We start from the raw sequence: 144,179 nt of genomic DNA on the forward strand, positions 1-144,179 counted from the left end.
TATGCCACGAGTGTGGCCCAAAAAAAAAAGGAAAAAAAACAAAAAAAAAACAAAAACAAAAACAAAACCGAAAAAAGTCTAAGATTAACATTAAGGTGCTTGGACTGTAAATGAGGAATTACACTAATGTTCTTCAAGCCATAAAAGGAATGACATAGAGGGAGTTCCTGTCACAGCTCTGAGGTAATGAACACAACTTCTATCCATGAGGACATGGTACGATCCCTGGCCTTGCTCAGTGGGTTAAGGATCCAGTGTTGCCATGAGCTGTGGTGTAGGTGTCATGTAGGTTTGATCCTGCATTGCTGTAGCTGTGGCATGGGCCAGCAGATGGAGTTCCAATTCCACCCCTAGCCTGGGAACTTCCATATGTTGAGAGTACACCCCCCCACACACAAAAAAAAAAAAAGAAAAAGAAAAAGAATGAAAGAGAAATTAATAGAAATTTCATTCAATAGAATCAGCTGTAGCTCACATTTGACCCTTAGCCAGGGAATCTATGTGCTGTAGGTGGAGCCTAACTTGACAAAAAATAAATAAATAAAATCAATAGTGGTTTAATGGATGATACACTCACAGAATCAGAGAAATGACCACTGTCCACAGGGTGGGTAATGGAGGTTCCTAATTCCAGTGGCAGCATGACTGGAGCTTGTCTGAAATAGAGGCAGGTGCTGGGCAACCTTTGTATATGATATACACCAAGGGGAAGCCTGCCCATTGACAACAGGGAAAGGCTCAACCCCAAAACCCTCAACATGGAACCAGAGCATTGGCTGAAGGAGCACACTTGACAGAGGCTCTGGGCCGCCTAGTCTGGGTTCTTCTCCTTACCAAATCATGGTATGTTTCTCTAAGAACAAGGCAAGGAGTAACCCTTTTCTAAATCACAGACATCATATCTTAACGATACAGCTCTTACAATTGTGCAGCCAATGTGCTTTGTTTGAAGGGCATTTTTAAGTGGTGGGTATGGAGCAGTGTGTTCCAGAGAGGATTTGGGCCATCTGGCTCACAGGTGACCTCTTGCCAGACAGGCCAAGTGACACATCTGTAACCAGGGTGATTTCCAAGGCACTGCCTGCCTTCCTCAGATGGCAGGGATGCAAAGGGTTTGAAAGGGGGTACAGAGCACAGAGCCATCACCTACAGTCCCCTGACCACCTCTGCCTGGGGGGGAGCAGCTTCCTGCTGTCACAGAAGCTATTGCTAACACACCAGTCATTGGAGGAGTTCTGGATCCCCAACATTTTGCTACTCAGCAGCAGGCAGGAGATATCAAGAATGGTCCACGGATGTAGCTAAGGGTCCTTTTTTTAGGGGAACTTGCTCATTTTCAAGAGGTGCAGGTACAGCATATGGCAGTTCCAAGGCTCGGGGTCAAATCAGAGCTGCAGCTGCAGGCCTACACCACAGCCACAGCAATGACAGTTCTAAGTCTTGTCTGTGACCTACACCACAGCTCACAGCAACACTGGATCCTTAACTTAGTGAGCGAGGCCAGGGATCAATCATGAACGCTCATGGAAACTAGTCAGGTTCATTTCCGCTGCACTACAACGGGAACACCTAGAGGAGAGTTTTTAAAGAAACAGCTAAAATGAGGTCACTAAGGTGGCCCCTAATACAATATGACTGGTGCCCCTATAAAAAGGGGAAATTTAGACCCAGAAACACACAGAGGGATGCTGATGTGAGGGCACAGGCAGAAGATGGGCATCTAGAAGCCAAGGAGAGAGGCCTCAGGGCAAACCAACCATGCGCATATCTTGATCTCAACAGTTACTTGATACATTCTTGTTGTTTAAGCCCCATTGCCCATGGGATTTGTGATGGCAGCTGGAGCTGACTGATATACTCTCTCTGAAGGCCTGTACACTCCCACCACAGGATGGAGCCTGCAAGTGAAGACACCCTCTCTGTCCCCAGCTGGGCTCCACCAGCATCCTCACCCCTGCCTTCCTCCTGAGACAGCTTCTCTGCCAGGGCCTGTTTCTTTGTCCAGGGAGTCAGACAGTGGACCTCAATGGAAGAGGTATGGATGGAGGTCAGGAGGGACTGTAGGGCCCCAAGACAGGAGCAAGAGGAGTCTTTCATTTGTTTATTTGGGATTGCAGGCTTGGTTTGTGGGGTGGCCACTGTTGGATGGAAATGCCAAGATGGGGCCATGGAAAGCTGATGGAGCTGGTGGGGGAGGGGCCGCAGTTTCCAGAGAAGAGACTGGACTCTGAGGCAGAGACAGGAGCACAGGAGCTTGGCAGGTCAGCACCAGGCCTGCCACGGGACCCGGAGCACAAACAGCAGCAGGGTCCAGGTCTCTGAAGGCACAAAGGCTGTGCCAGGCCCAGGCGAGCCAACAGCCTGCAGAGACTGGGATGGAACCTGGGTGTGAGGAGGAGGGGCCATGGGCTCAGGGTGGGGTGTGCACTTCTGGATCTCGTCAATCCAATGGGAGAGGTAGCTGACATTGGTGAAGATGCTGGGGTAGGTGGGATGTCGGCAGTCCAAGCCCCAGCTGGCCAACCCCACCAGAACCCATGAACTGAGGAGGTCACAGACGAGGGGCCCCCCGGAATCGCCCTAGGAAAGAGAGGGGAGTTACTGTGAGCAACTGAGTTAGGTCAGAGGAGTCTCTGCCATCTACGGTCCCTCAGGTGGACTTCTGGGAAGGTCCAAACACCAGCATCCCACAGCAGACCAGCCTGTTTAAGTCATGCAGGGAGGCAATGGCATCATGTTTTAGGAAGCCTCTGATTGACCCTCAGGACAATCACAGGTTTCAATCTATGATCATATGGACCCCTGTGCCCAGAGACAGCCTGGATATCCCTGACAAGGCACTGTCCAAGGAAGAGAAGGGACAGCTACACCCACAGTGCCAAAGAGAGTTGGTCTGGGAGTGGAGCCTGGCCAGCTCAAGCCCCTGCAGACCTCAGCTCTGGCAAGACCCTGGGCTGCACCAGCACACCCCTTACCTGGACCCTCTTCATTTTTCATTCATTTAGTCATTTGGTTTACTTTCAACACCTTGGTTGAGCAATTTCAGAAGATGCCCATACCCTGGCCTGGAGGAGGCAACCTGTATTGCTCAGGGAGTCGGTGGGGGTTAGAAAGAAATCTGCTGGGACTTACTAGAGTTCATGCTCTCAGGGCAGGGCCATCTGGTTGGAAATCTCCTCATGTCATCAGCCAAAGGGAGGGTCTGGTCTTTGTGGCTGGGGGTAGAGGGGCAGGGGCCATAGTCACGCTTGCTGCTCCTCCACTTACCCATCCAACATGTGCAGCAAGCAGCCAGGAAGCCTCTGTCCTGGGCACAGGGTCTCCTCCTTTGTGGTGCTTTTGTAAATAAGCCAACCAGCCTGCCATTGGCAGATGTGACATGTGGAAACAAGCCATGGAAGGGTCAGGACAGGAAGGGAAGGGCACTTCATCAAGTGGAGGTGAAAGGCTACTCTTCTTGCACTAGGAAACACAAGGTAGTGTTTCCAAGCAGGAAACAACTGAACTTTCTGAATCAGGAGCACTGGGAGGAGTAAGTGCAGACCAGGGAAGGAGGGATATGCCAGGTGGGTGGGAGGAAGAGCAGTGACATGTGGGGAGTGAGGAAAGTATATGGGACGAGGCGTCTCAGAGCCTATGGCAGAGGGTAGGATTTGATCCCCATGGAGAACTGTCTAGGTCATGTCTAGTGCCTGGATCAGTCCAGTGCTGTGTGGAGAATGAACCAGCTGGGAGGCAGCTACAGGAGAGATTACTGATGGAGAGGGGCCAGGTGGTAAGAACAGTCAGATTTGGAACAATAGTTTGAAGCTGCCTATAGGACCTGTCAAATCTGAGCCTTTCTGTCATTAACCATGGGGGGAAGTGCAGAGGGATAGAAGCAGGCTGAGCATGGAGTCCTGGGGTCCCAGCATTTAGAGGTGGGAGGGGAGGGGACCAGGCATAGAGCAGAGCATCTGGTGAGTGCCTGGGCCCAGGAAACAGGAGGGAGACTTGCTTAAGTGCCAAGTGAGAGGAGGACTCAGATCCACAGGCGGTTCTGGTGAGACAAGCTATTGGGGATGGTGGCCTTGAGGTTTTGGATAGCAAGCTGGGGACACTCCTAGGTGGAGTGGGTTAGATTCAGGACTGCTGGGAGGAGTCTTTGGGGGAAGGGAGGTAAAGAAACTGAGCAGTAGATGGTGCACATTTACACAGGAGCCGTGGAAGGGGCATCAGAAGACATGGAGCAGGAGAGACTCTGGGCATGGCAGGGATGGAACTTGAGGCTGAGGAGAGAGGGAAGATGCTGGGATAGATAGTGTGTAGGGTTGTCAGGAAGAATGACTCTAGTCTGATTGGCTGCTGTGGGGTTCTCAGTGAAACAAGCAAGATCTCCAGCTGAGAGGGCGGGGTGGGGAAGTGGCAGGTTGAAGGAGAGTGAAGGGTACATGGTGTGGTGGCCAAAAACAACCCTCAGAGATGCCCATCCTCACCCTGGAACCTGTGGCTATTAGCTCATGTGGCAAAGGGGACTCTGCAGCAGTGATGGAGTTGAGGATCTTGAGCTAAGAAGGTTTTCCTGGATTCTCTGGGTGCTCCAATGTAATCAAGATCCTCATAAGGAAAGAGAGATGCAGGAGGTCAGAGTCAGAGCAGAAGATGTGACAGAAGCAGAGGCAGAGGTGTTGCACTTTGAGGACGGAAATGCTGTGAGCCAAGGAATGAGGGTGGCCTCTAAAAAGCTGGGAAAACCAAGAAAACATTCTCCCCTAGGAAAGCCTCCTGAAGGAACCCACCTGGCCAACACCTTGATGTTAGACTTTTGACCTCCAGAAATATAAGATAAATTTCCATGGGTTTAGCCATTCACTTGGAGGGGATTTGTAGCTCCATTAAGGCAGCTCCAAGTAAGGCAGCTCCAAGTAAGGCACCTTCTTGGGAACGTGCCATGATTACTTCAGCCCTTCCCCTCTGTGGTCCCCACCTGGGGTGGCCTCAGCCCTCTGCACGGTGGACCCCTCTCAGCTGTGTGAGGCCAGTGGAAGGCCTTTCCCTGTTCACTGCAGCCCTCAGGGATTCACACAGGGGACCCATGCAGTTGCAGAAATGATGATGGATTCTGAGTCAGGCTCCAATAGCCTCCTGACTCCTGGGGAGCTCTCAGAAGGCAGGAGAGAGCCTCCTCTGGGACCATCTGTTCTACTGCATCCACTTTTCTAGGGCAGATGTCGGTACAGCCCTCATAGCCTCAGGGGGCACCCCTTGAGAAGTGGTGATGCGACTACACCAATAAATTTCCTCCAAGGTTAACTGCGCTACCTGACTTTTCATTATTGTTTCTATATTCTTTAAGGTGGACTCTGGAGGTCTTTAAAAAATTAAGACATGTTCCCATTGTGGCTCAGCAGGTTAAGAGCCTGACTAGTACAAATGAGGATGCAGGTTCAATCCCTGGCCTTGCCTAGTGGGTTAAGGATCTGGCATTGCCACAAGCTGTGACATAGGTCCTAGAAGTGGTTCAGATCTGGCATTGCTGTGGCTGTGGCAAGGGCTGGAAACTGCAGCTTCCATTCAACCCCTAGCCTGGGAACTTCCATATGCTGCAGGTAGGGCAGGAATAAAAGAAAGGAAGGAAAAGGAAGGAAGGAAGAAAGGAAGGGAAGAAGGGAGAAACCCCAAATCTAAGGTATCACATGAAACGTGAGCTACAGTTTGCACTACTGTAGACACAAAGCAAACCTTGCGTGTGCACTCTTGCATGTGTATGCATGTGCATGCATGTATATGTGTGGGTGTGTGTGTGTGTGTGTGTGTGTGTGTCTGTGTGTGTCTGTGTTGGGCAGGGCCAGAGCAGTGAATTCCACCTTCAGCAAGAGGTTGGGTCTAAGCCAGGTACAATCCAGAGAGAGGGAGGCAAACCAGGCCAGGAGACTGGAAGCCAAAACTTGTTAAGTACCTACTGAATGCCAGGCACAGTGCTGCATTTCTATAGGAACCTTCTTCAGTGGAGGCCATGAGCAATTCCATTTCATGGGTGAGGAGACTTAGCTAAGGCCACAATCCCTGTCAATGGAACCAGGTCTGTCTTGCCCCACAGTATGAGCATTGAGTGCCTTGGCAGGCTCTCTCTCCTCAGACCTGTTTATGGACCCCCTGTGCAGAGGGAGGGGCCCTTGTGGGGAGAGGTGGGAGCCCCAGGTTGGAGGGTGGGGTCCAGAGCAGGTGACATGGCAGAAGATGAATCTAGGTGGAATCTCTCAGTCAGGCGGTAGTAGGTGAAAGGGGAGGCAGGAGGGGGGTCATTTGCTGGGACTCCTGAGTGTCCAGCTCAGGGGTATTCTCAGCCTGGAGAGAAACCAGCGGAAGAGTGGGGTCGAGGGGCACTACGAATATCCAGCAGGTGAGCAGACACAAGGCTCTGGCCTTGAGCTCCATTGGCATAATTCCTGCAAGAGACCTCACAAGGCTGTAAGTGAGGTCCATGGTGACAGCCGGATGTGGACTGGGAAGGGTGGGGGCTGAACACTTGTTCCACTTCTGGGTGGAGCTGGCTCTGTGAGGAGGCCAGACCAGGCCAGGCAGCTACAAATCTATACTACTGTTTAAGAACTGGGAACCAAGAAATATGGGTCTGCCTTCTACCAGCAGCTCACTGGCCTGCCATGAAGATAGCTATCCATGTGGCCTTCTCATGGGCCAGGCTAAAGTCACAATCCCAGTCATCTTGTCCCTCCTGTGTGCATCTCCTGGGGTGCCAAGGCATAGTGCCACAAACTGGGTAACTATAAAAACAATGCAAATGTATCCTCTCATGGTTCTGGAAGCTGGAAGTCTGAAAGCAAGTGTCTCTGTGTCTAGCCCTCTTCACATAAGTCATTGGTATAGGGCCCACTTGAAATTTACAATGGTCACATCTCAAGATTCTTAACTAATCACAGCTGCAAAGACTTATTTCCAAAGAAGGTCACATTCTGAGATTCCAAATGGATACAAATTTAGGGGACACTATCCAACCCCCTACACCACCCTTTCAACAATCCCATGAAGGAGGCCTCAGACTCCTACACCATGAATAGGACACAGCTCAGATGGTGAAAAGACCACCCAAGGGCAGAGCAGTGCCTCTAACTCCAGAACCCTCACCCTCTGCCCTCCACTCCACGATGCCATCTGTGTAAGAGCTTGGCACCCAATGCCAGCTCAGGGTGCTGGGCCCTGAGGGGATGTGGTGAAGGCCTGGAGGCCAGGTGAAGCTTGGAGTCAGAACACGCAGGCCCTCCTTATTTTACGGGAGTGCTTTCCTTCTTTGGGCCTGTTTGCCCACTTCTAAAATAGGACACTACAGAGAGTGGATAGACATCTTCACAATTCAACAGTACACTCATGTCTGGAATGTATATCATAGACACATGTACCAAGAGCCCCTAAAGAAAAAGACACAGGGGGAAAAAAATGGAAGGTAAATTAGGAAGAAGATATTCAACGGCAATAAACGTACGGAAGTATATTTCATCCGTCATCAGGAAAATGCAAACCACAATAAATCATCACCATTAGGAAGGATGGAAAGTGCCAAGTGTTGGTGAGCTTGTAAACTCTCAGCCACTGCTGGAATGTGTGGAACTGGTGCAACCCCTCCGGAGATGTTTGGTAACATCTGCCAAAGCTGAACATGCAGATAGCTTTTAATCTAACAATTCTCCTCAGGGGACTCTGTGAAATCAAATAGAAAACCTCTGGAAGTGAAATGAAATGAAAAACTTGGAAGCTACTAAAATATCCATCAAGAGCAGAACTGCCCATCGAATTCAATTCACACGATAGTGTCTTGCAGGGCAATGAGGCTGAACAAACTATACCTACGTGTGACAGTGTGGATGGACCTCACAAACATAATGTTAAGACGTGAAAATCTGACAACTGGAAATAAGTTCTACTTATGGAAAATTCAGAATCTAATATAAAGTGTTAAGGTGAAGATGAGAGTTTCCATTGAGTGTTGGTGACAAGAAGGGGAGAGGAGTGTTGGCCACCTGGGGTGTAGCACTGTGAAAGTTCATCCAACTACACACATAGGGAAAGAGTATGAATGTCTTCTTCTGTATGTATATTTCAATAAGGGTTTTAAAATATGCCTCGAAAATAGATGCTGCTGGAGTGTCCTGCCAGTAGTAGATGTCCTCCTGTGCAATGGGCTGAGGAAGGGGCTAGCCTGGGGGACACTACCAAGAGATAGAGCCTGGGAACATAGGTAGAGGGACGAAACAGAAGGTACCAGGGGTCTCCACAAAGAGAGTGGAGGCAACACAGCCTCCCACCATGGAAACTGAGGCCCTGAGAACAGGCCAGGGAAGAAGGGAAATGACCTCACTTACATGGCAGATGGCCTTTCCTGTAGAGAAGTCCCCAACACACAGCATCTCCTCGTACACGGAGAAGTTCTTGCTGAGCCTGTGTCCATATACCAGATTACAGAACTGGTTCTCAATGAGGCCCACCTTAGCCTCCTGGAGATGGAAGGGTGTGGGCAGAGGTGCTGTGAGGATAAGAAGGAAGTCAGTGAAGTTTGCTAGAGCTTAGCTACAGGCTCTTCTGCCTTACTGCTCACCACCACCCCTGCATCATAGGGTTTTCTCAGCAAGGCTGAGCTTTCACCTATCAGTCTTCTACCTATGCCTAATAAGGCCTCCCCTGTTTCTCAAACTTTTCCAAACTCATCCTATTCCCACCACCTCTCTCATAGCAATAGACCACACCACTCGTAGTCCATAAAGAAAAAGGCAAATCCTACCAATGCATGCCAATCACTGATGCTTAGGAACCATTCACCAACCCACCTACCCTTTCACAAACCATCCTTTCCACTTCCATTTGTCAATCATTACCTTTCCTTCCCTCCACTAATTCCTCCGTCCATCATCTACCCATCTTGTCTCATGCCCCATTCATCCACTCACCCTTCCATCTATCTGCTGGCCTATCCATCTTTGGATCTATCTCCCCATTCTCCCTCCATCAATCAATATATCCACTCTCTCCATCCCTCTTCCCACCCACTCAACCATCTTCCCCTCCATGCACTCATCTTCCCTCCTATCCATCCCCCATCCATCCTCTCATTCAATCACTCATTTATTCATCTGTCTTCAGGTTAGCTATTGTTTAGACACTAGTGATAGAGGGGAACATTTTTAGTTGGGGAAACAGGGTAAGTGAAGTAAATAAGTAGGATTATTTAGCTCTGAGAAGTGTGGTAAGGAAATACAACAGGGAAATGTGACATTATGCATTGCCTGTTTTAGGTTTCACATCAAGGAAAACTCTTCAGAGGAGGAGCTGAGTTGTATATCAAAGAAATGAGTCACCCAGATTAGCAGGGAGAGCCTGTGAGGCTGGGGAAACAGCCAAGGTAAAGGTCCTGAGGTGGGGACAGCCTCAGGATATTCAAGGCAGGAAGGGGCCTGGTGGCTGGAATGACCTGGGTGAGGGTGCAGTGGGAGCTGAGCAGAGAGGAATGGGGGCCAACATTGCACAGGGCCTGAGAGCCAAGGTAGGGCATTTGGACAGTTTTCTAAGCATAAATGAGAAGGCACTGAGGATAAAGCCCAGGGAACTGGCACAACACCTGCTTCAAAGCAAACACTCAGGCAGTTGTGTGGAGACTAAAGTAGGGCACACAGGGTGGGAGCTAGCAGACCAGTCTGGAGGTCCATGCAAGAACGGGTGGTCTACAGGACCAGGGTGGCAGCATTGCCACCTACTCCGCTGCCAGGCCCAGGGGCATAGGCTGGGATATTAAAACAAGAAAGACAGAGTCCCTGTCCTCAAGGAAGAACCAGACTCTGTGTGTGTGTGTGTGTGTGTGTGTGTGTGTGTGTGTGTGTGTGTGTGTGTGTGTGTATGTGACAATGCTGGGGACCTGGTTGTCTGTCCTGTGGTTGGGGATTGTTACTGATACACTATTGAGAAGGGCCAGCAATGCCGGCACATCCCACCCAGTGAAGACAAGTTCTGATCAAAATGCCTCTCCTGATCTCCTATCCTGAGAAACACCTACCAAATTGCAACCTTACAAATAATTGCAAATACACATTCTTTCCCCCCTAATTCTGCCACATAAGCTTGTGCCAAACCATAAACACTCTTTTCTTTAATAAAGACTCTTACTCATGAGTTTTTGCCTGCATTTCTTCCCTTTCAATCTCAGAAAAACACAACCTTTTTCTGTGTTACTCAGTTCACCTAATAAACCCACAAAGTAGACAGCTGACCTGGTTTGGGAGAAGAGCAAAGTGAGGTTCAAAGAGTGAAACACTCAAGTTGTAGTCATTCTAACTTGACCTTGGAGGCTCACAGGTCAGAAGTCATAAATATGTTTTCTATCCATTTTTCCTAAGTGCCTCCAATGGGAAATATTGGTTCCTCAGTGGCCTAGAAGGGGCCAGGCCCCAAGTATGACCTCTGAGTTGAATCAAGTCATTTTAGATCTATAGTTGATTAAAGCCTTGAAATCAAGAAGCTGACAGGTTCCAAGAACCTGAGTTCTTAACATCCAACAGTCAAAGATTCCCAGATTTTCAGAGCTTTGCACTTAGGGAACACTGAATTTTAGAATCACACACTTTCAGAACTAGAGCCAGAATGGTCCAGTCCTCTGGAAATGAGGCACAGTGGACCAAGGTCCAGCCGTTGTTTTGCCTGGGGACCCCTACTTCCCTCCTCCCCTCCTCTGTCCTCCTTCCCTTCTTCCTCCTCCTTGCTTCCCCCTTATCTGCCCTCCCATCCCAGACTCTCCCCTACCCCCTCACTTTCCTCGTTGAGCATCCCCCAGCCAGTTATCCAGCAGGATGCATTATTAAGCAGCTGCAAGCCAGGGACTGGGAGGCAGGCAGGGATGATGTAGGAAGTGAAGTTCACAGGAAAGAGCAGCTGCAACATGGCTATGTCACTTCCGAAGGGATGAAGCTTCTCAAAGTCTGGGTGCATGACAATCTGGCTCACGGGCATCTCCAGGGTGTGCTGAGTGTGTTCAAACAGCTGCGTGCTTCCTAACAGGACCCGGTAGTTCTCTGGAGCATGGGATTTTCTGGAGGAGGAAGAGCATGCTGTCACCATCATCCCTGAGTGTGGGCTAGGTCTCTTCCCCTGCATATTCATCTAACTGCTGACATCCACCTGGACCCATGCACCCCCCCATGGTGCCAGCCTTGGTCTCTGCATTCCTAAAGTTCAGGAGCACTTCTTTCTTGAGACTGATATTCTACTTACAACCTTAGACATATGGTTTCTCCACCTATGCAAGAATCAGAGGAGCATTGAATCCTTGTGCTGGAAAGGTCTTTGGTGGGCTCATCAAATGAAGGCCCTTGGATTGTTTACAGGAGATGTTCTGGATTGATCCCAGCTCTACTTTTACCTTCCCAAGGCTCCTACAACCCACCTTATGGCCCCACAATTTTCCTGACCCCTCCCTTCTTTAACCACCCTCCTGCCCAATAGCTGTTTCTCTGCTCAGTTAGAAGCACTTGCCAAAGATCTGTAAGGTAAAGGAGCAACTGAGTGTAGGAAACAGAAACTTGCATTTGCCCTGAACACAGCTGCTCCCATAGAGTAGGTGCTGATCAGATTCTGAGCTCCCAAAGCTCCAGCTCCCAGACCTGGGCTGTGATGTTCCAACTCCCTGGGGATGCCTCCTCATCTGTTCACAAGCTGGGCACTGAGCAGACCCAGGAGGGCCAGGTGTGTCAGACTCCTGAGCAGCCACATCACTCTCCCAGGGTGCCCCATCTCCCACCCGCACAGCCTGGCACCACATCTCCCACATGCACACTAGTGACCATATTTCCTCCTGGGCACACAGTTTTGCAAGAGTAAAAAGTAGAGCCATTCAGCTGCTTGCCAGACATGAGGTCCCATGTCCCTGCCTAGACTCAGAAACCTGGAAATGTGGGGACCTTGAGAAACTGTGATCTGAGATTGGTCCACACTGCATGGCAGCCAGAATGGACACTGCTACTCTTCTGGGGCACATCTGTGTTGGGAGACAGGCCCAGGGGCTGAGGGCAGAGTCTGGGGAGGGTCTGGGAAAGGGAGCCAGGAGGACAGTCCAGGTAGAAGGTACACAGGTCAAAGGCAGGAATGACATGGACCTCTGGGCCACAGACAGCCCCAGAGGAAAGCCCAGAGGAGCTGGGGTGGGACACCCTCACTCCTCCCCTGCCAGTGCCTCTGCTGGCACCCTAGGAAAGAGGACTCACTTGAGAAAGCAGTGGGCAGCAGAAACCAGCCAGCGGGAGTTGATGAGGACAGCTCCACAGACATGCAAGCCCTGGTACATCAGGCTGGCCTGCCATGGCCACTGGCCAGCCACCACATCCTGACCACCAGAGATCCGCCACATCACCTTGGGTTTCCCGCATGCTGTGGAGACTCCCCTGCCACCTACAATAGAGACATTGGTGAGACCCCAAATGCCACTACCAGGGAGGCCCCCTCCACTTCACAGATGGGAAAACCAAGGGCAAGTGTCCAGTGGCCTGGCCAAAAGGACACGGCTGCCTGGACTCTGCCTTTACCAGCTACCACTGAGAATTTGACAGCAGAGCACAATGGAGCAGGCTTTCTGAGCATGAAGGCCCAGGGCTGTGGTGAGATGCCAAGGTGACCAAAGGTGGCAACAGCTCATGGCAGCATATCCGCTGAGCTGGACATCACTGAGGGAGTCTGCCAAAGGGTGGCCATGTGCCAGGCCTTATTTCCCTGAACTAACACACCTCAACAACTCAAGGTCTCCGAAGTTGCCAACATTATGCACTCAAATCATAGCTTCTAAGGGCCGGTGCCCCTCCACTTTGCCCCAGTATCTTAGAGAAGCAGATCTGCAGGCAGGAGTCTGGGGTGATGTGTGACCATGGAACTTAGCAGGACCCCATGAGGCCCTCCCCTAATAGACCCCCACCCATGTCCTCTGCCTGCCTTTTGTCTGTAGAAAACTTTAGTCACAGAGTACATTTACCTGGAGAAATGGAAAAGTGCAGGAAGAAAGGGAAATAGTCAAGCAAAGCAAAATAATATTTTAACGATTAAACAGAGTAAGAATATTTAGCTCCTCCTCAAGGACTATAGATAATATTCTGAGCCATGTCCTTGGAAATGTTTTGCAGATACTGAAACCCCACCAGGTGGAAGAAGTTACCTATATGCTGCACACAAGCACATAGACCCAAACAAGGTGGAACCAGAAGGTGGATGAGGTTGACTCCCAAGTACCTCACCACTCACCAATCAGAAGAAAGTCTACAAGCTGATCAAGCCCTGCTCTTTGAACCTCACTCACCCCTCGAGGTGGGGGCACACAGCCTTGAGGCTCTTACCCCACTGTGGCCCCCTCTGCCTGGCAAAGCAATTAAGCTGTTCTTTTCTACTTCACCCACAACTCTGTCTCTGAGATTCAATTCAGAGCATGTCCACAGAGACTGAGTTTCAGCATCAACCTGGGGAAAGTCACTCCCTGCCTCTGACTCAGGATTCTCCATTTATAAATAAGAGGGGTGGGCTTTCCCTGGTGGTCTAGTGGTTAGGACTTGGTGCTTTCACCACTACGGCCAGGGTTCAATGCCTGGTCCAGGAACTGGGAATCCCACATTAAGCCGCGGCCAGCAGCGGAAAAAATAAATTAATTGATTAAAAAACACTCTATGCAGTGGCCAAAAAATTAAATAAATAAGAGGGAGTGAGCTAATGAAGACAGCCATGGTTCTAGGACCCACACCTGAGGGCAGGGGTGAGGCCAGGGCCCCTAGAGCAGGCATCCTGCTCTAGGGCCTGGGCCCCAGGGACTCAGGGCTCCTCACTCAGCAGTCCTGGGCTTTCCTCCACCCAGCCTCAGGCCGGACCCTGCCAGTGCCCACTTGCACAGCCCCACAAGGGTCCTGGGGCAGTTTCCATCCCAGAGGCCCCTCAGTAGGGGTCCTGTGACCCACCTGTGTTAAGATGGTCTCTGGGCTGCCTGATTAGATGGACCTGACCGCAAACAAAAGAAGAGGTTCAGTGACCCTGGGCACCAAGCCCTGGTCACAGTCAAGCCCCCTCAGGCCCTGCAGGCCCACCTTCTCAGCCCCACACAGAGGCCCCCACGCACCTGTGGCTGCCCAGGCCAATGGCTGTGCTTCCGGAGTCAGAGGCCCACCCTCCACCGCTCGCACGGCTGCAGGAGCTGGGCCGGGGTCGGCCCAGGACCCTCGCAGGTTTAGGGTGGTGGTGGGCGACCATGGCGGCAGCAGCACCAGCTGCAGCCAGAGGAGGGCCCCAGGCTGGCCTCCTACTTGTCGAAGCCTCGCCTCTGAGACCATTGTCAGTGTTGTGGACCTGGGCCTGAACCTGGCCTGACTCAGCCCTGGGCCTAGACCCTGCCCCCGCCCTGGCCAAGGCTTTGACCCCGCCCCCACCACGCCTTGACCCCGCCCCAACCCAGCCTTGATCCCACGTGACCTTCCTATTAACTTTTTTTTTGTCTTTTTGCCATTTCTAGGGCCGCTCCCATGGCATATGGAGGTTCCCAGGCTAGGGGTCCAATTGGAGCTGTAGCCGCTGGCCTACACCAGAGCCACAGCAACGCGGGATCCGAGCCGCGTCTGCGACCTACACCACAGCTCACACGACACCGGGTCCTTAACCCACTGAGCAAGGCCAAGGATGGAACCCGCAACCTCATGATTCCCAGTCGGATTCATTAACCACTGAGCCACAACGGGAACTCCCCGATTAACTTTTAAAATAACTCCATTGAAAAATTATTTCTATACCATGAAGTTCACGTATCACAAGCGACATTTCAATGATTTCCAGTACATTTTTCTTCATTCATTTTTTTATGTTTGTATTTAAATCAAACTTCTATTTTGGGAGAGTTTTAGATGTATGAATAAGTTGCAAAATAATACAAAGACTTTGTGTATCCCCCTACCCAATTTCCCCTCTTGTTAAGATCTTATATTGCTATGGCACATTTGTCACAACTAGTGAGCCAATATTGATACATTAATATTAACTCAATCCATTAGCTCTCTTTTTTCAGTTTTTTTAAACTTTAAGGCATAGAGCTTAATGATTTCACTTACATACAATCATAAAATGATCATCACAGTAAGTTTAGTGAACATCTATCACTCATATAGATACAAAATTAAAGAAATAGAAAAAACAATCACTCATAAATTGTTGAGTGCCTCTTCAGGCAATCTATGAATTGGTTTTCAGAGTCAGAGCACCAAGGTTTGACTTGATGTTTCCTTTCACTTCTTTATCCATCAACCCAATTTTTTGTCCCTCAACCCACTCTGCTTCCTATCTGGCTCTTAACTTACTTCAACAGAGGCTAGACTTTCTGAACAAAATTCACAATTTATCATCTGATAAACACTTCTGTAGTAATGGTGCCATGGAACAAAGTATTTGAAATTAGGATCGTCTCAGCATATCCAATATGTTCATAGCTGTAGGTATATAATTCCTAATGAAGAAGTCCTTGTGCTCCAACCAATATCCAGCAGGACCAGCTTAATATTCCTTTGTTCTGGAGAGCCCCAGTGTATCAGAAACGTGGTTGTGCAGCCCACAAGTCCAAGACCAGAAATTATTATTGTTAAATATTTAACTTTTTCCCTGTAAATAATTTAATATTTTAAACTAATAATACCTCCTCATGGATCACAATCCAATTGTGCAAAATGGAATATGCAGTGTTGAGTCATGCGTCCTCCCACCTTTTTCCCCTGTCCACCTAGTCCTCTTTCCCATAGGGAACTAGTGTTTATTTAAATCCTTCCATAGATGTGTTATGTAAAGAATTTAGAATGCAATATATTTGCATTTTTTAAAATGCAGGGTTTTCTCTGATTAAAACTTAATATATTTTCAATACATTTGCGGATGTTTACAATGACTCTCTTCTTACATTAACGAGATTCCTTTCTAGACGGGAGTAGAATTCCAGAACAAGAATTTCTACACCCCTTAAAATCAAAAGTTTTGGAAAGAATAAGATGGTCAGGTGTATTTAATTAAAATAGTAAGTACCCAAATGAATTAGAACTTCAGGTAAACAATATGTTGTGTTTTAGTATAATCATTTCCCATTCAATATTTTGGACATAGTTTTACTGAACATTTTTTCATTTTTATCTGAAATTTATTATTAAACTTAGATCTCGTATTTTATCTGGCAACTCTTTGAAAAAAAGTATAGCACAGTAAACTAAATTGTTAATTACTCATTGTAAGAATCCTTAACTGGATTAAAGATTCTTGAATGTGCCACTTGGCTCCAATAGAAGACACCCTAGTTGCCTACACACACACACACACACACACACACACACACACACACACCCCTTCAGCCTCTTTTGATGATATGGGATTTGGAAGAGCTATCATTCAGCACTGGGTTTATGTGTCAAAATGAAAGAGTATTTGTGTTTCATAGAAGAAGATTGCTAGGAAATTGGTCAAGGGAGATGAGAGGTGAAGACTTCAGAGGATTGCAAGCAAATCTCTTGAATTTCAAGCTTTACTGTCTGCTAAATGCTTCTTGCTCCCTGCAAAAAAAAAAAAAAAGTTGCATGAAAAATGGTGGCTATTGAAGAAGAAAGGCATTGAATTTTGAAGCCAGGCCCAGGTTCTTTCCTCTTCTTTCTAACAGTTGTGTAGGAAAGGCATTTCTAAACTCCTGACCAATTTACTTGTGATTTCTAAGGGTTTTTTTTTTCTAAATTTGAAAATGGTATATATTTGGTACTTTCAGAGAGTGTTTTCTTGGCCACTTGAAGGGAGTGACTTACACAGTGTTTATCCATTTTAATATTTCCAAGGCATTTAGTGGTCTGCAGTATGGAACTGTCTTCTTACAGGTACTTCCTCTCTCTCTCTCTCTCTCTCTCTCTCTCTCTCTCTCTCTCTCTCTCTCTTCTTTTAGGGCTGCAACCTAAGCATATGGAAGTTCCCAGGCTAAGGGTTGAATCATTGGAGCTGCAGATGCTGGCCCATGCCACAGGCACAGCAAAGCAATGCTGGATCTAAGCCACATCTGTGATCTACACCATAGCTTGGGGCAACACTGGATCCTTAACCCACTGAGAGAGGCCAGGGATTGAACCCAAGTCTTCGTGGATACTAGTCAGGTTCGTAACTTCTGAGCCACAATGAGAACTGCAACACTTCTCTCTTTCATTCTCTTTGGTAACTATTCTGTGTACTCTACCTTGACCTTAGCTGAGAAGATGAGGTAAGAGCAATTCAAGGCAAATCATGGTGAACTTTAAAAAAAAACAAACTAAGTGTTGAGAAAATACACAGTTTGGAGACATTTCTCATGGCTTGAGCATTTATCATGGAAAACTTTAAATTATTAACCAATAGCTTCATATTAGGGGAATAGTGTGGCAAAATAATGTACCCTGGCACTCCAGAAAGGCAGGTTTCCTTGTTGCTTCCTCCTCTTGTCTAGTCAGTCAGTAGTTAATAAAAGATTCTCACTCATGGCTATGACACAGAATTTCAATGAGTCTTCTCTGGACTACTGACATAAAAACCTGCAAAAACTTGTGAAAAATTATCCAGTTCCAATTCTATAATCACTTTTGTACTATATCAAAATCCTAGACCACAGATATAATCAAATTAGTCCAAATGTAACTTGGGGAGACAGACAACAGAAGGGCATAGATAAAACTCCTTTGGATAATGATCTCTGACTATTCCTGCAAGAATCTGGGGGTGTGGTATTGACTGCTGAGAAAAAAAAAATCTCTGTATATGGATCACAGACCTCCGAAAACACATGATATCCTACACAAGCATGGAATATTAGCGGTATGGTGAGATACCATGTTTGTGTCTTGTAGAATGTTCAGTCTCTGAGCTTAGAGGCTTTGGTAGTGTTAGATGTGAGGGATCTTCAGAGGTATTCTGTGGAGTAGAAACGGTACTAATCTTGCACTGACCAGTAAAAGAATCTGATGATTGAAATTTCTTTGGAAAGTATAACAAACTCAAGTCAGTAAATTGATTCCACTACTATTTTTTCTCCAACTGAAATTGTGTAATATATTGCTGAAAAGTAGGAGGAGAGAATAAAATTTGGGAACGCTATGTCAACTGGAATTGACCCAAACTGTCAAAACTTGCTCAAAGTTACAACAAAAACCCTGCAGAGGCAACATATATGAATCCACATCTATTGAAGAACCCCCACGTATTAAAAAAAAATTCACTAAGTAAAAACATTATAGCAGAATCAATTCATTTGGAAAAACTCTAGGAATGGAGGAGCCAAGAGACAGTAGCTCTTAGAGTGTTTCTCAGGTCTAAAATTCTTCACTAGAATTGTTCTTTAATGGAACTATCAGGCTTGCTAGGAAAAAGCATCTACTATTTCTGGGGAGAAAAAAACTAAGGAAACCCAAGAAACTGCAGCCCAAAAGGGCGTGAAAGCACTTGCCCCAGTTTGAAGATACTGTGCTTAGGCTGGTGCTCTCCAAAACTCTTTCACAAGGGTCATATCTAAATGAATGGATTTCACGTTTGCAATTTTAAAATCCCAGGGGCTCATCTCACAACCCCTAGTTTTAAGAAGAGAGGACCACAAAAGTGCTGAGAAGACCTTGCCATAAAATCTTCCCAGGGGATCCCAATCCTCCGTTGCTTTCCTCTTTCATAGCAACCTCCAAGGACAGCTCCGCAAGGCCCCACCCCTGCATGCATGTGCACACCCACTAGGGGCGGGGATCCCCGGCATGCGCTCCACTGTCCTCCAGCTGCTCAGAGCATCTGTTGAGGCCTGACCGCTTGGGAAGCCAGTAACACACGTGCCAGCGTGGAGGGTGGGGTTCCAAAGGTCATCCCGGCTGGGGGCGGGGCCAATCATGGCAGCTTTTAGAATCAATTATTTGAAAGCAGGAGTAAGGAAAACGGACTTTTCACCTCTTGGGTGTCCTGCTGTGCACTCTTAGTCACTCTGTGGGTTATTTGTGGCCTTGTCCCAGTGAGTTCACCACCGCCCTGTGCCCCTCCCCCACCGCCACCAACTGGAGCTCGGTGTCCTTGCAGTGTTTACACCAGGGTTTTTGGCACCACTGTGGAGCAGGTTGCATGAAGGCTTCAGTGATTTCCGGCCCTACCATGAGGCAGGTGAATAAAATGTGTGAACAATTAAACGGGTGCCAGTCTAGTGTTTGCATTCTAAAGCGTATGAAAGCTAGAAGGAAGGTTTTCCAGTTTGAGAATGCTCATCCAGTTCACAAGAAATAGCTCAGGACACTGGAAATTGAGTGGAAAATGAATAAAGATCTATTGTACATCCTCATAGTTTCACCAGTGTCTTCCATTTTAACATAAAAATGTCAATCAACACATGTTCAAACTGCATATTATTGTCAGTGATGGGGGCAACTTTGCTGAATCTAACAATAAGCATTGATTTGTAGTCTAATACTCTCAGGAAATGACAGAATTGGAGTTTCCTTCTGGCTCAGCTTGTTAAGGGTCCATGATTGTCACTACTGTAGCTTTGGTTACAATTGTGACAGGCTGTTCATTCTCTGGCCATAGACATACTTTGGACTGGCCATGCCACCAAAAAACAAAAACAAAAACAGATATCCTAGCATAGATTGGCAAGTGATGCAAGAGTTCAATAACAATCAAGAAATGCATTAGGTAAGAATCAACTGGGTAGGAGACAGAAATAAGATGGCTGAATAGAAGGACTGGAGATCAATTTCTCTCCTAAAAACAACAAAATTTACAACCAAATGCTGAGCAATTTTCAACCAAATGGACCAGAAACTTTCAAAAAGATATCCTATTCCAGAAGACAAAGAGGAGGACACATCAAGAGGTGGTGGGTTGATTACAGGATATATGCAACCCCATACCTCCCGGTGGGAAGATCCACAGACAGGAAAGTAACTGGTTCACAGAGACTCACCTACAAGAGTAAGAGTTCTGAGCCCCACATCAAACTCCCATGCCTTGGGATCTGGCACTGGGAGAAAGAGCCCCTGGCGCATCTGGCAATGAAGGCCAGGGGGCTTGTGCACGGGAGCTCCATGGGACTGGGGGAAATGGAGACCCCATTCTTAAAAGGCACACCCAGACTTTCTCATGCACTGGGTCCCAGGGCAAAGCAAAGTCTCTATAGTAATGTGGGTCAAACATGACTGCAGTTCTTGGAGGACCTCCTGGGAAAACAGGGTTGAATGTGGCTCATTGTAGGGGAAGGACATTGGAAGCAAAGCTCTCAGGAATGTTCATCAGCAGCTGCCTTTCTCTGCAAGTGGCCATTTTGAGAAAATCTTGCCTCACACATCAGTGCTGAGAATCCCCAGGCCAAACAACATAGTTTTGGAAGTCCTAGCCACAGCAATCAGTGAAAAAAATAAAAATAAAAGGAATCCAAATTGGAAAGGAAGAAGTAAAACTATCGCTATTTTGCAGATGACATGATACTATACCTAGAGAATCCTAAAGACTCTACCAGAAAACTGTTGGAGCTCATCCATGAATTTGGCAAAGTCGCAGCATACAAAATTAATACACAGAAATCAACGGCATTGCTATACACTAACAATGAAAGAGCAGAAAGAGAAATTAGGGAAACAATCCCATTTACCATCACAGCCAAAAGAATAAAATACCTAGGCGTAAACCTACCTAAAGAGACAAAAGACCTGTCCTCTGAAAACTATAAGACACTGATGAAAGAAATCAAAGATGACACAAATAGATGGAAAGACGTACCATGTTCTTGGATTGGAAGAGTCAATATTATCAAAATGAGGGCATTCCCGACATAGCTCAGTGGTTAATGAATCCAACTAGGAACCATGAGGTTGCAGGTTTGCTCCCTGGCCTTGCTCAGTGGGTTAAAGATCCGGCATTGCTGTAAGCTGTGGCATAGGTCCCAGATGCTTGGATTCCATGTTGCTGTGGCTCTAGCATAGGCCAGCAGCTGTAGCTCTGATTAGACCCCTAGTGCGGAAACCTCCATATGCTGTGGGTGCAGTCCTAGAAAATATTTTTTAAAAATTATCAAAATGACTATACTACCCAAAGCAATCTACAGATTCAATGCAATCCCTATCAAATTACCAAGGACATTTTTCACAGAACTCAAACAAAATATTTTAAAGTTTGTTTGGAAGCACGAAAGACCCAGAATAGCCAAAGATATCCTGAAAAAGAAAAATGGAGCTGGAGGAATCAGGCTCCCGGACCTCAGACTCTACTACAAAGCAACAATCATCAAAACCATATGGTACTGGCACAATGACAGAAATAGATCAGTGGAACAAGGATACAAAGCCCAGAATTCAACCCATGCACCTACAGCCAACTAATCAATGACAAAGGAGGCAAGAATACCCAATGGAGAAAAGACAGCCTGTTCCATAAGTGGTGCTGGGAAAACTGGACAGCCACATGGAAAAGAATGAAATTAGAACACTCCCTAACACCGTACACAAAAATAAACTCCCAATGGATTCAAGACCTAGAGGGAAGACCAGACACCATAAAACTAGGCCAAAGACTCTCTGACATAAACAAGAGCAACATCTTCTCAGATCCACCTCTTAGAGCAATGACAGTAAAAACAAAAGGAAACAAATGGGACTAAATGAAATTTAGAATTTTCTGCACAGCGAAGGAAACCCTAAACAAAACTTAAAGACAACACACACAATGGGAGAAAATCTTGGGAAGTGACTCGACTGACAAGGGATTAATCTCCAAAATGTATAAACACCTTCTTCAGCTCCATACCAAAACAAACAAACAAACAAACAAACAACCCCATCAAAAAATGGGCAGAAGATCTAAACAGACAGTTCTCCAAAGAAGACATACAGATGGCCATGGTATTTTGTTCCTTTTAATGGCTGAGTAATATTCCATTGTGTATATGTAGCACATCTTTCTTGATCCACTCCTCTATCGATGGATATTTAGGTTTTTTCCATGTCTTGGCTATCGAAAAGAGTGCTGCGATGAACATTGGCGTACATGTGTCTTTGCGAGTCATGGTTTTCTCTGGATAGATGCCCAGGAGTGGGATTGCCAGACCAAATGGTAGTTCTATTTTTAATTTTCTGAGGAATCTCCAACCTGTTTTCCACAGTGGTTGCACCAATTTACAATCCCACCAACAGTGTACTAGGGTTCCTTTTTCTCCACACCCTCTCCAGCACTTATTGTTTGTAGACTTTTTGATGATGGCCATTCTGGCTGGTGTAAGGTGATACCTCATAGAGGTTTTGACTTGCATTTCTCTAATGATGAGTGATGTTGAACATCTTTTCATCACTGTGCCACAATGGGATCTCTGGGAATTGTGTATTATTGCATGTGTTTCTTATGGTGGTTTTTCAGGAATTTTGTGGTTTGGGGTGTGTGAGGGTAGGTCTATGACTATTTTATGGGACTGGTGATATGCTGTATATGTGCAGATGAATGGATTGTGTGGGTTGTGTGGTGTGAGGTTATTATGAATTTGTATTTTGGAAGATGACTGGAGTTATTTCATTGTAATTATTTAGGAATGTGGGATTATGTATATATAGGCAACGTGAAGCTTTATGTGCATTTGAGGGTACACGGTGGTATGTTTCCATATACGTAGTGTGCTGGGTAATTGTGGGTATATTTGGGGCTTGTGGTGAGAAACATGTTTGTTGAGTTTCTGTGTGTATTCAAGGAGCATAGCAGATTGGATGAATATTTTCTATGGTATCTATTTGCATTTTTCATTAGGAGGTTATTTTTGTACCTGTAAATTTTTTTTTGCATTAATGTAGTAATGGAGTTATGTGTACGCAGAAGAGTGGCAGAATTGTAGTTGTACTGGAGGTATGTGGTATGGTTCTATGTGAATATTTAGGGGTGTGGAGGTTTGAGATGTGTACTTTGGGACTTTCAAGGGGTTTTATGTGTATTCATAATGATATGTTGGAGAAATGTCCTTGTGTCCAGGTGTATGTACTGGTTTATGTGTATATCTGTCAGTGCATGTATGAACTCATGGGGTTTGGGGTTGTTGGAAATGTTCACAGTGGTTTCCCAGGATGCTGGGATTTTCATGTTTGGAAATATTTGGGGATTGTAGTGGTAATGTTTTATTCTGGAAATGCAAGGATGATGAATAGTGTTTGGGGGTCTGTATATATTTAAAGATTAGGAATATTCATGTGTGTGTGTGTATGGCCATGAGAGAGTAGTGGTCATGAAAGTATAGTAGCTACAGTTAAAGGATGTTGCTTTTTCCCCACTTAGTGCAATGATTATTGGACTTTTAGCTTTCATTCTATTAGTGTGGTGTATTGTATCTATTTATTTTCATATATTGAACCACCTTGCATCCCAGGGGTAAATCCCGTGTGATCATGGTGTATGATCCTTTTTTTTTTTAGGCTTTTTTGGCCACACCCATGATATATGGAGATTCCCAGGCTAATTAGAGCTAGAGCTAACAGCCACAGCCACAGCAATGCCAGATCCAAGCCATGTCTGTGACCTACACCACAGCTCATGACAATGCTGGATCCTTAACCCACTAAGCGAGGCCAGGGATCAAACTTGCAACCTCATGGCTCCCAGTCGGATTTGTTTACACTGAGCCATGATGGGAACTCCCGGTGTATGTTCCTTTTAATATGCTGTTGAATTTTTTTTCTATTGTTGTTCTGGTCTCTACTTTACCTAATTCTGCTCTGATTTTTGTTAGTACCTTCCCTCTGCTAACTTTGGATGTAGTTTGATCTTTTTTTAAAAAAATATTTTTCAGAGTTCCTATTGTGGCTCAGCAGTAATGAACCTGAGTAGTATCCATAAGGACGCCAGTTCAATCCCTGGCCTTGCTCAGTGGGTTAAGTATCTGGTGTTGCCATGATCTGAGGTGTAGGTCACAGATGCAGCTCAGATCCTGCATTGCTGTGGCTGTGCTGTAAATTGCCGGCCTACACCACAGCCACAGCTACGCCAGATCTGAGCCTCCTCTGTGACCTACACCACAGGTCATGGCAATGCCAGATCCTTAACCCACTGATCCAGGCCAGGGATTGAACCCACATCCTCATGGGTACTAGTCAGGTTCTTTAACCACTGAGCACAATGGGAACGCCTAGTTTTTTTTTTTTTTTCTTGTTTCACATTACTTCCTAATGTTGCATGAATTCTTTATGTATTTGGAATATTAATCCCTTTTCTGATGTGGTTTGCAAATATTCTCCCATTCATTAGATTGCCTTTTCATTTTGTTGATGGTTTCCTCTGCTGTGCAAAAGCTTATAAGTTTGTTTTGGTGTGTTTTAACTAGCACCAGCCCCATCCTCCACTCTCCAGATCCATGGTAGCTTTGAAAACTAACAGCTCCCAATCACAGTGAAAACTAGCAGGCTGCCAGCTCCAGGAGGGGGCAGAACGAGGGTTAGAGTTTTTCCTAAGCTCCATTGCCAGAGAATTACCATTACTTGATCTGACTGATGATTCCTTGGAACCCCTACTTTAAGGGGTATATGACCTTAGCGAGAGTTCAACCACTGTCAAAAGGCTTCTTTGAGAGCACTTGTCTCAAAAATTACAGGCAATTGTTTAAATTTACAGCTGCCTGAGGCAGGGAATACTAGTGGGAACAGACAATAGACCAGCCAAATAATATAAAAGAAAAAACTGGGGAATAAAATATTCACAGGGGCTTTGAAAAGTTCTTAGGAAGCTAAAAGTCCACCAATGCCTAAAAATGAAAAAAGGAAAATCAAAATCTCTCGCAGTTTTCTCACATTGATTCTGTGTTTGGGCACTCCTTTATTGCCTAGCCAGGCAAGTTACAACTCTGCCTTCACCTTCACTACCTGTTTGTGCTGACCTTAGAGATCAGCCAGAAAGGAAGGCTCAGACTCTTCTCAGGTCTTTTCTGAGCATGTGTCATGCCTAGGTTATATGCATGTCTATACACATAAATATACCACCATACACAAGTACATTTGAATGCCCTAATTTTTCAGAGAAACACTTTCCCTAAGCTTTTGGCAGGTTTATTATTATCTCTCAACCATATCTTTTGCCCTAAGCTACAGTAGTTTGTTCATTTGTTGTACAATTTTTTGAGGAATGCTACCTGTGTAGGCAATTTTCTGGCCTGAGCAAATTCCAAATTATGTTAAACAGACAAGCACCTTCTATCAATCTTCCAGGTAATACCTAAGATGGATCAAAGCAGACAAATATGAGTCACTGTAAATTAGGTCTTCTCTACTCCCTTTAGCCAGGGACAAGGGTTGAAGGCTACTTTCTTCAAGACTGTTACCAAGGCTAAGGAATGGTGCAGGTCATTGGTACACGTCAGTACAAGTAAAAACGTTGCAATGCTTTCCTACCAATTTAAAGTTGGCTTTTTTTGATTCATTGTTCTCTTTGTTGCTGTAAACCTCCGTTTTCAACAATTCTGACTAAGGTGATTCTTATTTTTTTTGCTTGATTTTTTTCAGTGTTTCTATGGAGGGATAGGCCCCTGGAACTATCTAATCTGACATTTTTTATGGATGTCACCCCTTTAGTAAGGCAGGTCTATAACGAATGAATTATTTGTTTTTGTTTAGCTCAAAATAAGTTCATTTCCCCTTTGTCTTTGAAGGATAGTTTTATTGGATATAGAATACTTCATTTGACTTTTATTTTTCTCTCAGAACTTTGAATATATCCTCCTACCGAAACAGGAGGGGAGGGGAAGGCATGACCATTAAAAGAATGACAGCCATTGAGAAGAACAGTGGTTAGAACATTGACAAAAAGTGGTTAGAGCCTATTAGGCCTAAGATGGTAGAAGATTCAACTTCCAGTAGATCTTGAAACTCATTACATGCTCATTGTAACACATTAGCATGCTGAATGACATACTTACAGGTGCCATGGCAGTTCCAAGGCTGACCATAAGAGGCCAAAAAACTGGGCAGTGGCCCAATTCCTGGAAATGCCTACCCCTTCCCCAAAATATTTGGAATAATCCTCCCACTTGTTAGCCCATAAAATTATCCAGACCATAAAAACTAACAACCCCACATGTCAAGCCAGCTCTCCCTTTCTGAGAAAGTCCTCATTCTGTCTATGGAATATGTATCTTTCTAAATAAGTTCACTTTCTCTTTACTATGGCTTGCTCTTTTCTCTCCTGCACAAAGCCACGAGCCCTCACTTGGAAGCCTCTCCCAGAAATTTACCCAAGACCCAAGACATGACCATCCATTAACATGCCATTTTCTTGCAACACTACTGCCTCCATGGTTTCTGATGAGAAATCAGCTCAATATTATTTAGACAAAAAGACTGATCTTCATCAAAATTAAAAACATTTGTGCAGCAAATGGCATAACCAAGAAAGTAAAAAGATAACCTACAGAATAGAAGAAAATATTTGCAAACAACATCCCTGAGAAGTGTTTGATATAGAGAATGTAGAAATAACTTGTATAATTCAACAACAAAAAGCAACTCTTATTTAAAAAATTGGCAAAAGACTTGAATAGACATTTCCTTAACATGATTACTGTTCAACACCTGTAGTCATGAGGAAGATGAAATGTGGTGAGTTTTTCTATTGCAGGAGAATGCAAACTGGTGATCTGTATCAGAGTCCTATGAACTGTTAACATTACATCACTTGCAATTTTCTGAAACCTTATCTTTTCTGCTGAGTTCCTTAAATTAATGTCAGGGTTTCAGAAATGTAGCATCTACCAATCCTCGTGATTATTACAAGTATGAAAGTAGAATTAAATAAATTATATTATATACTAGAATGTCAAAGCTCTGTGTTTATGGGGAAATCTGATTTCTTAAAGATTGACTTGAAGAAATATATCTATGAGCATTCTTTTAAGCTGTTAATGTGCAAAGATCATTTGGTAGCACATCATCATCCCTAAAACAACCTGACGCCTCATAACACACCATCACTTTATTTTTATTTTTTAATTTATTTATTATTACTTTTTTTTCTTTTTAGGACCCAACCTGTGGCATATGGAATTTTCCAGGCTAGGGGTCGAATCAGAGCTGCAGCAGCCAGCCTACACCACAGCTACAGCAATGCCACATCAGAGCCACACCTGTAACCTATGCCACAGCTTGAGGTAATGCTGGATCCTTAACCCACTGAGTGAGGCCAGGGACTCATGGACACTATGTTGGGTTCTTAACACACGGAGGCACAAGAGGAGCTCCCACTTTTACTTTAAAATGAAGTAAAATACTAATAATGGCTTGGAGTTCTTTGATATAAAACAAGAGAATCAACACAAACTTAGGTCACTGCTGAAAGTTGAAACCCATGGGTGCACACACTTGTATATCAATATAAAATATTTTTCATAATAGAAGAAATTTTTTCAGAATAGAAGGTAAGTTGGTGAAAATACATCTGCTGGAGAAACATCGATATTGACTATTTCCACAGAAATGTTATCAAAGCAAGGCTTCTTTGACACAGAGTTAACTTTTTGTTCCGGGAAGAAAGAATATCACAAAGATTACAAACCTATATGATACTCTATGAATTATTAATAGTTCATGACTAAATAAATATTCATGATAAATTTCAGGAAGATAGCATTAATAATAACAGACAATCAGCATCTAGTATGGTGTTCATCATAAGATACAGTTCCTTGCAAAAACTCTGTTGAAGTTTATTAGCCATTATTGTCAATCAGCCACAATGTGTGAACTTTGGCATTTATGAAAATATCCACAGGGTACCTATGTCTTCAGTCATTAAAATTCAGGTTATGTCCTAAGTGGGGGTGGCTGCCAGCATGTCCTGAGAGCAGAACTTCATTCCATGGAGCTAATGTGAGGCTTATCAAATTGGCTTCCATAAACCCAGTGCACCTGCATCAGCCCTGAAATGCTGCCACCTTCCCTGGCACTCTCAGGTCAAGAAGAATAAAATCCTTGAGCTCAAATGGACTTCAGAGCTTATCTGACTCACCACCTCATTCAGGACACTAAATTGAAGGAGGCCAATATATTTTAGCAAGTAGAAATTCATCTCTTCCAATTTCCCCATGAGGCTAGCCATTGTAATTTTAAAAGTTGAAAAATGTACTAATTTATTTATGGTATCATGTTACGTCAAAAGGAACCTGTCCTGGAGTTCCTGTCATGGCTCAGTAGTTAGTGAACCCGACTAGCATCCATGAGGATGTGGGTTCGATCCCTCGCCTCACTCAGTGGGCTAAAGGATCCAGCATTGCCATGAGAGTGGTGTAGGTTGCAGACACATCTCAGATCCTGCATTGCTGTGGCTCTGTCATAGGCCAGTGTCTACAGTTCCAGTTGGACCCCTAGCCTGGGAACCTCCATATGCCATGGGTGAGACAACAACAAAAAAAAAGACCTTTGTGTTCTTTTCTCCATAAGGTTTGTTAAAGAGTACTCTTGAATATTAATTTTTGCTGTTACTGTTAATGGGATACTTTTCCTATATTTTCTAATTGTTAGCACATCTAAAACATGTAGATACCTACTCACCAATCATTGAGAACTTTAATAATTCTATGGATTTTATAGGTTTCTAAAGAAGATACTACTATTTAGAAATTATGAGAGACGAGAAAAGATGGTGGAAGAGTAGGGGGACATGCTCACCCTCTCCCTCAAACACAACCACAACAAAAAAACACATCTACAGGATAAACTACTCATACAGAACAGTAACCAATCACTGGCAGATGAACCTAAACTCCAATAATGGCAAGAATTTTGTGACATTACTAGGTAAAACAAGAGAAAAGAGGAGAGTGAGAGAAGGTGAATCCGAGCTGGACGGGCACTTCCGAAAGGGAACTGCAGAGGAGCAAGGGATCCTGCACCCTGGAAAGTCACCTTCTCGACGGAAAGATCTGGTTTGGTTAAACCAGAGGAATCTCCAGATGCAGAGAAGAGTGTAGCAGTAAGTTGGAGTTCTGAAAAGCAGACCGAGAACTGAACAGATCATCTGAACTATGGACACAGTCACCAAAAATTGAGACACCTGAGTGGGGGCTGGGCACTTAGACCTCAGTTCTGGAGGTTAGTCCCCGGGAAAGGGCTGGGGGGGGCAGGGTGGAGTGGAGACTGCTTGGGAGGTCTAGAAACTGGTCTGTCAAGTTTGACGGGGCAGAGACTGCCTGGGAGACTAGAAAGCAGAGCATTGCAGGGGGAGGGAGCAATACTCTAAGGGTGGGGAAGTGGAAAGCCACATCAGAGGGAACCTGGAAGAAGAGCCAGGTCTGCGCCCGTGTTGGAGAGGGGAGAGAAGAAGAGGTGGGTCCCCACAGAATACTCCCCACACCACAGCAAGCTTACTGGCCGCTAGCTATCAGAAAGCTGTGCTTCCCAGTGTATCCCCTCCCCCCGCCCCTGCCACCCCCTATGCACATGTGGGACCTGGGGCTGCCTGCCATCTGGGAGGGCTGGCCTCAACAATTGCCAGAAGCCTACCACCTCAGGGGCTGTCCCTGCCCTGGCCTGCTTGCCCTCTGGAGGGGCTACACCCCCGTGGAGCAGCACCAAACACCACCAGCCCCTGAGAAAAGGCCTTCAGCCCAGAAAAGCTAGAACAAGCTTGGTCAGGCTGTGAAAAGATCTGCCTAATTCTTGGACAGTCCTTCCAAGTCGGGCTGCCCTGGGGAAGAGACTCTTGGGTTCGCAGCAGCCCAGCTAGCTGCTCCAGGTCTCGGGGGTGCCGGACTCTCACGGAACAGCTGCACAGAACGGCCAGCTCTCTGCAGGACTTCCTGCAGCCCAGAAAAATTACAACAAGCCTGGCTGGGCCGTGAAAAGATCTGCCTAATTCTCTGACAGTCCTTCCAAGTTGGGCTGCCCTGGGGAAGAGCCTCTTGGGTTCGCAGTGGCCCAACTAGCCGCTCCAGCTCTTGGGGGTGCCGGACTCTCACAGAACAGCTGCACAGGATGGCCAGCTCTCTGCAGGACCTTCTGAAGCCCAGAAAACTTGCAAAAAATGTGGCTGAGCTGTAAAAAACCTGGCTGAGCTGTAATTCTTGGACAGTGCTTCTGAATCTGGCTGCCTTGGGGAAGAGCCTCTTGGATTCGCAGCAGCCCAGCTAGCTTCTCCAGCTCTTGGGGGGAGCCGCACTCCTGCGGAAAAACTACACAGGACTGCCAGCTCCCTGCAGGAATCCCCGCAGCCCAGAAAAGCTACAACAAGCTTGGTCAGGCTGTGAAAAGATCTGCCTTCATTCTCAGACAGTCCTTCCAAGTCAGGCTGCCCTGGGCAAGAGCCTCTTGGGTTTGCAGCAGCCCAGCTAGCTGCTCCAGTGCTCAGGGGGTGCTGCACTCCTGCAGAACAGCTGCACAGGACTGACAGCTCTATGCAGGACCCCCTGCAGCCCAGAAAAGCTAGAACAAGACTGGCAGGGCAGTGAAAAGATCTGCCTAATTCTCCGACAGTCCTTCCAAGTCGGGCTGCCCTGGGGAAGAGCCTCTTGGGTTTTCAGCGGCCCAACTAGCCGCTCCAGCCCTCAGCAGGTGCCACACCCTCATGGAACAGCTGCACAGGACTGCCAGCTCCCTGCAGGACCCCCTGCAGCCCAGAAAAGCTAGAACAAGCCTGGCTGGGCCATGAAAAGATCTGCCTACATTCTCAGACAGTCTTTCTGAGTCGGGCTGCCCTGGGGAAGAGCCTCTTGGGTTCTCAGTGACCCAGATAGCTGCTCCAGCCCCAGGGGGTGTTGCACTCCTGAGGAACAGCTGCCCAACACCACCAACACCCTGCAAGAACCCCACAGCCTAAAAACACCAGAGCAAGCTCTGCCCGGCCGAGTGAAATCTGCTATCATCGTGGTGTGGACCTCCCAGTCCTGTCTGCCCTCAGGAAGTCCTCCTTTGCTTCAAAGAGACCCTGTTAGCCCCACCAACACTCCAGAAAAGCCACACTGCCTCAAAAAAGACTGACCAACAATGCCATCCCTCAGGAAACATTCCATGGCAGTGACAAGGCAAACGCTGCCAGCCACGGAGAGTACAGCTCCCCCAGGAAAAAGAAAACAACAAGCAAGATGAAGAAGCTGAGAAACCACCCCCAGTTAAACCAACAGGAGAACTCACCTAAAACAGTCAACAATGAAACATATCTCTGCAGCCTGACAGACCTGGAGTTCAAAAGAGAAATAGTGAAAGTACTGAAGGAATTAAGAGAAGATATGAACAGCAATGCAGATACCCTCAGAAAGGACCTAGAAAATATAAGAAGGAGCCAAGAAAAACTAGAACATTCATTTGCAGAGATGCAAACAGAACTAAGGGCAGTGAAAACCAGAATGAACAATGCAGAAGAATGAATCAGTGATATGGAAGATAGAATAATGGAAATCACCCAATGAGGTCAGCAGACAGAAAACCAAATCAAAAAACAGGAAAGCAATGTAAGAGACCTATGGCATAATATAAAGTGGGCCAATCTACGCATAATGGGAATTCCAGAAGGAGTAGAAAAAGATAAGGGGATGGAAAATATATTTGAAGAAATTATCGCTGGAAACTTCCCAAATCTAAAGGATACTGAGTGCAAGATACAGGAAGCACAGAGGGCCCCAAACAAACTGAACCCAAATAGACCCACACCAAGACACATCATAATAAAAAAGGCAAAAGTTAGTGATAAAGAGAGGATCCTAAAGGCAGCAAGAGAAAAGCAGAATGTTACCTACAAGGGAACCTCCATAAGATTATCAGCTGATTTCTCAACAGAAACTCTACAGGCCAGGAGGGAATGGCAACAGATATTTAAAGTGCTAAAAGGAAAAAATATGCAACCTAGAATACTCTATCCAACAAGAATATCACTTAAAATAGAAGGAGAAATAAAAATTTTTTCCAACAAAAAAAACTAAAAGAATGCAGCAATCAAAACCCAGGCTAAAAGAAATACTGAAACGGCTTCTCTAAGCCAAAAAGAAAGGAAGGAAAGAAAGGGAAGAAAAAAAAAAAAAGAAGAGGAAGAACTAGGACTGAGGAAACCACAATCAGAGAGCAGTCACTCAAATAAGCCAGCATACAGATTTAATCACGAACATGTTTCAAACAAAATAAAATTAGAAAAAATAAGAGTCCCCAAAATCATAAAATGTGGGCAAGGGATGTTAGGAAATAAATAGACCCTTTTTGTTTGTTTGTTTGTTTTTCTTAATTTTATTATAGTAATGAAGTGTTTGAACCTACAGGACCCTCAGGCTAAAACACACAATTATAGGAAGGGGTTAGTATACTTAAAAAACAGGGCAACCACAAGCCAAAAACAAATAATGCATTCGCAAAAAAATGAAAAAAAAAAAAAAAAAAAAAAAAAACTCAAGCAGACAATAACCGGAGACCACCCAACAAAAAAAAAAAAAAAAAAAAAAAAAAAAAGAATGGAGAACCATAAAATCAACTGGAACATGAAGTTCAAAATGGCAATAAACAATCATCTATCAATTGTCACCTTAAATGTCAATGGACTGAATGCCCCAATTAAAAGACACAGAGTGGCTGAGTGGATAAAAAGGCAAAAACCTTCAATATGGTGCCTATAAGAAACTCACCTTAGGACAAAGAATACATATAGATTGAAAGTGAAAGGGTGGGGAAAAAAATTTCACGCCAATAGACATGACAGAAAAGCAGGAGTTGCAACACTCATGTCAGACAAAATAGACTCTAAAACAAAAGACATAAAGAAAGACAAAGAAGGACACTATTCAATGATTAAGGGATCGATCCAAGGAGAGGATGTTACTATCGTCAACATATATGCCCCAAATACAGTAGCACCCAGATACATAAAACAAATACTAACAGACATAAAGGGAGAAATTGATGGGAATACAATCATAGTAGGAGACTTTAATACCCCCTCACATCAATGGACAGATCCTCCAGACAGAAAACCAATAAAGCAACAGAGATCCTAAAGGAAACAATAGAAAAGTTAGACTTCACTGATATCTTCAGGACACTACATCCAAAAAAATCAGAATACATATTCTTCTCAAGTGCACATGGAACATTCTCAAGAATCAACCACATATTGGGACACAAAGCTAACCTCAATAAATTTAGCAGCATAGAAATTATCTCAAGTATCTTCTCTGACCACAATGCCATGAAATTAGAAATCAACCATGGGAAAAGAAATGAGAAAAAAACCTACTACATGGAGACTAAACAACATGCTACTAAAAGACCAATGGGTCAATGAGGAAATCAAGAAGGAAAGTAAAAAATACCTTGAAACAAATGATAATAAACACACAACCTCTCAAAATCTATGGGATGCTGCGAAAGCAGTGCTCAGAGGGAAATGTATAGCAATACAGGCCTTTCTCAAAAAAGAAGATCCCAATTGACAACTTAACCCTCCACCTAAGTGAATTAGAAAAAGAAGAACAAAAAAGACCTAAAGCCAGCAGAAGGAAGGAAATTATAAAGATCAAAGAAGAAATCAATAAAATAGAGGTTCAAAAAACAATAGAGAAAATTAATAAAACCAAGAGCTGGTTCCTTGAAAAGGTAAACAAAATTGACAACCCCCTGGCCAGACTCATTTAAAAGAAGAGAGAAAGAACCCAAATAACCAAAATTATAAATGAATAAGGAGAAATCACAACAGATACTGCAGAAATACAAAAAACCATAAGAGAACACTATGAACAAGTATATGGCAACAAGTTTGACAATCTGGAAGAAATGGACAATTTTCTAGAATCTTACAGCCTGCCAAAACGGAATCAAGTAGAAACAGACCAACTGAACAGACCGATCACTAAAATTGAAATTGAAGAGGTCATAAAAACACTCCCTACAAATAAAAGTCCAGGGCCAGATGGCTTCACAGGCAAATTCTATCAAACATATAAAGAGGAACTGGTGCCCATCCTCCTTAAACTCTTTCAAAAGATTGAAGAAGAAGGAATACTCCCAAAGGCATTCGATGATGCCACCATCACCCTCATGCCAAAACCAGACAGAGATACCACCAAAAGAGTAAACTACCGCCCAATATCATTTATGAATATAGATGCAAAAATTCTCAACAAAATCTTAGCCAACCGAATCCAACAACATATCAAAAAAATTATACACCATGACCAGGTAGGGTTCATCCCAGGTTCACAAGGATGGTTCAACATACACAAATCAATCAACGTCATACACCACATTAATAAAAGAAAAGTCAAAAATCTTATGATGATCTCAATAGACGCAGAAAAAGCATTTGAAAAAGTCCAACATCCGTTCATGATCAAGACCCTCGCCAAAGTGGGTATAGAGGGAACATTCCTGAATATAATCAAAGCCATTTATGATAAACTCACAGCAAATATAATACTCAATGGGGAAAAACTGAAAGCCTTCTCACTCAAATCTGGAACAACACACACATGCCCACTCTCACCACTGCTCGCTCTTCAACATAGTTTTGGAAGTCCTGGACACAGCAACTAGACAAACAAAAGAAATAAAAGGCATCCAAATAGGAAGAGAAGAGGTAAAACTGTCACTGTATGCAGATGACATGATACTATCAATAGAAAACCCTAAGGACTCAACCCCAAAACTACTTGAACTGATTAATAAACTCAGCAAAGTAGCAGGATATAAGATTAACATTCAGAAGTCAGTTGCATTTCTGTATACCAGCAATGAAACATTAGAAAAGGAATCCAAAAATACGATACCTTTTAAAATTGCACCTCACAAAATCAAATACCTCGGAATACACCTAACCAAGGAGGTAAAGGACCTATATGCTGAGAGCTATAAGACTCTAATCAAAGAAATCAAAGAAGATGGAAAGAAATTCAATATTCAAGGATTGGAAAAATCAATATTGTAAAAATGGCTATACTACCCAAAGCAATCTACAGATTCAATGCAATCCCTATCAAATGACCCAAGACATTTTTCACAGAACTAGAACAAACAATCCAAAAATTTATATCGAACCACAAAAGACCCAGAATCGCCAAAGCAATCCTGAGAAACAAAAACCGAGCAGGAGGCATAACTCTCCCAGACCTCAAGAAATATTACAACACTGCAGTCACCAAAACAGTGTGGTACTGGTATCAAAACAGACAGACAGACCAATGCAACAGAAGAGAGAACCTGGAAATTAACCCTGACACCTATGGTCAATTCATCTTTGACAAGGGAGGCAAGAACATAAAATGGGAAAAGGAAAGTCTATTCAGCAAGCATTGCTGGGAAACCTGGACAGCTGCATGCAAAGCCATGAAACTAGAACACACCCTCACACCATGCACAAAAATAAACTCAAAGTGGCTGAAAGACTTAAATATAAGACAGGCCACCATCAAACTCCTAGAAGAAAACATAGGCAAAACACTCTCTGACATCAACATTATGAATATTTTCTCAGGTCAGTCTCCCAAAGCAATAGAAATTAGAGCAAAAAATAAACCCATGCGACCTCATCAAACTGAAAAGCTTTTGCACAGCAAAGGAAACCCAAAAGAAAACAGAAAGACAACTTTCAGAATAGGAGAAAATAGTTTCCAATGATGCAACCGAAAAGGGCTTAATCTCTAGAATATATAAACAACTTATACAACCCAACAGCAAAAAAGCCATTTCAGTCAATGCAAAAATAGGCAAAAGGCCTCCAAGGAAGGCTTCCTTCTCCAAGGAAGATGGCCAGCAAACACATGAAGAAATGCTCAACATCTCTGATTATAAGAGAAATGCAAATCAAAACTACCATGAGATACCACCTCACACCAGTCAGAATGGCCATCATTAATAAATCCACAAATAGCAAGTGCTGGAGGGGGTGTGGAGAAAGGGGAACCCTGCTGCACTGTTGGTGGGAATGTAAACTGGTATAGCCACTATGGAGAACAGTTTGGAGATACCTTAGAAATCTATACATAGAACTTCCATAAGACCCCGCAATCCCACTCTTGGGCATCTATCCGGACAAAACTCTACTTAAAAGAGACACATGCACCCGCATGTTCATTGCAGCACTATTCACAATAGCCAGGACATGGAAACAACCCAAATGTCCATCGACAGATGATTGGATTCGGAAGAGGTGGTATATATACACAATGGAATACTACTCAGCCATAAAAAAGAATGACATAATGCCATTTGCAGCAACATGGATGGAACTAGAGAATCTCATACTGAGTGAAATGAGCCAGAAAGACAAAGACAAATACCATATGGTATCACTTATCACTGGAATCTAATATCCATCACAAACAAACATCACAGAAAAAATCATGGACCTGGAAAACAGACTTGAGGCTGCCTGATGGGAGAGGGAACGAGTGGGAGGGATCGAGAGCTTGGGCTTATCAGACACAACTTAGAATAGATTTACAAGGAGATACTGCTGAGTAGCATTGAGAACTATGTCTAGATACTCATGCTGCAACAAAACAAAGGGTGGGGGAGAAAATGTAATGTATACATGTAAGGATAACTTGATCCCCTTTCTGTACAGTGGGAAAATTAAAAAAAAATGAATCTATCTCCAGTGGGTCAGGTCACTGCAGAGGTTGAATGTTTGCCTGGTGTGGTGGGTTAAGTTTCCAACATTGCTGTGGGGTGTGGTGTAGGTAGGAAATAAGGCTCGGATACCAAGTTGCTAAAGGCATGTGGCTAAAGCTCAAATTCAACACCTAGAGTGGAAACTTCCATATGTCATGTGTTCAGCCCTTAAAAAGGAAAAACAAAAAAAGTAAAAGAAAAGTGTTGATCCCTGGGCTAGGAACTTCAGTATGCCACAGGTGCAGCCCTAAAATTATAAAAGTAATTAAAGATAAAGAGAAGTTGACCCCCAAAATGAAGTGATATCCCTTGTTTCTGGATAGGGAGAATATATTGTTTTAATACTCGCACTACCCAAAACCATGTATAGATTCAATTCAATCCCTATGAAATTTACAATGGAATTTTATAAAGATATGGACAAAACAATGCAAATATTCATATGGAACCACAAAACACCCCAAATAGCCAAAGAAACACTTGGAAAGAAAATCAAAGTTGGAAGCATCACACTTCCTGATTGTGTGGGTCCATTTCTCTGTGGATTCGTCTTCTTCTTCTCCTTCTTCTTTCTTCTTCTTCTTCTCGTTCTTCTCCACCTCCTCCTCTTCCTTGTCCTCCTCCTCCTTCTTCCAGGCATGCCAAAGTTCCCAAGCCAGGGATCCCACCTGCACCACAGCCGTAACCATAGCTACTGCAGCAACACCACAGGATCCTTAGTCCACGGAACCACAAGAGAATTCCTATGTGGATTTTTTCAATAGTAGATACTGCAATATTACAGTATCCACAGCTGGTTGAATTTGTAGATGCAGAACCAAGGATATTGAGGGTATGTGGATATGGAGGAATCACATACATGGATGATTTTTGATTATGTGGAGTTGCACTGCCCCAACCCCTGCATTATTCAAGAGTCAATTATATGTACAAAGCTATAGTAAATAAAACATTACATTACTAGTATAAAAATAGATGCATATACTAATGAAACAGAATTAAGAACTTGGAAATAAACAGTTGCATGTGTGTTCAACTAATATTTGACAAAGGAGCCAAGAATAATCCATGAGGAATGCTCAGTCTCTTCAAAAAATTGGTGTTGAGGAGTTCCCATTGTGGCTCAGTGGCAACGAATCTGACTAGTATCCTTGAGGATGCTGGTTCAAACCCTGGCCTTGCTCAGTGGGTCAGGGATCCAGCATTGCCATGAGCTGTGGTGTAGGTCACAGACTCAGCTTGTATCCTGCATTGCTGTGGCTGTGGTGTAGTCTGGCAGCCACAGCTCCGATTCAACCTCTAGTCTAGGTTATGGCCCTAGAAAGCAAAAAAAAAAAAAAAAAAAGTGTTGAGAAAACTACATAATCATAAGCAGAAGAATGAACTTGGACCCTTGTGTTACAGTAAACACAAAAATTAACTCAAAATGGGTTAAAAACTTAAACATAAGATTTAAATCTGTAAAAGCTCTTTTACACTGGTATCATCCATGATTTTTTAGATATGACACCAAAAACAGAAGTAATAAAGGCAAAATTATAAGTGGGACTACATCAAACTAAAGGAATTCTGCACAGCAAAAGCTATCATAAAAAATGAAAAGGCAATCTACAGAATGGGAGAAAATATTTGCAAGCCATCTACTGGGTAATGGGTTAGTATCAAAATATATTAGGAACTCATATAATTCAAGAGCAAAATTAAAAAAACATGATTTTTAAAATGGGCAGAATATCTCAGTCAGCATGTTTTCCAGGAAGACATACAAATGACTAATAGGTACATGTAAGGTAATTGACATCACTAATCATAAGGAAAATGCAAATTGAATCCACAATGACATATCACCTCCCACCTGATAGACTGGATATTATCAAAAAGACAGGAAATGAAGTTTCCACTGTGGCACAGTGGGTTAAAAATCTGACTGCAGTGTCTCAGTCTCAGGACACTGCAGACATGTGGATTTGATCTCCAGCCCAGCACAGTGGGTTAAGGGATCTGGTGTTGCCACAGCTGCAGCTTGGATTCAATCCTTGGCCCAGGAACTTCTGTGTGCTGCAGGTGCAGCCATTGAAAAAGAAACAACAACTTTTTTTCAGAGTTCCTGTTGTGGTTCAATGGGATTGGCAGTATCTCTGTAGCACCAGGATGCTGGCTCAATAAAATCCATATCTGGCACAGTAAGTTAAAGGATCTGGCAAAACTGGCATTGCTGCAGCAAAAAAAAAAAAAAAAAATTACAAGTGTTCGTGAGAATATGGAAAAAAGGGAACACTTGTCATTGTCAGTGGGAATATAAGTTTGTGCAGTCACTATGGAAAACAGTGTGGAGCTTTGGCAAAAAAAAATACAACTACCATATGATATAGCAATCCCACTTGTGGGATCTTGAAGAATCATCCACACTCCCATGTTCACTGCAGTATTATTTACAGTAGCCTACATATGGAAACAGCCTAAGTGTCCATCTATGGGTGAATGGAGTACATGTTATATATACACAATAGAATATTATGCTACCATGAGGAAGAATGAAATCTTTCATTTTGCAACAACATGGATCGACCACGAAGGAGTGAGGCTAAGTGTAATAAGTTAGGCAGAGAAAGACAAATGCTATATGTCATCATTTATATGTGTAATTAAACACACCAAACTAATAGAAACAGAGAGTAGCATAGTGGATGCAAGCAGCTAGGGGTGGGGTGGGATGGAGGAAATGGGAAGATACTGGTCAATGGGTACAAACCCAGTTATAAGATGAGTAAATTCTGGGGCATCTAACATACACCATAGTGATTATAATTAATAATACTATATAATATACTTTTTTAATTTTTTTTTGTCTTTTTCCCTTTTCTAGGGCTGCTCCTTCAGCATATGGAGGTTCCCAGGCTAGGGGTCTAATCGGAGCTGTAGCTGCTGGCCTACACCACAGCCACAGCAACACAGGATCTGAGCCACATCTGCAACCTATACCACAGCTTATGGCAACGCAGGATACTTAACCCACTGAGTGAGGCTAGGGATCGAACCCACAACCTCATGGTTCCTAGTCAGATTCGTTAACCACTGATCCAAGATGGCAACTCCCTATAATATATTTTAAAGTTGCTAAGAGAATAGTGAAGGTAAAAGAATAGAGAACCGACAATGAACTCGACTAGCATCCATGAGGATGTGGGTTTGATCCCTGGCTTTGCTCAGTGGATTAATGATCCAGTGTTGCCATGAGCTGTGGTGTATGTCACAGATGTGGTTCAGATCCTGCGTTGCTGTGGGCCTGGTGTAGGCCAGTGGCAACAGCTCTGATTGGACCCCTAGCCTGGAAACCTCCATATGCTGGGGGTGCAGCCCTCGAAAAACAAACAAAAAAACCCCAAACAAAAACAGAATAGAGAACCTGGAAATAGACCCATGAATATACTGTCATGATATAAGAAGAAAGTGGCACTAAAAACAATGGAGGAGAAGGAAATTTTAAAAATAAGTAGTGCTAGAATAATTGTGTAACCTTATAGCAGAAAAACTATTCCTTCCTCAAACCATATGTAAGTATCAATTTGATGATACAAACAAAGTAAACTAAAACATTTAGAAGAGTGACTATATAGAGTAATAGAGTTGTACTTATTTTTACTTTGTGATATAAGATTTCTTAAATCAGTCCTAAAAGAACAATTCTTTAAAGAACAGGTTTATAATTTAACTGCATTAAAATGTTAAAGTTCTGTACATTAAAACACCATGCAAAAATTGAAAAGATAAAGTAAGGCGTGTCAGCAAATATTTGCTGCAAATATAATCACAAAATATTAAAACATAGTATATATATATATGTTTTCTAAATTTAAACATATACATTTTTTTAGGGCCACACCCAAAGCATATGGAAGTTCCCAGGCTAGGGGTCGAATTGGAGCTACAGAGGCTGAGCTATGCCACAGCCACAGCAATGCCAGAACCAGGCTGCATCTGCAACCTACACCACAGCTCATGGCAATGCCGGATCCTTAACCCACTGAGTGAGGCCAGGGATAGAACCTATATCCTCATGGATCCTAGTTGGGCTTGTTAACGCTGAGCCATGAAGGGAACTCCTAAACATAAAATTTTATTTTTTAATTTTTATTTATTTATTAATTTTTGTCTTTTTAGGGCCACACCCACAGCATATAGAGGTTCCCAGGCTAGGGGTCTAATTGGAGCCACAGCTGCTGGCCTATGCCAGAGCCATAACAATGCCAGATCTGAGCCACATCTGCGACCTACACCACAGCTCACAGGAATGCGGGATCCTGAACCCACTGAGAGAGGCCAGGGATCGAACCTGCAACCTCATGGTTCCTAGTCAGATTCATTTCTGTTGCACCAGAATGGGAAATCCCTAAACATATCATTTTAAATCTCTTTAATTCAATAAGAAAAAGTCATACAAAGAATACAAAATAGGTGGTGCTTCATAATAGCAGAAATAAAAATGGCCAAAATGAAAATTTATTTAAAATCATTAATATTCAAGAAATTATATTTTACCTCTCTATACACTCAGTTTGGTGAACATTGAAAACCTTTAGATTTATGAGTGTTGGTGAGGCATATTGCAACAAGAACTCATTCAGCACTGGAGGTAATGCATATTAATCTGGCATTTGGAAAACAATTAGTTATAAAATGGTAATATTGGATATATTTGTATCACCACTCCTAGGAATCTTTGAGAAGCTCTTGTACGTGAGAATCATGACAATATGAACAAGATTATTCATAGAAGCATGCATAGTAGTCCCGAATTGGAAACAACTCAAGTATTCTTAAGTAGTAAAATGGATAAATTTACTGCTGCAGTGGAGTTAAGCAGTAGTGTGTATATACACCTACATATATAGAGTGGAAAATTACTCAGCCATAAAGAAAGAATGCAATCTCTTGTGATTTGCATGTGACATCATGGATGGACTTAGAGGATATTATGATAAATGAAATAAGTCAGAGAAAGAAAATGATGTATGATTTTGCTTATATGTGGAATCTAAGAAACAAAGCAAATGAAAATATGAACAACATAAAACACTCCTAAATAAGGTGGTGGATTGAGTGAAACAGGTTAGGAGGATTAAGAGGTTTAACTTCTAGTTACAATATAAATGAGTGATGAGGATGAAATGTACAGCATGTGCAATATAGTCAGTAATATTGTAATTTGTATGGTGTCATATTGTAACTAGACTTATCATAGTAATCATCTTGTAATGTATAGAAATATTGAATCACTATGTTGTGTACCTGGAACTAAAATAATATTGTAGGAGTTCCCGTCGTGGCGCAGTGGTTAACAAATCCGACTAGGAACCATGAGGTTGCGGTTCGGTCCCTGCCCTTGCTCAGTGGGTTAACGATCCAGCATTGCCGTGAGCTGTGGTGTAGGTTGCAGACGCGGCACGGATCCCACGTTGCTGTGGCTCTGGCATAGGCCGGTGGCTACAGCTCCGATTAGACCCCTAGCCTGGGAACCTCCATATGCCGTGGGAGCAGCCCAAGAAATAGCAACAACAACAACAACAACAACAAAAAGACAAAAGACAAAAAAAATAAAAAATAAATAAAATAAAATAATATTGTAGGTTGATTATGCTTCAGTTTAAAAAAAAAAACAAATTCTTTGAAATGATCAATAGCATTGATAAGCCTCTAGCCAGGCTGACTAAGAAAAAAAGAGAAAATACAAATTACTCAGATCCAAAATGAAAGAGGGACATTAATATAGATCCCATGGATTTTAAAAGGATAATTAAAGAATGCTATGAACAAACCTATGTCCACACATCTATTAACCTGGATTAAATGGAGTAATTCCTTGAAAGATACATCTGCCAAAACTCTTCCAAGAAGAAAAAGACTGAATAGGCCTTTATCTATTAAAGAAATTGAATCAATAATTAATAACCTTTCAAAACAGAAAACAGCAAGCCCACATAGGTTCACTGGTAAATTCAAACATTTATGGAAGAATTTATGCCAATTCTATACAATCTCTTCAAGAAGACAGAAGCAGAGGGGACATCTCCTAACTCATTATACAAGGCCAACTTTACCTTAAAACCAAAACCAGATAGTCTTAAAGGAAAACTACGGACCAATATCTCTCATGAACACAAATGCAGAAATCTTCAACAAAATATTAGCAAATCGAAACTGAAAATGTATGAAGAGAATTATCCATGATAACCATGTGTGATCTATGCCAAGTCTGCAAGGTCAGTTTAACATTTGGAAATTCATTTAATGTAACCCATCACATTAACATGCTAAAGAAGAAAATTTAGGAGTTCCCATTTGGCTTGGGTTAAGAATGCAACATAGTGTCTGTGAGAATGTGAGTTCAACCCCTGGTTTTGCTCAATAGGTTAAGGATCTAGCATTGCTGTGGCTGTAGCTGTGGCATAGGCCCTCAGCTGCAGCTTAATTCAACCCCTAGCCTGGGAACTTCCATATGCCACAGGTGTGGCCTTAAAAGAAAAAAAAAAAGAAGAAAAATCTCATGATCATATCAACGGATACAGAAAAGTATCTGATAAAATCCAACACTTTTTTAAAGTTGATAAACATAATAAAATTAGTTTAATATTGTATATGCAGGTCATATTCTACTATTTGCCACCTAATATTATGAAGCAGGGTTTTGTGCCACATCATACAGTAATGTTTGGAAACATAATGTTTAAAAACTGGGCAATTTCCTGCTTAATGTATCAACTATATTTTTGAACATTTGTTTCTTTTTTTTTCTATGATAAATAACTCTGCATGGAAATTCTCATACATCCTTATATCTTTGATTAACTCTCAAAATACCTCTTAGCAAAATAGAAATAGAGGGAATTTCACAACTTGATAAAGAACATCTACACAAAATCAACAGCTAACTCATACTTAATGGTCAGTTGCTAAAAGCTTTTCTACTCAGAGCAGGAATAAGGCAGATGTCCTCTCTCTCCACTCCTTTTCAAAATTATACCAGAAGTTCTAGATAATTCAGTAATATCAAAAAGGAAATAAAAGCTATATAGGGTGGATGAGAAGAAGTAAAACTGTCTGTTCATTTATGACATGATTGTCTATATAGAAAATACACAAGAATTAACAAAAAAGTTCTGGGACTAATAAGTTCTTATAGCAAGATCACAGGATACAAGTTTAATGTGCTAAAACTAACACTTTCTTTGTAGTAGCAATAAACAAGTAGAATTTGAAATTTAAAACACATTGCCGTTTACATTAGCCTCAAGAAATCAAATACTTAGGTATAAATCTAACAAAATTCATTCAAGATCTATACAAGAAAAACTATAAAACTCTGATGAAAAAAATAAAGAACTAGATAAATGTAGAGATATTTCATGTCCATGCATGGGAAACTCAATATTGGAAGATGTTGGCCCTTTGAAACTTGATTTATAGATTCAGTGCAGTCTCTTCGAAAATGCTGGCCTTATTTTGTGGATATTAACTAAGTGATTCTAAAAGTTTATCCAGAATGGCAAAAGACCCAGAATAGCCAGTATTGAAGGAGGAGAGTAAAGTTGGAGGACTGACACTGCCTGACTTCAAGACTTATGATAAAGCTATAGTAATCAAGACCATGTGGTACTGGTGAAAGAACGGTCAAACAGATCATTGAAACAGAATAAAGAACCCAGAGAGAGACTCACGTAAGTATAGTGAACTGATCTTGAGGAAATACAAAGGCAACACAATGGAGAAAAGATGGTCTCTTCAACAAATAGTGCTAGAACAACTAGATAGCCATATATATCCTTGTATTTAAAAACATAAGAATCTGGAGATAGAACTTATACCTTTTTAAAAAAAAATGGTTGATTTACAATGTTCTGTCAATTTCTGCTGTACAGCAAAGTAACCCAGTCACACACACACACACACACACACACACATATATATATACACCTTTATTTCTCACATTATCCTCCATCATGTTCCATCACAAGTGATTAGATATATAGTTTTCTGTGCTATACAGCAGGACCTCCTTGCTTATCCATTCCAAATGCAAGAGTTTTCATCTACTAACCTGAGATTCCCAATTCATCCCAGTCCCTCCCCAGCCCCACTACATACACTCTTCTGTCCTACATGTCCATGATCTTTTCTGTTTTGTAGATAGATAATTGGTGCCATATTTTAGACTCCACATGTAAGTTATATCATATGGGGTCTGTCTATCTCTTTATGACTTACTTCACTCAGTAGAAGAGTCTCTAGGTACATACATGTTGTTGCAAATGGCATTATTTGGTCCTTTTTATGGCTGAGTAGTATTCCATTGTATATATGCACCGCATCTTCCTAAACACCCATTCAAATGGGCAATTAGATTGTTTCCATGTCTTGGCTATTGTGAATTGTGCTACCATGAGCATACAGGTGCATGTATTTTTTTCATTGAATATTTTTTGGTCTGGATATATGCTCAGGAGTAGGTCATATGGTAGTTCCATATTTAGTTTTCTGAGATATTACCTTATTGTTTTTTATACTGGTTTTACCAATTTACATTCTCATCAACAGTGTAGGAGGGTTCCCTTTTCTCCACATCCTCTCCAGCAGTTGTTATTTGTTGACTTGTTAATGATGGCCACTCTAACTGGCGGGAGGTGGTATCTCATTGTAGTTTTGATTTGCATTTCTCTAATAATTAGTGATGCTGAGCATTTTTTCTTGTGCCTGCTGGCCATCTATATGCCTTCTTTGGAGAAATGTCTTTTTAGGCCTTCTGCCCATTTTTCAATTGGGTTGTTTGTTTTTTTGCTAGTGAATTGTATGAGTTGTTTGTATATTTTAGAGATTAAACCTTTGTCAGTTGAGTCCTTTGCAAAAATTTTCTCCCATTCTGTAGGTTGTCTTTTTTTGAAAATGATTTCCTTTGCTGTGCAGAAGCTTTTGAGTTTAATTAGGGCCCACTGGGTGTCATACAGTTTTTGTAGTATATTATATTCTTCTTCTTTTTACAATCCTTTAAAAATTTGTAAAAACTTTTTTTTAATTTTTTTTAGCTTATGGCCTCTACATAAATGGTTGATGAGCAGGATTTGGCCTGTGAGTTATAGTATCCTGATCCCTGGACAAAAAAATTCAAAATTAATTGATATAAAAAAGAAAATTGAAATCAATCAAAAAACTCCAAATCCATTCATCATAAAAACTCTAGTAGGAGTTCCCTCTGGCACAATGGGATTGGCAGCATCTCTGCAGTGCCAGGATGCAGGTTTGATCCTTGTCTGGCACAGTGGGTTAAAGAATCTGACATTGCCACAGCTCTGGTGTAGGTCACAACTTTGGCTCATATCTGATCCCTGGCCTGGGAATTCCATAAGCTGCAGGGTGCTACTCCCCCAAAAAACCCCTCTAGTATATTAGGAATAGAAAGGAACTTCCTTAATAAATGGTACCTACAAAAAAATCTATAATTAACATCAGGATTAGTATGAAAGGTTTCATATTTTACCCCAGGATCAAGAACAAAGCAAAGATATACATTTTTTTTTTTAACATCATAGGCTGACTAGCCAGTATGATAAAGCAAGGGGAGAAAAAACCATATAGACTGGAACAGATGACATGATCATTAAAGTAGAAATCTCTAGAGTCTATTTTTAAAGGCTACTAGAGTTAACAAGTGAATTTAGCATAGTTGCCTAATAAAAGGTCAACATATGGAATTCCTGGTGCGGCACAACAGGGATCAGCAGCATCTTGGGAGAACTGGGTTGAGGTTCCATCTCCCATTTGGCACAGTGGGTGAAGGATCTGGAATTGCTGCTGCTGTGACTTAGGTCACGACTCTGGTTTGGATCTGATCACTGGCCCAGGAACTTCATATGCTGCAGGGTGGCCAGAAATGAAAAAGAAAAAGAAAAGGTCAACATACAAAAATTAAAATGCAATTTATACAATATGAATGTATAAATCTATTTTTAAAATACCTTTTATTTAAAAAAAGAAAATACTTTGATATAAACCTGAAAATGTGTGCAGGAGCTATATGCTTAAAAATTTTAAAAAAGCTAATGAAGAAGATCAAAAGACATCTAAAAATCTAAATAAATGGAGAGATATATTATGATCATGGATTGAAAAATTAAATATGGTTAAGATGCTAATTTTAAAAAAAGTGATCTATAGATTTAACACAACTCCAGTCAAAACCCCAGGATCACTCATTGTATATATTGACAACTTAATTTTAAATTCTATATAGAAAGTGAGAGGAACTTGAACAGCCAAAATAATTTTGAAAAGGAGAAAATCTGATTTTAAGACTTACTATAAAATCACAGTTATCAAGACAGTATGGTAATAGTAAGAGGTTAACCACACACAAACACATAGTTCAAGGGAACAGGACAGATTATAGGTGTGAATCCACACAAATGTAAGCTTTTTCATTGAGGTACATTTACATAACATGAAATTCATCATTTTAACTCTTTTTTCTTTTTTAAGTCATTTTAGGGCCTCACCTGTGGAATATGGAAGTTCCCAAGTTAGGGGTGAAATTATAGCTATGGCTGCCAGCCTGCACCACAGCCATAGCAATTCAGGATTTGAGCCATGTCTACAACACCACAGCTCATGGCAATGCTGGATCATTAACCCACTCAGTGAGGCCAGGGATCAAACCTGTGTCCTCATGGATTCTAGTCAGATTCGTTTCTGCTGCGTCATGATGGGAATTCCTCATTATTTTAACCATTTTGAAGAGTCTAGTTGAATGCTATCTTTGGTATTAAGGTCTGTAATAATTTCCTCACTTTTGTTTCTTATTTTAATCAGAGTCTTTTCTCAAAGATTTGTCAATTTTGTTGCTCTTTGAAAATATCTTTGGTTCATTTATTTTCCCTCTTGTTTCTCTGTTCTTTATCTCCATTTTAATCTTCATTATTACCTTCCTTCTGCTAGTTTTGAGTTTTTCCAAGTGCTTTAATTAAGGTGCCAATTTAAGTGGCTAATTTGAGACATGTTTTTAATGTAGGAACATAGGTATTTAAAACTACAATGCATACATGTAAGGATAACCTGACCCCCTTGCTGTACAGTGGGAAAATTAAAAAAAAAAATGTTTCTCAGGTCCGTCTCCCAAAGCAACAGAAATCAAAGCAAAAATAAACCAATGGGACCTAATCAACAAGCTTCTGCACAGCAAAGGAAACAAAAAGGCAACTTACAGAATGGGCGAAAATAGTTTCAAAGGATGCAACTGACAAGGGCCTCATCTCTAAAATAGACAAACAACTTATGCAACTCAACAGCAAAAAAAACCAACAACCCAATCGGAAAAATGAACAAAAGACCTGAAGAGACATTTCTCCAAGGAAGATATACAGACGGCCAAGAAGCACATGAAACAATGATCAACATCGTTGATTATAAGAGAAATGCAAATCAAAACTACCATGTGATACCACCTCGCACCAGTCAGAGTGGCCATCATTCATAAGTCCACAAGTAACAAGTGCTGGAGGGGGTGTGGAGAAAAGAGAACCCTCCTGACCTGTTGGTGGGAATGAATGTAAGCTGGTACAGCCACTATGGAGAACAGTTTGGAGATACCTTAGAAATCTATACCTACAACTACCCTATGACCTGGCAATCCCACTCTCAGGCATATATCCAGACAAAACTTTCCTTGAAAAAGACACATGAACCCACATGTTCATTACAGCACTACTCACAATAGCCAAGACATGGAAACAGCCCAATTGTCCATCAACAGGTGACTGGAGTAGGAAGATGTGGTATATCTACACAATGGAATCCTACTCAGCCATAAAAGAGAACAAAATAATGCCTTTTGCAGCAACATGGCTGGAACTAGAGGCTCTCATCCTGAGTGAAGTAAGTCAGAAAGAGAAAGGAAAATACCATATGATATCACTTATAGCTTGAATCTAATATATGGCACAAAGGAATCTTTCCATGGAAAAGAAAATCATGGACTTGGAGAATAGAATTGTGGTTGCCAAGGGGGAGGGGCAGGGAGTGGGATGGATGGCGTGCTTGGGTTAACAGATGCAGACAACTGCCTTTTTTTTTTTTTGTCTTTTTGCTATTTCTTTGGGCCGCTCCCGCAGCATATGGAGGTTCTCAGGTTAGGGGTCGAATTGGAGCTGTAGCCACTGGCCTATGCCAGAGCCACAGCAACACAGGATCCGAGCCATATCTACAACCTACAGCACAGCTCACGGCAATGCCAGATCGTTAACCTGCTGAGCAAGGGCAGGGACTGAACCCGCAACCTCATGGTTCCTAGTTGGAGTAATTAACCACTGCGCCATGAAGGGAACTCTGACTATTGCCTTTGGAATGGATTAGCAGTGACATCCTGCTGTGTTGCACTGCGAACTATGTCTGGTGACTTATGACAGAGGATGATAATGTGAGAAAAAAATGTATACATGTATGAGTAACTGGGTCGCCATGCAGTATAGTATAAAATTGACAGAACACTGTAAACCAGCTATACTGCTAAAATACAAAAATCATTATACAAACAAATATTTAAAAAGTAAAGTAAGATAAAATACAATAAAAATTTCTCTGAGGAAAAAGAAAAGAAAAGAATATCTCTTGGTTACCAAAGGAGACAGGTTGGGAGGAGACAGCATGGGGCTTAGGGATAGAAATGTTGTAAAATTAGGTTGTGATGATGGTTGTACAACTATAAATATAATAAAACTCAATGAATTAAAATATAAAATAATTAAAAACATGTTTTAAAAAATATGAGAAGTCAGAATTTCATTACGCCCGTAATCACAATTCATTGTACTGACATTTTAGTGGGGATGGATAATGAATGGGGCAATCTGAGCCACTAGGCATCCACTTGTACTAGGAGAAGCAGTAACTGGGACGTCCAAGTAAGTGATATTGGCACTCCAAAAAAAAAAAAAAAAAGTAACTGAGTAAATCTGAAGATCTAATTGGGTTCATTAAAAGACTCATGAATCAGGGAGCATCCCACCTGGCAAACAGAGAGCTCCTCCAAGGGGTTACACACTATGAAAGGCTTTTATAGTAAGAAGGGTAGGACAAGGGGAAAATGACATCAATAGGAAAAAAAGACAAAGAAAGAAAAGTTGACTGGAGAAAAGTAAAAGTTCAGGTGATGTTGGCTTCTTATTGGCTACACTGTAGCATTTTTTTTTAATTGGGAGGGTTTGCTTTTGCATAAGAAGGCAGTCTTCCCTCCTCCTGCTGGGGTAGAAACCAAGTGAACTTCCTATTTGGGAATGCAAGGTTCCTAGCTTCCTGCTGGGGTCAATAATTGACATTCTCCTTTTAGGGTAATTACCACGAAGGGTAAGGTGTGAGAGCTCCCTCTACAGGCCTTCTCAACTCCAAGTTGAGTTAAGGTACCCTAAATTCATGTTCACAGCTCTCCTTGATCTTCAAAGATCAAGATCTTTCTCTGAAAGGGTCACTGATCAAAAGTCAGGTTTTCCAAATTCAGTAGTCGTCACCTCTCAGCGGCAGGAAGCCTCCGTCCTGGGTAATGTGTCCCACATAGATGGGAAAGTGTACAGACCAGAAACCACTTAAGGCCACATTTGAGGAACAAGTAAGGACAGGAGGGAGAACTGTCAGGCATTTTGTAAGCATCACGGATCATCTCAAAGTGCTGTCACCTTTACACCCTTTCCAGGCCTCTGTCAGAACTGGATCCAACGTCTTGGTCAAAAGCATCCTGGCTATCATTTTAAACACTGACAGATCCTCCCTCTGACAACTGGCATGCTCTGGAAAGGGCACAGAGCTCTGCCTGAGGACATCTCCAACACTGACTAGGTCATCATGGGTAGAAACAGCATAACTAGCTTGAAAATCCCTTCTCAATTGTAAGCATAACTCATCAACACACAAGATTCGATTGGGATTGGTTTAGAGATATCATTAATCAGGACAGTGTCACAAAATGGGACATTATTACCTCATTGTCATGGTGCTTTCCTTGTTGAGATAAAAGTAGTAGTGTAGCAGGCCTGAGAGCATTGCAATGTTTAAGATATAGATGAGGTGGTGAGAGCACAAGGATCTCATAGGAAGTTAATCTACCTGCAGGAAAACACTGAGTCATTTCACAGTTAAGAAGACTGGAGAGTGTGTGGAATTTGCCAAGGCTTTCGCTAACTTTGCAGGTCTGGCTGTCACTTCAAGACAACGGAGACAGGCATGAGCAACAGAATCAAGTTGCATGCTACAACAGGCAGTAGGGCTATGTTTACTACATGCTTCCATAACTCCCAGGGCCTAGTTATCCCTTTCCTGCACAAATAAAGTAAAATGCTTGAATAGTTGTGTAACCCTAAGTCAGGTGGCTCTTGTAGCAGTAGCTTTCACTTTAGAAAAGCCTGCTCATGTTTATCTTCCCAAGGATGGGGTTAAGGAACTAAAACTTCAGTAAGTTCATAAAATTTGGAACCCAGAGTTTGCAATAACCAGCTAAATCTAGAAATCCACAATGCTGTCCCTTAGTTGTGAGCCTGGGAATGTCCTGTGTGAGCTTAATTCTTGTGGAAGACAGCTGGATTCCTTTAGTGTTTAGATTATGCCCTATATAATGTCCAGTGTTGAGATAACTGAAATTTTCTCTATGTGCTCGTTTTCAGATACCTATTGCAGCAAATAAAGGGAAGCTTTTATGCATGCCTCATAGAATTGTATAGTAGCAGAGTACACCATGAGATCATCTGCATCTTGTAAAATGGGTGATTTCTCAGGGAACTAGAAAACACTTAAAACGTTAGCTTTTTTCTTTTCCTTTTTAGGGCTGCACGTGCCACACATGGAGATTCCCAGGCTAAGGATCTAATTGGAGCTACAGCTGCCAGCTTACACCACAGCAATGTCAGATCCAAGCTGCATCTGTGACCTATGCCAGAACTCACAGCAATGCCAGATCCTTAACCTACTGAGTGAAGCCAGAAATTGAACCCACAACATCATGTTCCCTAGTCGGGTTTGTTTCTGCTGTGCCACAATGGGAACTCTACAGAAGGTACTTAAATCTTGGTGAATTACTTGGGGGAAGAAAGAAGGGGCCTCAGGAAACACTTGAGGCAAAACCATCCAGGTCTACTGCTGATGGTTCCAAGGAAAGGCACATAGACATAGATATTGGCTGTTGGGTCTACAGGGATGCTGAAGTCATTTGAACAAAAGTCTACAACAGTAAACCATTTAAAGTCAGTTAAAACTTGTGGCAGAAGGGTGTCCAGTTTTGGAACAACTGGTAAATGGAGGATAACTACTTTATTAATAGCCCCCAGCTCCTGGGCAAACACCTATCCCATTAGGTTTCCAAATAGGCAAGACTGGCATGTGGCAGGAACACACACAGGACATGAGAAACCCCTGAGCAAATAAGCCTCCTACAATGAGTGTGAGGCCTTGTATTGCCTCAGGCTTTAGTGGTTATGGAGGAAACTTAGGGAGAGGTTTGGCCACATCTATCTGAATTGTTATAGGTTCTGCATTTTTTATTCTTCCAATGTCAGGGTCAGAAGTAGCCCACGCATTTTCAGACATCTCAATTCAATTAGAGAACTTTTGTTGAGCTTCTTCCTCTTTTATGTTCAGGACAGAGTATAAGGGATATAAATGATCAGGGTTGGGGATGATCAAGAAATTTTAAGGTGAGATCTCCATCACAGGGAAAACATAGTAGCCCTTTTACATTAGAAAGGAGATCTCTGTCACATAGATTAACTGGGCTATAGTGCATAGCAAAACAGAATAGTGGCTGAGATAAAAGTTCTCTCTGAACTTATTAGATACCCGCACTCTGGAAACATCCTTCTTACTCTGAGGGGTGTACTGTTTTATGAGGATGGGATTTAAAGTAGAAGGCACAGCTATGGTCGGGGTAGCATGTTAAGAGTTGGCTATGTTTACAGTTAGGCTTAGGGTTTCACGTAGATTTCAAATGAAAGAATGAGTGGGGTTTCAAGTACTGAGTATAGCTCTTGTATCAACTAAAATTGAGCCAGGTTTTCTATTAATTTTCATTTTCCTTTCTTCTAGGTTGTTTCAGGTAATTGCTGGTAATAGAACCTCTGGTGTTCTGTCAACTATGGTAAGGGTTGATGGGGGAGCCCTCACTTTGAGGTAGGTATGAGAGTAGCTCCTGTGAAGAGTCTGCACAAGACCTTTGAGGACAGCTTTTTTTTCCCAGTGGCTAGCTGATTACAAATGAAACACCAACGCTGGGTCACTGAAATGATCATGGACCCCTAGGAGGGGGTCATGGGCAAGGTGCAAGTATTCTTTTGTGTCTCTTCCCTTGGATCTGTTGGAGATATAAAGCTCATAGCTTGGTGGTTTTTTGTTTGTGATCTTGCTGCCAGGTCCTTTACAAAATGCTCAACTAGCGTCAGGAGTTCAGGTAGGCCTATAGCCTCCCATCTTCTTTTCTGTCTTTTCTGTATCAATCTGCTAATCTCAGAAGTTAATCGATTCATGAATAGGGAAGCTGAAGCAGGCCGAGTGGCCTTTTAACTGTATGGAACCCCAAATGCTATAAAATGAGATTCCACAAGGCTCCAAAGGCTGCCACAGATTCACCCTTCTTTGTGGCTATGATTGAATAGTTGACCCATGGGTGTGAACTGGGAAGATTTTAGGAATGGCTCATAAAAAGTTAGTTGTTGGAGTTCCTGTCATGGCTCAGTGGTTAATGAATCCGACTAGGAGCCATGAGGTTGCAGGTTTGATCCCTGGCCTTGCTCAGTGGGTTAGGGATCCGGCATTGCCATGAGCTGTGGTGTAGGTTCCAGATGTGGGTCGGATCCCTGTGTTGCTGTGGCTGTGGCCAGTGCCTACAGCTCCAATTTGACCACTAGCCTGGGAGCCTCCATAGGCCATGGGAGCGGCCCCAGAAATGGCAAAAAGCAAAAAAAAAAAAGTTATTTGTTATTTATTTTTCAAGCCTGTTCAGGTTGAGGCTCTTGAATATCATCCTAGAGGTCACTAACAGTTCACTGTATGGAATCCAGGGGCTGAGTCAAAATAGAGGGGTCTATTTTGGGAAGGGAAGCAGGAGGCTGTAGGGTCAGCTGGTGGACACAGTGACCATATGGCTCCCTGTTGGGTTCCTGGCTGGATGTGGAATAAGGAAAAATAGGGTCAGGTCATCTGATCTGAGAACCAAGATCTTGGGATGAACTTCCCATAGATAGAAGTACCCTGAACCTTCAGAAAAGAACAGGGACCATGTCTAAAGGTTTCAGAATATCAGAGCCATATCTTCTCAGAGAAGGACTCCCCAGGCTCTCCAGGCCTCACTCCCCAAGCCTCCCTTAGAGACAAGGCCTCCCCACCTTTGTCCTTGTCAGCTCACTGACCCTAGATGTCCTGCCTATCCCTGAGGACTTAGGTTTCCATAGAGATACAGTAGTGGAGAATTGTTCATACAGCTTACCCGCCTGACCTACAATACTTTCCAACACCCTTGGGCAGCTCTAGAGACTTGCACCATCTGGACCCCATGTGCACAGTGTCCTTGCTTACCAGCTGTGCCACAGAAGAGCCAGAAATACCTGTGCTTGCTGATCTGAATCTCACAGGGTTTTCCTGGGAGAGCACTTGCCTACCTTATCTTTTATCCATGAATCCCCACAACTTGCTGACTGCTGCTTCTCATGCCAACCACACTCCTGTGAAGGTTCTGCTGTACAGGGTTATCTGCCATCAGCCTCACCCTTCGAGGGCCCCAGATTCTAGGACCATACAATGCTGAAGGTGTGTCCACCTGCCTAAGGTACAGACACCCCTAAATCCATTTGCATGATTTCTACTGGAATTCACCAGCATTTGGAGGAAGGAATTCTTTGACCTGAAAGAATGACTCTACCTGACAGGAGCAATGCAGTGATTCAGAAAGAAGGGCCAATGCACACATCAAAGGGCCCAACACCCTGGATGCCCCACTCACAATTCACATAAAATGTCGTATATGACAGGAGAACTCACCTAAAACAGTCAACAATGAAACAGATCCTTTCAGTCAGACAGAGCTGGAGTTCAAAAGAGAAATCGTGAAAATATTGAAGGAATTAAGAGAAGATATGAACAGCAATGCAGATACCCTCAGAAAGGAACTAGAAAATATAAGGAGGAGCCAAGAAAAACTAGAACATCCATTTGCAGAGATGCAAACAGAACTAAGGGCAGTGAAAACCAGAATGAATAATGCAGAAGAACGAATCAGTGATATGGAAGATAGAATAATGGAAATCACTCAATCCGGTCAACAGACAGAAAACCGAATCAAAAAACTCAAAAGCAATATAAGAGACCTATGGGATAATATAAAGTGGGCCAATCTACGCATAATGGGAATTCCAGAAGGAGTAGAAAAAGATAAGGGGATGGAAAATATATTTGAAGAAATTATTGCTGGAAACTTCCCAAATCTAAAGGATACTGGGTTCAAGATACAAGAAGCACAGAGGGCCCCAAACAAACTGAACCCAAATAAACCCACACCAAGACACATCATAATAAAAATGGCAAAAGTTAGTGATAAAGAGAGGATCCTAAAGGCAGCAAGGGAAAAACAGAATGTTACCTACAAGGGAACCCCCATAAGAATATCAGCTGACTTCTCTACAGAAACACTACAGGCCAGGAAGGAATGGCAAGAGATATTTAAAGTGCTAAAGGGAAGAAAATATGCAACCTAGAATACTCTATCCAGCAAGAATATCATTTAAAATAGAAGGGGAAATAAAAATTTTTCCCAACAAACAAAAACTTAAAGAATACAGCAACACAAAACCCAAGTTAAAGGAAATATTGAAAGGGCTTCTCTAAACCAAAGAGAAAGGAAGGAAAGGGAAGAAAAAAGAAAAGAAAAAAAAAGAAGAAGAAGTGGACGGACTAGGACTGAGGAAACTGCAATCAGAGAGCAGTCACTCAAATAAGCCAGCATACAGATTTAATCATGAACATGCTTCAAACATAATAAAATTAAAAAGAAAAAAATAAAAAAGAGTCATCAAAACCATAAAATGTGGGCAAGGGATGTTAGGAAGTAAATAACACTTTTTGTTTGTTTGTATGTTTCTCTTCTTAATTTTAATATAGTAATGAAGAGTTTGAACTTACAGAACCTTCAGGCTAAAACACACAATTATGGGAAGGGGTTAGCATATTTAAAAACAGGGCAATCACAAGCCAAAACCAAATATTGCATTTGCAAAAAAAAAAAAAAATGCACTCAAGCAGATAATAACAGGAGACCATCCAACCAAAAAAAAAAAAAAAAAAAAAGAAAGGAAGAATGGAGAACCATACAATCAACTGGAACACGAGGTTCAAATGGCAATAAATAATCATCTATCAATTATCACCTTAAATGTCAATGGACTGAATGCCCCAATCAAAAGACACAGAGTGGCTGAGTGGATAAAAAGGCAAAAACCTTCAATATGCTGCTTACAAAAACTCACCTTAGGACAAAGGATACATAGAGATTGAAAGTGAAAGGGTGGGGAAAAATATTTCACACCAATAGACATGACAGAAAAGCAGGAGTCGCAACGCTCATATCAGACAAAATAGACTCTAAAACAAAAGACATAAAGAAAGACAAAGAAGGACACTATTTAATGATTAAGGGATCCATCCAAGGAGAGGATGTTACTATCATCAACATATATGCCCCAAGTATAGGAGCACCCAGATACATAACAACAAATATTCACAGACATAAAGGGAGATATTGATGAGAATACAATCATAGTAGGAGACCTTAATACCTCCCTCACATCAATGGACAGATCTTCACAGAAAACCAATAAAGCAACAGAGATCCTAAAGGAAACAATAGAAAAGTTAGACTTAATTGATATCTTCAGGACACTACATCCAAAAAAAGCAGAATACACATTCTTCTCAAGTGCACATGGAACATTCTCAAGAATCGACCACATATTGGGACACAAAGCGAATCTCAACAAATTTAGGAGCATAGAAATTATCTCAAGTGCTTTCTCTGACCACAATGCCATGAAATTAGAAATCAACCATGGGAAAAGCAAAGAGAAAAAACCTACTACATGGAGACTAAACAACATGCTACTGAAAAACCAATGGGTCAATGAGGAAATCAAAAAGGAAATTAAAAACTACCTTGAAACAAATGATAATGAAGACACAACCTCGCAAAATCTATGGGATGCTGCGGAAGCAGTGCTCAGAGGGAAATTTATAGCAATACAGGCCTTTCTCAAAAAAAGAAGAAAGATCCCAAATTGACAACTTAACCCTCCACCTAAGTGAATTAGAAGAAGAAGAACAAAAAAGACCTAAAGTCAGCAGAAGGGAGGAAATTATAAAGATCAAAGAAGAAATCAATAAAATAGAGACTCAAAAAACAATAGAAACAATTAATAAAACCAAGAGCTGGTTCTTTGAAAAGGTGAACAAAATTGACAAACCCCTGGCCAGACTCACTAAAAAGAGGAGAGAAAGAACCCAAATCACCAAAATTATAAATGAATAAGGAGAAATCACAACGGATACAGCAGAAATACAAAAAACCATAAGAGAATACTATGAGCAAGTATACGGCAACAAGTTTGACAATCTGGAAGAAACGGACAATTTTCTAGGATCTTACAGCCTGCCAAAACGGAATCAAGTAGAAACAGACCAAATGAACAGACCAATCACTAGAAATGAAATTGAAGAGGTCATAAAATCACTCCCTACAAATAAAAGTCCAGGACCAGATGGCTTCACAGGTGAATTCTATCAAACATATAAAGAGGAATTGGTGCCCATCCTCCTTAAACTCTTTCAAAAGGTTGAAGAAGAAGGAATACTCCCAAAGACATTCAATGATGCCACCATCACCCTCATGCCAAAACCAGACAGAGATACCACCAAAAGAGTAAACTATCGCCCAATATCATTGATGAATATAGATGCAAAAATTCTCAACAAAATCTTAGCCAACCGAATCCAACAACATACCAAAAAAATTATACACCATGACCAGGTAGGGTTCATCCCAGGTTCACAAGGATGGTTCAACATACGCAAATCAATCAGCATCATACACCACATTAACAAAAAAAAGGTCAAAAATCATATGATCATCTCAATAGACGCAGAAAAAGCATTTGACAAAGTTCAACATCCATTCATGATCAAGACCCTCGCCAAAGTGGGTATAGAGGGAACATTCCTGAATATAATCAAAGCCATTAATGATAAACCCACAGCAAATATAATCCTCAATGGGGAAAAACTGAAAGCCTTCTCACTCAAATCTGGAACAAGACAGGCCCACTCTCACCACTGCCCTTCAACATAGTTTTGGAAGTCCTAGCCATAGCAATTAGACAAACAAAAGAAATAAAAGGCATCCATATAGGAAGAGAAGAGATCAAACTGTCACTGTATGCAGATGACATGATACTATCCATAGAAAACCCTAAGGACTCAACCCCAAAACTACTTGAACTGAATAATAAATTCAGCAAAGGAGCAGGATATAAGATTAACATTCAGAAGTCAGTCGCATTTCCGTATACCAGCAAGGAAACATTAGAAAAGGAATCCAAAAATACCATACCTTATAAATTGCACCTCACAAAATCAAATACCTCGGAATACACCTGACCAAGGAGGTAAAGGACCCATATGCTGAGAACTATAAAATCTTAATCAAAGAAATCAAAGAAGATGTAAAGAAATGGAAAGATATTCCATGTTCCTGGATTGGGAAAATCAATACTGTAAAAATTGCCATACTACCCAAAGCAATCTACGGATTCAATGCAATCCCTATCAAATGACCCATGACATTTTTCACAGAACTAGAACAAACAATCCAAACATTTATATCGAACCACAAAAGACCCAGAATCGCCAAAGCAATCCTGAGAAACAAAAACCGAGCAGGAGGCATAACTCTCCCAGACTTCAAGAAATACTACAAAGCCAAAGTCATCAAAACAGTGTGGTACTGGTACCAAAACAGACAGACAGACCAATGCAACAGAAGAGAGAACCCGGAAATTAACCCTGACACCTATGGTCAATTCATCTTTGACAAGGGAGGCAAGAACATAAAATGGGAAAAGGAAAGTCTATTCAGCAAGCATTGCTGGGAAACCCGGACAGCTGCATGCAAAGCAATGACACTAGAACACACCCTCACACCATGCACAAAAATAAACTCAAAGTGGCTGAAAGACTTAAATATAAGACAGGCCACCATCAAACTCCTAGAAGAAAACATAGGCAAAACACTCTCTGACATCAACATTATGAATATTTTCTCAGGTCAGTCTCCCAAAGCAATAGAAATTAGAGCAAAAATAAACCCATGCGACCTCATCAAACTGAAAAGCTTTTGCACAGCAAAGGAAACCCACAAGAAAACAGAAAGACAACTTACAGAATGGGAGAAAATAGTTTCCAACCGACAAGGGCTTACAGAATGGGAGAAAATAGTTTCCAACCGACAAGGGCTTAATCTCTAGAATATATAAACAACTTATACAACCCAACAGCAAAAAAACCAATCAATCAATGGAAAAATGGGCAAAAGACCTGAATAGACTCTTCTCCAAGGAAGATATACAGATGGCCAGCAAACACATGAAAAAATGCTCAACATCTCTGATTATAAGAGAAATGCAAATCAAAACTACCATGAGATACCACCTCACACCAGTCAGAATGGCCATCATTAATAAATCCACAAATAGCAAGTGCTGGAGGGGGTGTGGAGAAAGGGGAACCCTGCTGCACTGTTGGTGGGAATGTAAACTGGTATAGCCACTATGGAGAACAGTTTGGAGATACCTTAGAAATCTATACATAGAACTTCCATATGACCCCGCAATCCCACTCTTGGGCATCTATCCGGACAAAACTCTACTTAAAAGAGACACATGCACCCGCATGTTCATTGCAGCACTATTCACAATAGCCAGGACATGGAAACAACCCAAATGTCCATCGACAGATGATTGGATTCGGAAGAGGTGGTATATATACACAATGGAATACTACTCAGCCATAAAAAAGAATGACATAATGCCATTTGTAGCAACATGGATGGAACTAGAGAATCTCATACTGAGTGAAATGAGCCAGAAAGACAAAGACAAATACCATATGGTATCACTTATCACTGGAATCTAATATCCAGCACAAATGAACATCTCCTCCGAAGAGAAAATCATGGACTTAGAGAAGAGACTTGTGGTTGCCTGATGGGAGGGGCGGGAGAGGGAGGGATCGAGAGCTTGGGCTTATCAGACACAACTTGTAACAGATTTACAAGGAGATCCTGCTGAATAGCATTGAGAACTATGTCTAGATACTCATGTTGCAACAGAAGAAGTGGTGGGGGAAAAACTGTAATTGCAATGTATACATGTAAGGATAACTTGACCCCCTTGCTGTACAGTGGGAAAATAAAAAGAAATTATAAAAAAACATAAGAAACAAAAATGTACACAATAAGAAAGTTTTAAAAAAATAAAATAATATTGAAAATCTATGTCCAAAAAAAAAAAAATGTCCTATATGTACATACCAAGTGATGCCTGAATAGTCTGGCTTGACACATACTTCCAACCAAACACACAGATGAGTGGTATGCTGTAAATGCTTATATAAAGCTGTTTAAAAAGTCAGGTAAGGCTTCATTTATGATATCTACATGGTATAAGAATTCCAAGCATGTGCATATTCAAACTACCAACTTGATGTAACTGAACACAGAGATGACTATCCCAAGCTATTATGAACTAGTTCTGCAGCTACTAACAAATAACCACAGCCCATGTTTCTCATACCTATAAATGCAAGTCTCCAACTCCTCCGAATAAACACAGAAACTCATCTCTCCTTTAGAAACACACATACTCAATTCCCCAAATATTTAATCCTAAAATGTCCCTACTGAAAAATCCAAGTGCATAGCCCCAGCAAATATTCCTCCAAATGACCATGCCCCTTGAATACACACTCAAACTCATACACACAACTATTCTGCATGAGCCCCAAATGTACCCACAATTACCCAGGACCCCACAAATATGGCAGTGTATCACCCTATGCCTTTTGTTCCAAATACATATATAATACACTCTCTGCATCTACAGAAAATCACACTCCCCCTTCCATCATGCAGAATATAGAAGTACAGAAACACAGCACACCTACCTATATAATATTCACCAGTCCCATAAAATAGTCAGACTTGCCCTGTACACATCAAAATACACATACGCAGCTCCTGAAAAATTACTACACAAAAAAGCAAATAACCACACAACATGCTGCAAATATGCAAATAACCATCCTAACGAGAAGGATAGATTCAGATACTTAAAATAGATGAAAAGTCCCACTGGAGACTAAAGACAAGGTTTAAGTTTAGGAAACTGTTGTAAGCTAATGAGCACTCAAGAAAAGTAACCCAGCTGTGATTACAACGGCCTTCACAGAATTAATTCTAACCACAGACATGACTGGCCCTGCCCCCAGGCAGGCCACCCCTTGGGAAACTGCCCTCTGCCCTCGTGCATGTGCTACTGGCTTCTCAAGCAGACCAGCCTCAACAGACCCTAGGAGCAGTTGGAGGATGGTAGTCACTGCGCCAGACAGCACCGCCACTGGTGGGCATGTGCATGCTTGCTGGCATGGGATGTGTGAATAGCTAGCCCAAGACGTCGTGCAAGAGAGGAATATTATGGAGGATTGGCATCCCCTGGGGAGATTTCTTGCAATGTGTTCTCATTGGGATCATTTGTGGCCATCTCTGTTTAAAACTGTCTCTTGGGGATGGGATTAAGATGGCAGAATAGAAGGACTGGAGCTCAACTTCTCTCCGAAAAACAACAAAATCCACAACTAAAGACTGAGCACTCTTCACCAAAATGGATCAGAAACCTTAAAAAAGATACCCTACTCCAAAAGAAAAAGAGAAGGCCATATCAAGAGGTAGGAGGGGCAATTTCACGATATAAACAACCCCATACCTCCTGGGGGGGAACATCCACAGACTGGAAATTAACTGGTTCACAGAGACTCACCTACAGGAGTGAGAGTTCTGAGCCACACATCAAACCCTCACATGTGGGGGATCCAGCACAGGGAGAAAGAGCCCCAGAGCATCTGGCATTGAAGACCAGTGGGGCTTGTGTGCAAGAGCTCTATGGGACTGGGGGAAACGGAGACCCCATTCTTAAAAGGCACACACAGACTTTCACATGCACTGAGTCCCAGGGCAAAGCAAAGTCTCCAAGGGAATCTGGGTCAAACCTGACTGCAGTTCTTGGAGGACATCCTGGGAAAACAGGGGTGAACGTGGCTTATTGTGAGGGAAGGACATTGAAAGCTAAGGCTCTTAGGAATATTCAGCAGCAGTGCCTTTCTCTGGAGGTGTCCATTTTGGGAAAATCTGGCCACACCCATCAGCCAGCTGTTGAGAAGCCCCAGGGTGAACAACAACCCAGGTGGGATCACAGCCCCACCCCTCAGTAAACAGGCTACCTAAAGATCCCTCAGGCACAAAGCTGCCTCTAATCTAATCAGTAAGCTAAGCCACACCCACCAGAGGGAGTAGAATCAGCTCCTCCTACTGGGGGCAGGCATCAGCCCCTCCCATCAGGAAGCCTACAGCAAGCCCCCATGCTGACTTCAGCCACAGGGGGGAAGACATCAGAAGTAAGAGAGGCTACAACTCTATTATCCATAAGAAGTTCACCACACCAAAAACATATAAAAATGAAAAGACAGAGAACTATAACTCGGATGAGGGATTAAGGAAAAACCCCAGAAAGTCAGCTAAGTGAGGAGGAGATTCTTAGCCTCCAGGAAAAAAGAGTTTAGAATGTTGTTGCTGAAGATAATGCAAGACATTGGGAATAAACTGGAGGCAAAGATGGATAACTTACAGGAAACACTGACCAAAGAGATACAAGATATAGAGCTTAATCAAGAAGAGATGCAAAATACAATCACTGAAATAAAAAATTCACTAGAATCAGCTAACAGCAGAATACAGGAGGCAGAAGAAGGAATAAACAAGGTGGAGGACAGATTAGTGGAAATGATGGATGCAGAACAGAAAAAAGAAAAAAAGATTGAAATGAAATGAAGAGAGTCTCAGAGAACTCTGGGACAACGTGAAATGCACCAACATCCGTATTATAGGGATACCAGAAGGAGAAAGAGAGCAGGGGACAGAAAAAATATTTCGAGAGATAATAGCCAAAAACTTCCCTAACAGGGGGAAGGAATCACTCATTCACATCCAGGAAGCGCAATGAGTACTATATAAAATATACCCAAGGAGGAATACACCAAGACACATACTAATCAAACTGACCAAAATTAAAGTCAAACAGAAAATCTTGAAAGCAGCTAGGGAAAAGAAGCAAATAACATACAAGGGAACCCCAATAAGGCTATCATCACATTTTTCAGCAGAAACTCTTGCAGACCAGAAGGGAGTGGCATGATATACTCAATGTGATGAAAGGAAAAAACCTCTAACCAAGAATACTCCACCCAGCAAGGCTCGCATTCAGATTTGAAGGAGAAATCAAAACCTTCACAGATAAGCAAAAGTTGAGAGAATTCAGCAACACTAAAGCAGCCTTACAACAAATACTAAAGGAACTTCTTTAGGCAGAAAAGAACAAGAGAAGAAGGAAAGGAAAAAGAGCAGCAAAAACAAATCCAAAGTAATTAATAAAATGGCAATAAGAACATACATATCAATAATTACCTTAAATGTGAATGGACTAAAAGCCCCAACCAAAAGACATAGACTGGCTGAATAGATACAACAACAAGACCCATATATATGCTGTCCTCAAGAGACCCACTTCACTTCTAGGGACACATACAAATTGAAAGTGAGAGGATGGAAGAAAATATTCCATGCAAACGGGGATCAAAAGAAAGCTGGAGTAGCAATACTCATATCAGACAAAATAGGCTTTAAAATAAAAAATATTTTAAGGGAAAAAGAAGGACATTACTTAATGATCAAAGGATCAATCCAAGAAGATGATATAACAATTTTAAATATCTATGCACCCAACAGCTTCACCACAATATATAAAGCAACCACTAACCACCTTAAAAGGAGAAATCGACAATAACACAATCATAGTGGGGGACTTTAACACCCCACTTACAGCAATGGACAGAAAACCAGACAGAAAATCAATAAGGAAACACAGGCCCTGAATGAAGCATTAAACCAGATGGACTTAATAGATATTTATAGGACATTCCATCCAAAAGCAACAGATACACATTCTTCTCAAGTGCACATGGAACATTCTCTAAGATTGAGCACATCCTGGGCTACAAATCCAACCTCGGTAACTTTAAGAAAATTGAAATCATATCAAGCATCTTTTCCAACCACAATGCTATACGCCTGGAAATCAACAACAAGAAAAAAACTGCAAAAAAACACAAACACGTGGAGACTCAACAACATGCTACTAAACAACCAATGGATTGCTGAAGAAATCAAAGAGGCAATTAAAAATTACCTAGCGAAGATATGACATTCCAAAACCTATGGGATGGAGCAAAAGCTGTTCTAAGAGGAAAGTTTATAGCAATACAAGCCCACCTCAGGAAACAAGAAAAAGCCCAAATAAACAAGCTAACTTTACATCTAAAGCAGCTCGAGAGAGAAGAACAGACAAGACCTAAAGATAGTAGAAGGAAAGAAATCATAAAGATCAGAGCAGAAATCAATGAAAGAGAAACAAAACCATTGAAAAGATCAATGAAACGGAAAGCTGGTTCTTTGAAAAGGCCAACAAAATTGATAAACCCTTAGCCAGACTTATCAAGGCACAAAGAGAGAGGACTCAAATCAATAAAATTAGAAATGAAAAAGGAGAAGTAACAATGGACATCACAGAAATACAAAGGAGCATAAGAGACTACTATATGCAACTATATGCCAATAAAACGGAAAACCTAGAAGAAATGGACAAATTCTTAGAAAAGTACAATCTTCCAAGACTAAACCAAGATAAAATAGAAAAGATGAATGGACGAATCACAAGAACTGAAATTGAAACTGTGATTAATAAACTTCCAACAAACAAAAGTCCAGGACCAGATGGCTTCATAGGCAAATTCTATCAAACATTGAGAAGAGCTAACACCGATCCTTCTGAAACTATTTCAAAAAATTGCAGAAGAAGGGATACTCCCAAACTCATTCTATGAGGCCACCATCACCCTGGTACCAAAACCAGACAAAGACTCCACAAAAAAAGAAAACTATATGCCAATTTCACTGATGAACGTCAATGCAAAAATCCTCAATAAAATCCTAGCAAACCACATCCAACAATACATTAAAAGGATTGTACATCATGATTAAGTGGGATTTATCGCAGGGATGCAAGGGTTCTTCAATATCTGCAAATCCACCCGTGTGATACACCACATGAACAAACTGAAGAATAAAAATCATATGATCCTCTCAATAGACGCAGAAAATGCCTTTGACAAAATCCAACTCCCATTTCCGATAAAATCCCTTCAGAAAGTGGGCATAACATGATAAAGGCCATATACGACAAACCCACAGCGAACATCATTCTCAATGGTGAAAAGCTGAAAGAATTCCCGCTGAGATCAGGAGCAAGACAAGGATGTCCGCTCTCACCACTATCCTTCAACATAGTTCTAGAAATCCTAGCCACAGCAATCAGAGAAGTAAAAGAAATAAAAGGGATACAAATTGGAAAGGAAGAAGTAAAACTATCACTGTTTGCAGATGACATGATACTATACCTAGAGAATCCTGAAGACTCTACCAGAAAACTGTTAGAGCTCATCCATGAATTTGGCAAAGTCGCAGGATACAATATCAATACACAGAAATTGATGGCATTTCTATACACAAACAATGAAAGAGCAGAAAGAAAAACTAGGCAAGCAATCCCGTCTACCATTGAATCCAAAAGAATAAAATACTTAGGAGTAAACCTACCTAAAGAGACAAAAGACCTGTACTCTGAAAATTATAAGACACTGATGAAAGAATTCAAAAATGACACAAATAAATGGAAAGATATACCATGCTTGTGGATTGGAAGAGTTAATATTATCCAAATGACTATACTACCCAAGGCAATCTACAGATTCAATGCAACCCCTTTCAAATTACCAAGGACATTCTTCAGAGAACTCAAACAAAATATTTTAAAGTTTGTTTGGAAGCACAAAAGACCCAGAATAGCCAACGACATCCTGCAAAAGAAAAATGGAGCTGGAAGAATCAGGCTCCTGGACTTCAGACTATACTACAAGGCAAAAGTCGTCAAAACTGCATGGTACTGGTACAAGGACAGAAATATAGATCAGTGGAACAGGATAGAAAGCCCAGAATTCAACCCAAGCACCTACAGACAACTCATCTATGACAAAGGAGGCAACAATAGACAAAGGAGAAAGGACAGCTTGTTCAATAAGTGGTGCTGGGAAAACTGGACAGCCACATGGAAAAGAATGAGATTAGAACACTCCCTAACACCATACACAAAAATAAACTCCCAATGGATTCAAGACCTAGATAGAAGACCAGACACTATCAAACTCCTAGAGGAAAACATAGGCCAAACACTCTCTGACATAAACGACAGCAACATCTTCTCAGATCCACCTATCGGAGTATTGACAATAAAAAGAAAAATAAACAAATGGGATCTAATAAAACTGAAAAGTTTCTGCACAGCAAAGGAAACCCTAAACAACACAAAAAGACAACCCACAGAATGGGAGAAAATCTTTGTGAATCAACTGACAAGGGATTAATCTCCAACATTTATAAACAACGTCTGCAGATCCATACCAAAGAAACAAACAAGCTTATCAAAAAATGGGCCGAAGATCTAAACAGACAGTTCTCCAAAGAAGACATACATATGGCCAAGAAACACATGAGAAGATGTTCAATGTCACTCATTATTAGAGCGATGCAAATCAAAACCACTCTGAGGTACCACCTTACACCAGCCAGAATGGCCATCATCCAAAAGTCTACAAACAATAAGTGCTCGAGAGGGTATGGAGAAAAAGGAATACTAGTACACTGTTGGTGGGATTGTCAATTGGTGCAACCACTGTGGAAAGCAGTGCGGAGATTCCTCAGAAAATGAAAAATACAACTCCCATTTGATCCAGCAATCCCACTCCAGGGCATCTATCCAGAGAAAACCACAAAGACACATGTACTCCAATGTTCATTGCAGCACTATTTACAATAGCCAAGACATGGAAACAACCTAAATGTCCATCAACAGAGGAGTGGATCAAGAAGAAGTGGTACATATACACAATGGAATATTACTCAGCCATTAAAAGGAATGAAATACCAGCATTTTTAGCAACATGGATGGACCTAGAAACTATCATGCGAAGTGAAGTCAGCCATACAATGAGACACCAACATCCAATGCTTTCACTGACATGCGGAATCTGAAAAAAGGACAGACTGAACTTCTTTGCAGAACAGATGCTGACTCACAGACATTGAAAAACTTACAGTCTCCAGAGGAGACAGTTTGGGGGGTGGGGGGATGTGCCTGGGCTGTGGGATGGAAATCCTGTGAAATCAGTGTTATGATCATTATACAACTACAGATGTGATAAATTCATTTGAGTAATAAAAAAATGGAAAAAAAAGATTGCAACACAGAAAAAAAAAAAGAAAACAGATTCTTTTCCATCATAAGATGTTGAGTATATAGCTCCCTGTGCTACACAATAGGTCTTTGTTGTTTACCTATTTTATACGTGTGTGTATATGTTATTCCCAAACTCCAGATTTATCTCTCCCCCACTATCCCCTTTGGTTTCCATAAGTTTGTTTTCTATACCAGTGAGTCTTTATCTGGTTTGTAAATCAATTCATTTGTATCATTAAAACAAAAAACAAAAACAAACAAAAAATAAAATAAAATTGTCTCTTGAGAGATGAGCCCCCATGTTAAAATTGCAAACATGAAACTCATGCATTTAGATATGATCCCCATGGAAGAGTTTGGAGAGCTCCAGCCTAAGCACGGTATCCTCAAATTGGGCCAAGTACATTCAAGCCCTTTGGGCTGCAGTTCCTTAGGTTTCCTTACTGTTGTTGTTGTTGTTGTTGTTGTTGTTGTTGTTTTCCCTAGAAATAGAAGGTTCTTTTCCCTATCAAGCCTGAGGGGTCAATTAAAAAGAATGTCTAGCAAGGAATTTTAGACCCGGAAAACACTCTGAACGAAATTTCTCCTGTTTCCATGCCTAGAGTTTTTCCAAATGTATTTGTTCTCCTTGAATGTTTTTTTTTTCTCAGGGTAGTTAGTTAATGCCTGGAGGTTTTTTAATAAAGGTGGATTCACAGGTGTTTCTTTTGTAAGGTTTTGGTTATTCTGGCTATGCTGGTGAACTAAACTTGACCCTCTTGGCCAATGACAAAACAGCAGGTACTTTGGGAACAATTTTACTCTCCCTCCTTACTTTTTGACTACATCACAGAATTTCAGCTGGCAATCAACATACAAATAAGTAGGAGCAGATTCACTGTACTGACCTGACATTGTAATGTGTGCTAAAGAAACCTGAACCCTCAGATCCCTTTTATGGTCAGTTGCAACATCAGAGCATTTCTTACTCCACAGGATACCTCTGAAGACACTTACATCTAACAACATGAAAAGCCCCCAAGGGCACAGACTTGAAACGTCCACAAGACACAAACCTGGTATTTCTCTGTGTCCTTAATGTCCACGCAGAAGTGGAAGATTCACTGTCTCCTGATGCTAGTGATCCATTTCCAGAGATGTTTCTCCTCAGTTGCCACTGCCTGACCTGAAGCTCCCGGCAGGAATAATCAGAGATCAGGGTCCAAAGGACATTGAAATACTTACTTCCATGACTGGTTTTCCCTAATTATATGTCAGCTAATTTGATTATCTCTGCCTCTAGGATGTAGAATTTTGATGTAGTGAAAAAATTGATTGTAGAATTGGGGATGTCACTTTTCCACCATGCATTTTATGCTATCATTGTCCCTGGGAAGACTCATCAAATACTATATCAGAGCTATGAGTGAGGATCTTGTAAGTGATTGATTGAATGGCTGAACAAGGGGAGGAAACAACAAGGAGCCTGCCCTTCTTGAGAGCCTGTGTAGAATGCTTGCCTCACCAATCCTCTCATATGAAGGTATTGGTTGAAAAACATCTAAATTTCTCATTATAAAAGCTCAAATACAGAGAAGTAGTTCCAGGTTATTTTTTTAACCCCCCATCAAGAGTTTCTTGATACAAGGCTCACCATTATATTGCTTGAAATCCTCTCACCTCAGCTTTTCACCCTCTTCTGAGTCCATCTTCCTTTGCAAGGGGCAAGAAGCTTCTGAAGCATCCACACAAGTCTTTTTCTCATTGTGGAACAGTCCTTTAAACCTCTCTCTTTCCTTCCCCAACGCCCTAACATTAGTAGGAGTTGTAGTGGGGTTACAGCAGAGAATGAATTTGGCCTCCCAAGAGATTTGGTTGCAGTCCTATTAGATTTCACCCCTCATCTCCCTTGATGAGTTTCCTAAGAGTCCTCTCTTCTCACCACACAAAACATGAATACTCATTCATATCATTTGGATAGTGATAAGCTGACATTAATTCCCGACACGATAATAAGGCTCAGAGAACTTTTTCTTATTTGTGTCTCTGTTTTGTTTTCTAAGGGATGCTACCATGATTCCCATGCAGTCAGGACCATAGGTAATGATGAGCTTAGATTCTAAAGTGGAAGGTTATGGGATGCAGACAGGAAATTCACCAGCTTATAAGCAGGGCTTGCAGGCCAGGACTTAGATGGGATTGGCTTTGTCCAAAAGGAGAGTGGACATTTGTGGGTAAAATACTGGCACTGTGCCAAGGGAGTTGATTTTTTTTAATCCTAGAAATACGAGGAGTTCCATTGTGGCTCTGCAGAAATGAACTTGACAAGTATCCACGAGGATGTGGGTAGGATCCCTTGCCTCCCTCAGTAGAATAAGGATCTGGTGTTGCCTTGAGCTATGCAGTAGGTCACAGACACAGCTTACATCCCACATTGCTGTGGCTGTGTGTAGGCCTGCAGCTGCAGGTTTGATTTGTCTCCTATTCTGGAACTTCCATATGCTGAAGGTCTGGCCCTAAAAAGAAAAATAAATAAAAAGAAGGGACTCCCCCCCACCACAGATCTCTAGGATATTTACTTCTTTAACATATGGAAAGAGAAGATTTTGTCTCCTTGCCCCTTACTTCTGTCCTTAACCCCACTAAGCACAAACACTCAGTAGTATAACCTGGCTCTTCCATTTCCATTTCATCCAAAGAGCCTGCAGATTTTGGATCCCTTTGTCAATTTATTTAGTGTTGGACCAAAAGGTACATGTCAGTCTCTACTCCAAGTTCTCATCCTCTCAAGAATTGCCCACAACTAATAGTCTAATGTGTTACCCTTTATGGCTAGTGTTCCAGATAAATGCCCATTCTGAGGGAAAGGTAAATTTCAGATAAATACGGAAAGTACTTGCAGTAAAGGTATGTCTGAAATGTTGCACAGGGTATAGTTAAGGCTAAATTAATGCACTATATGTGAAATGAAAAATTCAAATTTAGCTGGACATGTACTATTATTATTGCTTGCCTATGACCAACCTGATCTTTCAGTACATTGAATTTCAATAACTGTAGAATTTCTGGTTATAAAAATTAGGCCAGAAATAAAGGAGCCAGGATATAAGGATGAAGACAACTTTAAATATACTCAAATACATCAGATTATATTTTAATTTGCTTTTTAATTTTAAAAGATAAACTATGCTGTTATTTACAGAATGACTTTTATTTTTTCCCACTACATGTGGTTTACAGTGCTCATTCAAATTTCAATTGTTAACACTTAATTGTTTCCATCATAGTTGATTTAAAATGCTTTGCTGTATTCTGGTGTAAAGTAACCCACTAAAAAGGATATATATTCGGTCTCTTACATTACCACCATCATTATCCATCACAATGGAAAATCCAGGGATGCATATTTGGGATAGAGGATCTGTATGATAAAAGGAAACAAGGCCTACAACAATGCGGACATGTATTATACCCATGGATGGGAAGACACAACAGAGAAAATGGTCAAAATCCAACAGAAGTTTTTTTTTGTCAACATGGACAAACCTATTCTAAAATGTACAAAGAGAGATAAAGGAGCCAGAACATCAAACATAATTTCGAGAAAGCACATTAAAGTGCGAGGTGATTCGGCATATGAGAACGCTCTATGGAGGGCAGCTTGGCATTGTTGGAGGGATAGAAGCAGACAGAGTTCAGTGTAAAGAGAGAGAATGCAGAAATAGATCCATAGCAATACACCAGCCTGGGATGTTCTAATACGGAAGCTCAAGGGCAGTAGAATGGAATAGGGATAGGGTTTTTATCCGATACGAAAGTGAACTCATCATGGAACATTCAGTGCAAATGTAAAATGTGTATAAATACAAACGATGCAACGTTTACCACACCTAAGAAAAAACAATTGGAGCAAACCTCTGGGTCCTCAGGCTTGGCAAAGGGGTCTTCCACATGACAAGAAAAACATTATCCCAAAAGGGAAGGAAAGAACAGAAAGTTGGACTTCATCAAAAGGAAAGAAAGGCCCTTCAAAACATACATGCACCCCAATGTCCACTGAAGCACCATTTCCAATAGCCAAGACAAGGGAGCAAGCTAAATGTCCATCGGCCGAGGCATGGATAAAGAGGATGAGGTTCATATGTACGGGGGGACATCACACAATCATACAAGAGAATGGAATCATGAACGCTGCAGCTGCAAGGATGGACCTGGAAATTATCATCCTAAGTGAAGGTGGACAGGGAAAGACAAACATCGTATGATACCACTTCTAAGTGGAACCGAAAGAGAGGACACAAATGAACGTGTGCACAGAACAGAAACAGACTCCCAGCCTTGGAAAACCCGATGGGTACCAAAGGAGCCAAGTCCGGGGCAGGAGGGACTGGGGGTTTGGGACTGGCTTCTGCACACGGAGTACATGGAATGACCGGCCAACAGGAACCTGTGGTAGAGCCCAGGGAACTCTAGCCCACAGTTAGTGATAGTCGATATGGGCATAGAATCTGAGGGAGAAGGGGTGTGTGTGTATGTATGACCGAATCACTTTGTGACACAGCAGGAAATAGCACAACATGGTACCTCACTGTCCTTTCAATCAAACTGAAGATAAGTACATCAATACCGCTGGAATAGGCAACAACAACATCAGCAACAATGAAAAGATAAGCGTTCTTCCCCATGACAGCCAAAACCCTACCCCAGACAGAAAACGGACCTCATCACATGGAAACATTTTCCTAGGTGAAAAGAAGCTACAGGTTTGGAGAATCTACCTGCCAACCACACATCTGACCCAAGTCTGGTGTCTCGAGGGAATAAGGCACTGCCAAGACACGACCATAAAAGCGGGACCTATTCCACCAGAAAATGGGCAAAGGTTAGGAAGAGATGGGTCACCCACCACAGCACTGTGAGTCCTGAAGGCTGGGTCCACTGTGAGGCTTCCCGGGATCCTGCTGGCTACATGAGAACACTGGGTCAGGCAGAGGGCAGGAAGGATTGTAACAACACTGCTTCCAGGAACTCCCTCGGGTTGGCCTGAGCCAGCTAAGCCGAAAAGGAGACATCAGGCTCCAAGTGCTGGAGGTGTGGACCCCTTGGGCCAGGCTGGCTGGGGCCCTTGGACTGAAGGCAGGTGTTCATGTGGGGGTGGGGGCCAGAAAGGTGGGCAGTGAGTTGTTCCCCATCAGGCTATGGAGAGCGGGGCCATGGGCATGCTGAAAGAGGGTGCTGGGAATCCAATGTAGGAGCAGAGTGCTGTGAGGCCTGGACCTCATCTCACAGCCTGGCGCTGGAGCTCCCCTCTCAGCTTCCCTCTCAGTCACCTAGACTCCGTTCCTTCAAGAGCCTTATATGCCATGTGCTGGAACCCCCTGCCTCATGGCCTTGGGTCATGGGCTCTGATCCGGCTCGAGTGCCCTGCACTCTGGAAACGTCCCTCCCTCATTTTGAGGAGTCGATCCTCTTTCATCCCAACCCCAGGACTGATGTTCCTTTACTTTCAAAAGACCCTTCATCCCTGGCACTGGAGACACCTGCCAAAAGGGGCTACAGCTCTATTACCCGAAGTTCATATGTGGAAGGCTTCTCCCCCAGGACCTCAGAACATGACCTTAGGTGGAGCAGTCTTTTCTTTGTCTTTCCATTGCCTACGTTTGTTTGTTTGGATGGGACTGCTGGAACGGCATATGGAAGTTCCCAGGCTTGGCATCGGAACAATCCATCGATCGATCACAGCTTTGGCAGCCGGCCTAAACCACAGCGACCGCAATGACACAACCAAGCCGGGTCTGAGACCTACACCACAGCTCCTGGCCACATTGGATCCTTCCCTTCCTGAGCGAGGCCAGGGATCGAACCTGAACACTCATGGTTTCTTCTCGGGTTCAGTTCCAGGGCACCTCCACAGCAAGCCCTGCAGCAGAGTTTGTACAGAACGAGCTGAAATCAGGTCACTAAGGTGGCCCCGAATACAATCTGAAGGGTGCCCCTATAGAAAGGGCAAATATAGACCCTGAGTCCAACAGAGGGAGCTGATGTGAGGGCGCAGGCTGGAGAGCGGCATCTGGAATCCAAGGAGAGAAGCCTCAGGGCCAACCGAGATTGTTTATACCGGGATCTCAGAAGGCTGGACTCCGAAAAGGTGAGTTGATACATTCTTGTTATTTAAGCCCCATTGCCCATGGGATTGGTGAGGGCAGCTGGAGCTGACTGATTCCCTCTGAAGGCCTGGGCACTCCCAGGGCAGGAAGGAGTCTCAAGGGAAGACACCCTCTCTGTCCCCAGCTGGGCTCCACCAGCATCCCCACTCCTACCTTCCTCCTGGGACACTCTCCCTCTCATGTCCTCTCCTTTTGTCCAGGGAGTCAGATGGAGGACCCCAACAGAAGGAAGGACGGACGACAGGAGGGACCGTAGGGCCTCAAGGCAGCAGCAGGAGGAGACTTTCCTTTGGTTATTGGAGATTGCAAGCTTGGTTTGTGGGGTGGCCACTGTTGCACAGGAAGGCCAAAATGGAGCATGATAATGTGAGAACATAGAATGCCTACATGTATGTGTAACTGGGTCACCACGTTGTACAGTAGAAAACTAGATTGTATCGGGGAAATAACAATTAAGAGCCAAAGAGGACGCGGTATATACACACAATGCAATACTCCTGCACCATAAAACAGAGCACCCTAATGCCATCTGCAGCAACATGGATGGAACGAGACCCTCTCATCCTGAGGGAAGGAAGTCCGAAAGAGAAGGACGACTACCATACGACATCACTCATATGAGGAGTCTCATATACAGCCCAAAGGAACCTTTCCACCTAATGGAACTCATGCACTTGGAGAATAGACTTGTGGTTGCCTAGAGCGAGGGGAGGGAGTGGGATGGATGGGGAGCTTGGGGTTATTGGATGCAAACGACTGCTTTTGGAAGGGATTAGCAAGGAGATCCTGCTGTGTAGCACTGAAGACGAGGTCGAATCACTTATGATGGAGCATGATAATGGCACAAAGACGAATTATACATGTATGGGGAACTGGGTCACAATGCTGGACAGTGGAAAAAATTGTCTCGGGGAAAGAACAATCAAAAAACACCCAACAAACACCCCACTAGAGGCAGTCATCAAACCACAAGAGCAGAGAACAAGGGAGGACGGGAAAAGACCAACAAAACCCAATCCGACACAGCTAATAACATGGCCATAAGAACATACAGATCAAGAAGCACCTTCAATGCAAATGCACAAAATGCCCCAACCGAAAGACATCGACTGGCTGCATGCATACAAAAAGAAGACGCATCTCCTTCTCTCTGGGTCTAGATCAAGATCTCCATCTCATTCTCCACCTCGATCTCCATCTCGATCTCGATCCAGATAGGTAGAGGGATAGACAGATAGATAGACCTGCTGTCTTCAAGAGACCCCCGTCAGTTTTAGGGACATATTCAAATTGAAAGTGAGAGGATGCAAGAAAATATTCCTCGTGCGTGGGAATTAAAAGAGAGATGGAGTAGAAATACCGCCATCAGAAAAAAGAGACCTTCAAATAAAGCATATTAATAAGACACAAAGAAGGTCATTACGTAACGGTCAAGGATCAATCCAAGGAGAGGAGATGGGAATTGGAAACCTATATGCACCCAATACAGGATCCTCGCAATGTAGAAGGCAACTGCTACAACCGTAAAAGGAGAAATGGACACTAACACAGTCAGAGCAGGGGGCCTTCACACCTGACTCCCATCAATGCACGGGTCCTCCAGACATAAAATCAACAAGGGAACCCAGGCCTTCAATAATGCATTGGACCACGGGGCACTTCCTCCATATGTAGAGCGCTTTCCATCCCAATGAAGCAGGATACACACTCCTCTCAAGGGCACACCCGACATTCCCTAGGACAGATCACATGCTGCATCACCAAGCAAGCCACTGTACATGGAAGGAAATTGAAATCCTATCCCACAGCTTCTATGAACCCAACGCTATGAGGCTCAAAATCAACCACCAAGAAAACAATGGCAGCAAACACCAACGCACGGAAACTCGACAACATGCTACTCAACAACCAAGGGAGTGCTGGAGAAACCAAAGAGGAAATTTGAAGATCCCAAGAAGCAAGTGACACCAAAGATATGACAATCCAAAGCCTATGGGACGCAGCAAAGGCAGGTCGAAGAGGGACCTTTCCAGCAATACAAGCCTACCTCAGCCAACAAGGAAAATCACCAACAAACAACCTGGCCTTATGCCCAAAGCAACCAGAGAAAGACAAACACAAGGAAAGACATCCTAATGATCAGAGCAGAAAGGAAAGAGCAACGAAGAAAACCATCAGAAAGATCAATGCAGCTACAACGGCTTCTTTGAATACATCCACCATATGGATAAACCCTTAGCCAGACTCATCAGGGAAAAAAGAGTGGACTCAAATCAATAACCATCAAAATGCACGCCAGCTTCCAATGGACATCCCAGAATACAGAGGATCAGAAGAGACTACTAAAAGCAACTCTATGCCAAGAAAACAGACTTCCTAGACGAAATGGACACCTTCCTAGCAAAGTACAATCTGCCAAGACTAAACTCCGATGACCTAGAAAAGATGACTGGGCTGATGCCAAGAACTGAAAATGACGTTGTGAGGAAAAAACTTCCAGCAGGCATTCCCGTCGTTGCTACATTGGAATGAACCTGACCCGTATAGGAGAGAATGCAGGTGCAATCCCTGGATCCAGGATTGCCTTCAGATATGGAGCAGGTCCCAGATGCAGCTCGGATCTGGCCTTGCTGTGGCCGTGGCTGGCAGCTGCAGCTGCAGCGCCAATTCTGCCATAGCCAGGGCATTTCCCAATGCCATGGGTCTGCCCTGAAAAGACAAGAAAAGGCCAACCCCCCACTCCACCCACTTCCCCACAAACAAAACTATACCACCTGAGCTCTTCACATGCACATACCCAACAGGGGCCTGAACACAATCATCGACCAGTGGTACACATTGACTACTACGAATAGGCTCACTACAATCAGCTCCTACACAGTCGTCTCATGCAAAGCCCATAGGCAAGGCCACAGCCCTGCAGTACTTCTAGGCCAGGATTCCAGAACACACACACATCGCCTATGAGATTTCTGTGTTTCCAAACACACAGACCTACCTCTGGCATCCCTCCAAATACATACTACAGAAGCCCCAGGACCTCAAATACACACACAGCCACAATCCGCCTACACGTACTAATACACATGTACACGTCTCAAACACCTATGGACACACACAGACAAATATTCCCAACCCTTGAACATACAGATGCCCCAAACTCTAGACATGGGGCCACCTCTCCAGAAGACAACCGCCCTGCCCCTCCCCCAACAGAGACACAAAAGGACACTGCACATGAGTGGGTGTAAACAGCATATGCATTTCAGCCCTCACCCTCAATGAGGACACACCATCTCTTCGTATCTAGGACCTGTAGAAACACCTTGGCATTCTGCCAAGAAGCGACGTGGCACACTCCCAACACCTCCATACCATAGGAACACAACCTGGTCATTCATGCACCTGGTGATACACACACAAACGAGTAGACACACGTAGGACACATGGACCTATCGCCAGCAAACCACATAGGAAATGACTTCCACATATCCAATGATCCTAGGACCCAGCTCATCCATCTGCAAACTCGTAACACATAACCACAGCACATATTTCTCACACCAAGAAATGCACGTCTCCCACGCCCCTGTGGAAACACAGAAACTCATCTCTCCAGCAGACGCACACTTCTCCACGACCCCACATATATAAACCTAACATATCCCTCCTGAAAACTACAAGTGCATAGCCCCAGCGAATATGCCTCCAAATGCCCATGCCCCTGGAATACACACTCAAACGCATTATACACACAACTCTCCAAAACACCCAAGCAGACCCGCAATTACTCAGTACACGACACAAGTGCAAACCTAGCACCCTACGTCCTTTCCTCCAAATACACATATAACACACTCTTGGCATATCCATAAACCCACACTCCCCAAGGGTCCATCCAAGCGCATGCACTCTTCCAGCGTGCAGAATCCAGAAGCATGCCAATAAGGCACCCCGACCTATGTAGCATTCACCAGTCCTAGAAGATAGGCTGACTCGCCCTCTACACATCAAAAGACACATGTACAGCTCCGGAACATGTGCTACACACAAAAAAGCAAAGAGCCATGTGACAGGCCGTGAACACACAAATAATCATCCTAAAGGGAAGAACAGAGGAGGATCCTAAAAGAGCAGAAACCGCCCACTGGGGATGGGTTAAATACAAGCTTTAAAGGGGTCTTCGAAATGGTCTAAAGCTGATGATCACTCAAGAAAAGGAACCCAGCCATGACTTACCCGACTTGAAGGAAGACCAGATGAATCAAAGTGCCAGACATGATCAAGACACAACCCCAAAGACTTCAAGCACAAGGCAACAGATATGGAGGTCAAGTCCTGCTGCATGAAGTCAAGGAGAGAAGAGTCCTGGACAAGGAGCATTTCTGCACCTCACCCAGACAGAAACACAGGGGAGAGGGGACACGCCTAGGTAACAGAGGACAGTAGATTGAAACCTGAGATGAATTACCCCAGTTGATATATGACCAAACTCCTGGGAATACACACCGATTTGAACAAGCACTGTGACAGCCCAGGGCACACCATCCATATAGGGCACAATGAGGAGCTGGAGATGGAAGCCTTGATATCCACCCTCCAATGAGGAAGAAGGCAGTCTTCTCCCCTCCCCACTGGGCCTTGCATTCTAGAAATGTAGCTCTCTAGGTTCTTGGGGCTGCTCTTCCCCCTGGCCAGCTTACGTGTATCTCCCCCCAGGGTCTTATGCTCCTAAACTCACTCTTTACCTGGGGCTTCGTTTCATGCCAAATGCTTCCTGCCACGAAGCAGAAGAACCAGAGCTTCATCAAATCCTGACACCTGGTGAGGGGTCTGACAGTGCAAAGACAGTGGGTTTGATCAGGTCGAGGCGTTCCTTTGTGGCATGGAAGGCTAAGGATTCTGAGTGTTCACTGCAGTGGTCCAGATTGCTGCTGTGGCACTCCATCCTAGGAAAGGGAAACTCCACATGGAGCAGATGCCATCAAAAGAAGTCTGTGTGCTCAAATCCTCTCTGAACCTGGGATCCTGGCTTGAGGTGCCAAGCTGAGGGCAAGGTAGATTCCAGTCCCACTCTCAATTTTGGCTGGGGTCAAGTCCCAACCACGAAGTTTCACTACAGGCCCCAAAGGTACACACACACAGATCGGCCCCTGGACTTCCCTAACATTGCCCTGAGGCCTAGGCAGATAATCCTACCAAGTCCAACAGGAGACACACAATCCCCAACTTCACGGCGGAAAACATCCATGAAAAATAGGCCCCTGAACACCAACTTACAAACACCTAAACGCCAGCTCCTGGACTATGCCTCTGTTACATCTCAGCACCCTCCAAAGACAAACGCTCACCCAAACACAGGCATGATCTCCCCTTACACACATATCCATAGACAAAACCCAACCAACCCTCACATTTGACGGATTACCAGATTCCCGACAACCAGGTGGCCTTGTACCAATCCCCCCTAGGCTTGCAAATCCATCACGATTTACATCCGACTCCAACTAGGTGGTCAGAACTACATTCAGCAAGGCTGCCCCCAACAGAGACCCAAGCATGCCCTTTGAACAGACGTGCTAACCGACATTGGTATGTGAAATAGGAAGACACCAGTGAAACCAGGAGCCTGGATGGTACATCTTCACTCCTTTTCCCGTGCCCTGAGCTACTTCTTGTGAACCCCATGAGGGTTTTCAAATTGGAAATTCTTCTTTCTAGCTTTCCTGTGCTTTGGAACAGTGGGCACACTGGAATGCCACCCTTTTTAATCACTCACACACTTTAGTCCCCTGCCTCCATAGAGCCCACAGTTCCTCAAGTCTCCCAGCAGCCTGATCCACAGTGCTGCTAAAAGCTGTGGTGGAAACACTGCTCCGGACCTGAGCTCCATGCGGGCATGAACCCACATGGAGGAGGGCACAAGGAGTCTGCAGCGTGCACAAGAGCACAGAGCGGTCACACCCAATGGCTGAAGAGTCCCCATATTCCTTAGCAGGGCTGTCACGGAATGAACGCTAAAGGCCACCAGGATGGGCCCCACCCTCAGGCAGGCCACCCCTTGGGAAACCACCCTCTTTGCTCCCACGTGCAGTAGTGACTACCCAAGCGGACCCTCCTCAACAGACACTAGGAGCGGTTGGAGGATGGTAGTCTCTGTGCACAACAGCTCAGGCAGCAGTGGACAGGTGGGAAGAGGAGGGAGGGAAGGAAGCATCAGAAGAGCTGGCCCAGGAGCTTCCTCCAAGACAGGAATGTCATGGAGGATTTGCATTAGCTGGAAAGCTCTCTGATGTTGTCTTCCTGTCTTCTCCCTGTGGCCATCGAGGAGAAGACAGGAAGACAACACCATCTCTTCTTAAACCCCATGGTTTAAGAAGTGGCCATCTCTTCTTAAACCCTATCTCTTGGGAAATGAGCCCCCATGGTCACACTGCATCGGTGAAACCCATGCATTTAGATAGGATTCCCATACAAGTGTTTGCAGAGATCCAGCCTAAGCACAGAATCCTCAAAGTGGGCCAAGGACATTCATGCCCTTTGGGCCACAGTACCTTAGGCTGTGTGGACTCTTTGGGTTGGGATTTGCTTGTCTAGAAAGAGAAGGGTCTTTCCCCTAGCAAATTGGATGGATCCATTAAAGAACCATTCTAGCACGCAATTGGAGATCTGGGAACCTCTCTTCAGAGATGGTGCTCCTGTCGCCATGCCTAGAGAATTTCCAAGTGCCTCGATTCTCCACGCATGTTTGTTCTTCATGTCTTTCTTTAATACATGGAGCTTGTTCAATAAAGGTTGGTGCACAGGTGTGTCTCCTTTGTACGGTTCTGGTTGTCCTGGTTATGCTGGTGAGCTAAACGTGACCCTCTTGTCCAGTCACAAGACAGCAGGTTCTTTGGGGACACTACTCCTCTCCCTCCCTACGTTTTGCACGACATAGTGGAAGTTCAGGTGGCCATCTACCCACAAAGAAGTAGGAGCAGATTCAACATACTGACCTGACTTGGTAATGCTCGCCAAAGAAACTTGAACCCTCAGATCCCTTTTCTGGTCCGTGGCAACATCAGAGCATTTCTTCCTCCACAGGACACCTCTCAAGACCCTTACATTTATCTGATGACACTCAGAGCTCCCAAGGGCACAGACTTGAAACGTCCACAAGACACAAACCTGGGATCTCTCGGTGCCTTTCAATTTCCATGTGGGAGTGGAAGGTTCACTGTCTCCTGATGCTAGTGATCCATCTCCAGAGATGTTTCTCCTCAGCCGCCAGTTCCTGCCCCGAAGCTCTCTGCAGGAACAATCAGAGCTCATGGTCCAAAGGACGTTGAGACACCCACTTCCATGACTGGTTTCCCTAATTACAGTGCCGCTGATTTGACAACCTCTGCCTCTCCGATGTCGGCATGTAGGGTTCTGAGGTAGCATAAAATAATGAACAACAGAAGGAGTTTGTGCCATGGTGCATCAGAACCGAATCTGACTAGGAACCATGAATTTGCTGGTTCCACCCCTGGCCTCGCCTGGTGAGTTAAGGATCGGGTGTTGATGTGAGCTGCGGTGTAGGTTGCCATCACGGCTGGGATCTGGCATTGCTGTGGCACTGGCATTGCCCAGGGGCCACAGCTCTGATTGGACCCCTAGCCTGGCAATCTCCCAATGCCATGGATGTGGCCCTAATAAATCAAAAGACAGTAAAAAAAATAATGGAAGAATTGGAGCACCTCGTTTCCACAATGCAATTTTTGTATCAGTGTCCCTGAGAAGACTCATGCCAATACGACATCTGGGGAGGGAGTGGGGTGGATTGGGAGCTTGGGGTTAAGGGATGCAAAGGATTGGCTTTATCAATGAGATTCTGCTGTGTAGCACTGAGAACTCTGTCTAGTCACTTGTGATGTAGCATGCTCATGGGAGACTAGAAAGTGTACATGTGTGTGTACCTGGGTCACCGTGCTGTACAGTAGCAAAACCATTGTCTTGGGGAGAAACACCCACAAATACTATGTCTGAGCTATGTGTGAGAATCTTGTAACAAATTGCAGGAGTGGCTGAAGAAGGGGAGGAAGCAACAAGCAAGCCTGGCCTTCCTGAATGCCTGGGTACAATGGGTGTCTCAGCAATCTTCTCATATGAAGGTCTTGTTTGAAAACCCTTGAAATGTTTCTTCAGTATAAACGCTCCAATAGAGAGCCCTATTCCCATGGTGCTCAGTTGTGCAGTGCCCCATCCAGAGTTTCTTCCTACAAAGCTCACCATGGCATTGCAGGAGATACTCTCGCCTCAGCTTCTCACCCTCTTTGGAGTCCATGTTCCTTTGCAAGGGGCAAGAAGCTTCGGAAGCACCCACACAAGGCCTTTTTCTCAATCTGCAACAATCCTTTCAACCTCTCCTTCCTTGCCCAACACCCTAACAGCAGGAGGAATTGTAGTTCTGCTACTGCACAGAGGGACTCTTGCCTCCCAAGAGATTTGCTTGCAGTCCTGGGAGGTTTTCACCCCTCACCTCCCTTGATGATGTTCCCGAGACCTCGCCTCTCACCACACAAGACGGACATACGCATTCCTATCACTTGCATCGTGATAAGCTGACCTTACCTCCCAATCTGAACGTTTCTTCAGGTGTGTTTCCGTTTGGCTGTGTCAGGGATGCTACTTTGATTCCCATGCAGACAGCACCATAGGCAAGGACGAGCCTTGATTCTCAAGAGCAAGAGTATAGGATACAGACAGGAAATGCACCAGCTATCAAGCAGGGATTGCTGGGGAGGACGTTGATGCGAGTGGGTTTGGACATGTGGAGATTGGACATTGGTGGATAAAAAGCTGGCACTGTGTCAAAGGGCACACCCACATCACGGGCAGTCGATGTTTTCACACCTACAAAAGCCAGCAATTCCCATCATGGCTCAGCAGACATAAACCCCCCTAGGATCTGTGAGGATGCACACTCCATGCCAGCCTCCTTCAGTAGAATAAGGATCCGGGGTTGCCCTGAGCTGTGCTGTAGTTCCCAGATGCAGCTTGGATCCCACATTGCTCTGGCTATGGCAGAGGCCTGCTCGTGCAGGTCCAATGTGACTCCTAGCCTAGGAACATCCATAGGCAGCACGTGTGTCCCACAAAGGAGAAAGCAATTAAACCAAGAGACCCCCCCCACACACACACATCTGGTTCTTTCACATAAGGAAAGAGAAGATTTTGTCTTCTCCTCCCTTACTTCTGTCCTTAACCACATAAAGCTCAAAGATGCAATAGTATATCTTGGCTCTTCCATTGCCATTTCATCCAAAGAGCCTGCAGGTTTGGGGTCCCTTTGCCATTTTCTTTTGGGTTGGACCAAAAGGCACCTTTCGGTCTCCACTCCAAATTCTCATCCCCTCAAGAACTGCCCACTCCCTGTAGCCTAGTATGGTACACTTATGGGCGAGTCTTGCCAGATGCATGCTGATTCCAAGGGAAAGGTATAGCATTGAGAACTATGTCTAGATACACATGTTGCAACAAAACAAATGGTGGGGGAAAAATGTAATTTTAATGCATACATGTAAGGATAACCTGACCCCCTTGCTGTACAGTGGGAAAATAAAAAAAAAATTCAGATACACAGGGAAAGTACTTGCAGTAAAGATATGTCCAAAATGGTGCACAGGATACAGGTTAGGCTAAATGCAGGCACTATGTATGGGAAAAGAAAAACTCAAAAGGAGCTGCACATTTACTATGGTTATTGCCTGGCTTTGAGCACTCTGCCCTTTCAGTACTTTGAAGTTCAATAAACTGTAGGAACACCCATGTTAAAAATGCATCCAGTAACAGAGGAGCCACGATATCAGTAGGAAGGCAAGAAAAGCAAAGACACTCAGGTCTATGGGGATGAAATTTAATTTTCTAGTTTCCTTTTTTACTTTTTCTCAAGAGGAATTCTTTGATCTTACAAGAGGTTAGGTTTTCCACTGCAGTTGATTTACAATGTTTTGTTTACTTCTGCTGTGCAGCAAAAGGACCCTGTTGTACAGACAGATGAATGTATATATGATATATAATATATATGTGTGTATATATATATATATATATATATATATATATATATATATATATATATATATATAGGATGCATATGTAATCACTTTCTCACATTATCCCCCAACCTTTTCGATCACAGTCCAAGATGGAGCTCCCTGTGCACATGGTACATTTCAACCAGAGACAAAGGAATATTACCTGCAAAGGCAAATGGATGGCATTCAAAGTTGCTTGCCCAAAAGATTCTGAAAAGATGTGAATGAAACAGGTATCTCTGATCCTTGGTGGGAACGAGGACTGAGTGGACAGGGGAAAGAGGGGGGAGGAGGACTCAGCACTCCATATTCTACTCAGAACTCGTGTACTGTGATCCCTGAGATGGGAGGATTTGTTGAAAATGTTACATTCAAACATTTAAAAGGGAAAAGTTCCAAGACTTACCAGCAATGTCATAATACGGGAAACACGTCAGACTTATCTCTGGTCTTGGACACGTGGGCTGTGCAGCGGCTTTTTGGAGAGGCTGGGCCTTTCCAGCACAAGGGAACATGAGGAAGGTGGGTCCTGCTGGATGCTGCTTGGCACACAAGGATGGCTTCCTTAGGAAAGACGGACACACACCAATCACAAATGGTGGGTCTGCTGAGAGAAGCCAAACCATAAACATTGGGTTCCAGGTGGCCATGAAAACCCAAGTGGTTATCAGATGATAAAAGGTGAATTTTGTTCAGAAAGTCTGGCCACTGGGGAAGGGAGCCTGGAGCCAGGACGGAAGCTGAGGCGGTTGAAGGACAACAAACAATGTGATGAATAACAGAGGGAAAGGGAACATCAAGACAAACCTCGGTGCTGTGACTCTGAAAACCAACACATACATTGCCTGACGAGGCACTCGACAATTGTCTGGCCCCTGCATAAGGTGGAAGAAACGTCTGGTTCTTGCCTCCCTGCAGAGGCCAGCATGGAATGGCACCCCACCCCCACCCAGGCTCACCTGCCCTCAGCCCCTCCCCCACTGCAGAATGACTGGAGGCCCGCATTCTACTGTTGAGATTCAAACTTGGGCTCCTTTACTTGCCTCCTGAGCATCTGTTGGGGCAGGTCCCTCGCTGGGTCCTGCTCTTGACTGTCCACGTTGAGGCCACCAGCCCGTGGTGGTCCAGGCCCATGCCTGTGGGAATGGCTTCAGAAGGCGGTAAGCCTCTAGACAGGGGCTGTTTTCCAAGAGAAAGGGCCTCCCTCAAATCCCTGGGTTTCCGTTGGGACCCTTCACTGTGGACATGGAGTTAGACTGAAGGAGAGGAAGGCAAGAGCACTGCACCCCAGGGACATCTCAGCTGGGGAACCTGTAGAAACCTGAGGCTGCCCTGGGGAGGACAGCTGCTTGGAGGTGGTTCAAGAGGCCTTGCTCTTGTTGGGGAGGCAGGATGGCAGCAGGCAGGATGGCGGTTTTTAGAAGGGAGACAAGCCACTTGGAACGTGTGTGTAGCCAGTGTCCTGTGGCTGGCCCTGGGTGGGTCATGGGGAAAGCCTAGCCCCGCCTTGTGGTCCTCAGGCATCTGAAGCTCGCCTCACCAGACCTCTCTAAGGGATTGGAACTGGCGCATCCTCTGGCTAATGGGGGCGTGGAATGGGAGGGTATAGTCAGAAAACGATTCAGTGCTGGTGGGTGTTGTCTGTGGCCTCATGCTCAGGAAAGGGTCTGCTCTGAGCTGAGCAGGATGTGACTCATGCTGCCACGGCCCAGAACGTTTCCCTCCATCCCGCCCAGAACGCACTTCTCAGGTCAGGCAACTGTGGCCTTGGATTCCACAAGGGATGGGCAACCATGTGACTTCACCCAAGCTAGGACTCGTGGGCCTGAGGTGTTCTGTATTGGTTTCCCTTTTGTGGAAATACGTCTCTGCAGACATGGCGCAGCGTGTCAGGTGGCTCATGGCAGAAGCTGAGGCCTGACTTTGAGATGAAGAGTGTGTTCCTATTTCAAGTCACTACTACTACATGTGGAGAGAGGCTGGTGCAGGTGGAATGCCTAGGAAGGCTGCTTCCTTTGTAAAGGTGGGGGGGTGAAGCAGTGTAGCACAGAAGCAGGAAGATGATCTAGTCTGCTACTCTCAAACCTCCTAGAACACCTGTGGAGGTCAATTCGGTGCCTCGTGGTATGTACCTCCTTCTCCTGAATGGAAGGTTTTCTCACAATGGCACCTGACTCCTGCCTGCTGCTCAGTTTGTCCTCACTTTCCATTATTGGGAGCTGGAAGGGGAAGGACCCCAGGCAGCCTCTACTCCCATGACCCATGTCACATGAGCCGCCCTGGTCCCATGCTCATCTTCGGAAGCCAACCCTGGATGGGAAGTGGCCAAAATGCAGAGGACACACACCGACTTCTCTCTGAGGAGCAGAACTGCATGGCGGGAGGGACTCAGGGCCATCGGGATGGGGTGGCACACCTTAGCCCCTGTGAAGTGTCCACTCTGGGTGGTTCGGAGAGGCAGGTGCATGCTTGGTGGGGCTATTCTGGGTTTGTCTAAGGGTTCTGTGTGCAGAGTGATCTTCGCAGCCTTTGAGAGGTGTTGTGTGAGGTCAGGAAAGAAAGACAGAACAGATGTGTGCTGAGCATCCAGAGAGGAAGAGTTGAGGAGGAAGTTAGGCCCTTCGACTTTAGACAGTGGAGGTCCAACAAAGGCCTCACGGTGCCTGGAAGGTCCTTGGAGAAGGCCCTTACCTGCCAGTGACCTTGCTGAGGGGCATGCTCAGAGTAGATGGCCTCTCAGGTCCAGGACGTGGGGACAGCCTGTGAGGACGAGGTGTCAGGGAGCCCCTCAGGGAGGCTCTCCAATCCCTGCTGCTGAGCTGAGCATTTCTCGGTAGACAGGGGTAGGGAACTTGGTGTGGGGAATCAAGGTCACCAGGGAAGTAATTCTCAACTGCAGGTCAGACCATGAAAATCCCTCCATGACATCTGCACAACACAAAGGTTCATCGGGCCAAATGTCCTCTCTCACTGAGGTGTGCCCCCTGATTCCCCAGACACCTTCCGTCCATGTCACCCCTTCTCCTCTTCCATTCACCCCTTTCCATTCTCTCCACAGCATCTCCACTGCTGGGCAAGGATGTGGTCATGCAACCTGGGGCCTTACGCTCCTATCCTCCCCTCACTCCTGGCTCCCAACACCAGCCAGCTTGGGAGCAGCACCTGCCACCGCCCATGTCCCCATTACTCCTGCCTGGCAGCACCCTATCGCAGCCAGCTCACCCCATGACACCTCGGGTGACTCCTGCTGACCATGGCCCCATTGCCCCAGGGCTTGGCAACATTCCTGGCCCAGTCTGGTCAGGAGGGAGGTCAGCATTGCCCCACCAGTCTCAGGCCTTTGGGCGTCCTAAGGCCCCCCTCAATGGGAATGCTTCCAGGGCCCTCATGGGGAGTGCTTTGTGTCCTGCACCCCTTTGCAGAGCAAGCCCTGTGGGGGACAGTCGGGTGGCTGCCCCAGCTATTGCAGCAGCTCAGGCTGGCAAGGGAGGCTTGGCCCCAGGCCTTCCTCCTCAAGCAGCACCGCCAGCTGCCCAGATGGCCTTCATCCTGCCCCCAGGGACCTCTGGGCCGTGGCCACATGGCACCTCTGGGGCAGGCAGCCTGCACGCCCCCCAGCACAGTGGCCCTCAGGAGGACACCTCTCACCATGAGAGCGTCTATCAGAATTTCCGACGCTGGCAGCGCTTCAAGTCCCTGGCCCGCAGCCACCTGCCCCAGAGCCCTGATGCGGAAGCTCTCTCCTGCTTTCTCATGTAAGTGACCTCTCAGGCCCTCATTAGCTCAGCTGGAGCCTTCGCATATACAGGACCTTGGCATGGCCTCCCTGCTTAGGTTTCCAGGCATCCTTTCACCTCGAGAGAAGGAGGGTTGACAGCAATGTCCATGCTATGAGGAGGCACGTCTGCACTCAGATGTGTCCCACGTCCAGTCCATGACATCCCGTCCGTGCCTTAGCTCAGCTACCACCACCATGCAAGACCAGTTGTCTCACTTTCTGCACTGCCATGATAACATTGAGTGCAGGAGAGCAGTCCGAGAGGGTCCTGCTCGGATGTGAGGAGCCACAGTTTGAATGGGACCTGCTTCTCTGGTGCTAACTCCTTTCAACATGGACCTGGGCCTCTGGCAGCCAGTGGGTATCACTTCAGATAAGGCTTAGGATATTAAGGCCCAGGACAGAGCATTCTGCATCCCCGGTTCTTGTTGTACTGAAGAAGTCCATTGTGAACGGGGAGGTGGTCGAGCTGTCCTAAGGGCAAGGGTCTATCCTGCTAGAGCTGTGAACCTGGCAGGAACATCCCTCCTAGACCCGAGGTCCCTCCGAAAAGGGGGACTAGGCCATCTAGTGCGGAGACCTGGGCAGAAGAATCCTTGGGTTTCTCAGACCTGTTAGCAGGTAGACTGGCGTCTTCCCTCCTTCATTGAGGGGGCTGCATTTTATATGAGATGACAAATTTCCCCAGTCACAGGGTCCCAGCTACAGCCTGGGAGTGGACAATCATCTGCTGGTGAGTGGGAGGTGGTGGCACCAGGCCCCAGGAAGGCTTGCCTTTGCTCTCCAGACACCCTCGTCTCCCCCTCTTGAGCCTGGGTTTGGCAGGGCTGGGGCACATGGAGGCCTTGGAGCTGGGTGGGGTTGGGCAGTTGGGGGCTGGGCTGTACCAAGAGACTGACCCTGAGGGCTTACAGCCCAGTGCTTCGCACCCTGGCTCGCCTGAAGCCCACCATGACGCTGGAGGAGGCCATGCGGTAGGCCATGCAGGAATTGCAGCACATGAGCACCGTTGAGAGGATGGCCTTTTATGAAATGACAGCAAAGTGAGTCAGGGTCCTGGGCCATGGGCGACATGGTGGGTTGGGTGGTGGGTGATGGGCAGGCCCCAGGGCAAGATCTGGCTATGGTGCTAGCAATCAGAGAGGATGCAAGCAGAGGCTGGCACCTGACACCTCCTGTTCCCTGAATCCCCAAATCCTATTGGCCTCCAGAATCCCCTCTGCCACCTGGAGAGCTTGGCTCTTCCAGCCTGTCTGTCCCAGGAGCTCTGCCCTACCGTGATGCTGATGTGGGGAGGCCTCAGGATGGCCTTGGGGAGCACGGCAGCCCAGGAGGTGTTCCCCTGAAGGCATGGAGGCTGTGCAGGGGTGAGGACTCCACCCAGCAGCCTGGCACCCCTTCATGCTGGGTGCCTGGCCGTCACTGACCTAGCGTGAGGTAGGCCTCTCCTCATCAACGATGGCTGGAATGGGCAACCGGCCATCCTTGGGGAAGCCCATGGGTCTCTGACCCTCCCTGTCATTTCTGCATGGGAATAACCTAGTTTCCAAACAAAACCAAAGGAGCAGCTAGCTCTCAGTGTAAAGAGATGCTTCAACTCTAAGGGTAGGATCCCCACTCCAGCCTGTGCTGGGCCCTGTCTCATGCGTGTTTTCCCGCACTCTCACTCCCAGCCCCAGATTCTGGGTTCGGGCAAGGGCTCTGTGGGGACACATGCCTGATCAGGCCACTGGTCAACTCCATTGTTTGGGTCAGACAATGTCCAGGGGCACATGAGCAGGGGCCCCCAATACCCACCATGTGTCCCTAAGCCTGGTCCCAGAGATTGACCTGGATCTCTGCTGGGCCATGCCCTCCAGCTCCAGGGCTGGTCAGGCAGGAGGAGGCCCAGATCTTGGACCTGCGCCAGAGCAGCTCCCTGCTGTGACAGCACCTCACAGGGCCCTGACAGCCCCAAGGACACGCTCTCCTCACCCCCTCTGTCCTGCTGCCCTGGGTGGGCTCCAGAGCCCAGGTGGTTTTCTCACTGGTGCCTGTCCCTCAACACCCCCCAGGTTCATGCAATTTGAGGCAGAGGATGAGATCAGCATGGGGAATGTGGCCTGTACACCACGGGCACAGAGCATGCCTCCTCCAGCTCCACCAAAGCCTGCTCCTCAGGAAACCACATCCCGCAAAAGGGGCACTCAGTCTGTGAATTACCTTCCCCTTGGAGGTCAAGGCACAGGTAAGAGAGGCCTAGGCCTGGTCCCTGTTCCCAGACTGCTCCTTTTCCCTCAGAGGGCATTGATCTTTCAACACGGATAGCCCCCGAGGGGGTCTCAGTCACCCCTTTCCCCTCTGGGGTGTGGACCTGGTCCATTTAGAACCTCATCACCCTCCTCCCTGTCTAAGGGGCCCCTGTGAAATCTGCTTAACAGGTGTGCTGGTGGGGAGACCCTTGATCATTAGATGTTCCACACATTCTCACACCTGACTTTTACCTGTCCCTGACTTGAATCTGGCCTCCCACAAAACCTGAGGCTCTGGCTGCTCCTCCCCCTTCCCACATGCATATCCATTGCCCCACAACAATGCCCTCCCATGTGCCTGCTCAGGGGTCAGCATCTGGGCGCTGGGTCCCCTCACTTTCCCTTCCTCCTGCTCTGCCTCAGCCTGTGCTCCAAGGAAACACGGCCCCAGGGTCCAGCACACCCACTGAAGGCCACGCAGAGCCTGGCAGCTGCTGGAGGACAAGGCCCCCAAGGAGATTGCCCCTGAGGCTCGCAGGGAGCATGGGGACCTCCCGCAGGCCCTGGTGGGTCCTGGCCCCTCAGCCACAGGGGCGTCAGATATGGAATGTCAAGAGGATGGATATGAGCTGCCACAGGACGAGGACGGCTGCTTCCCAGACCCGGATCTCCTCAGCTACGTGGACAAGCTGTGTTCCCAGGAGGACTTTGACACCAAGGTGGGCTGGGCCTGGAGTCTGAGACTCCAGGATTCCAGGGAGAGATGCTCTTAGCACCCTAGTTCTGGCTTTGGCCCAGGATAATGGGATTTATGCTCTGGTCCTTGACCCTGACATCTGTGTGTCTTCCTGTGTGTCTGAGTGTACTTTGGTGCGTAGGATGTGTATATGTGGATGTGTAAATTGTACATGTGTGTGTGTCTCTCTCTCTTTGTAGGCCTTTGTGTGTCTGTGTCGGTGCCTGTGTGTTTGTGCTTTGGAGCCCATGTGTCTGCATGTGCACCTGCTTGTGAGTGTGTGTGTGTTTATGTGAGAGTAGACCATACCTATGGGAGATTGAAAGCTCCCCCTTTGTGAGGAGGACTCTGGATTGGCCTCTGCTAGTCACATTTCCCGCAGGCCTTCCCACCTCCCAGGGCACTCCTGCCAAGGCTGCTCACAGCCTCTTCCTTCCATTCCAGGTGGAGGCGGTCATTCACCCCCGATTCCTGGCAGAGTTGCTTTCCCCAGAACCAGAGCTGGATCTCTCGGGCTTGGCTGAGGAGCTGGAGCAGGAGGAAGGACTCTCCCCTGAAGAGGTGGCCAGGAGAGGGACTGACACTTATGAGACTGGGGGCAGGGGGGGAAGACAGGTGACCCTGGAAATCCAGGAGTAAAGGACCCAGGTCAGCCTGGGCCGAGGAGGGTCCTAGAGCAGGAGGCCATGAAGGCTCTGTCCCTCCCTCCCCTGACGGAGAGGCCCTGCACCCGGGAGGCTGCCCAAGTGGGTGCAGGGCAGGACTAATGGAAGGGGAGGGGGGGAGCCAGGTACAGGGCAAGGACCCTGCTGGGGAGAAGGTGCAGTAGGAAGGCAGGAGGGCCACAGGCTCTGTCTGTGGATGTGAGTCCCATCTCACCTCCCCCTGCCCATAAGCCCTGGAACTCCCTGGAGGGTGCAGAGCAGTCACTGTCCACCTCTCTCCCACCAGCTGGTGCAGACACAAGTCCTGGCCTCTGAGGAGGATGATGGAGTGCCAGCCACTCCCAATCACAGGGCACCCCACATGGACTCAAGTCCATCGGAGTCTGTGGCCCGACAAGATGCCCAGAGGAACGAGCAAGGCCCACGGCCCGGGGTCAGAGATGAAACCTCTACACCCCAGATGGATTTCCATGGCCATCTAAGGCACCCCCAAACAGACAGGGACCTGTTCAGGCACAAAGGCTCTGTGCCCTCTCCAGGACATGAGGAGACCCTCAGGCTGGAACAGCACAGCCATTTCCTCACCAGGGCACAAAGCGCTCGGGCCCCCCATCAGGACCCAGGGCCAGCAAGGTTCTCAGGGAGGCCTCTCCTCTTATTGGAACTGCAGGGCTGGGTCACGGGCTGAGTGAGGATGAGGAGGAGCTCCCCAGCCTGGCCTTCCTCTTGGGCCTTCACCACAGCCTGCTGCCCTGGGGGCTGCCACAGAGCCCTGTCCCTGCCTCGGGTCTTGTCTGCACTGCAGGGCAGAGGGCCCAGCAAGCTTCCCAGGCCCCCTTTCCCCAGAGAATGGGCCTCAGCTCAGGCCCCCTGGAAGCTGCCAAGTCTAGAAAGCGGGCTCGGTGTGGAGGCCTGGCTGCAGCTGAGGACCTGGCCAGGCCTAGGGCTGACCTGCGAGGCTCTGGGAGGCACACCCTGGCTCTGGGGCTGGTTGACCCTTCCCAGCCCCAAAGGAGCAGGTGTGACCCATGTGGCACACGGAGGAGGTGGAAGCGGAACAGCAACCAGTAGGAAAAGGTTGGCCAGCCTTCCAGGGCCAGTCCAACTGGGCAGCCCCCATGGAAGCCTTGGGCACCTCCTGGTCCTAGCAACCATCCTGGCTGCCATAGTGGTGGGGAGGAAGGACAGAATGACCAAAGCCAGCAGGGGGTGGGGGTGGGTGGGGTTAAGTGGTGGGGACTTGGGTCTGGGTGTGTGTGGGTGGGCACAGTAGCTCCTTTGCGATGGGGGATGTAAAACATGGATAAAATCGTTCTGTTGTGAAATGCACTTGGTCCACTGTCATCTTGCATGTGCCTGTGTCCTCAGAGATGGGTCGTCTGAGGACAGAGAGGGGATCTGAGAGGGACGAAGCATGTGTGAGATCCCAGGCAGTCTGGATCCACAGGTGAATGACTAAGTCTTTCCTCCACAGAGACAAGGATGCCCAGGCTGCTCCTGGGAGTACACAGCTCTCACTAGCCCCAGGGACAGCCTCATCATCCCTGTCTCTCCAGCCTGCTGGGCTAGGAGGCTTCTGGGGCATCAGTTCCATGCTCTGCATCCAGGAACACTCTGGGGATGGAGAGCTGCTTCTGTCCCGTTCAGCCCTCTGGACACTCACCAGTAGTGAGAATGGAGGCTGGAGGCAGCCCTTACCTCTAGAGAGTTTCTCTCTGCCTCTCTGAAGTGGGCAGATGACAGGCTGGGGTGATCCTCCACTCCTCCAGGGTGTCCCATGGGGGTGGCCTGTCCAGAGAGGAAAAGGCTTGGCTGCAGGGACAGGACTTTCTGCTTCAGTGCCTTGTGGGTGGGGGACCATCCTATCGTATTGGTAGGATTATTGCCATGTGCTAAATGGTGGAGGCAGCGGCCTCTTAGTCCCAGTGAGGACAAAAGAAAGGAGGTAGTGAGTGACTTTAATCTCATGGCCTGTTAATGGCTTGGGTTTAGGCTCCATCATGTGAAGCTCAGTGGTCCCAACCTCACCAGCCCACTGGCATCCACCCCCAGGGAGCTTTTGATACAAGAAGACCTGGGACTTTTCATGATCAGGGATAATTTTTGGATTGGGGTGAGGAGGGTTAAGGATCTTGGGTTGTCCCTGGGAACTTCTGTGTGCCACAGGGGCAGCCACAACTTACAACATAAAAACAAGCCAACAAAAAAAAAAAAAAAAAAAAAAAAAAAAAAAGCAAAATGCCGCAAACGCCAAAAATCTAGGATTAACGCCAAGTGCAGGCACACTGAAATTGAGCCATTCACTCATGCTTTTCAATCCATTAAAACATGAAAGAACAGGAGTTTGTGTGGCTCAGCTCTAAGGACACTGATTAGGATCCATGGGGACGTGGGGATGAGGCATGGCATGGCTTACTGGGCTAAGGTTCTGGCATTGCCGTCAACTGTGGTGTATGGATGAGACATGCCTCAGATCCTGTATTGCTGTGGCTGTGCCATAGGCCAGCAGGTGCAGCTCGGATTTGACCCGTGGCCTGGAACAGCCCACAGGCCCCAATGCAGCCGACTCAAAATGGAAAAGGAAAGAATGCAATAGAATTTGCAGAAAGGAAAGATGTACAGACCATCACCAAATAGTATTTTAGGGAGTTCCCATTATGGCTCAGAAGATGAAGAATCTGACTGCTATCCATGAGTACGTGGGCTTGAGCCCTGGCCTTGTGCAGTGGGTTAAGGAATCCAGCATTCCTTGAGCTGTGGTGTGGGCTACGGATGTGGCTTGGAGCTGGCATTGCGGTGGCTGTAGCGTAGAACAGCAATGCCAGCTCTGATTCGACCCCGAGATGGGGACCTTCCCTATGCTGCAGGTGGGGCCCTCCAATGCCAATCAGAGACTCCATCTATCCAGGCATCCCTCCATCCAACAAGGAAACAGTGGATTAATGGATGGCATATTCACCGCATCACAGAAATGGCCGCCAGGCCCAGGGTGGGTGAAGGAGCTTCCCAATTTCAGGGGCTGGATTGGTGCAGCTTGTGTGAGACGGAGACAGGGGCTGGACACTCTTTACCTATGACAGACACCAAGGGGAAGCTGACCCTCTGATACCAGGGAAAGGCTCATCTCCAAACCCCTCAAGGGGGAGTCAAAGCATTGGCTGAAGAAACCCATTTGACTTAGGAGGTGGGTCCCCTGGCCTGGGTTCTGCCTTTCCAATGCCATGTGTCTCCAAGACCAAGGCACCGAGTCCCCTCTCTCCCAGTCACAGACAGCATACTATCAGTGTCTAGCCATTCCAATGGCCAGGCCATCGTGCCTTATTGGAAGGGCCTGTTTGGGTGGTGGGGATGCAGCAGTGTGTTCCAGAGGGGATTCGGGCCCTCTGGCTCACAGGTGACCTCTTGCCAGACAGGCCAAGTGATGCATCTGCAACCAGGGTGATTTCCCAGGCACTGCCTTCCTTCCTCAGATGGCAGGGATGCAAAGGGTTTGAAAGGGGGCACAGAGCACAGAGCCATCACCTACGGTCTCCTGACCGCCTCTGCCTGGGGGGGAGGAGCTTCCTGCTGTCAGAGAAGCTATTGCTAGCACACCAGTCATTGGAGGAGTTCTGGATCCCCAACATTTTGCTACTCAGCAGCATGCAGGAGGGAGCAAGGATGGTCCTTGGAAGGAGCTAAGAGTCTTGGGTGAGGGGAAACTTGCTTATTTTCTAGAGGTGCTTCTTAGTCAGTTGGGGTGAGGATGCCCGTCCTTTCAGGAAGTGCTTTGGAAGAGGTTTTAAAAAGAAAGACTGGCAACCACATGGGTTGGGAGGAAGCAACAGGGAGGGATGGAAATGTTGCTTGCTGAAGACGAGAAAGGGCAGTTCTGACTTGCTCAAGACCACCTACCTGCAGCTGGGAGGTGGGACTTCTTCCTTGAGACATCACAGTCCCTGCCAACAGCCAGGGACTCTGGCTGACAGAGCTGGGGAGTGCCTTCTGGTGCATATGTCATCGGCCTTCGGAGCCTGATGGCTGCGCCCACAGCTCAGAATTGCCCTGGGCAGTAGGAGAGAGGCTGGAGTTTTGCCCACTGGGAGTGCTGATCCCCCAGCCAGGGACTGCACCCGGCTCCTGCATGTTAACCTTCTGGTGGTAGCCAATGCCCACATGGGATCATGGCCATAGAAAGCAGCAGAGCACTGCATCTGGGCCCCCTCCTGGACCCTTCCTCTCTCTCTACTTGTAAACTGAACCAGACAACAATGAGTAGGGGTGTCTGTGAACTGGCCCTGTCAGACACATCTTCAGAAGCCCGGCATTTCCATGTTCAGGTAATCCCCTTATGGTTACAGTGTTAGGGAAATAGACAGAGACGTCCTCTGTCACAGTCATATTGGAGCCGTTCCTGCCTGGGATGTTTGGAGAACCTATACGATAAGGAAACAAAGAGCCACTGCATTTCACTCCACTGGGTCCAAAGCATATGCTGTCCATTGCAGAACAACGAGAATGAGAAGAAAGGAAGCCTCCAGATATGTGCACATGGAGATGCACCCTTCGAATGACTCCATGCTCAAAGAGGCCTCTCCAGGAGAACTTGGAAAATATATAGAACGGTAGGCAAAGGAACGTGCAGTACCTAACAGGTGGTAGGATCCAGACAAACTGGTGTTAAGAGGGAAGCAAATGGCACGAAATGCTTATAGAATACAAAAGATGCAAGGTTGCCCATCAACAACCTACGTTTTCACACAAGGCATTGAGAAAATACAAATCACAAAATACAGCAAACGCAGGAACAAAGGAGCTCACGACAATACCCTATGTTCAGAGGGACTCTAGCCAAGGAACACTAGCTTGGCTTACTGTGCACAACCATCAACTTTATAGGCTGCATGAAGACATTACTGAGGAAAACCTACATGGTCACAATGGCGCTTGCAGAACATGTGCCAGGCCCACTCATGTAAGAAACGCTCAGAAGTCTAGGAAGAGATGGACACTCCTTGAACCCCGTAAAGAACATCTCGACAAAAAGCTACACCAAGCCTCCTGCGTGATGGTGAAAGAATGAACGTCTTCCTCCTCCATCCAAAACAGGTCAGAAAGTTCTTGCTCATTTCTCCTTTTCTACTTAGTACTGTAGCTACGAGCCAGGGCAGCATGGCAGGAAAAACAAAGAAAGACCTACAGATGAGACAGGCACAAACATAATTCTCCATGCTCATGGATAGCATGGCTACCTCCACGGGAAGGCCCACCGAATCTCCAAGACACACGGAAGAGATGGAGGTTACATTATCAAAGTCTCAGTATACAAGGTCGACACAAAATCCTTCATCATATCTGTAAATCCCACCAAAGAACGTGGCACCAAAACTAAAAACACCATGCAATACACAAGATTTGCCAAAACCTTGAAGCATTTGGCTCCATCGGTCATTCTTTGGCTGCACCCACAGCATATGGAAGGTCCCAGGCAAGGGGGTCAACCTGGAGCTACAGCTACCAGCCTACAGCAAAGCCCCACCAACACCAGGTCCAAGCCACACTGCCGCTGGTGGCATCAGTGGACGCTCATCCCACTGAGCCAGGTAAGGGATTGAACCCACATCCTCCTGGACACTCTTTCAGGTTCGTCACAAACTGAGCCACAATGGGAAATCCGGGGATAGATATTTGGGATAGAGCATCTGTGTGATAAAATGAAACAAGACCTACAACAATGTAGACACGTATTATACACATGGATGGGAAGACTCAACACAGAATACTGCCAAATTCCAAAAGAAAGTTTTTTTTTTTTTGGCCCACATGGATGAAATTATTCTAAAATGGATAAAGAAAAGATAAAGGAGCCAGAACATCAAACATAATTTCGTGAAAGTACATTAATGTGGGAGGTGATTCGGCTTATGAGAACGCTCTATGCAGGGCACCTTGGCATTGCTGGCGGGATAGAGACAGACAGAGTTCAGTGTACAGAGAGAGAATGCAGAAATAGAAACATAGCAATACACCAACCTGGGATGTTCTAATACGGAAGCTCAAGGGCAGTAGAGTGGAATAGGGATAGGGTTTTTATCCGATACAAAAATGAACTCATCATGGAACATTCAGTGCAAATGTAAAATGTGTATAAATACAAATGATGCAACGTTTGCCACACAAGAAAAAACAATTGGAGCAAACCTCTGGGTCCTCAGGCTTGGCAAAGGGGTCTTCCACATGACAAGAAAAACATTACCCCAAAAGGGAAGGAAAGAACAGAAAGTTGGAATTCATCAAAAGGAAAGAAAGGCCCTTCAAAACATACATGCACCCCAATGTCCACTGAAGCACCATTTCCAATAGCCAAGACAAGGGAGCAAGCTAAATGTCCATCGGCCGAGGCATGGATAAAGAGGATGAGGTTCATATGTACGGGGGGACATCACACAATCATACAAGAGAATGGAATCATGAACGCTGCAGCTGCAAGGATGGACCTGGAAATTATCATCCTAAGTGAAGGTGGACAGGGAAAGACAAACATCGTATGATACCACTTCTAAGTGGAACCGAAAGAGAGGACACAAATGAACGTGTGCACGGAACAGAAACAGACTCCCAGCCTTGGAAAACCGGATGGGTACCAAAGGAGCCAAGTCCGGGGCAGGAGGGACTGGGGGTTTGGGACTGGCTTCTGCACACGGAGTACATGGAATGACCGGCCAACAGGAACCTGTGGTAGAGCCCAGGGAACTCTAGCCCACAGGTAGTGATAGTCGATATGGGCATAGAATCTGAGGGAGAAGGGGTGTGTGTGTATGTATGACCGAATCACTTTGCGACACAGCAGGAAATAGCACAACATGGTACCTCACTGTCCTTTCAATCAAACTGAAGATAAGTACATCAATACCGCTGGAATAGGCAGCAACAACATCAGCAACAACGAAAACATAAGCGTTCTTCCCCATGACAGCCAAAACCCTACCCCAGACAGAAAAAGGACCTCATCACATGGAAACATTTTCCTAGGTGAAAAGAAGCTACAGGTTTGGAGAAACTACCTGCCAACCACACATCTGACCCAAGTCTGGTGTCTCGAGGGAATAAGGCACTGCCAAGACATGACCATAACAGCGGGACCTATTCCACCAGAAAATGGGCAAACGTTAGGAAGAGACGGGTCACCCACCACAGCACTGTGAGTCCTGAAGGCTGGGTCCACTGTGAGGCTTCCCGGGATCCTGCTGGCTACATGAGAACACTGGGTCAGGCAGAGGGCAGGAAGGATTGCAACAACACTGCTTCCAGGAACTCCCTCGGGTTGGCCTGAGCCAGCTAAGCCGAAAAGGAGACATCAGGCTCCAAGTGCTGGAGGTGTGGACCCCTTGGGCCAGGCTGGCTGGGGCCCTTGGACCGAAGGCAGTTGTTCATGTGGGGGTGGGGGCGAGAAAGGTGGGCAGTGAGTTGTTCCCCTTCAGGCTATGGAGAGCGGGGCCGTGGGCATGCTGAAAGAGGGTGCTGGGAATCCAATGTAGGAGCAGAGTTCTATGAGGCCTGGATCTCATCTCACAGCCTGGCGTTGGAGCTCCTCTTTCAGCTTCCCTCTCAGTCGCCTAGACTCCGTTCCTTCAAGAGCCTTATATGCCATGTGCTGGAACCCCCTGCCTCATGGCCTTGGGTCATGGGCTCTGATCCGGCTTGAGTGCCCTGCACTCTGGAAACGTCCCTCCCTCACTTTGGGGAGTCGATCCTCCTTCATCCCAACCCCAGGACTGATGTTCCTTTACTTTCAAAAGACCCTTCATCCCTGGCACTGGAGACACCTGCCAAAAGGGGCTACAACTGTAATACCCGAAGTTCATATGTGGAAGGCTTCTCCCCCAGGACCTCAGAACATGACCTTAGGTGGAGCAGTCTTTTCTTTGTCTTTCCATTGCCTACGTTTGTTTGTTTGGATGGGACTGCTGGAACGGCATATGGAAGTTCCCAGGCTTGGCATCCGAACGATCCATCGATCGATCGGAGCTTTGTTAGCTGGCCTACACCACAGCCATAGCAATGCCACATCCAAGCCGGGTCTGAGACCTACACCACAGCTCATGGCCACATTGGATCCTTCCCTTCCTGAGTGAGGCCAGGGATCGAACCTGAACAATCATGGTTCCTTCTCGGGTTCAGTTCCAGGGAACAACAACAGCAAGCCCTGGGGCAGAGATTGTACAGAAAGAGCTGAAATCAGATCACTAAGGTGGCCCCGAATACAATAGGATGGGTGCCCCTATAGAAAGGGCAAATTTAGACTCTGAGTCCCACAGAGGAAGCTGCTGTGAGGGCGCAGGCTGGAGATGGGCATCTTAAATCCAAGGAGAGAGGCCTTGGAGCCAACCCAGCTTGTTTATACCAGGATCTCAGAAGGCTGGGCTCCAAAAGAGTGAGTTGATACATTCTTGTTACTTAAGCCCCATTGCCCATGGGATTGGTGAGGGCAGCTGGAGCTGACCGATTCCCTCCAAAGGCCTGGGCACTCCCAGGGCAGGAAGGTGTATCAGGGGAAGACACCCTCTCTATCCCCAGCTGGGCTCCACCAGCATCCGCACTCCTACCTTCCTCCTGGAACACTCTCCCTCTCATGTCCTCTCCCCTTGTCCATGGAGTCAGATGGAGGAACCCAACACAAGAAGTAAGGACAGAGGAGAGGAGGGCCTGTAGGGCCCCAAGGCAGCAGCAGGAGGAGACTTTCCATTGATTATTGGAGATTGCAGGCGTGGTTTGTGGGGTGGCCACTGTTGGACAGGAAGGCTAAGATGGGGCCATGGACAGCTGATGGAGCTGGTGGGGGAGGGGTGGCTGTTTGCCAAATGGAGACTGGAGTCTGAGGCAGAGACAGGAGCACAGGAGCTCAGGGGGTCTGCACCAGGCCTGCTGCAGAACCTCGAGCATGAACAGCAGCAGGGGCCAGTCTCTGGGGGCACAAAGCCTGTTCCAGGCCCAGGAGAGCCAGCAGCCTGCAGAGACTGCCATGGAACCTTGGTGTGAAGAGGAGGGACCGTGGGCTCAGGGAGAGGCATGTGCTTCTGGATCTCATCGGTCCCATGGGAGAAGCAGGTGTTATTGGTGAAGATGCTGGGGTAGGGGGCATGTCAGCCATCTAATCCGCAGTGGGCCATCCCCACGAGACACCCTGAAAAAGTGGGGTCACCCCCTTGGAATCACCCTAGGGAGGACAGGGGACTTAGGCTGCAAGCAACAGAGCTAGGTCAGAGGAGTCTCTGCCATGCACGGTCACTCAGTTGTACTTCTGGGAAGTTCCAAAGCCTTGCATCCCATGGCTGATGAGCCTGTGTAAGCCATGCAGGCAGGCACGGGCGTCCTGATGGAGGAAGCTCCTGACTGACCCTCAGGACAATCACAGGCTTCAATCTATCAGCAGATGGGCCTCTGTGCCCGGAGAACCCCTGGAGGTCCAGAAGAAGGCACTGTCCAAGGCCGAGAAGGGACATATGTACCAACAGGGCCCAAGAGAACTGGTCTGGGAGTGGAGCCTGGCCAGCTCAAGCCCCTGCAGACCTCAGCTCTGGCAAGGCCCTGGGCTGCACCAGCACACCCCTAACCGGGACCCTCTTCCTTTCTCATTCCTTTAGACATCTGGTGTTCTCTCAAGGTCTTGGTTGAGCCTTTGCAGAAGATGCCCATAACCAGGCCTGGTGGAGGCAGCCGGTCTTGCTCAGGGGGTCAGTGGGGCTTAGAAAAAGAGCAGCTGGGACTTCCTAGAGTTAATGTGCTCAGGGCCGGGCCATCTGGTGGGAAATCTCCTCAGGTCATCAGCCAAAGGGAATGTCTGGTCCTTGTGGCTGGGGGAGAGGGGCAGGGGCCATTGCCAGTTTCCAGGGCACCACAACAGGGAGTCCTGCAATCGAGGTTTTAAAGCAACAACTACAGGAGAGAGATATCAAGATACGGGAATCACAGAGAGCCCCAAACAAGTTGAACCCAAACAGGCACGCAGCAAGACCTATTCTGATAAATATGGCCAAAGTGAAACAGAAAGGGAGGAGGCCAAAGGCAGCAAGAGAAAAGCAAGGCATTCATGATGAGGGAACCCCAATAAGGTTATCAGCAGTTTTCTCTACAGAAACACTCCAGGCCAGAAGGGGGTGGCGAGACCCAGTGAAAACACTGAAAGAAAGAACAAATAATCTGCCTCCTCCAAATACCCTATCCAGAAAGACTATCATTTCAAATCGAAGGGGAAATCAAGAATTTCTCCAACAAACCAACACTGAAAGAATACTGCAATAGAAAACCCATTGTGAAAGAAATACTCAAAGGGTTCTCCAACTAAAAAAAAGGAAAATAGAAAAAACCATTGGAAAGCAGTGACTTAGAGAAGCCAGCGTACAGATATAACCATGAAGATGTCAAAAACATAAAATGAAATAAACTACATCAAATCATACAATGAGGGCAAAGAATGGAAGAAAATGTACATCCTTTTTCTTGGTTCAATGACGCGTTTGGTCCTATGTAACGGTCAGGCTAAAGTGAGCAGACATACGAAGGGGTTAACATAATAACAAAACAGGGCAACCCCAAACCAAAAGCCAACACTACATTCAAAAATCGGAAAAGGAAAGGACTCCAGCAGAGAATCAACGGAACAGAACCCATCCACCCAAAGGAAAAGAAAGAAGAAAAGATAAACACAGACTCAACGGGAAAACAAGGCTTCAAATGGCAATCAAGAGACATCTATCAATGACCACCTGAATTGTTCCTGGACCAAACGCTGCCATCAAAAGACACAGAGTGCCAGATTGGGTACCAAAGCAAAAACCTTCAATCTGCTGCCTAGAGAAGCTCACCCGAGGGCAAAGGACACGTATAGATAGAAAGGGAGGGGATGTGAAAAGATATTTCATGCCAATGGACAAGACAGGAGATCAGGAGTAGCGCTGCTCATATCCAACAAAATCGCCTTTAAAACGAAGGCCATCGAGAAAGGAAAAGAAGGACACTAGTTCACGGTTAAGGGATCCATTCCAGAAGAGGATACCACACACTTACATCTGGAATCAAATATACGGCACAAATGAACCTTTCCACAGAAAAGCAACTCATGGACTTGCAGAATATACTTGTGGTGGCCAAGGGGGAGGGGAGGGGGAGGGAGTGGGGTGGATGGGGAGCTTGGGGTTAATGCCTGCCCACTATTGCCTTGGGAATGGATTAGCAATGAGATCCTGCTGTGTAGCGCTGGGTACAAGGTCTAGTCACGTTTGACGGAGCATGATAATGTGAGAACATAGAATGCCTACATGTATGTGTAACTGGGTCACCACGTTGTACAGTAGAAAACAAGATTGTATCGGGGAAATAACAATTAAGAGTCAAAGAGGACGCGGTATATACACACAATGCAATACTCCTGCGCCATAAAACAGAGCACCCTAATGCCATCTGCAGCAACATGGATGGAACGAGACCCTCTCATCCAGAGGGAAGGAAGTCCGAAAGAGAAGGACGACTACCATACGACATCACTCATATGAGGAGTCTCATATACAGCCCAAAGGAACCTTTCCACCTAAAGGAACTCATGCACTTGGAGAATAGACTTGTGGTTGCCTAGAGTGACGGGAGGGAGTGGGATGGATGGGGAGCTTGGGGTTATTGGATGCAAACGACTGCTTTTGGAAGCGATTAGCAAGGAGATCCTGCTGTGTAGCACTGAGAACGAGGTCGAATCACTTATGATGGAGCATGATAATGGCACAAAGACGAATTATACATGTATGGGGAACTGGGTCACAATGCTGGACAGTGGAAAAAATTGTCTCGGGGATAGAACAATCAAAAAACACCCAACAAACACCCCACTAGAGGCAGTCATCAAACCACAAGAGCAGAGAACAAGGGAGGACGGGAAAAGACCAACAAAACCCAATCCGACACAGCTAATAACATGGCCATAAGAACATACAGATCAAGAAGCACCTTCAATGCAAATGCACAAAATGCCCCAACCGAAAGACATCGACTGGCTGCATGCATACAAAAAGAAGACGCATCTCCTTCTCTCTGGGTCTAGATCAAGATCTCCATCTCATTCTCCACCTCGATCTCCATCTCGATCTCGATCCAGATAGGTAGAGGGATAGACAGATAGATAGACCTGCTGTCTTCAAGAGACCCCCGTCAGTTTTAGGGACATATTCAAATTGAAAGTGAGAGGATGCAAGAAAATATTCCTCGTGCGTGGGAATTAAAAGAGAGATGGAGTAGAAAAACCGCCATCAGAAAAAGGAGTCCTTCAAATAAAGCATATTAATAAGACACAAAGAAGGTCATTACGTAACGGTCAAGGATCAATCCAAGGAGAGGAGATGGGAACTGGAAACCTATATGCACCCAATACAGGATCCTCGCAATGTAGAAGGCAACTGCTACAACCATAAAAGGAGAAATGGACACTAACACAGTCAGAGCTGGGGGCCTTCACACCCGACTCCCATCAACGCATGGGTCCTCCAGACATAAAATCAACAAGGGAACCCAGGCCTTCAATAATGCATTGGACCACGGGGCACTTCCTCCATATGTAGAGCGCTTTCCATCCCAATGAAGCAGGATACACACTCCTCTCAAGGGCACACCGGACATTCCCTAGGAGAGATCACATGCTGCATCACCAAGCAAGCCACTGTACATGGAAGGAAATTGAAATCCTATCCCACAGCTTCTATGAACCCAACGCTATGAGGCTCGAAGTCAACCACCAAGAAAACAATGGCAACAAACACCAACGCACGGAAACTCGACAGCATGCTACTCAACAACCAAGGGAGTGCTGGAGAAACCAAAGAGGAAATTTGAAGATCCCAAGAAGCAAGTGACACCAAAGATATGACAATCCAAAGCCTATGGGACGCAGCAAAGGCAGGTCGAAGAGGGACCTTTCCAGCAATACAAGCCTACCTCAGCCAACAAGGAAAACCACCAACAAACAACCTGGCCTTATGCCCAAAGCAACCAGAGAAAGACAAACACAAGGAAAGACATCCTAATGATCAGAGCAGAAAGGAAAGAGCAACGAAGAAAAATATCAGAAAGATCAAAGCAGCTACAACGGCTTCTTTGAATACATCCACCATATGGATAAACCCTTAGCCAGACTCATCAGGCAAAAAAGAGTGGACTCAAATCAATAACCATCAAAATGCACGCCAGCTTCCAATGGACATCCCAGAATACAGAGGATCAGAAGAGACTACTAAAAGCAACTCTATGCCAAGAAAACAGACTTCCTAGACGAAATGGACACCTTCCTAGCAAAGTACAATCTGCCAAGACTAAACTCCGATGACCTAGAAAAGATGACTGGGCTGATGCCAAGAACTGAAAATGACGTTGTGAGGAAAAAATTTCCAGCAGGCATTCCTGTCGTGGCTACATTGGAATGAACCTGACCCGTATAGGAGAGAAGGCAGGTGCAATCCCTGGATCCAGGATTGCCTTCAGATATGGAGCAGTCCCAGATGCAGCTCGGATCTGGCCTTGCTGTGGCCGTGGCTGGCAGCTGCAGCTGCAGCGCCAATTCCACCATAGCCAGGGCATTTCCAAATGCCATGTGTCTGCCCTGAAAAGACAAGAAAAGGCCAACCCCCCACTCCACCCACTTCCCCACAAACAAAACTATACCACCTGAGCTCTTCACATGCACATACCCAACAGGGGCCTGAACACAAACACCGACCAGTGGTGCACAATGACTACCTCATATACAGGCTCACTACCACCAGCTCCTACACAGTCGTCTCACGCACAGCCCATAGGCAAGGCCACAGCCCTGCAGTACGTCTAGGCCAGGATTCCAGAACACACACACATCGCCTATGAGATTTCTTTGTTTCCAAACACACAGACCTACCTCTGGCATCCCTCCAAATACATACTACAGAAGCCCCAGGACCTCAAATACACACACAGCCACAATCCGCCTACACGTACTAATACACATGTACACGTCTCAAACACCTATGGACACACACAGACAAATATTCCCAACCCTTGAATACAGATGCCCCAAACACTAGACATGGTGCCACCTCTCCAGAAGACAACCGCCCTGCCCCTCCCCCAACAGAGACACAAAAGGACACTGCACATGAGTGGGTGTAAACAGCATATGCATTTCAGCCCTCACCCTCAATGAGGACACACCATCTCTTCGTATCTAGGACCTGTAGAAACACCTTGGCATTCTGCCAAGAAGCGACGTGGCACACTCCCAACACCTCCATACCATAGGAACACAACCTGGTCATTCATGCACCTGGTGATAGACACACAAACGAGTAGACACACGTAGGACACATGGACCTATCGCCAGCAAACCACATAGGAAATGACTTCCACATGTCCAATGATCCTGGAACCCAACTCATCCATCTGCAAACTCGTAACACATAACCACAGCACATATTTCTCACACCAAGAAATGCACGTCTCCCACGCCCCTGTGGAAACACAGAACCTCTTCTCTCCAGCAGACGCACACTTCTCCACGTCCCCACATATATAAGCCTAACATGTCCCTCCTGAAAACTACAAGGGCATAGCCCCAGCGAATATGCCTCCAAATGCCCATGCCCCTGGAATACACACTCAAACGCATTATACACACAACTCTCCAAAACACCCAAGCGGACCCACAATTACTCAGTACACGACACAATTGCAAACCAGCACCCTACGTCCTTTCCTCCAAATACACATATAACACACTCTCGGCATATCCATAAACCCACACTCCCCAAGGCTCCATCCAAGGGCATGCACTCTTCCAGCATGCAGAATCCAGAAGCATACCAATACGGCACGGCCACCTATGTAGCATTCACCCGTCCCAGATGATAGGCCGACTCGCCCTCTACATATCAAAAGACACATGCACGGCTCTGGAACATGTGCTACACACAAAAAAGCAAAGAGCCATATGACAGGCCGTGAACACACAAATAATCATCCTAAAGGGAAGGACAGAGGAGGATCCTTAAAGAGCAGAAACCGCCCACGGGGGATGGGTTAAATACAAGCTTTAAAGGGGTCTTCAAAATGGCCTAAAGCTGATGATCACTCAAGAAAAGGAACCCAGCCCTGACTTACCCGACTTGAAGGAAGACCAGATGCATCGAAGTGCCAGACACGATCAAGACACAACCCCCAAGACTTCAAGCACAAGACAACAGATATGGAGGTGGAGTCCTGCTGCATGAGGTCAAGGAGAGAAGAGTCCTGGACAAGGAGCATTTCTGCACCTCACCCAGACAGAAACACAGGGGAGAGGGGACACGCCTAGGTAAAAGAGGACAGGAGATGGAAACCTGAGATGAATTACCCCAGTTGATATATGACCAAACGCCTGGGAATACACACCGATTTGAACAAGCACTGTGACAGCACAGGGCACACCATCCATATAGGGCACAATGAGGAGCTGGAGATGGAAGCCTTGTTATCCACCCTCCAATGAGGAAGAAGGCAGTCGTCTCCCCTCCCCACTGGGCCTTGGATTCTAGAAATGTAGCTCTCTTGGTTCTTGGGGCTGCTCTGCTCCCTGGCCAGCTTACGCGTATCTCCCCCCAGGGTCTTATGCTCCTAAACTCACTCTTTACCTGGGGCTTGTCTTCATGCCAAATGCTTCCTGCCACGAAGCAGAAGAACCAGAGCTTCATCAAATCCTGACACCTGGTGAGGGGTCTGAGAGTGCAAAGACAGTGGGTTTGATCAGGTCGAGGCGTTCCTTTGTGGCATGGAAGGCTAAGGATTCTGAGTGTTCACTGCAGTGGTCCCGATTGCTGCTGTGGCACTCCGTCCGTGGACGGGGAAACTCCACATGGGGCAGATGCCACCAAAAAGAAGAAGTCTGTGTGCTCGAATCCTCTCTGAACCTGGGATCCTGGATTCAGGTGCCAAGCTGAGGGCAAGGTAGATTCCAGTCCCACTCTCAATTTTGGCTGCGGTCAAGTCCCAACTACGAAGTTTCACTACAGGCCCCAAAGGTACACACACACAGATCGGCCCCTGGACTTCCCTAACATTGCCCTGAGGCCTAGGCAGATAATCCTACCAAGTCCACCAGGAGACACACATTCCCCAACTTCATGGCGGAAAACATCCATGAAAAATAGGCCCCTGAACACCAACTGACAAACACCTAAACGCCAGCTCCTGGACTATGCCTCTGTTACATCTCAGCACCCTCCAAAGACAAACGCTCACCCAAACACAGGCATGATCTCCCCTTACACACATATCCATAGACAAAACCCAACCAACCCGCACCTTTGACGGATTACCAGATTCCCGACAACCAGGTGGCCTTGTACCAATCCCCCCTAGGCTTGCAAATCCATCACAATTTACTTCCGACTCCAACTAGTTGGTCAACACTACATTCAGCAAGGCTGCCCCCAACAGAGACCCAAGCATGCCCTTTGAACAGAAGTGCTGACCAACATTGGTATGTGAGAAAGGAAGACACCAGTGAAACCAGGAGCCTGGATGGTACATCTTCACTCCTTTTCCCATGCCCTGAGCTACTTCTTGTGAACCCCATGAGAGTTTTCAAATTGGAAATCTTCCTTCGAGCTTTCCTATGCTTTCCTCCTCTTTGCACAAGGAGTCTGCAGCGTGCACAAGAGCACAGAGCGGTCACACCCAATGGCTGAAGAGTCCCCATATTCCTTAGCAGGGCTGTCACGGAATGAACGCTAAAGGCCACCAGGATGGGCTCCACCCTCAGGCAGGCCACCCCTTGGGAAAACACCCTCTTTGCTCCCACGTGCACTACTGACTACCCAAGCGGACCCTCCTCAACAGACACTAGGAGCGGTTGGGGGATGGTAGTCTCTGTGCACAACAGCTCAGTCAGCAGGGGACAGGTGGGAAGAGGAGGGAGGGAAGGAAGCATCAGAAGAGCTGGCCCAGGAGCTCCCTCCAAGACAGGAATGTCATGGAGGATTTGCATTCGCTGGAAAGCTCTCTGGTGTTGTCTTCCTGTCTTCTCCCTGGGAGCTTCTGTGGCCATCGCTTCTTAAAATCTATCTCTTGGGAGATGAACCCCCATGGTCACACTGCATTGGTGAAACCCATGCATTTAGATAGGATCCCCATACAAGAGTTTGCAGAGATCCAGCCTAAGCACAGAATCCTCAAAGTGGGCCAAGGACATTCATGCCCTTTGGGCCACAGTACCTTAGGCTGTGTGGGCTCTTTGGGTTGGGATTTGCTTGTCTAGAAAGAGAAGGGTCTTTCCCCTAGCAAATTGGATGGATCCATTAAAGAACCATTCTAGCACGCAATTGGAGATCTGGGAACCTCTCTTCAGAGATGGTGCTCCATGCCTAGAGAATTTCCAAATGCCTCGATTCTCCACGCATGTTTTTTCTTCATGTCTTTCTTTAAAACATGGAGCTTGTTCAATAAAGGTTGGTGCACAGGTGTGTCTCCTTTGTACGGTTCTGGTTGTCCTGGTTATGCTGGTGAGCTAAACGTGACCCTCTTGGCCAGTCACAAGACAGCAGGTTCTTTGGGGACACTACTCCTCTCCCTCCCTACGTTTTGCACGACATAGTGGAAGTTCAGGTGGCCATCTACCCACAAAGAAGTAGGAGCAGATTCAACATACTGACCTGACTTGGTAATGCTCGCCAAAGAAACTTGAACCCTCAGATCCCTTTTCTGGTCCGTGGCAACATCAGAGCATTTCTTCCTCCACAGGACACCTCTCAAGACCCTTACATCTATCTGATGACACCCAGAGCTCCCAAGGGCACAGACTTGAAACGTCCACAAGACACTAACCTGGGATCTCTCGGTGCCTTTCAATTTCCATGTGGGAGTGGAAGGTTCACTGTCTCCTGATGCTAGTGATCCATCTCCAGAGATGTGTCTCCTCAGCCGCCAGTGCCTGCCCCGAAGCTCTCTGCAGGAACAATCAGAGCTCATGGTCCAAAGGACGTTGAGACACCCACTTCCATGACTGGTTTCCCTAATTACAGTGCAGCTGATTTGACAACCTCTGCCTCTCCGATGTCGGCATGTAGGGTTCTGAGGTAGTATAAAATAATGAACAACAGAAGGAGTTCGTGTCATGGTGCATCAGAACCGAATCTGACTAGGAACCATGAAGTTGCGGGTTCCACCCCTGGCCTCGCCCGATGGGTTAAGGATCGGGTGTTGATGTGAGCTGCGGTGTAGGTTGCCATCACGGCTGGGATCTGGCATTGCTGTGGCACGGGCATAGGCCAGGGGCCACAGCTCTGATTGGACCCCTAGCCTGGGAATCACCCGATGCCATGGATGCGGCCGTCAGAAGTCCAAAGTCAGTCAAAAATGATGGAAGAAGTGGGAGCACCTCGTTTCCACAATGCAACTTTTGTATCAGTGTCCCTGAGAAGACTCATGCCAATAGGACATCTGGGGAGGGAGTAGGGTGGATTGGGAGCTTGGGGTGAAGGGATGCAAAGGATTGGCTTTGGCGTGGATTAGCAATGAGATCCTGCTGTGTAGCACTGGGAACCTGTGATGGAGCATGCTCATGGGAGCGACTAGAATGTGTACATGTGTGTGTACCTTGGTCACCATGCTGTACAGTAGCAAAACCATTGTCTTGGGGGAAGAACAATTCAAAACCAACCAAACAAGAAACCCCCACAAATACTACATCTGAGCTATGCGTGAGAATCTTGTAACAAATTGCAGGAGTGGCTGAAGAAGGGGAGGAAGCAACAAGCAAGCCTGGCCTTCCTGAATGCCTGGGTACAATGGGTGTCTCAGCAATCTTCTCATATGAAGGTCTTGTTTGAAAACCCTTGAAATGTTTCTTCAGTATAAACGCTCCAATAGAGAGCCCTATTCCCATGGTGCTCAGTTGTGCAGTGCCCCATCCAGAGTTTCTTCCTACAAAGCTCACCATGGCATTGCAGGAGATACTCTCGCCTCAGCTTCTCACCCTCTTTGGAGTCCATGTTCCTTTGCAAGGGGCAAGAAGCTTCGGAAGCACCCACACAAGTCCTTTTTCTCAATCTGCAACAATCCTTTCAACCTCTCCTTCCTTGCCCAACACCCTAACAGCAGGAGGAATTGTAGTTCTGCTACTGCACACAGGGACTCTTGCCTCCCAAGAGATTTGCTTGCAGTCCTGGGAGGTTTTCACCCCTCACCTCCCTTGATGATGTTCCCGAGACCTCGCCTCTCACCACACAAGATGGACATATGCATTCCTATCACTTGCATCGTGATAAGCTGACCTTACCTCCCAATCTGAACGTTTCTTCAGGTGTGTTTCCGTTTGGCTGTGTCAGGGATGCTACTTTGATTCCCATGCAGACAGCACCATAGGCAAGGACGAGCCTCGATTCTCAAGAGCAAGGGTATGGGATACAGACAGGAAATGCACCAGCTTTTAAGCGGGGCTTGCTGGGGAGGACTTTGATGCGAGTGGGTTTGGACACGTGGAGATTGGACATTGGTGGATAAAAAGCTGGCACTGTGTCAAAGGGCACACCCACATCACGGGCAGTCGATGTTTTCACACCTACAAAAGCCTGCAATTCCCATCATGGCTCAGCAGACATAAACCCCCCTAGGATCTGTGAGGATGCACACTCCATGCCAGCCTCCTTCAGTAGAATAAGGATCCGGGGTTGCCCTGAGGTGTACTGTAGGTCCCAGACGCAGCTTGGATCCCACATTGCTCTGGCTATGGCAGAGGCCTGCTCGTGCAGGTCCGATGTGACTCCTAGCCTAGGAGCATCCACAGGCAGCACGTGTGTCCCCCAAAGGAGAAAGCAATTAAAACAGGAGACCCCCCCCACACACATACATCTGGTTCTTTCACATAAGGAAAGAGAAGATTTTGTCTTCTCCTCCCTTACTTCTGTCCTTAACCACATAAAGCTCAAAGACGCAATAGTATCTCTTGGCTCTTCCATTGCCATTTCATCCAAAGAGCCTGCAGATTTGGCGTCCCTTTGCCATTTTCTTTTGGGTTGAACCAAAAGGCACCTTTCGGTCTCCACTCCAAGTTCTCATTCCCTCAAGAACTGCCCACTCCCTGAAGTCTAATATGGTACCCTTATGGGCGAGTCTTGCCAGGTGCATGCTGATTCCAAGGGAAAGGTAAACTTCAGATACACAGGGAAAGTACTTGCAGTAAAGATATGTCCAAAATGGTGAACGGGACACAGGTCAGGCTAAATGCAGGCACTGTGTATGGGAAATGAAAAACTCAAATGGAGCTGCACATTTACTATTGTTTTTGCCTGGCTTTGAGTACTCTGCCCTTTCAGTACATTGAATTTCAAGAGAATTGAGGAACTCCCATGTTAAAAATGCATCCCGTAACAGAGGAGCCACAATATCAGTAGGAAGGCAACAAAAGGAAAGATACTCAGGTCTACGGGGACGCAATTTAATTTTCTCCTTTCCTTTTTTATTTTTCTCAAGAGGAACTCTTTGATCTTACAAGAGGTTAGGTTTTCCACTGCAGTTGATTTACAATGTTTTGTCTACTTCTGCTGCGTAGCCAAAGGACCCTGTCCTACAGACAGATGTATGTATATATGATATATGATACATATATATCTATATAGGATACATACATAATCACTTTCTCACATTATCCCCCAACCTGTTCCATCACAATTCCAAGATGGAGTTCCCTGTGCACATGGTACATTTCAACCAGAGACAAAGGAATACTACCTCCAAAGGAAAACGGATGGCATTCAAAGTTGCTTGCCCAAAAGATCTCTGAAAAGATGTGAATGAAACAGGTATCTCTGTTCCCTGGTGGGAACGAGGAATGAGTGGACAGGGGAAAGAGGGGAGAGGAGGACTCAGCACTCCATATGCTATTCGGCATACGTGGACTGTATCCCTGCGAGGGGAGGATTTGTTGAAAATGTTACATTCAAACATTTAAAAGCGAAAAGCTCCAATACTTACCAGCAATGTCATAATATGGGAAACACGTCAGACTGATCTCTGGTCCTGAACACGTGGGCTGTGCAGTGGCTTTTTGGATAGGCTGGGCCTTTCCAGCACAAGGGAACATGAGGAAGGTGGGTCCTGCTGGATTCTGGTTGGCACACAAGGACGGCTTCCTTAGGAAAGACGGACACACACCAATCACAAATGGTGGGTCTGCTGAGAGAAGCCAAACCATAAACATTGGGTTCCAGATGGCCATATGAAAACCGACGTGGTTATCAGATGATAAAAGGTAAATTGTGTTCAGAAAGTCTGGCCTCTGGGGAAGGGAGACAAGAGCCAGGACGGAAGCTGAACAGGTTGAAAGACAACAAACAAGTTGATGAATAACGAAGGGAAAGGGAACATCAAGAGAAAACTTGGTGCTGTGACTCTGAAAACTAACACATACATTGCCTGACGAGGCACTCGACAATTGTCTGGCCCCTGCATAAGGTGGAAGAAACGTCTGGTTCTTGCCTCCCTGCAGAGGCCAGCATGGAATGGCACCACACCCCCACCCAGGCTCACCTTCCCTCGGCCCCTCCCCCACTGCAGAATGACTGGAGGCCCGCATTCTACTGTTGAGATTCAAACTTGGGCTCCTTTACTTGCCTCCTGAGCATCTGTTGGGGCAGGTCCCTCGCTGGGTCCTGCTCTTGACTGTCCACGTTGAGGCCACCAGCCCGTGGTGGTCCAGGCCCATGCCTGTGGGAATGGCTTCAGAAGGCGGTAAGCCTCTAGGCAGGGGCTGTTTTCCAAGAGAAAGGGCCTCCCTCAAATCCCTGGGTTTCCGTTGGGACCCTTCACTGTGGACATGGAGTTGGACTGAAGGAGAGGAAGGCGAGAGCACTGCACCTCAGGGACATCACAGCTGGGGAGCCTGTAGAAACCTGAGGCTGCCCTGGGGAGGACAGCTGCTTGCAGGTGGTTCAAGAGGCCTTGCTCTGGCTGGGAGGCAGGATGGCAGCAGGTAGGTTGGCGGTTTCTAGAAGGGAGACAAGCCACTTGGAACGTGTGTGTAGCCAGTGTCCTGTGGCTGGCCCTGGGTGGGTCATGGGGAAAGCCTAGCCCCGCCTTGTGGTCCTCAGGCATCTGAAGCTCGCCTCATCAGACCTCTCTAAGGGATTGGAACTGGAGCATACTCTGGCTGATGGGGGCGTGGAATGGGAGGGTATAGTCAGAAAACGATTCAGTGCTGGTGGGTGTTGTCTGTGGCCACATGCTCAGGAAAGGGTCTGCTATGAGCTGGGCAGGATGTGACTTTCGCTGCCATGGCCCAGAACGTTTCCCACCATCCCGCCCAGAACTCACTTCTCAGGTCAGGCAACTGTGGCCTTGGATTCCACAAGGGATGGGCAACCAGGTGACTTCACCCAAGCTAGGACTCGTGGGCCTGAGGTGTTCTGTATTGGTTTCCCTTTTGTGGAAATACGTCTCTGCAGACATGGCGCAGCCTGTCAGGTGGCTCATGGCAGAAGCTGAGGCCTGACTTTGAGATGAGGCCTGTGTTCCTATTTCAAGTCACTACTACTACATGTGGAGAGAGGCTGGTGCAGGTGGAATGCCTAGGAAGGCTGCTTCCTTTGTAAAGGTGGGGGGGTGAAGCAGTGTAGCACAGAAGCAGGAAGATGATCTAGTCTGCTACCCTGGAACCTCCTAGGATACCTGTGGAGGTCAATTCGGTGCCTCGTGGTATGTACCTCCTTCTCCTGAATGGGCGGTTTTCTCACAATGGCACCTGACTCCTGCCTGCTTCTCAGTTTGTCCTCACTTTCCATTATTGGGAGCTGGAAGGGGAAGGACCCCAGGCAGCCTCTACTCCCATGACTTTTGTCACATGAGCCACCCTGGGCCCGTGCTCATCTTCGGAAGCCAACCCTGGATGGGAAGTGGCAAAAATGCAGGGGATACACACCGACTTCTCAGACCTCTCTCTGAGGAGCAGAACTGCATGGTGGGAGGGATTCTGGGCCATCGGGATGGGGTGGCACACCTTAGCCCCCGTGAAGTGTCCACTCTGGGTGGTTCGGAGAGGCAGGTGCATGCTTGGTGGGGCTGTTCTATGTTTGTCTAAGGGTTCTGTGTGCAGAGCGATCTTCTCAGCCTTTGAGAGGTGTTGTGTGAAGTCAAGAAAGAAAGACAGAACAGATGTGTGCTGAGCATCCCGAGAGGAAGGGTTGAGGAGGATGTGAGGCCCTTCGACTTTAGACAGTGGAGGTCCATCAAAGGCCTCACGGTGCCTGGAAGGACTTTGGAGAAGGCCCTTACCTGCCAGTGACCTTGCTGAGGGGCATGCTCAGAGTAGATGGCCTCTCAGGTCCAGGACGTGGGGACAGCCTGTGAGGACGAGGTGTCAGGGAGCTCCTCAGGGAGGCTCTCCAATCCCTGCTGCTGAGCTGAGCATTTCTCGGTAGACAGGGGAAGGGAACTTGGTGTGGGGGATCAAGGTCACCAGGGCAGTAATTCTCAACCACAGGTCAGACCATGGAAATCCCTCCACGACATCTGCACAACACACAGCTTCCTCGGGCCAAATGCCCTCTCCCACTGAAGTCAGAACATGAAAATCCCTCCATGACATCTGCACAACACACAGGTTCCTTGGGGCAAATGCCCTCTCCCACTGAGGTGTGCCCTCTGAGTCCCCAGAGACCTTCCGTCCATGTCACCCCTTCTCCTCTTCCATTCACCCCTTTCCTTTCTCTCCACAGCATTTCCACTGCTGGGGACGGATGTGGTCATGCCCCCTGGGGCCTCACGCTCCTATCCTCCCCCAACTCCTGGCTCCCAACCCCAGCCAGCTTGGGAGCAGCACCTGCCACCGCCCATGGCCCCATTACTCCTGCCTGGCAGCACCCTATTGCAGCCAGCTCACCCCATGACACCTCGGGTGACTCCTGCTGACCATGGCCCCATTGCCCCAGGGCTTGGCAACATCCTTGTCGCAGTCTGGTCAGGAGGGAGGTCAGCATTGCCCCACCAGTCTCAGGCCTTTGGGCGACCTCAGGCCCCACTCAATGGGAATGCTTCCAGGGCCGTCATGGGGAGTGCTTTGTGTCCTGCACCGATTTGCATAGCAAGCCCTTTGGGGGACAGCGGGGTGGCTGCCCCAGCTATTGCAGCAGCTCAGGCTGGCAAGGGAGGCTTGGCCCCAGGCCTTCCTCCTCAAGCTGCACCGCCAGCTGCCCAGATGGCCTTCATCCTGCCCCCAGCGAGCTCTGGGCCGTGGCCACATGGCACCTCTGGGGCAGGCAGCCTGCATGCCTCCCAGCACACGGGCCCTCAGGAGGACGCCTCTCACCATAAGAGTGTCTATCAGAACTTCCGACGCTGGCAGCGCTTCAAGTCCCTGGCCCAGAGTCACCTGCCCCAGAGCCCCGATGCAGAAGCTCTCTCCTGCTTTCTCATGTAAGTGACCTCTCAGGCCCTCATTAGCTCAGCTGGAGCCTTCGCATATACAGGACCTTGGCATGGCCTCCCTGCTTAGGCTTCCAGGCATCCTTTCACCTCGAAAGAAGGAGGGTTGACAGCAATGTCCATGCTATGAGGAGGCACATCTGCACTCAGATGTGTCCCATGTCCAGTCCATGACATCCCGTCCGTGCCTTAGCTCAGCTACCACCACCATGCAAGACCAGTTGTCTCATTTTCTGCACTGCCATGATAACATTGAGTGCAGGAGAGCAGTCCGAGAGGGTCCTGCTCGGATGTGAGGAGCCACAGTTTGAATGGGACCTGCTTCTCTGGTGCTACCTCCTTTCAACATGGACCTGGGCCTCTGGCAGCCAGTGGGTATCACTTCAGATAAGGCTTAGGACATTCAGGCCCAGGACGGAGCTTTCTGCATGCCCGGTCCTTGTTGTTCTGAAGAAGTCCAGTGTGAACGGGGAGGTGGTCGAGCTGTCCTAAGGGCAATGGTCTATTCTCCTAGAGTGGTGAGCCTGGCAGGAACATCCCTCCTAGACCCGAGGTCCCTCCAAAAAGGGGGACTAGGCCATCTAGTGCAGAGACCTGGGCAGAAGAATCCTTGGAATTCTCAAACCTGTTAGCAGGTAGACTGGCACCTTCCCTCCCACATTGAGGGGGCTGCATTTTATATGAGATGGCAAACCCCCCCAGCCACAGTGTCCCAGCTATAGCCAGGGAGTGGACAAGCATCCTCTGGTGAGTGGGAGGTGGTGGCACCAGGCACCAGGAAGGCTTGCCTTTGCTCTCCAGACACCCTCGTCTCCCCCTCTTGAGCCTGGGTTTGGCAGGGCTGGGGCCCATGGAGGCCTTGGAGCTGGGTGGGGTTGGGCAGTTGGGGGCTGGGCTGTACCAAGAGACTGACCCTGAGGGCTTACAGCCCAGTGCTTTGCACCCTGGCTCGCCTGAAACCCACCATGACGCTGGAGGAGGGAATGCGGCAGGCCATGCAGGAATGGCAGCACATGAGCATCGTTGAGAGGATGGCCTTTTATGAAATGGCAGCAAAGTGAGTCAGGGTCCTGGGCCATGGGCGACATGGTGGGGTGGGTGGTGGGTGATGGGCAGGCCCCAGGGCAGGATCTGGCTCTGGTGCTAGCAATCAGAGAGGATGCAAGAGGAGGCTGGCACCTGACACCTCCTGTTCCCTGAATCCCCAAATCCTATTGGCCTCCAGAATCCCCTCTGCCACCTGGAGAGCTTGGCTCTTCCAGCCTGCCTGTCCCAGGAGCTCTGCCCTACCGTGATGCTGATGTGGGGAGGCCTCAGAATCGCCTTGGGGAGCACGGCAGCCCAGGAGGTGGTCCCCTGAAGGCATGGGGGCTGTGCAGGGGTGAGGACTCCACCCAGCAGCCTGGCACCCCTTCATGCTGGGTGCCTGGCCGTCACTGACCTAGCATGTGGTAGGCCTCTCCTCATCAGCGATGGCTGGAATGGGCAACCGGCCATCCCTGGGGAAGCCCACGGGTCTCTGGCCGTCCCTGTCATTTCTGCATGGGAATCTCCTAGTTTCCAAACAAAACCAAAGGAGCAGCTAGCACTCAGTGGCAAGAGATGCCTCACCTCTAAGGGTAGGATCCCCACTCCAGCCTGTGCTGGGCCCTGTCTCATGTGTGCTTTCCCACAATCTCACTCCCAGCCCCAGATTCTGGGTTCGGGCAAGGGCTCTGTGGGGATACGTGCCTGACCAGGCCACTGGCCATCTCCATTTTTTGGGTCAGACAAGGTCCAGGGGCACATGAGCAGGGGCCCCCACAGCCGACATGGTGTCCCTAAGCCTGGTCCCAGAGATTGACCTGGATCTCTGCTGGGCCATGCCCTCCAGCTCCAGGGCTGGTCATTCAGGAAGAGGCCCAGATCTTGGACCTGCGCCAGAGCAGCTCCCTGCTGTGACAGCACCGCACAGCGCCCTGACAGCCCCAAGGACACGCTCTCCTCACCCCCTCGGTCCTGCTGCCCTGGGTGGGCTCCAGAGCCCAGGTGGCTTTCTCACTGGGGCCTGTCCCTCAACACCCCCCAGGTTCATGTAATTTGAGGAAGAGGATGAGATCAGGATGGGGAACGTGTCCTGCACAACGTGGGCACAGGGCATGCCTCCTCCAGCTCCAACAAAGCTGGCTCCTCAGGAACCCACATCCTGCAAAAGGGGCACTCAGTCTGTGAATCACCTTCACCCTGGAGGTCAAGGCACAGGTAAGAGAGGCCTAGGCCTGGTCCCTGTTCCCAGATTGCTCCTTTTCCCTCAAGGGGGCATTGGTCTTTCAACACAGATAGCCCCCGAGGGGGTGTCAGTGCCCCCTTTCCCCTCTGGGGTGTGGACCTGGTCCATTTAGAACCTCATCACCCTCCTCCCCGTCTAAGGGGCCCCTGTGAAATATGCCTAACAAGTGTGCTGGTGGGGAGACCCTTGATCATTAGATGTTCCACACGTTCTCACACCTGACTTTTACCTGTCCCTGACTTGAATCTGGCCTCCCACAAAACCTGAGGCTCTGGCTGCTCCTCCCCCTTCCCACATGCATATCCATTGCCCCACAACAATGCCCTCCCATGTGCCTGCTCAGGGGTCATCATCTGGGCGCTGTGTCCCCTCACTTTCCCTTCCTCCTGCTCTGCCTCAGCCTGTGCTCCAAGGAAACACGGCCCCAGGGTCCAGCACACCCACCCAAGGCCACGCAGAGCCTGGCAGCTGCTGGAGAACAAGGCCCCCAAGGAGATTCCCCCTGAGGCTCGCAGGGAGCACGGGGACATCCCGCAGGCACTGCTGGGTCCTGGCCCCTCAGCCACAGGGGAGTCAGATATGGAATGTCAAGAGGATGGATATGAGCTGCCACAGGACGAGGACGGCTGCTTCCCAGACCCGGATCTCCTCAGCTACGTGGACAAGCTGTGTTCCCAGGAGGACTTTGACACCAAGGTGGGCTGGGCCTGGAGTCTGAGACTCCAGGATTCCAGGGAGAGATGCTTTTCGCACACTAGTTCTGGATTTGGCCCAGGATAATGGGATTTAGGCTCTGGTCCTTGACCCTGACATCTGTGTGTCTTCCTGTGTGTCTGAGTGTACTTTGGTGCATAGGATGTGTATATGTGGATGTGAAAGTTGTACATGTGTGTGTGTGTCTCTCTCTTTGGAGGCCTTTGTGTGTCTGTGTCAGTGCCTATGTGTTGGTGCTTTCGAGCCCATGTGTCTGCATGTACACCTGCTTGTGAGCTTTATGTAAGAGTAGACAATGCCTGTGGGAGTTTAAAACTCCCCCTTTGTGAGGGGGGCTATGGATTGGCCTCTGCTAGTCACGTTTCTCCCAGGCCTTCCCGCCTCCCAGGGCACACCTGCCAAGGCTGCTCACAGCCTCTTCCTTCCATTCCAGGTGGAGGCGGTCATTCACCCCCGATTCCTGGCAGAGTTGCTTTCCCCAGAACCAGAGCTGGATCTCTCGGGCCTCACTGAGCAGCTGCAGCAGGAGGAAGGACTCTCCCCTGAAGAGGTGGCCAGGGGAGGGACTGACACTAGGGAGACTGGGGGCAGGGGGGGGTAGTCAGGTGACCCTGGAAATCCAGGAGTAAAGGACCCAGGTCAGCCTGGGCCGAGGAGAGTCCTAGAGCAGGAGGCCCTGAAGGCTCTGTCCCTCCCTCCCCTGACGGAGAGGCCCTGCACCCGGGAGGCTGCCCAGGTGGGTGCAGGGCAGGAGGAATGGAAGGGGAGGGGGGGAGCCAGGTACAGGGCAAGGACCCTGCTGGGGAGAAGGTGCAGGAGGAAGGCAGGAGGGCCACAGGCTCTGTCTGTGGATGTGAGTCCCATCTCACCTCCCCCTGCCCATAAGCCCTGGAACTCCCTGGAGGGTGCAGAGCAGTCACTGTCCACCTCTCTCCCACCAGCTAGTGCAGACACAAGTCCTGGCCTCGGAGGAGGACAACGGGGTGCCAACCACCCCCAATCACAGTGTACCCCATCTGGACTCAAGAACTTCAGGGTCTTTGGCCCGACAAGATGCCCAGAGGAACGAGCAAGGCCCACAGCCTGGGGTCAGAGATGAAACCTGTACACCCCAGATGGATTTCCATGGCCATCTAAGGCACCCCCAAACAGACAGGGGCCTGTTCAGGCACAAAGGCTCTGTGCCCTCTCCAGGATATCAGGAGCCCCCTCAGGCTGGAACAGCACAGCCATTTCCTCACTAGGGCACAAAGCGCTTGGGCCCTCCATCAGGACCCAGGGCCAGCAAGGTTCTCAGGGAGGCCTCTCCTCTTATTGGAACTGCAGGGCTGGGTCACGGGCTGAGTGAGGATGAGGAGGAGCTCCCCAGCCTGGCCTTCCTCTTGGGCCTTCACCACAGCCTGCTGCCCTGGGGGCTGCCACAGAGCCCTGTCCCTGCCTCGGGTCTTGTCTGCACTGCAGGGCAGAGGGCCCAGCAAGCTTCCCTGGCCCCCGTGCCCCAGAGAATGGGCCTCAGCTCAGGCCCCCTGGAAGCTGCCAAGTCTAGAAAGCGGGCTCGGTGTGGAGGCCTGGCTGCAGCTGAGGACCTGGCCAGGCCTAGGGCTGACCTGCGAGGCTCTGGGAGGCACACCCTGGCTCTGGGGCTGGTTGACCCTTCCCAGCCCAAAAGGAGCAGGTGTGACCCATGTGTCACACGGAGGAGGAGGATGCAGCACCACAGCCAGTAGGGAACGGTGGGCCAGCCTTCCAGGGCCAGTCCAACTGGGCAGCCCCCATGGAAGCCTTGGGCTCCTCCAGGTCCTAGCAACCATCCTGGCTGCCATAGGGGTGGGGAGGAAGGACAGAATGACCAGAGCCAGGAGGGGGTGGGGGTGGGTGGGGTTAGGTGGTGGGGACTTGGGTCTGGGTGTGTGTGGGTGGGCACAGTAGCTCCTTTGTGATGGGGAATTAAAACATGGATAAAATCGTTCTGTTGTGAAATGCACTGGGTCCACTGTCGTCTTGCATGTGCCTGTGTCCTCAGAGACGGGTCCTCCGAAGATAGAGAGGGGATCTGAGAGGAACAAAGCATGTGTGAGATCCCAGGCAGTCTGGATCCACAGGTGAATGACTAAGTCTTTCCTCCACAGAGACAAGGATGCCCAGGCTGCTCCTGGGAGTACACAGCTCTCACTAGCCCCAGGGACAGCTTCATCATCCCTGTCTCTCCAGCCTGCTGGGCTAGGGGGCTTCTGGGGCATTGGTTCCATGCTCTGCATCCCTGAACACTCTGGGGATAGAGAGCTGCTTTTGTGCCGTTCAGCCCTCTGGACACTCACCAGTCGTGAGAATGGAGGCTGGAGGCAGCGCTTACCTCTAGAGAGTTTCTCTCTGCCTCTCTGAAGTGGCCAGATGACAGGCTGGGGAGATCCTCCACTCCTCCAGGGTGTCCTGTATGGTTTGCCTGGTCAGAGAGGAAAAGGCTTGGATGTAAGAATAGGACTTTCTGCTTCAGTGTCTTGTGGGTGCGGGAGCATCATATCGTCTTAGTTGTGTTGTTGCAATGTTCAAAATGGTGGAGGCAGCTGCCTCTTAGTCCCAGTGAGGACAAAACAATGGGGGGAATGAGTGACTCAAATTTCTTGGCCCGTTAATGTATTGGGGGGAGACTTAGATCATGTTGAGCTCAGTGTTCCCAAGCTCACCAGCCCACTGGCTTCCACCCCCAGGTAGCTTTTGATAAAGGAAGTCCTAAGACCTTATATAACCAGTGATAATTTTCTGATTTTCATGAAGAGGGTTAAAGATCTAGGGTTTTTCCTGGGAACTTTCATATGCCACAGTGTCAGTGAGGGAAAAAATGGTTTTAATTTAATACATAAGGTCTTTGATCAATTCTTTGTGAAACCTGAATATATTTTATCTAATGTTTCTTGTGGAAATCAACTTTTAGCTTTAGTAAACAAATGTACGTATTTGCAATGCAGTAACTTTACTTCTATTCTTTTCTACAAATATTGGGGGTCAGCGAAAATGTCTTGTAAAGGATCACAATGTAAATATTTTCAGGCTTTAAAGACTATACTTCATCTGTTTTAAATTGTCAACTCTGCTGCTGTAGGATGAAAGCAGCCACAGGCAACACTTATTTTTAAGTGTGACCATGTTAAAACAAATCTGTATTTACCTAAACAGGCTGTTGGCCAGACTGGACACAAAGGTCGGTATACTCTCACCCCTACATGCATAATCCTTGGTCTTTTAAAACTTAAGTTCTGGCATCTTACATTATCAATGTAGAATTTACATTATCTTTATATCCTATGTTGGAATTTATTTATGATTGAAAAGTAAACTTTAAATAGCTTACATAATTTATGCATGATTATAGAATGTCTACACACACTATCAGTGACAATGTCAGATCCTCTCACCTCCTGAGCCATGAAGGAACTTCTACATGTTTTGTTTAATGTACTCATGAATCTTCTGCCTTATCCTGAGCAACAAAACACACTTCAACCAATTCAAGAGAAATGAAATCATGAAGAATACATTCTTCAAGCAAAATGGAATCAAACTACACTTTTAAATAACACACAACAGGAGAACCTCTAAAAACGTTGAAAGTTAACCACATAGTCATATACGATGGGTCAAACAGGAAGTCACTTCAAAGATAATTACAAAAAATACATAGCACTAAGTGAAAACAGTGCAACATATCAAACTTGTAGAACCCTGCTGAAGCCAAGATGAGAGGAATATTTATAGCACTAAATGCTCACATTATGCGATTAAGAAATGTTTCAAATCTGTAGTTTAAATTTGTACTTCAAGAAAATTGAAAGAGCAAAATAAACTCAAAAGAGATGGATAGAAATAATAGAAATAAAAGCAGAAATCAATGTAATTCACACAGAAAAACAACAAATATGGAAAAAATTTCATTCTTCAAATGGTAAAATACAATTCATTAACCTGTTGTAATTATGACAAAACTAATAGACATGATACAAATCATCAATATCAGGCGGGAAATGGGCTCTCATGATAGATCCTGTAGTCATTAAAATGCCAGTGAGAGATTACTATGAACAGTTTTACTGTTCTCATGAATTGTGTCCTAGAGAAAATGGAAAACCCCTCAAAAATCAGATACCAACATACCTGATAAAATAGATAATCTGAAAAGTTACATAATCATTAAGGAAACTAAATTCATAATTTAAATTTTTCTGAAAAAGAAATGTCCTGGTCCAGATGATTCCCCTGAAGTATTCTACAAAACATTGGAAGTAGAACTGTCCATCATATCTTCCAGAAATTAGAAGAGGGAACTTTTCCTAATCTTTTATGAGGCCAGTACTAATTTGATACCAAAAGCAGACAAAGAAAGTACAAAACTGTAAAGGTATAGATGAGTATCTCTCATGAAGATACACACAAGCTCTCTCAAAACATTTAGCATTTTAAATCCATCATGCATATATAGAATGATACCTTATGACCAAGTAGAATTAATTCTTCATATGCAAGGTTGATTCAATATTAGGAACTCGGCAATGAAAAAGAGTCCCCTGCTGCTAAAAATAACAACTTAGGTAAATTACCATGCAAGTTACACTGAATGAAAAAGCCCATCCTGAGAGGTTACATCCTGTATGATTCCACTTATATAATACTCTCGAGCTGATAAAATTAGGAAGAAAATAGTCAGGGTTACCTTTGATTAAAGATGAAGTTAAGGGGACAGAAGAAAAGTGGGTGTGACTAAAAGGGCAACATGAGGGATCCTTATGGGAATGAAACTCTTGTTTTGTGCCTTTACTTTGGTGGTGAATACATGGATACATCCATATGATACAATTGCATGAGGTAAATACATGCACAGACACACAGACACATACACACACAAAATTCATATATGAGAAACTTGGAAAACTGAATATAATCGATGGACTGTATCAACGTGAATAATTTTGTTAAACTCTTGTACTATAATTTTGCAAGGTGTTGCCACTGGTGAAAACCATGAAGGGTACACAGGAGCGCTATAATTTCTTACAATTGTATGTGGATGCATAACTATCTCAAAATTAAGTTTAAATTTCTCAAAGAGGAAAGGTACATTTTAAGTACGAAAACTAGATAGAGACTCCTGCTTTGATCTTGCATATCTTCCAACCCTTTCAGGTTAGAAGAGAAAGTTTATGACATATTTCAGGAAATTTTCATTGTGTAAATTTTACAGTATTTGAGTTAGTTGGAACTCAAGTATTCCTGCTACAACATGATGGAACAGAGTAACCAGAAATGAAGAAAAACATACTTCATCTCTCTCTGTGCACATGCCTTTCTCCTCACCACGAGTTCTCTTTATATGATGGTTAATTTATGTGTCAATGTGGCTGGGGCTCAGTGCCCAGATACATGATCAGATGTCCTGGATGTTTCTGTGACGGTATGTTTTGGATGAGATTAACATTTAAATGGTTGGGCACTTTAAGTAAAAAAGATTACCCTCTATGATATGGGTGGGTTTCATCAAAGCAGCTGAAGGCTGTTAAAGAACAAAGAATGATCTTCCCTGAGCAAAAAGGAATTTTGCCAGCAGACAGCCTTTGGACCCATCAAAATTCTTTCCTGAGTCTGCAGGCCTGCTGGACTCCCCATCAGATTTTGGGTTAACTGTGCCTCCAAAATCTCATGAGTCAGTTCCTTAAAATGAACCAATATCTATCCCTATACACATTTCTATTGGTTGAACCTTCTCTGGAGAACCCTGACCAATACACTTCATATTTCTGCCCTTCCCCCTCTTTTTTCTTTCCTTTCCCTTTCAGAAACACTCACTGCTTTATCTCCCTCTGCATAGAGATGCACTGACATTCTAGGGTCTTAATAAGTTTGGTCTCTCTCTCCCTCCCTCCTCTTTTCCTTTCTTTCAGTCCCATGTTCTTCGATTTGTGAAAAACATCATGAAAAGAATTAGGTGGTAGTAGTTGCAAGTTTTGTCAAGTGTGCGAATTATCCCTACCCTTGAGGGAAATTACAAGGGTGCAGCTAGATGATAGCAAGTTAAGTGCTCTCTCCATACATCAGCTGTCTCCACAATCCATGGGTTACAGACTGGAATCAGAGCTGTATGGCTTTTGGAATATAATGAGGGTTTGAAGCTATGATAAGAGCACACAGACCTCAGCTAGCTGGAAGCAGACAGAGAGGTCATCACCTGGAGGAATCCCCAAGACACATGGACATCCTCTGTAACTGAAGAGCTGGGTGCCAGAGTGTTTGGACCACTGATCTCCCCGTCACAACAGGTGGTGGGCTTACTTACCATTTCCACAAGAACAAATCTCAGTTGCATTTATGGAAGATGTGGTTGATGTAAGGATGCTCCAATAAACCTCAGCCAATTTGGTGTTTTTCATCATCTTGACATTGTGTCACTCCTGACTTCATCCTGCAAAACTGAGCCAAGAGTTGTACCTTGCTGAAACTGTACTTCTTAACTTGGGAACATAGCCAATGCAAAGCATACTGCTAGAAAACCTAACACAAATTCTGAGGCATATGGTTACAGGCAGAATCAAAGTCCAAAACAACTCTTGGAAATTGAAAGTATTCCTGTGAGCCACAATTAAGCTTATTTTCCTTGAGTGTACAAAAGCCAACAATATTAATTTCTTCATATGGGGAACAGCTAGTACACACAAAGTCACAGTATTTATGTCCTTCCTTTTTTCATATGCCACCTTTTATTTCTTCTAGCATCATTCCTGTGTATGTGTGTATGTATGCATTTATAATCATGCATACATGATGTAAGATATGTAAAACTTTAATTTTCAATCATAAATAAACTTAAACTTATTAAGAAAATGTAAATTCTGCATTGAGAATGTAGGACTCCAGAATTTAAGCTTTTAAGGAACAAAGACTATGGGAGTTCCTGTCATGGCGCAGTGGTTAGTGAATCCACCTAGGAACCGTGAGGTTGTGGGTTTGATCCCTGGCCTTGCTCAGTGGGTTAAGGATCCAGCAATGCCTTGAGCTATGGTGTAGGTCACAGATGTGGTTCGGATCCCACGTTGCTGTGGCTCTGGTGTAGGCCAGTGGCTATAGCTCTCATTGGACCCCTAGCCTGGGAAACTCCATATGCCATGAGAGCAGCCCAAGAAATGGGAAAATGACAAGAAAAAAAAAAAGACAAAAGATGATGCACATAGGGGTTGGCACAGGCCAGCCTGTGGGTCTAGTCTGGCCCACTATCTGTTTTGGTAAATACAGTTTTACTGTAACATGGTCACACTTGTTTGGGTGTTGCCTGGGCCTGCTTTCATGCTGCAACAGCAGAGTTGATTATTTGTGACAGGTAAGGTATCGTCTTTAAAGCCTAAAATATTTTACAGAACATTTTTGCTGACCCCTGATATTTGTAGGAAAGAATAGAAGTAAAATGATTGCATGGCAACTACATATATTTGTTTACTGCATTTAAAAATTCTGATTTCCAAAGAAACGTTAGCTAAAATACATTTATTAGGGATTTCTCAAGGTTTCAATTAAAACCTTTCATATTAAATTAAAAAAAAAAAAAACATGTTTGCTACTCCCACAGCTTACGGAAGTTCCCAGGAAACCTATGCCTGCTGAGGCAATGCCAGATCCCGAAGCCATTGTGCCACAGAGGGATCTCCAAATTCAACAAGTTTTTAAAGAACAACACGTCAATTTTGATGTTAAAATCTTTAAGGCCACACTTTTAGAATTTATATACACTGTTTATAGGGAAGCTGTATAAGGTCATATGATTTGTACCCCTCACTGCAAATCACTGAACCACTGATTTTCTGATCAGTTATAAGGCATATTTGCATTTAATCTTAAATTTGTTGTTGTTTTATCTGAGCAAAAAAACATATGTTGGAAATTTGATATATTTCAGTTAATTAGGCTTTTCATGGGAAAATAGGTCAGAATCTATTATAACGTATATTATGCTCAGTATATTTTCCACTATGATATAATCATGAAGATATATTATGAAAGTTGTCTAGTACTAAAAATGTTTCCCTTTATAGACCAAGTCTTAAAATTTTTTAATTGTTTTACAGCAGTGAATGCACAGCATTCTTGATTTTATTGTAACCTAGTGCTGTGGTCATTCATTTAACTCACTGCTATACAGTTCCTCACAATTACAATTGCAGCTAGAGAAGGCGATGTGTCTTTAAGGAGCCCATTGGCATGGATATTTTTTGCTTTTTGTTTGGAACATTTGAGATTACGTATAATTATTGAAGTACGTATTGGTTTGAAAATATCAACTGGTACAAGAACAGCTTTAGATTATTTAACAGAGTTTATACATTGATTTTTTTTCCTACATTCTGGAAAATGGTATGATTAACTGAAAACTATTTTTAGGTCTCTTTTTATTGAGGAATTTCTGGATGTGGAAAACCGTGTTTAGGGTTTCCCAAAGTGGATATTGTCATTTTTAATCACTTTTAGCTAAACCTTGCCACACTGTGAAGTAAGGACAAAAATGATGAGGAGTGAACAGTCTGATTAGAAGCTTTGGCTCCCAGAAGGGCAGTGTTAGCTGTATTTAAACCCATCACCATATTTAATACAGAAGACACTGAACAGGGCGTCTGTAATGATGAGTAGTTTCTTGCTAACCTTAGATTTTGGTAACCCAGCTGGGAATAAAAACAAGCCAAGAGGAAGGCAGTGGGTGCTCTTCTCTTCCCATCACATCACAGACAAGGAGACAAGAGTGAAATGCTGAAAGATCAGCTGTCAGAACCTTAGCATCACAACTAAGTATGGAACCTGCTGGTCAGAAATGCACACACCCGCCATGAGTTTTGAATATGTGGGCAGCCATGCTTAACAAAGAAATTCCCTGAGAGTTCAGTGAGCTGAACTAGAGCACATTCAATGCTGAGAGACCAGCCATGGTGGGACCCATGATGGCCAGATCTGTACACCAAGACTGAAAGGACATGCACAGTCCCAGTGGAAGTCCAGCAGGGCCAGCACTTGTGGATGACTATCAGGGCCATTTCTCAGGAGCCTCTAGATCTAGCAACACCTACACACATATACAGAGAGAGAGAGGAAATCACTGAGGAAGGGAGGAGAGAGGACCCAAACTAAGTTTACTGGATGGCTTGCCGAGGAGGTAATGGAGGAAGGGGTTTCCTGGAAGCTCTTCTTGTTAGTATTGGTAGCTAGGGTCTTTCCCCAGATGGGAGGAGTAATTTTCTGTAAAGGACCAGATTGTAAACATTTTAGGTGTTGTAGTCTTTATTGTCAGTGTTGCAAGCACTCACCTTGGCTGTTGTATGTGAAAACTGCCATAAACAGTACAGAAAGATCAAGTGTGGCTGTGGTCCAACAGACCTCCACTCACAAAACCCGTGGTTAATTGGACTTTGCTGACCACTTTTGTAGAGTGTTTATTAAACACATCTCATGTTTGGTGAGTCAGGTACGTCTGCCAAGGCCTGGTATATTGCACTTATAGTTCACAGTATTTTTCCTCATCGTAGGGTGAAAAAAAGCAGTGTAATGGAACAAGGCCTGCAAATTTGATATCTTTAACAGCTTTTTTGGGTGGAAATATTATTTCTTTTTCTTTTTTTTTTTTTGTATTTTAGGGTTGCACCTGTGGCATATAGAAGCTCCCAGGCTGGGGGTTGATCTGGAGCTACAGAGGCTGACATATACCACAGCCACAGCCATGCAGGATCCAAACCACATCTGAGATGTACACAGTAGCTCATGGCAACATTCGTTCCTGACCCACTGAGCAAGGCCATATATGGAACTTACAACTTCATGGATAGTAGTCAGCTTCATTTTTGCTGTGCCACAATGTGACTCCTGGAAATTCTCCCATTTACAATAATTTGTAAAGGGAAGAAAAGAAAAGAGAGGATCTTAGATTGACTGGGGTCACCACAAACCAAAATCCTTAAAGGGATTGCTGGCCTAGACTGTGTCTCTGAGTTTCTCTACCTAGTCCACATGCCATGATTGAGAACCGAGGATGTAATCCTCTAGGAAATACTTGTTAAGGATGGAGGAAAAACCTTCCAGGTCATTTCCAACACACACCTCTCAGCACCTTTTTTAGACTGCTATAACTCATTCCCTCAACTGTTGAGAACACCATGGTATTTGCTGTCTTGGGAGACATGAAAAGAATCAGTGGGTTTTTGTTCTGAATGCAGGCCCTGTGTGAAGGGAGATATGTCTTAAAATGGCCTTCATTCTCAACACTTCCTCAGTCTTCCAACAGCTAAATGAGAGCCAGAAGCTGCACACTCATCTTCCCACAACACAAGTGAAGGACATCTTCCCCCACTGCCAGCCCTGCAATCACTGGCCTCATCCTGTGAGTCTTGCCCCTGTGCCAGCCACCCATACCCAGGACCAAGGATCTCAGGCAAACACTCGCCAGTCATCTAGTCACAGGCTAAGGAGCTGGATACCCACTCCTATATCCAGCTCAGGCCATGCCTCCTCAGCCAGGCCCTCACACTCACATCTTCAGTGCCCCAGTGCTCAGTCTGGGACTGGCCACTTTCTTTTGCCTTGGGCCCTGAATGATCATGCACGATCAATCTCCACAGGCCTGAAGGCTTTGGTGGTACAGGGGGATTTGCATGGAATAAAAGCAGAGTTTGTAGTTTGGGGAAATTAGAAAATCTTGACTGGATGGATTTCAGAAGAACAGATGAAACACTGGTTCTAGTACCTCAACTGGAGTTGTGGAGAATTTGAGTGGACCTTGGCCAGCTTTGGTGGGGGCAGCTTGGGAATACCTGGAGATGGAGACTGGGGCACCCTGTTTCCAATGAAGCCTCTTGGCTTTAGTCATGTCTCCCAGAGCCAGAGCTAAAAGGGAAGGGATGTGTGTGTGTGTGCGCTTATATGCAGGTATACCTGCACTTGAACCCCTTTGCTAGTATATACTTGTGCATGTGTGGTGTGGTGTGTTTTGGGGCCAATTCAAAGAGAAAGTGGCACCTCTTTCTTCTAAGCAAGTGGTGATAATTGTCTTCCATATGGAATCAAGCAAAGGAACAAAAACCCTGTCAACTTCTTTGTTAAAATGGTTGAATGAAAAGAAACAACACTCTTCTGTTAAATATGCAGAATCCTTTAGAGGCACTGTAATGCCTGGTTTATGGCTGTGCCCAGCCAAGGGCAGGATAAGCAGTCTATCTGGTCAGTCTCTGGAGGAAGTTTCTGGGTTCCTCACCAAGCCACATTTTATTCCTTCTTGGGAGGCTGGGGGTTAGGAATGGCACCTACCCTTCCCTGCCACCTACCTCCGTGGCTCCTCTGAAGAAATGGTCTGAGGAGAAGAGGTGGTACAGAGGGACATGTAGCTCCAGTATATAGGAGGCCCATGGGTTTCCCACAAGGGGGGATAGCAGGCTTTGGAGAAAGAATTGGGTATTCATTTATGCTTTTAGACCATGAATCTCTTACTCCAATGGCTACAGGGGCTGAACCATTCCTTTGCATGAGAGGCCCAGGCCCACAGTGGGGATTGAGAATGGGGGGCTTAAGCTAACTTTGAGACAGTGCTTGCTCCTTCTAGTCCTGCCCTTAGCCCTTCCTCTAAGTTTTTTGAGCTCCATTGTTTTACTTTATTTTTATTTTTAGTGCCAGACGTGTTGCATATGGAAGTTCTCGGGCTATGAGTTGAATCAGAAGTACAGCTGCTGGTCTAGAGCACAGCCACAGCAATGCCAGATCCAACCTGCCTTTGTGATCTACACCATAGCTCATGGAAATGCCTGGTCCTTTACCTACTGAGGGAGGCCAGGAGTGGAACCCACCTCCTCATAGATACCTGTCTGGTTCCTTATAGCTTAATCAAAATGGGAATTCACTTTTGTTCTTCTTTCTTTATTTAACTTTTTTTTTCCCATTCTTATGGCATGCAGAATTTCCTAGGCTAGGGATTGAACCTGAACAGCTGTAACCAGGGCCACAGCTGTAATCAGGGCCACAACAGTGAAAATACCAGATCCTTAACCTGCAGAGCCTGAGGGAACTCCAAACTCCATGGTTTTTGTCCTTCCCTTTAAAGGTCTGTGGCAGATGCTCTTGGTGGCACCTGGTTTCCTTCACTGGGGTGCCTCTTTCCTGGTGGCTGAGTGTTGTTGCTAAGGGTTCACAGCTGCTTCCTTCACAGGGCATTACCCACACCCAGGCACATACTTCCTTATTCAAGAAGTCACAAGCCTATGCTATCAGCAGAAACTGGTATCTGGCAGGGGGTAGGGTCAAATTGAGCCCTTTCATCTCCAGGGGGACCAACTCTGTGTTCTTCATGCTCCAGAGAGAGGTCCCTTGAGGACCAGGATAAGGTTCTGTTTCTTCCCCTGCCTTATCCTATTTTCCTCAGTCCCCAGTTCATGAGCACATTTTCAAGGATTTTCCCAAGTGTCCCCATCTATAAGATTCGCTTCTGGTGATCTTGCTCTAATGCACTGGGTACGAGAAGAGTCCTAAGAAACACATGCAATTCTAGAAATGGATCACCTTTTAGCACACAAGCAAGGATGACTCCATGGGTATGTTGTATGGAGTATTCCTAATCTCTGGTGTGCTTCAGCAGTAACTGTCCATGAAGTGCAGACACTGGCCAGGTCATCCTTTAGTCCTGGGTAATAATAACTAAGAGGATAGTAACTAAGGACAATGGCCTTATGCCTTTGTAGATTCATGCCAATGCTCTACTGAGGGAAGATAATAAAGCCTCATATCCCTTACAGGGGAATTCACAGTGTCTCTCTGGGAGTATGAAGGACGCTTTCCTCCCAAATCAGCCTCTCCGTGAGTCAGGAGATAGATGGGATCGAGCATAAACATTTCCTATCAGCCACCTATTTATACCTGAAGATAAAAATGCAAAGAACAAGTTAAAGAAGTGGAATTGGCCTTTTTGGACACTTAAAGCAATGAACACATCATGGGCATTTAGGGCCTAAGCCCTGCTTGGGTCAAAGATAAAGAGGTCACACACTTCCTATCCTTAGGGCGAAGGAGAACCAACTTCACATGCACAGAAAGACTCCTCTGGGTCAGAAAGGGAGGGGTCACCAGCCAATAAAAACTTAGGCTATGTTACTGCCAGTGAGGAATCCATCTTGACCAAAGGATGTGCACGCATATTGGGGAGGGCCTGGGTCTGATCAGGTGTGCAAAATGAAATAAGAACTTTGGCCAATGGGAAACAAAGACCCAGATGAACTTCCCTAAGTGTTTTAAATCACTTCTCTGGGACACTCCTCAATGATGGGGATGATTGCATTCTCACTCCTCCTTTGTGTGTATCCTACTGCTTTGCCTCTGCCTTAGACAAACAGACAACATAGCTAAGTGTACTGTGTTTCTAACAATAAACTCTGTACCTGATTTCACAGACTTTGCTTGCTTTAAATATTCTTGCCTTCAACAGGGGGTGAGAATCAAGGCAGTTCCGTTGGTAGTCCCCAGCTGGTCGAGTGGCTAATATTCCTGTTTCATCCAGGCTTCCCAGCTTCCATTCCTGAGCAGAGAATTAAGATCTCACTTCAAGCCATCACTCTCTGCCATCTCTCCAAAATCATCAGCATCCTCATCCATCCAGGCCAGATGTGACCTGAGTTAAACTCATGTGCGGGATTTCAGTTTGTACTTATGGTACATCCCACATGTGAAGATCATCAACGTTTTGCTAAGCCCTTTGAAGCTGGTTAACCCTGTGCATCTATCAGCTGGTCTCTATGATCTTTCCCTTCTTCCCTTGAGCCAATTGCCATGGGGCAATTCTGAAAAATACCAGCTATTTGCTTATGAAGGGCTGGGCAGCTTCGTCCTAGGCCCTCTAAATATGGTCGTAGCTACTCTGTAACCTTTTCACTTGGGTTATATGAAGTGGTTTAGGTTAAGTTTGGAAAGCATGGAAACTGCAGCCAGACAGGTAGGCTTCAAATCCTGGCTTATTTAACTATGGCTTAAGGGAAAGTTACTTAACTTCTCTGCAACGCTGTTTACAGAACTTTAAATGGAGTAAGAGTGTTGCAGTAATGGCATCCATCTCCAAGGGATGCTGTGAGAATAACATATGTTAATAAAGGTAAAGTGCTTTGATTAGTGTCCAGCAAGCAGGATGTGTCATATAATGTTAGCTGTTATTATTGCAAGTCATTACTCTTGAGTAAATACAGACTGCAATCTTCAGTTACAGAATGTTCTTTTGATAAAACTATATTTCATTCTTCCATGTATTAGGCAGATTGGTCCCTAAGTCTGAAGTCATCCTAGACTTTGAAGATAGCATAGAAAGTAGGAAAATATTACAAAGCTATATTAAAATTCTAGATCTTTTTCTACATTTCTCTTTATCCGATAGTTTATGTCCTAACATAAGTAGGTATCTGTTCAATCACACCTTTATCACCTTGTATTAAAGAGCTCTAATTTTTCTTTTCTTTCTTCTTTTCTCTCTTTCTTCTTTCCCTTTCTTAAGGCTGCACACATGACATATGGAAATTCGCAGACTACGGGTTTGTTGACTTCCACTGTGCCACAGTGGGAACTCCTAGATCCCTAATTCTCTTGCCTAGAACAAATTGATATTCTCTCATACTTACCCCATCCAGACTATGTAAAATAGCAAGGTCTGCACCTTGAAACGCCATTTCCTGGTGGGTCATTCTTTATCAAGAATACAAGCAATACAACACCATGCACAAAAACAAAATCAAAATGGGTTAAAGACCAAAATGAAAGGCCAGAAACTTACATCAAAGTTCTTGGAGGAAAACAGGCAGATCACTCTTCGATAAGTATGGCAGCAAACCCTTTTTGATGCCCCCTCTAGAATAATGAAAAAGAAAACAAAAATAAAGAAACTGGGAATTGCCCTTTTGGCACAGCCAGTTATGAAACTGATTAGTATTCATGAGGACACAGGTTTGATCTCTGGCCTCACTTAGTGAATTAAGCATCTGTGGTATAGGTCACAGATGAGGCTCAGATCCCACTTTGCTGTTTCTGTGCTGTAGGCTTGCAGTTGCAGCTCCAATTCCACCCCTAGCCTGGGAACTTACATATGCCACCATGCCCTAAAAGGAAAAAAAAATGGACCTATAACCTCAAAAGCTTATACACAGCAAAGGAATCCATAAAGAAATGAAAAACAACCCACACAATGAGAGAAACTACTTGAAAATGAAGCAATTGACAAGGTATTCACCTCCAAAATATAAAAATGGTTCATATAGTTCAGGTTAAAAAATAAACAATCCATTGAAAAATGGGCAGAAGACCTAAATACACATTCCTCCAAAGACAGAATGATTTCCAAAAAGCACATGAAAAGATGCTAAGTGTAAATAATTATGGGAGAAATGCACATAAAAACTACCATGAGGTCTCACCTCACACCAGTCAGAATAGCCATCATCAAAAAGTCTACAAATAAGGAAAGACAACCCTCCTATCATGTTGGTGGGAATGTAAATTGGTACAACCGCTAAGGAAAACGGTGTGGAAGTTCCTCAGAAAATAAATGTACACCTGTCATATGATACAGCAGTCACCGACAGCCCAAGGTATGGTGTGGCTCTGTGTGTGTGTGTGTGTGTGTGTGTGTGTGTTTGTGTGTGTGTGTGTGAGTGTGTGTGTATTCATTCAAAATATCGCCAAGGATGATATACAGAAGGCCAACAAGCACATGAAAAAATGATCAACACCACTCATCACTGATTATTAGAGAAAAGCAAACCAAAACTACCATGAGATACCACATCACACCAATCAGAATGGCCATCATTCATCAGTCCACAAATAACAAATGCTGGAGCAGGTGTGGAGAAAACGGAACCTTCCTGCACTGTTGGTGGGAATGTAAACTGGTACAGCCACTATGGAGAACTGTATGGAAGTACCTTAGAAATCTATTCATAGAACTACCATATGATCCAGCAATTCCACTCACGGGCATATATTTGGAAAAAATGTTCCTTCAAAAAGACACATGCACCCACATGTTCACTGCAGCTCTATTTACAATAGCCAAGACAAGGAAACATCCCAAATGTCCATCAACAGATGAGTGGATAAGGAAGATGTGGTATATATACACAATGGAGTCCTATTTAGATATAAAAGAGAATGAAATAATGCCATTTGCAGCAACATGGATGGAACTAAAGGCTCTCATCCTGAGTGAAATAAGAGAAAGACAAATGTCATATGATATCACTCACATCTGGTATCTAATATACAGCACAAATGAACCTTTCCATAGAAAAGAAATTCATGGACTTGGAGAATAGTCTTGTGGTTGCCTGGGGGGAGGGGGAGGGAGTGGGAGGGATTGGGAGTATGAGGTGATCTGATGCTTGAGTTTAAACTATTGCTCTTGGAATGGATTAACAATGAGATCCTGCTGTGTAGCACTGAGAACTATGTCTAGATACTTACAATGGCAGAAAAATTATGTATATATGTATGTGTAACTGGGTCCCCATGCTGTACATTGGGAGAAAAAAGTGTGTTGGGGGAAATAACCATATAAGATACATTTTAAAAATATATCACCATTGGATACTTCCAAACAAACACTGTGTTTTTGTTTTTGTTTGTGTCTTTTTAGGGCCAAACCTGTAGCATATGGAGGTTCCCTGGATAGGGGTAGAATCAGAGCTCTAGCTGCTGGCCTCCACTACAGCTACAGCAATGCCAGCTCTGAGCCACACCTGTGACCTACACCACAGCTCATGGAAATGCTGAATCCTTCACCTGTGGGCAAGGCCAGGGGCTGAACCTGTGTCCTCATGGATGCTGGTCAGATTCATTTCTACTGAGCCATGAGGGGAACTCCCAATCAAATACTTTTAAAAGGAAATGTCCTAGGTCACCATGTATTTAATACTCTTTGCTAAATATTTGAATCTTAAATGTTCGTAGAATGGAACATGAGAATATATCCTCAAAGTAACTCTTTATATTAATTTGCAATCAATTCCCAAAACAGTATAGGCATCTCATATCAGAAAACTTCCAACCAGTAACAACCATTACATCTTCCCAAATGCAAGCAAGACTTGAAGAAACAGGAGCCATACCACCACCAACAACAACCAAACAAACAGCATTAACATCAAATCATGATGAGAAGGGAGAATCTGATTTCTACAATGTCTCCTTACATTTTTTAACACAAAAGGTTTCAACAAAGAATTATGAGGTATGGAAATTAAAAAAGGAAAAATGATTCATGCGGTGAGGCATTACAAGGACTTTTAGTCACTCTCTTATATATTCCCATAGTACAAAGTGAAATTTGGGACCAAGAACTAAAAAAACTCAGGAAACTGGTGCCTAACCAAATGGAGAATGCTAATAGAGAGACAGAAATTACAAAAAGGAATCAAATGTATATTCTAGTGTTGAAAAGTACAGCTGGGAATGAAAAAGGCATTGGGGGAATTACTAACAGATTTGAGCTGGCAGAATAATGAATTGGCCTCTTTGAAGAAGAACTGACTGAGGCTATCCACTCTGAGGAGTGGAGAGAGGCAAGAATGGACAATATTGAGCAGAATGTAACAGACATATAGGACACCATTAAGTAGGCCAACATACATATAATAGGAATCCACATGATACATATAATAGGAATTACACCCAGAAAAGGGAATCAGCAGTCAGGGAAAATATTGGGAGAAAAATGCCCCAACTCCTCAAATATGATGAAATACATGAATGTATACATCCAAGAAACTCAATGAACTCCAACAAGATAAACTACAGGTCTACACAGATACTATAGTTAATTGACAAAACCCATGACAAAGAGAATTTTGAAAGCATCAAGGAAAAAGCCTAGTAGATTTTCATATTTAGGGAACGAAAAAGAAGAACTATGAACCAAGAATTCTGTATCTGATAAAACTACCTTTCAGAAATGAAGGAGAGGAGTGATATAGGCAAGACGGCAGATTAGGAGGCTCCAGGTCTTTAACCCCATGAAAATATCAAGGAAACAATCAGGTAAGAATAGCTTTGTGGAAGCTCTAGAAGACAAAGAGTAATCTGAAGCAATCAAGTGAATAGCCAATTGAGAAAGGGTCACACTCAAAATGATAGCAAATTCCATGATATTCTGCCTCCTCTATTCCTCACCCATTGTGAATGAATATGGTGCAGTAGAGGACCCAACCACTGGTCCTCCATTGGGAGAAACACAAGAGTGCAACTTGATTGCAGGGTTTGGCAGGCCAGGCACTGTCTCCAGAATCTGATTTCTGTCTCACATGACTTGAAGCTGAGATAGGGATGGTGGGACATTTTACATATCAGTAAAATGATGATGGATTCAATGGCACAGGAGACGTTCATGGCAACTGTAGACCTGCACACATGTGGAGGTCAGAGATGACTGACAGAAGAATGCAATAAAACATGTAAGGGCCAAGAAGACAAAGGTGAGGTTTTTAGGGAAATTAAATACTTAAAAGCAACTGTGTGTGGGGGAGAGGATTAAGGCGCTGGGGAAGCACACACACACTCCCAGTGAAGGCACATTCTCAGAAAAGACCTGAGAGCACTGGTCTGTTTAGTAAAGGTCTTCATTTGCACATATCCAAGATACAAGACTGGGTAACGTGGCGGTTTTTTTTTTTTTTTTTTTTTTTCCTGCATATGCAACTTTTTTAAAATTTTTTTTATTTTTTTATTTTTTATTTTTTTTGTCTTTTTGCTACTTCTTTGGGCCGCTCCCACAGCATATGGAGGTTCCCAGGCTAGGGGTCAAATCGGAGCTTTAGCCGCTGGCCTACACCAGAGCCACATCAACGCGGGATCCGAGCCGCGTCTGTAACCTACACCACAGCTCACGGCAACACCGGATCCTTAACCCACTGAGCAAGGGCAGGGACCAAACCCGCAACCTCATGGTTCCTAGTCGGATTCGTTAACCACTGCGCCACGACGGGAACTCCTGTATATGCAACTTTTGATAAATGCTCACAAAATATAGAAATAAAAATGTAGTTGTGGCTCATTCAAAGGAACATTAATAAATCTGAAGCTAATGAGCATAAAGAAACATAGGCTTCACAGTGGCTAGATGAACTTTTTCTTTTTCTTTTTTTTTTTTTTTTCTTTTGTCTTTTTGCCTTTTCTAGGGCTGCTCCCATGGCATATGGAGATTCCCAGTCTAGGGGTCTAATCGGAGCTATAGCCACTGGCCTACTCCAGAGCCATAGCAATGCAGGATCCAAGCCACATCTGCAACCTACACCAGAGCTCACAGCAATGCTGGATCCTTAACCCCTGAGCAAAGCCAGGGATCAAACCCGTAACCTCATGGTTCCTAGTCAGATTTGTTAACAAATGTGCCACAACAGGAACTCCTAGATGAACATTTTAAACAACTACCTTAGGTATTCTGAAATAGCAAAAGAAGAACACACATAATTAACAAAAGGAAGTCAGCAAGGTGGAAGGTGGTGAATGAATAAACGAAGAATATAGACAAAGACATAGAATTTATTTCAAAAAAGAAACAGAGGGTCTTGATCAGGAATGGATGTTGGACTTTGTCAAATGCTTTTTCTGCATCTATGGAGACGATCATATGATTTTTGACTTCTGTTAATGTGGTGTATGATGTTGATTGATTTGCATATGTTGAACCATCCTTGTGAACCTGGGATGAACCCTACCTGGTCATGGTGTATAATTTTTGGATATGTTGTTGGATTCAGCTGGCTAAGATTTTGTGGAGAAATTTTGCATCTATATTCATCAAAGATATTGGCCCGATAGTTTTCTTTTTTGGTGTTATCTCTGTCTGGTTTTGGAATTAGGGTGATGATGGCATTGTAGAATGGTGGGAGTATTCCTTCTTCTTCAACCTTTTGAAAGACTTTAAGGAGGATGGGCACTAGATCCTCTTTATATGTTTGATAGTATTCGCCTGTGAAGCCAGATGGCCCTGGACTTTTATTTGTAGGGAGTGTTTTTATGACTTCTTCAATTTCATTTCTAGTGATTGGTCTGTTCAGTTGGTCTGTTTCTTCTTGATTCAGTTTTGGCAGGCTGTAAGAGTCTAGAAAATTGACCATTTCTTCCAGATTGTCAAATTTGTTGGCATAGAGTTGTTCATAGTATTTTCGTATGTTTTTTTGTATTACTGCAGTATCTGTTGTGATTTCTCCTTTTTCATGTTTAATTATATTTGAGTTCTTTCTCTCCTCTTTTTAGTGAGTCTGGCCAGGGGTGTGTCAATTTTGTTTACCTTTTCAAAGAAACAGCTCTCGGTTTTATTAGTTTTCCCTACTGTTTTTTTGACTTTCTAATTTATTGAATTCTTCTTTGATCTTTATAATTTCCTTCCTTCTGCTGACTTTGGGTCTTTTTTGTTCTTTTTCTAATTTGCTTAGATGGAAGGTTAAGCTGTCAATTTGGGATCTTCTTTTTTGAGAAAGGCCTGTATCACTATAAATTTCCCTCTGAGCACTGCTTTTGTGGCATCCCATAGATTTTGAGAGGTTCTGTCTTCATTATCATTTGTCTCAAGGTATTTTTAATTTCCTTCTTGATTTCCTCATTGACCCATTGGTTTTTTAGTAGCATGTTGTTTAGTCTCCATGTAGTAGGTTTTTTCTCATTTCTTTTCCTGTGGTTGATTTCTAGTTTCATGGCATTGTGGTCAGAGAAGATACTTGAGATAATTTCTATGCTCCTAAATTTATTGAGGTTAGCTTTGTGTCCCAATATGTGGTCAATTCTTGAGAAGGCTCCATGTGTTGTTGACAAGAATGTGTATTCTGATTCTTTTGGATGTAGTGTCCTGAAGATATCAATTAAATCTAACTTCTATTGTTTCCTTCAGGATCTCTGTTGCTTTATTGGTTTTCTGTCTAGAGGATCTGTCCATTGGTAGGTATCAAGGGAGCATTCCTGAACATAATCAAAGCCGCTTATGATAAACCCACAGCAAATATAATACTCAATGGGGAAAAACTGAAAGCCTTCTCACTCAAATCTGGAACAAGACAGGGATGCCTACTCTCAGCACTGCTTTTCAACATAGTTTTGGAAGTCCTGGCCACAGCAATTAGACAAACAAAAGAAATAAAAGGCATCCATTTAGGAAGAGAAGAGATCAAACTATCACTGTATGCAGACGACATGATACTTTACATAGAAAACCTTAAGGACTCAACCCAAAAACTACTGGAACTGATTAATAAATTCAGTCAAGTAGCAGGATATAAGATTAACAGTCAGAAGTCAGTCGCATTTCTGTATACCAGCAATGAAATATTAGAAAAGGAATCCAAAAATACGATACCTTTTAAAATTGCACCTCACAAAATCAAATACCTCGGAATACACCTGACCAAGGAGGTACCTTTACCTTATATGCCAAGAACTATAAAACTTTAATCAAAGAAGATGTAAAGAAATGGAAAGATATTCCATGTTCAAGGATTGGAAGAATCAATATTGTAAAAATGGCTATACTACCCAAAGCAATCTACAGATTCAATGTAATCCCTATCAAATGACCCAGGACATTTTTCACAGAACTAGAACAAACAATCCAAACATTTATATGGAACCACAAAAGACCCAGAATTGCCAAAGCAATCCTGAAAAACAAAAACCGAGCAGGGGGCATAACTCTCCCAGACTTCAAGAAATATTACAAAGCCACAGTCACCAAAACAGTGTGGTACTGGTATCAAAACAGACAGACAGACCAATGCAACAGAAGAGAGAACCCGGAAATAAACCCTGACACCTAGGGTCAATTAATCTTTGACAAGGGAGGCAAGAACATCAAATGGGAACAAGAAAGTCTATTCAGCAAGCATTGCTGGGAAACCTGGGCAGCTGCATGCAAAGCAATGAAACTAGAACACACCCTCACACCATGCACAAAAATAAACTCCAAGTGGCTGAAAGACTTAAATATACGACAGGACACCATCAAACTCCTAGAAGAAAACATAGGCAAAACACTCTTGCACATCAACAGCATGAATATTTTCTCAGGTCAGTCTCCCAAAGCAATAGAAATTAGAGCAAAAATAAACCCATGGGACCTCATCAAACTGAAAAGCTTTTGCACAGCAAAGGAAACCCAAAAGAAAACAAAAAGACAACTTTCAGAATGGGAGAAAACAGTTTCCAATGATGCAACCGACAAGGGCTTAATCTCTAGAATATATAAGCAACTTATACAACTCAACAGCAAAAAAGCCAATCAACCAATGGAAAAATGGGCAAAAGACCCGAATAGACTGTTCTCCAAGGAAGATACAAATGGCCAGCCAACACATGAAAAAATGCTCCACATCGCTGATTATAAGAGAAATGCAAATCAAAACTACCATGAGATACCACCTCACACCAATCAGAATGGCCATCATTCACAAGTCCACAAATAACAAGTGCTGGAGGGGCTGTGGAGAAAAGGGAACCCTCCCACCCTCTTGGTGGGAATGGAAACTGGTACAGCCGCTATGGAGAACAGTTTGGAGATACCTTAGAAATCTATACATAGAATTTCCATATGACCCGACAATCCCACTCTTGGGCATATGATCGGACAAAACTCTACTTAAAAGAGACACATGCACCCGCATGCTCATTGCAGCACTATTCACAATAGTCAGGACATGGAAACAACCCACATGTTCATCAACAGATGATTGGATTTGGAAGAGGTGGTATATATACACAATAGAATACTACTCAGCCATAAAAAAAGAATGACAAAATGCCATTTGCAGCAACATGGATGGAACTAGAGATTCATACTGAGTGAAATGAGCCAGAAAGAAAAAGACAAAGACAAATACCATATGATATCACGTATAACTGGAATCTAATATCCAGCACAAATGAACATCTCCACAGAAAAGAGAATCATGGACTTGGAGAATAGACTTGTGGGGCTGCTTGATGCGAGAGGGAGGGAGTGGGAGGGATCGGGAGCTTGGGGTTATCAGATACAACTTAGAACAGATTTACAAGCAGATCCTGCTGAGTAGCATTGAGAACTATGTCTAGATACTCATATTGCAACAGAACCAAGGGTGGCAAAAAATTGTATACATGTAAGAGTAACTTGCTCCCCGTGCTGTACAGTGGAAGAAAAAATTTTAAAAAATTAATTAATTAAAAAAAGAAAGAAAAATGGGAAAGGGAGAGGCAAAGGGCCAACAAAGTCTCTTCTCCCTCTACCTGGTCAGGGCCCTCTGGCCAGTTCTCCATCTCAGGAGGAGCCCAGAAATTAAATGGCCCCAGTTGTGGCTGATGGGTCTGCTCCACTGGTGGGTGAGTTGGCCCTCCAGTGCCCTGAGTGGTTACGATCTGTGGCTGAGGGTTAGCCAAAGAAATGTGGGCTGTCTCTAAAACCCTGAGGAAGGACTGTCCAGGTTAACTGATGGTCTGAAAGAATATTGTGGTCAGTCCACGTGAATGGAAAAAATTCCTGGCATGAAGGGTGTAGAGGAAGGGTAAAAAGGGCATCTTTTAGGTCAAGAACTGAGAAATGAGGAGTGTTAGGAGGTATACAAGACAGAAGAGTATAGGGATTTGGGACCACTGTGTTAATGGGAAGGAGTACCAGATTGATGAGGCCAAGATCCTGAACTAATCGGAAGCATCTGTCTAGTTTTTTTACAGGAAGGATAGGAATATTGAACAGAAAGTGAGTAGGTTTGAGGACGTTGGCCTTGAGGAGAAGCTGAATTATAGGCTTTCATTCTCTCTGTGCTTCTAGGCTAATAGGATATTGAGATTGGATAGGAAATTTAGGAAGATCATTTAGTCTTATGAGAATTGGAGAATGATGTCTAGCAATGGAGGGTATATGGGTGTCCCAAACAATGGTACTGACATCAGAGGGGAGGTGGGAATGACTGGGGGAGTGGGCCCCAAATCTGACTGGCCCAGATATAGGACGTTTGTGTTTGGTTGTATAGGAAATTCAATGTATCCCTGGAACTTAGTTAAAATATTCATCCCTATTATAAGCATAGCACATGTGGGAATACCCAGAAATTAGGTGGCAGAAAGTGGTGTTTACAAGTGTGCAAAGTAAAGGTCCAGTCTGTTGGGGTGTAGTGGGCAACCACTTTACCCCCATGATAGAAGTAGTGGAGGTGTAGGTAAGACCCTGTAAAATAGGTAATACCAAGTATAATTCCCCCAAGACCAATAAGAACAAAATAATCTTATCTGCTCCTGCCAGAGCTCCCTGAGGCTCCAGAGTGGTGGTAGGAAGCTGGGGCCTGGTGGCCTCAGGCCCCACCCATCCTCCATGGCCAGGCCCAACAGGTGGTTCATGTTGATGGTCTCCAAGGTAGGTTTTGTGGAGGAGATGGTGGGCTGTCCTGGCTTCCCACAGTCCACTTTCCAATGTCCATTCTGACTGAATTTTGGAGAAGGGCCTGGCAGGGTTTTGGGTTATGGCATTTATTTGCCCAATGCCCCTCTAAGCCACCTTTGAAATAGGCCCTGGGAGGGGAGGTTGTTCTGTAAGTTTGTATGCCTCAGGGGGTCCATGGTTTGTTTTTGAGGATTTCCCTATATGGCAGAAGCAAGAAGCTGATATTCAGTCATGGACCTCTTTAGTTTAGGGGCCTTATGTTCTTCCTCGGCATTATTAAAGACCATTAAAGGCAGCTTTAATGAGATCCCTTGGTGGGAACAAAAGACCGTCCTCTAGTTTCCACATATTTTTTTAATATCTTGTGCTGATTGGGAGATGAAATGCATATGCAAATGAATTTATCTCTCTTGACTTTCTAGATTTAGGGTAGGATACTTAGGATAGTGTAGTATAAGCCTTGACATAAAAATGGCTGGATTTTCTTGGGGTTCCTGCATTATTTCTCTAATTTTATCCTAAGTAACTATTTTTAATGAGGACTTCATTCTTTCTATTAGGCAAGAGTTAAGGTGGCCTCTCGAGCCACTGTCCTGGGAGTCTATCTGATAGTTCCAATTAGGATCCACACAAGGGATAGCTAGAGTTCCAACAGGACTGTTAGCAGGATCTTGGTATGTAAGGTGTCTGCATGGGCTTGGGCTGCCAGACAAATTCATTCCCTTTCTTCAGGGGACAGAAAACAGCTAAGGATAACACAAATGTCTTTCCAAGTGAAGTCGTAGGAGTGAATAAGATACTGGAGCTCGTTTGTATAGGTAGTTGAGTCTGAGGTGAAGGAACCTAAACATTTTCCCTATTTGGGATAAGTCTCCCAAAGACAAAGGCACATGAACCCTGACTCTTCCTTCAACTCCAGCAACCTCTCTTAAAGGAAGGTTTGGGGCCTCAGGGGGGATTGCTGATCAAGATCTTGTGAAGGGGGTCATAAAAGGGGTTGTTGCTATGGGAGGGTGCTGCATGTTGGGAGTGGGAATTAGGATTCTTGGGGCATGGAAGAAGAGGAGGAAGAACAATGGTGGGAGGGAGAGAAGAAGGTGTAGGGGCTGTAGTACTTGGGTGCACGGAATTGGTGGGAGGGGGAGGAGGAGGCTTATGGTTGTGCAGGATTGAAGGAGGTGCTGAGGCATCACTAGGATTAAAGTCAGAGTTTGAAGAAACATAAGGGGGAGGCTGTTTAGTTTTGGCCTGCAGGTGAGGTGAAAGGGGAGGAGGGCATGCATTTAACAGAAGAACCTGATATGAGCTACAGTCAGAGCAAAGAGAGGGTTGA

General features: G+C 45.4%; 1 protein-coding gene and 1 pseudogene across 1 annotated transcript; both read left to right on the plus strand.

Annotated features, from left to right (window-relative positions):
- The first annotated feature begins 14,251 nt into the window (after nucleotides 1-14,251).
- LOC146396326 (NUT family member 2G-like) lies at nucleotides 14,252-91,686 on the plus strand (annotated as a pseudogene).
- Nucleotides 91,687-92,026: 340 nt separating this feature from the next.
- On the plus strand, nucleotides 92,027-119,020 carry LOC146396327 (NUT family member 2G-like). The gene is given in 7 exon segments (XM_084995473.1): nucleotides 92,027-92,075; nucleotides 114,731-114,885; nucleotides 115,153-115,427; nucleotides 116,365-116,493; nucleotides 117,505-117,586; nucleotides 118,120-118,401; nucleotides 118,853-119,020. Coding segments are annotated over 7 exon segments (1,140 nt in total).
- The last annotated feature ends 25,159 nt before the right edge of the window (nucleotides 119,021-144,179 follow it).

This window comes from Sus scrofa, chromosome 14 (assembly GCF_054392235.1).
Source record: "Sus scrofa isolate SSC_HxYL_T2T_F1_AM1 chromosome 14, Sscrofa_HxYL_maternal_Yorkshire_Landrace_v2.0, whole genome shotgun sequence".
NCBI lineage: Eukaryota > Metazoa > Chordata > Mammalia > Artiodactyla > Suidae > Sus > Sus scrofa.